At 46.4% G+C, this 142,038-nt stretch overlaps 2 protein-coding genes across 2 annotated transcripts; both read right to left on the bottom strand.

The window, feature by feature from the left end:
- Positions 1 to 22,902: 22,902 nt before the first annotated feature.
- LOC121836340 (indolethylamine N-methyltransferase-like) lies at positions 22,903 to 29,382 on the bottom strand. The gene is made up of 3 exons (XM_042291224.1): positions 29,247 to 29,382; positions 25,523 to 25,730; positions 22,903 to 23,326 (listed from the first exon to the last, which is right to left on the bottom strand). Exons 1-3 carry the CDS (start codon positions 29,380 to 29,382, stop codon positions 22,903 to 22,905), a joined length of 768 nt encoding a protein of 255 aa, XP_042147158.1.
- Positions 29,383 to 64,006: 34,624 nt separating this feature from the next.
- Positions 64,007 to 127,193, bottom strand: LOC115318487 (4-coumarate--CoA ligase-like 6). The gene is given in 13 exon segments (XM_040218898.2): positions 64,007 to 64,144; positions 64,232 to 64,389; positions 80,134 to 80,384; positions 80,386 to 80,437; positions 80,440 to 80,546; positions 82,743 to 82,986; positions 96,990 to 97,134; positions 110,266 to 110,538; positions 113,961 to 114,129; positions 116,855 to 117,057; positions 118,849 to 118,952; positions 120,109 to 120,310; positions 127,068 to 127,193. Coding segments are annotated over 13 exon segments (2,172 nt in total).
- Between the last annotated feature and the right edge of the window lie 14,845 nt (positions 127,194 to 142,038).

The following is a 142,038-nucleotide window of genomic DNA, read 5'->3' as shown; positions in this document are numbered from 1 at the left end:
CTTCTCGTCAAACGTGCAGACGCGACACTGATACAGCAATCACGTTCGAAGGCATCTGCCTCTCCAGCTTTACCGCGTCCTGCCACCCGCGTGTCGTCCAGTATAAAGTTCTTATAGACGTTTTAAACACGCGCCAGATTGAGCTGCCACTGCCCACTTTCTCTTGTCTTACCGAGATGCCGAGTCAATGAAGTGGGCGCTGCCGAGCCTCCACAAAGACCTCTGCTAGGAGGACACAGTAGCACCTCAAGCGGCAATACCTTGTCACGGCTGGCCCATTGCTTTCGATGGGCCCGCTGAAAAGATTTTACACCACGCACAGAAAACACGTTCCGGAAGTGTGAATGGTGTTGGTGTGTGATTTAAACTTTGTTGAGCTGGCCCCTCGAAAGGCAATAACCTGTCGAGCTGTGGCAATGATGAAGTAAGGCGAACGGAATAAAAGGAAACAAAACTGAAGGTGGGTTATGGCGGCGTCTATGCAGAGCTGCCTGTAAGCGTCTATTCGCGACTCCAGCGAACTATAGGGGGCGCGCTCGTCAGGCAAAATGGCGGGCGAAAGGAGGTTGCTTTCGTCGTTCAGCACGCGGACCACCATAAATCTGTTGCACTGCAGCGTAAAATCGGTGTTACAAAGGAAAGCAAACCGGATTTTCGATAATAAAAGCCTTCTTCTGGTCAGTCCGTAGAAATGAATCGGCGGAAGCGTAAAAATAATTACTGGAAATGATGTTTGTTCTTATGCTGCCTACGAGAACCAAACAGCGATAGCAGACGACAAAGTCGAAACGACCTCCTCTCCTGAGCTTCTGGGCGTTGCCGCTACGCGGCGTCGATTTCGCTGGAGTCGCCAATACACCGTCTCATGCTAAGGTGGACTGCAGGCCAAGGCTGGTGAACGGAGAACTACTTTGCATTCGTGTGGAAAAGTAGCGCGCCCCAAAAATAATGACGGCACAGCGAAAAAAATGTAAATCGCGCTGATATTTTTTTTTCTAAATTCTATGTTATTATAAGAACATATTGAAACAATAAAATATTTCCGTTAAAAAATGTCGCGACTATATTAGAGCGCACACTGGCAACATTGACATAAAGTGCTTTTTAAACATTACATTCCAACTCTCTCTCGGGTCTCTTAGTGTCGACTACTTTTATTCATCGGTCGGTTGGCTCGGTTGCAATTCTTTGTTTCATTTTAAGTGCTAGCACAGTACCAGGAACTGACCGCGTCTGCCACGTAAGCGCGCACGTATACATTGTAAGCGCCGTTCACAGAAAACCATTCTTGAGCTTGAAACCTCGGTTTCGCTCGGAGTCACGATGAAACAAGGCAGAAATGGAGGCGAGAGCGAACTATTCCGAAAGCGATACGAGTTCTAGAACGAGCGACATACCATGTGATGCGTTGTGCGTTTCAGAAACGCCCTTAGCGTTTAATTTTAATTCTATATAAACCAACCGTAAAGGACGTAGCTTTGCCCAGGCCTTTATTTGTAATACCGATCGATGCGAAGGGTAACCAGCTGGTGAAAAACACGTGGTTTCGGATTGCCCAAAGCCGAATTCATTGCCGGCTACCTTCACCGCAAACTCGTCTCTTCCATCGATAACTCGCTGCGTTACAGCACAACGGCACGTCGCCGACATTCTCGCTATGGAATCCCACAACTCGAACCTTCGACTAGCAGACGAAATTTTTCGGCGCATTGATACACACGTTGGAGAAATATAGCACGTGGTTCCTATCTGGCTCATGATGGAACTGTTGCGTTGAAGCCCACAGCTCCAACGCTTCGTCCATTTTTGAGTGAGACGGAGAGAGCTTTCTACAAGTAGCTACATTATTTAAAAGCTCCGACTGCGTTACTACGCAGGATTTGGGAAGCGAATGGCGGCGCACAGCAGAAGACTGAACTGAATGACGCTAGTTTGTTCAAGCGAAATGAGCTTTGTCATTTGCATTGGTTGTCGTTACTTGTAGAAAGAAGTAACAATGGACTTTAGTCACCTTTAGTCCAGTAACTGGAAAACAGCCACAATCCTTGCAACGTAGGTGGAAGAAAACGGCAGAGTGAAGTTGGAGAGGGAGATGTTGGAAGCATGGAGCTGCAATGTATCAACAGTGATCAATCGTCTCTCCGATACGTGTTTTCTCTCCGACCTGATTACATATTTACAATTGACGCAGCTGGTTTACACGAGCTAATGTTCGGGTTTGTCTATACTCCGTTCATCTATACTCCTAAATGTAAGGCGAGCAGGAGAGGAGGAGGGGCATAGCCCCCTCTCCGTACCTTCCCCTCCTCCTCCTCAAGAGCTGCGCTCTAATTCGGCATTAGGAGGAAATTGTAAACGGCTTTCATTTTTTTGTTTTACTTTTCCTTCTTTCGTATTTTTTGTGTTATTACATTGTCTGGTGTAAAGGGACCACCATCACTTTCTGTCCTTGTCTCCCATTTCAAACAGTGCACAAATAATAAAATTCATAATTATCATTATTATTATTAATGTTGTTACTACTATGATTAATATTATAGCTCTTATTGCTATTAATATTATTATATGCGATTAGGTGGGCACGTGCACGTGCGAGACACTGCGCGTGTGGAATTTCCAATGAACGATTAGTTGTCAGCACGGTGGAAGAAACAGATTTAGGTGACGAATCTGGCCGCTCTTCCTGCGGGAAGCGAGCGACCAGATCATGTTCGGAGCTAGCCTCGAACCAGGAGTAGTTATTTCCGCGCCGCCGCGGTGGACGCTGAGGTGTAAAGGCTCTGTTATACTCCGACGTAACGCGTGCGCGCGTGCGAGCGCGTCACAGCGACGCCACGTCGGCCAAAACCCGACACTCTATACTCCGGCGTCGTGGCGTAACCGACGCGACCGGCGGCGTTCGACGCAGCCTGACCGCCTCGACGCCAAAATGGAGCATGCGGTATTCCGCGCCGGACGCGCCGGCGACGCCGGACCAGGATGCATCACGCGCTGGCTCCCGGCAGGCGTCGCGCGGGAAGTGCGGCGACAGCACCACTCCGTGTGGCGTCACGTTTGAAGAATCGGACTCGGTCGGTCGAGAAGCTCATCGAGGGAACTCGTCCTCACCCGTGTGTCTACGACACGAGGAAGCTTGAGTACCGTAGACCGTACGCTTGTCAAAGATGTACCGTATGTACATTGGCCGCCTACGCTTGCGGCGCAGGTGGTGCACCAACAGTGCAAGCGCGAGTTTTCGTCGAGCAAGGTACGTCAACGCCATCGCTCGAACTTGGCGCTCAAGAAGCGCGAGCATTCTCGTCTGCTATTCGAAACGAAAAGGCACCGGAAGTGGCGCACTCTCGCAAGAAACGTGCCCTCGTAGTCAGATTCTGCGCATGCGCCACGCCGGCGGCCCACCGACGCACAGCCGCGGGAGTCGCCAGGGCCGCCGGAGTGTAAAGAGGGCGAATTTTTGACGCGCGCGGCGTGACTGACGTGACGTAGCTGACTTCGGCCAGCGTTCGCCTGCGCGCGCGTTACGTCGGAGTATAACAGAGCCTTAAGGTCCCTCCTCGGCGGCCATAGTGTCGGCGGCGTAGCGTGCTCGACTTTTCCGCGGTGTGATGGTGTGGTTGTGGTATGCGGCCAGTGGCTGGCCTCGTGTTTTGCTTTGGTGCTGTGTCAACCACACTTGCCACCATCGTGCACGAAGGTGAGCGAAAAAAGAGAACACAGATTTACGGACACTGTTGACTTGCTGGCGACGTGACGGTGGTGAGGTACAACAAGAAGCGGTTAGCGAGGGAATGCGGGACCACCGCTGGGAGATACAACCGGAGCGGTCGGTTTGGGAGGGATCCCATACTTGGGCGCCATCTATCCCCGTGCGAGTGAAGCGCTCGGTGCGCCGAACGTAATGTGGTCGCCGCGTCGGACAGATTCATCACCTAAATGTTAATTCCACCGTGGTTGACAGTCAGCGTCTGTCCTCTGTGCTCCTTCTACTTTTGCCCGCTCTTTTGCGCTGTTTTTAATAGTGTCGTTCAACAACTAGCAACCCAACAATCCACCCTCTTACGATAAAATTGGTGCAGCATGATTATCGAAGCAATGTCCCACATGGCAAAGGCAACGCACTAAGAGTATAGAAATTTCTCGTATTTATGAAATACTTTTCTATGTGTACTTAAAGCATACTATTAGACTACGAATAATATATAATACGTATACACTGATTGCACTTTGAAAGACTAGGTACAAGGGCACCGCTAGAATACGAAGTACACCAAGTGTATATTACTGAAGGTATGCCAACGACGCACTTCAAGTGTACTTTTGTGTTTCATAAAACACTAAATTGACATACATTTACTTCTAGTTTTCGTATGGCTTTTATTGAGTACGGATTTTTCGTTAAGTTAATGGTGGAAGTGCTACCTTTAGGGGGGAGGGCTTGTGGGTAAAAGCTGGATGTTGGTGAGGCATGGGGGGCAATTGGCATATTGTCAGGCGAAGTCTTGCGAAGACTAGAGTTTCTAGTGTCTGTAATTGGGCTATGGAGTACAGTTCCATAGGCTCATAGTTGCTTTCTCATGGAGTATAGAATCACAGGGCGAATCCAGGGCACCTGATTGAACTTTTTTCAACCACGTCACAAATGCGCGCCTCACCGAACACCTGATTAGCACACGTTTTTTCACTTCTACGTGGTAGAGAAGGGAGGAGGAAAGCGGGAGGGGGTGTGGCTCGACGGTTGGGTAAAGAACCGGCATTGTTTCACGCGTGCATGGATGCCGTCACGAGATGGAGATGACACCTCGGGATATTTGCTCCCTGGCTTATGGCCCTATCGAAATCGGCGCCATTATCTTCGCGTTGTCCTTCGACACGCGATCTATTGTTTCGGGCCCGATGCTTTTAACTCTCCACCACGCAGTGTTGGGTGGTTCTCGCCGCCAAAACCCGGTTGTTTCCCGCTAAATATCGTGAGCCATCGTGTCACCGCCGTCCTCGGTGGGTCGTAAGTAACCATGACACGTCACCATCCGCAGTGCGCAATTCACTGTCACGAGTCTTCTTATCTGAGCAATAAGCGCGAAAGTGACAACCGACACGGTGGTCTCCTGCTTGCTAAACAGCGGGACGTTCAAATAGGCCAATCAGGGCTATGAATTTGCTCTGCGGTCTTACTCCGCGTACTTCTGCAGCATTCTCAGCCCGCCAACTAGCCCAACTACATGCCTTGCCGCCATAGAAGTAAAACCGAGATATCGGGGTCGTTAATCAAAGGTAACAGACAAACAATTCCACTGGCCGCGTAACACTTTCTTTGTTCTCCCTACTGCAAAGCTCTCACTCTCCCTCTATCTTTGATCCATGTCTTTACGAAAAGCGTGAGGGTTAACGAAGCAGAAGACGTTTTCACTTGCCGCAGAAAGCCGACTTGGGAATCAAAACATGGCTCAGTTCGAAGCTGGAAGCATACGCGATGACACCCTGCATGGAACGGCACAGTCCTAGCTCCCTTTCTGATGTCGCCCCGCTCGCGAGAAATTGATACTGATGATGATGGTGATGATAATAATACTATACTTCGTTTCAGCTTCGGTCCAGACGCAGCCGATGCTACACGCGCGAGCATGTGGCCCAGAACAGTGCTTGCACTGCACGAGCGCGCGTGATTGGCAGGGATGCTGAAAGTCCGGAGCTCGCGCTTGTAGCTTTGTCTGCGTCTGGACCGAAGCTGAAACGAAGTATAGTAATAGTAGTAAGAGTAATGGTAATACATTCATTTGTGAAGCAAGAGCATAATAATAATCATATTAAATATTATAATATTAATAGTATCATTATGGGTATTTTATTACGTAGTAATTATGTAGTTTTTGAAACTATGTGCATGTTTCTTTTCATCATATTTTATTGCATTACAGTGTAGGTGCTGCACGATGAGCTTGATGCTGTTTGTGTTAAAGCCCCTTGATAAAAGTGTTTTCACAAGTACCGCCAACTATTGTTGTGGAAATGCGCAAGACACGTGCCACGAGCGGGTGCTCCGCCGCCATTCGCTTCCAAGGGCCGCTCATTTCAGTGCTGCGCCGCCATTTGCTTCCAAGGGCCGCTCGAGACCTGGGCCACGTGCGCTCGCGCATTTGGCGCTACTTGCAAAGACAAACGAAAGCCTATCGAGGGGCTTTAGTTTGTGTGGGGGGATATTGTAATGTTTGTAATTATGACCAGTAGGGTGCTGTCCCACAAGCCTTTACTGGCTTTGACAGACCCGTGCCTCGACTTGAAGAATTACCTGCACAAATAAATATATTATTATTATTTATTTCCACAAAACAAACATTACCCTGGATGGCGTGCCAGCCGGGCAGAAATCAACGTTATTAGATTACCTCAGCTGCGGAACTCCCTCGGGAAAGGCTACTCCTCTCACTCACTTCAGTCAGTCAGTCAATCAGTAAACATTTATTATTTGGCCAAAAAAGGAAAGGGGAAGAAGAAAGTGGAGCGGTATGATCCCCTTCGCGTATGTCGCGCCCAACGTTCGGAAGACTTGGGCAGGGACTTGCTAGGAGTTGAGGGGAAGATGGAACTTGCTATACGGTCCCTGCCATGCTCTTGCAGTCCGTAGGTATAAGATTCGGTGTTTCTGAACATGATTGTAAACCTGAGACTGGGGCAGAAAAGAGAACACAACAGAAGATAGAAAAAGAGGAGGCAACTTTTCTGCCCCAGTCTTAGGTTTACAATCATGTTCAACTTACACCAGCTCGCCTGCACTCTAACTATTTTTTCGGTGTTACTCTTCTGGATCAGGTGTAGCGTGAAGTCCTTGGAGTACGAAGAGTAATGCATTTGAAGCAGATGTAAGATTGGTTTGGTAGATGTTTGGGAGCACGTAAGACATATTTTGTACTCAAGACTCGCGACGCTTGCGTTGCTTTGCTCTCGCCGCAAGTTGCCCTCGGTGTTCAGGAAGACAGGGAGAAGGGAAGGTTCCTTTCGCCTGCTTTTCTTTTTGACCATAACAATTTGCCAGTATTCGTTGTTTGTGTCTGGGTCGAGTGGCACCGGCGGGGCGTCATCTCGTGTCGACTTGGCTGTGGAGTATGCCTCCATAGTCACACCATAGAGATTTCAAGCACCGTCGTCTGGACAAACGGCGCATTTTCTGTCGGTTTGCAAAACGATTGTTCGGTTGTAGATAGAGGTCAATGTCAAATCGATCTCCAATGGCGGATTTGAATGTTTGTATTTGTAGATCTTGAGGTAGACCTGCCAGAGGGTTACGCACGAGCCGCGTGGTTCTGCTTAGTTGTTCCGTGGAGGAAAAGAACCGTCTCCAGACTCGGTGATGCCCACCCCAAAGCTCGGCGGGCCAATGAAGTTTAGAGTGGTGATTTCGGGCTGCTTACTGGGCAGAGCTGGGGTAGCCGCGGTAGCGACCATGGTGGTGAGGTCAGCCTGGGTGGTATCCATGTCTTCCGTTTAGGGCACGGAATCCGAAATGTTGTTCGGATCTAGCATTTCGAACGAAGTTGAGCGGAGAGCAGGGAGGGCACGAGTTCTCAGCGAACCATCATCTTCTTCTCCTCACTTTAGTTCGCCTGCCTCCCGTAAAGCCCCTCTATCCTAGGAAAAGTGGCGCCATTCATTGTTGTGGAAATGCCCGAGACACGCGCCGCGCGCCACTTCTGGGAAGAACATGGCCTCTGTAATCTAGCTCAGTGGTGCGCTGTGCCGCCATGATCTTCCCAAGGGTTGCACGTTGCACATGCCTCATGCATCGGCGCACCTTGCGCTACTTTGAGAACATGAAAAGGCTTTAGCCTCCTGTAGAGTGCCTTCATACACACGCGCGCTTTTGCTTGAGTGGTGACATCTCAGCCATTTTTCCGCCCAATCGTTTTTTATGCATTTTGAAGCGCGCGCAATCCGGTGTCACTCAGCTCGAGCGCGTAGCTTTGGCTAACGCGTAGACGCCATTTTACCACCCAAGTCACGCACCGAGTGCGCGAGAGCGTCACGCGCTGGCACATTCAGGGCAACAATGGATGTCTTCACCCTGAGACAGACAGACATGTAGGCACCCTAGCCTCCTGTAGTTTTAAACGCCATCTGGGGTCAGCGCGTCAAACCACTTGTATCCTTTAATAAAGATGTAATATTTTATGTTGAAAAGGGGACCAAGTCAACATGATGACAAAAGGTGGTTACCGTCCGGTGATCGAAGCAGACGCCCGGAGGCGTAGAGAAGCAGTCTAGCCAAGTCAAGGGTCAGCGAGCATCTGCTCTTCATTTTCCCGCCAATCCTAGGCGCGCGCCGTTCGCTCGTGTTTATTACATCATACGCTGTACCTGTCGCCGTGAGACCAGTAAAAGCCATCTCTTTTAATTCAAAGAATACAACAAAAGCTTTTCAGAGAGGGCGCTAACTCTGTCCAGCTGCCTCGACAGAGTCAGCAAAGGTACCAGGGCAAAATCTTGCATATCACCTAATAGAGGTGTTATCGCCTTCCCGGAGCAGTACCACTTCAAGATATCCGCCCCCAGCAGACAGCAGGCTCTACACCGGACGATAATAGCAGTGTGACGATCATCAGATCGTCACACTGCTATTAGAGAGTTTTGGTAGACCGTTTTCATCTTCCGCTCCGCTCTGAGGGTGCCAAACTGCGCATGCGCGGCCCGCTTCGCCGGAATGGAAAGCGGAGGTCCAAAAACGCGTTTTAGTAGAGCGTTTTTCTTCAGCATCAGAGCGTTTTGAGCGGGTTCGAAAAATTTACTTGCGTAGCCCCACAAGTGGACGTTTATAGTACTAGTAAGACGAAAAAACCTAAGCGTTAACACCAAGACAGTGAAAGGGAGCGTGATTGTAGAGGTAGTAAAAACGAAGGCGAAAATAATTAACACAAAAGAGTAGGCACACACCTGAAGAAATATTAAGCTATAAAATATAAATATGATCGTTCCACCTTGTGTGCGAGTGAAGCCGAAGGTATAATCATGAGCATGTTGCTCTAAACGGTACTTGCACTGCACGAGCGCGCGTGCTTATCATGGATTCTGAAAGGCCGGCACTCGCTCTTGTAGCTTCTGCTCCACTCGAATTAAAACTGAAACAGATTTACTTATTCGAAGTAGAAAAATAAGAAAAAAGGACGAAGTTTGCGCATTGCGAGTACATCCTTTTGCGTAGTACGAGTACAGTGTTGCTCAAGGATAGCAAGGCATCTGCACGATGAACCCCCGCTGTTCTCAAGGAAGGAGACTTCTACTAACGAGATTAAGCTGGCGAGACATCGAATTTATGATTCGTATCCCTCATGCCATCAAGCGCCGAAGCTTCCTTTCCGAACGCGGTTTGCTGGATATTTCCAACGTAGAAAAAAAAACCCTTTAGGAAGCTATCCTGCTTAAAGAAGGACCTGGCTGTTCTGCATGCGGGCCTCCAAATACCAGCACCCGACAGATCGGTGCAGGGTGTTGCCAATCTGGCGAGACGCTTCGCATGGTTCTTCCTCGACTGGTCTATCCCAACCGTCTGTTCGTACTTGGATGAGCGTTTCGACGGAACTTGTCCGTGTTCTTCAGTTCTGTGAACCTCATCGTGGGTCACATCAACGAGAGGTTCGGCCACCTGCTCGCTGACATGAACAAACATAAGTGGTTGACCCTGGCGAAACTAGAGCTGTGCTCACAGGTGAGACCCTGCATGGTTTGCGTAAATTTCGCGTTTCCATTGTTTCTAGCACAGCTGCTCTGTCTGGTGAAAAGTTACTTTTTTCTACACGCCAAAGGTGTACGTGGGCAGTATCAGGACAAGTCACGACGAGCGCGTTCGTAATCTATGAGTATTAGTAGGCCACTTTTATGAGCCCTCTTTGCTCTACTTTACGCTCTGCGAGAAGCATCGTCCCCACCGCGCATGCGTGGCCCGCTCTGAGTTGGAGCGTATAGTTAGCGGAGTGAGCGTGCGCTCCGCTTCACAAGTTGTAGAGCGGACTGCCCTCAGCGTCCTTAGCGTGATCGCTTAGATCTCAAGATGGCTGCCCTTACTCAATACGCGTCGATGTTTTTCACCGTGACCTCAGCTTGAAAGAGGTTCAATCAAGAAGTAAAGCGTACGCCCCGCGCGTAAAAAGTAAACCATTCGATTTGAGTTCCATGTAACACAAAACAGCATAATCAAACGAAGTGAACGAGTATCACTTTGGAACCAGCACGGCGTCGGTAAAGTCGTCCCGTTTTGTGGACGTCCTATGGCTATGAAGTCAGATGTACGGGTGCGCGTGCTTGAACGCCGATTATATCTGTGCATGCGCCTTCCTGTCGAAAATGCCACTGAAAGCTGACCACGAGCATAGCGCTCGCAAGCTGCACCAAAGAAACCATTCCCCCCTCTCAGCTTTATTTATTCACACTCGCTCGCAACTTTGGAATTGTTTAACTTTCCCCAAAAAATGTTTGCATTGGATTTCCTTGGTAGATTTAGAAAATAATAGAAACTTGAATGCAGCCTTTTTAAAAGTGCAACCCATGGTGCCGCTAGTCTTCGAGGCCGCCTTATTTTTGCCAATTGTCTAGGGAGCAAGAGAGCTACATCATTGTTTGTCGCGGATGGGAGTCTAAATGTATTAGACACGAATGCTGCGTCAATACTGAATATGAAATGGGTTCTAGTCACAAGTCTCACACTAAAAGCGATGCCGAAAATATGGCGGCCGAATATGTTGCCCGGTGGTGTTTTGAAAAGAGTTACCAATAACGGTCGAAAGAATATTCCACGTCAATTTTTTGTCTGGTGAAAACCAGACAGGCATAAACAATGCAAAATTTAGCAAACACAACCCTGGACTTCTAAGCAATAGTGGTAGATTAGAATAGTTTTCAGAAGTTTCGTTTTGAATTCCGGCGTAGCGGGCCTCGCATGCGCAGTTTGACGGCCTCAAACCTTAGCAGAATTAAGGAACAACTATATATATATATATATATATATATATATATATATATATATATATATATATATATTAATTTACGATACCCAGTTTTTTACAACCCTACAATGGAAATACGCTTTATCTTAGAGGAGTAACAAGTCCCATATTACATGTTTTGGTAGTGTTTAAATACTGCCGTGTTGTAAGAGTGTTTTTCTTTGTCTTTTTTATTAGGCCGTCAAGGACAAGGGAACATCCCTGAACAACTGTTGGGGTTTTGTTGACCGCACAGCATGCCCATATGCCGTCCATCAAAAAAATTAGAAGAAGACCAGAAGAGGGTGCTCGTCGTGAAGCACCAGGCAGTGATGTGCGCAGACGGCATAATTTGACGGCTGGACGAAACCTACAAAGACCATGGGCATTTTTTTGTTTGTTTAAATCAGAATGCATAAAAGTATCACAGTAAATCATGTTCAAGCTTTTGTACTGAGCGAAATACCTGTCCAACTGCGCTGAAAGGCATCTAGAAATATTTTAATAAAAAACGTTTACTAACGACTCCCATTTTACTTCTCAGATGTGCGTGTGAATATTGCATCTAACCAAATTACAGTGTTACTGTTGAATTCAGCATTGTAAGAGTAGACTATGTTGCGTGGCCTTCTATTGCTAAAAAAGACCGTAGCACAAGTGAGGCAGAAACTGGGCAGGAGCTTAAGCTGAAAAACGCACTTTCATAAACACACAAAAGAAATAAAAAGAAGTGCATAGTCAAGCAAAATGGTTTCATGTCACCCCCCAAGGCAGATACATACACTGCGCTCCACTGTTAATACGAACACGAAAAAAATCGCTTTTATTTGCAGTTTATTTCTTTGACATCTATTGAAAAAGCTGAAAATGTGTCGCTCAGATTAGTGCCCCAAACGAGCGCTTGATTCCACACCAATAGGCAAATGTCAGCCCCTCGAATTTAAGGTGAAAAATGAAAACAGGATATTGAATGCTCCCGCTAACAGTGTCGCGCAGTGTACATAAACACCAATGCACCATATCACAAACCGAAGCATACGAAGAAGAAGACTCATTTCATTGGGAAAAAAAGGTAGAGATATAAATGGAGCACTCGCTTTCGCTGATTTTCACTGTCTTGCTGCCTGAAGTAACCAAACAAAATATCTGTCCGTTTGCCGACTGCTTTAGTCTTTGGTCTTAACCTTTAATTTTTGGCTCTGGAGAGCCGCGGCACCGCGGAAAGCAGCAGCCCTTACCACCGAGGCCCGCGGTGCCGCGTCTAGGGAACATGGTAATGTGATGAGTATATACGTGCAAGATGACGACGACATGGGTTGTTGGTATTGGGGAGGGTGGCAGTCGGATTCGCATAAGTCCAGACTTCGTGGAGGCGGGTTGGGCGGGTGAGCAGCGAGCTATGAGGATCTTGCACGCCGTTCGATCAGTGCATGAAGGAGCACCAGGAACATAATGGCGCTATCATTCACTGGGGTCCACTGGGGTCAAAGAATCATGCTCCAAGGAGGTAGTCCAGCCGAAGTAGAAGCTGCCGCCTCCGAGGAACCGAGGCCCAGGGCTCAGATTGAGACACCGCCGTCGCCCGGTGTGTCATCCTCTCAACGTCGTCGTCGTCATCTCGCATAGAAAAATCGAGCCCGCTGGCTTAGACAAGGCAGCACCTGTTCCCACCGTTCAGGGGCCGTGAAAGGATTGCGGCCAGCGATTTCTCGAAGCAGCCAGAGGATCTTGACCACCGTGAAACGTTTTCTGGGGTACGCCTTTTCAAACAACGTCTGCGCAGCTTCTTAGTGCAGCGAGGTTCATAAGGGTCAAGCGCGCTCCCAAGCATGATTTCAAATAGCGAGCACCCACCTTTCCAGAAAAGCACCATCTAGTGAACCTTTACTGAGAGTGGAACGTACTTCTTAAAATGGCGACGATAGCGGAGCTGACGCTCCACGCTCAAATCCCAGAGCGGGTCGCGCATGCGCGATGGCGACTCCGCTTTCCATAGAGTGGAGCGGGAAACCGAAAACGGTCTACTAAAACTCTCTATTATCTTGGGGGATCGGTGGCCGAGTGGTCTAGCGCACACCAGCTCGAAACACGTGGAGCGAAAGCTCGCGCTGCAGAACCCAGGGATCCTGGGTTCGAGCCCCACCCCTGCCCGTTTCGATCTGGATGAGCATCGTACCGGCGTGCGGTCGTGTGTCACTACTGCGTGATGCACGTTCAAGACCCCAGGCTAGCGGCTGTACCGCACTGGCTAAATTTCTCATCTACAGCTGGGGAGACTCGTCGCTCCTGTGAGGCAGACCAAGTTCTAGGCTGTATAAACACACACACAACCCAATTTTTTTCAAGGCGCTCGCGCTTGTAGCCTTTCATGCGGTGCATCGTAAGGTGAAATAAAGTATAGACGAAACCAAAACGGAAGTATAGCGTCCTTTGCGCGGAGCACCGGAGATTTTGTTGGCTAATTCATTGCACTTATTGGCGGTATTGCGTTATGGTATTTGACGTCCGGCCGTTCTAGACGACAATTAAAAGAATTGCATTTGAAGCGGAGTTTCCCTTTAACGAACGTGGTTTTAATAATGCCTATTTCCAGACTAAAATATTGGCACAATTGATGCGGAAATTGGGTATGAGGGTTCGTATTGAATTCCTATTGGGTGAATTAATGAGAAGTAGTGTACTTGGTGTCTATCTGGGCGTTTGGCCCGCATGGGCAAGCTTTTTGTAAATGCAATATTTAGAACTTGTTCTTGTTTTTATTATGCACTATCGCATGATGCTTATTCGTATTTTTTTAGACTCCTGTCACTCCTTTCCAGTGGCGACGGTCTGTATGTCCCGCAAAGAAAAATTCACAATTACATTGGTCAGCACCATGAACATAGTTTTCTTCTCACTTAACTATTATATATTAGCATATGCTGATACAAGAAGCTTCTACATTATACGCCATCATACCCTATGATGGGCTAAAGGCGGAAGCCACGGACCGCCAGATCCAGTCATAATCCACATAGAAATTGCGCGGTATTTCGCTTCGATGCACGTATCGGTGCCCGTATCTCGGATCACTGATGGGACTGGGCGGACAATGCATCGGATCGAATATCTCTGAGTGACTCAATAATTTTACATTGCAAAGAAAGCCACGACGTACAGGCTCTTTGCGATGTCGAAGCTATAAAAATGACGCAGCGCTTTTGTATTCGGAGCATTATTCGTCCAAACCTAATCAATACTAAGCGTGTCATAGTTTAGCGTGTAAGGTGATTGGACCTCATGGCCAGTTTTCTGACGCACGCTGTTTTAGTCCCCGATTCTCAGGACACGTGGCATATTAACCTTAAGCAAGATAGAGTGCCTTCATACACAAGCTCGCTTTTGCTTGAGTGGTGACCATCTCAGCCATTCTTCCGCCCCATCGTTTTTTATGCATTTTGAAGCGCGCGCAATCTGGTATCACTCAGCTCGAGCGCGTAGCTTTGGTTAATGTATAGACGCCATTTTACCGCCCAAGTCACGCACCGAGAACGCGAGAGCGTCACGCGCTGGCACATTCAGGGCCAACAATGGATGTCTTCACCCTCAGACAGACAGATGTATAGGCACCCTAGAGCAAAATAAACGGAGAATTCGGAGCGCGCGACCGCTATCTGAACATCCTCTCCTGTGCATCTCTCCGGCCTCCCACTCTTTTCACTGTTTGCGTCTGGCCAAATACTTTACTATACTCCGTTTCATCTTACGTTGTACCGCAGCGAAGGCTAGAAGCGCGAGCTCATAGTGTTGGCAGCAACCCTTAATGCACGAGAACTTGTGCCGCCGAGATGTGCCCCAGAGCAAGGACCTCGCGCTTGTAGCCATTCCTGCGGTACATCATAAGGTGAAATAGAGCCATAGAGGGAATACATTCCACTCCGCTCATTTGCATTAGACAGAACGCCTACAGCGCCGAGTCCAGCCCTGACGGAGGGAAGGCCCGCGCCTAGTCTTCCTTTTTTTTTGGGGGGGGGGGGGGGGGGGGGGCAAATAAGCTATCATCATCATCAGTCGCAGACATTTCACGACTACGCGCTATGCTACGCCGGCGGTCGGTGCGCCAGTGCAAGCTAGTGTCTCAAGGTGTCAAACAACGTCAAATGTGTTACATAGTGTTTTCGTTTGACACCTTTTTGAAACGATACACACGATATACCCCGAGTGTCAGCAAACATTAGTTTAGCTTAGGTTTCTGAATTTGGCTTTTATAAACAAAAAATCTTCCCAATGATGTGTATTTTGCCGTTTTGCGTTCAAGAGACAATCTGTTATTTTCTGTATTGCGTATGTTATTTCAGTGATGTGCGCCACTATACTTTGTTTCACCTTATGATGTACCGCAGGTGAAATGGAGTATAGTACAGTGTAGCCCTAGTGAAAAAAAAAAAACGCATCTCCACGTGGTGATTGATGTTGATTGGGGCGAAGCTCTGGTGGTGCTTGTCTGCGTAGAAGCTGAGCCGCAGCATGCCGAGCCTTTCGTTCGTTTTCATCCATGTCACGCTGCGGTCAAATGCTCAAATGCGTATGTAATCACGTTCCATACCACACATTCTCTTTCTGACATAGATGACAACGAACGAAAGGCTCGTCATGCTACGGATCACCGTCTACGCAGACAAGCACCACCAAAGCTTCGCCCCAATCAACAGCATTCACCACGTGGAGATGCGTTCTTTTTTTTGCCCTACACGAGCACGTGCTCACGTGATCGTGAACACGAGCACTTGACGCCGGATATCGGACAGACATACGGACATGACTAGCCGATAAGGAGCTTCGCCCCTAAAATACACCAGGTCGAGGGCTGGTGTGACTTGATGTTACACCAGACATTTTCGCAGATGTAATTTGGGACATTTTCACACCAGCAATCTGGTGTTCTTGTGGGACAGCAGAAATCTGGTGTGTTGGTGTGACACGAGCAATCTGGTGTTCTGCTGTGACACCAGCCATCTGGTGTTCTGGTGGGACACCAGGTTTTGTTGTTGTGTGATACCAGAGCAGCTGTTGACTGGGTGTTGCTTTACTCACAAAATAGGTAGAATGATAAGTTCGACAACAACGCTGCTGTCATAATTACTTTATTCAAAAAAGCAAAAAAGCACAGCAGTAAAGCTTCGGAAGCTTTACTGTTGAAGGGAGTCGTCCGTGATCAACTGGAGTTTGTTCAAAGCCACTGCCCTGCGTCGAAGGACCGGACGCCCTGTCGTTCCGAAATTCTTGGCCTTTCAGCTTGCGGTTGACTCGTGTCTAGTTATGCTGATCCGTTCCGCGTACCCATCCGCGCCAGAAATCTCTTCTAAGACATCATATTCAACAGATGGCTCAAATTTCTTGTACAGCTCTTTCAGGGAAGCCTCCTTAAGTAGAAGAATATATGATGTTCCTTCGGGCTTACCGATGTCGGTTGGAACCGCTGCCAGCAGGACGCCAATCTCGTTGATGATCTTTGCTGTGGCGGCTCGCAGGGTTACCCTCTTTCGCTTCAGGCGGTCGACGCCCTCCTCGCTCGTAGTAGGCATGATCTGGCCGTTGATTTCCGGTTTTCGGCACTAAGAACTGCAATAATTACTAGCTTTATTTGTTGTTTTGCTACCAAACCAAGCTCGTCCGAGGTCAGGAAAGCGCAGCAACACACATTTTTTCGGCTTCGACTCACAAAGAAGACTCTTTTATTTTCTCAAACTTAAACAAGAATACCGGCGGAAAGGGGAAGAGAAACCATCGAAGAGGCGAGCCGGCGGGCGCCCCAAGCTGCTCAAGGCCACCCGGGAATGTGCTGGGGACGAGGGGGACACTTCTTGAGCACAAAGTAGCCCGCCGCGGGGTCTTCGGCGACCACCAAGACGGGAGAAAACAAGGCACCACGTCTGGGGACGGGGCGGCACACATACTAATAGAAAACACGCTCACGGACCGGGGAGGGGGGGGGGGGAGTCAGCAAGAACACAACTCTGGTGTCACAGCAAACTGCGTGGTGTGGACACCAGGCTGCCTGGTGGACACATGAGCCCTTGTCGTGTGACACCAGACTCTGGTGTGCGGGTACACCAGCATTTCTGGTGGGCGCACAAGGCTGGTGCGCTCGATACACCATCATTGCTCTTGGGCACACCATATATTCTGGTGTCACAACAGGGTTCTCTGATGCCACACCACGATTGCCTGGTGTATTTTTCCTTGGGAAGTTTTGGAATTTGTATCCTCCAAACGAGAATACACTATTGTTCTCTCTTTCAAGGCGCTGCCGGCTGTTGGTCAGCAAAGCATTTTGTCTTTGGACCTTAGTTTTTAGTCTGTACTTATTTGACTCTGGAAAGCCGCGGAAAGGCAGCAAGCAGCCCGTACCATGGAGGCCCGCGGTGCAGCGTCTAGTGAACATGATAATATGATGAGTATATACATGCACGATGACGACGACATGGCTTGTTGGTATTGGGGAGGATGGCAGTCCGATTCGCAGAAGTCCAGATTTCGTGGAAGTGGGTTGCGCGGGTCAGCAGCGAGCCATGGGGATCTGGCACGCCGTTCGATCGGTGCATGAAGGAGCCCCAGGAACATGATGACGCTGTTGGTCACTGCAGCTGCGTCCACTGGGGCCAACGCAGCAGGCTCCAAGGAGGTAGCCCAGTCAAATACCAACGTGTCGATTGAATGTTGGCAAAGAAATGTTAGCCTACCGAGTCCCAAGACTTCTCAATTCACTAATTTTACACAATATTGATATAGATAAATTGAGTTTAAATGAATTACGTACTGTCATGTATAGCTTTGATGTAGTCTACAGATATTTGGTTTTGTATATCTTCGATGTTGTAGCTCTATGTTCTCGGTAAGTTGTTAATAATGCCTTCTCATGTCCATGTATTTGTATTTATTATGTAAACGTAGATTTTCTACATTGATATACTTTGAAGGTTAACAAGGTAATTGATATCCGTTAAATGTGCTTGTCCTTTGATTGAATGCCTTTGTATTTTATTTTGTTCCTTCTGAGTGCTGCTGAATGTGACTGGGGCCGAGAGCTTGTCAAGCCGTCTATCGCGGCTTTTATTCTCGGCCCCATCATTACCTGTAATGGGAAATGAAAATAAAGCTTATTATTATATTATATTATTAAGTAGAAGCTGCCGCTTCCCAGGAACCAGGGGCCCTATGTTGAGCTTTTTGGACTCCCACGGCGACTATAGGGAGAAGGAAGTGACCTTAACAAAACAGCAAACGCAGATTGGATGTTGATTGGTGAAAGTCGCTGATGACAGATTTCCGCAGAAGAAAACAAAGAAAAAGTAAGCTTTGTTCTCTTCTGCGGAAATTTGTCATCAGCGACACTCACCAATCAACATCCAATCTCCGTTTCCTGCGTTGTTGACGCCACTTCCTTCTCCCGAGTCGCCGTGGGAGTTCAAAAAGGTCAACATAGGGCCCCTGGGCTCAGATTGAGGCACCGCCGTCGCCCGGTGTTTTGTCCTCTCAACGTCGTCGTTGTTGTGTTCTTTATTTATACCCGTATATTTGTATAGATAAAATAAGATAGATAAAAATACTCACAACCGAATGGCCAGCGGCGCGCCGTTCTAGTTATTTCTAGCTATACACGCCTGAAAGATTTTTGTTCAGTTTGCATTTGTAGCCGAGCTAAAACATTACGTGTACAGGCAAATTCAAAGGAAAATATATACAATGCAAGTGTTTCTGACCCTACATAACAATTGCTTATATTTGAAATCCAGGGCACAAATTTTGGTTGTAAACACCTAATTATTATATAGTCATATTATAACCGCCCCATTCTTAGTCAATATGCTGTCGAAAACGCATCGTACAAATCTTTTCTTTTGATAAGCATATTTAAAGGTACCCTGGCCGCAAGCTTCTTGGGGCACGGCGGAGTACTAACTTTACAGGGGTAAAAAGCGGGCCGAATTTGAAAGTCTCCAGGAATAAAAAGGATTAATTAAAATATTGAAATTTTAACTGCGGTGTGTGCTATGAGTCGGCAGCTTTTATATTGCTCGGGAACTTTACGATTCTTCACTTTAGTGAAAAGAAATTTAAAATTTTGTCAAAGTGGCCCTTAGAACTCAATGAAACAATATTATATCGGGCACAGGAATAAAAAGAATACAATTTCGAGGTTTAAGAGGTATTAAATAAGAGTGTATGAGTGCCCTCTATAGATATCCCGGAAAACTTAAGGATTTCTGCAGCAGTTTGGCTGAAATTATCATTTTACTGCGTTTTTCTGAGAATAGCCAAGAGAGGGCGCAAGGAGACCGTGTCCAGGAATGGTGGGGATGTCGCGGCCCGCGGCTTTGGCCTTTAGTCCATCGTGGGATGAGACCAAGTATAAAAGTTTGGATAAGAGGCATTAAAACATCTGCTATTAGCTGTATATAATCAGGCTAGATCAATTGTGCATGAAAAGAATGAGCATTTTATTAAAAGGCTTAAAGAACGTCTTGGCATTGCCAATTCGATGTTCAGAGTCGCTGTTTATCTTCAAAATTTGTTTCAAACTGGTTCACGTGTTCTACAAAGCCACACAATTAGTCGAGTGCACAATTTTTCATCGATTCCTTAAAGAGTCTCTCAACATGATTGGTCTGAATGTAGTGTACTTTAAGGTGACCTCGTGCTTCACTTGGGGCACAATAACTCCCGTGATATTCAGCTCACATTCTTACTGTGGAAACCTCGGCACACAGTGGCCGGTGCCCTCACCGATGACATTAACTTTGTGTGTGTTGCAAGTACAGATCACTGACCGTTGCAACAATGCCGAGCAGGTCCTCTTCCTTCATTGTAGCATTGTCGCACTATAGAGTTTGCCGGAAATGAGCTAAGAAGGAAATGCTAATGGAAGAAAGCCACCGCTGAAAATAAGTCTTCCATGTTGCGGTTATACCGTCACATTCAGAGCTTTGGTTGTGGCGTGGCGCTTACACCATTGTTGATAACAATTTCGCCGTTGGTCTCAGTTCGGCCCAGGAGATGAGTTGGCAAAATCACGCTTCAAATTTGTTCGCGTTCGTCTCCTCGTTTTGTGTATGTTCTTTTTTTTTAATCTACGGAAGACACTCAGGCAGCCTGCAGCAAAGAATGTCATCTTCTGCATAAGCGACTGTTACTCTTTGTCCCTGAGCCCGGAACTCAACTCGCACATGACTGCCAGGCTTGCTGACATACACTTTTGTCGGTGAATACTTCAACAGTTTTAGTGCCGGCGCTCACTCAAGTTTGACGTTCGACATATATCGTGCTGATCTCTGTTTAGTGTTTCCTGGGCGTCTGATATCCTTTCGTCATTACTGGAGGATGATCTCCTTTTCCATCAGAGAAGAGTGGAGGCTCCGTCTCAGCTTCTCGAAGCCTAAATTACATCAGCAAACAATACAAATCTTTGCAGGCTTAGAAATTGGCGGCAGTTCTGCCCTTTTTCTCAAATCAGTGGCGCTCTTCTTCAGTGTTGTGATCTCTTCACAAGAAAAACTTGTGGTTGTAAATTACAACAGTGTGATGCACGTTAAATGCCCCAACCGAGTAGTCGTACTACACTGGCAAAATTTCTCATCTACGGCGTGTAACCATGTTGCCAAAAACTGGCAGACTAAACTCTCGCTTCTAAACATCAAATGACAAGATTTATTACTGAATTTTTTTTCCGAGGGAAAATGTACTGACAGGTACTCACTGCCGCCTGAATGATAGCTATAGGTTGCCCTCTTCTGTCATTTACCACGCTGAAGCGTCACTGACCGAGTGTTTATAGCTTTGTTCCCACGTTCTAGAGTACATTTTGTTTTCGCAGATGGAACTAAAATTCCCACCTTTAGCACAGGCACAGGAGTTAGCAGCCTCATATTCCTTTTTAATCTCGCGTTACTGCCTGCGCATCCAAGAATTACCGTTTAAAACCTGCTTTACCCTTAGGAGAACCACTAGATTATCGTCTCAGGCTGAGCAAAATATTTCCCTTCACATCGCGTTTACATTTCTTAGTTCATTAGATTAGTGTCACTTGTATTAGAAATACTTTGATTCATGTTGCCTAAAATAACAAGCTTCGACAAGCTTAACAATGCTGACATTTGTGACAACTTATTTACTAGGACAACCTTGCTCATCACATTTGCGGCAGCGTGGTGCCCTTAAGCACACACGGAAATGCCGTTTTTTTTTTTTTTTTTTAAATATATATCTTTTGTGAAGACACTTTACGAAAAGCTTTCGGGCGGTTCGGATATCGATTTTATACCAATCGCCTGCAATGGGAAATTCGCATGGTGATAGATATACTTGGCCTTATTTTAATAAACTCTTCACATGGCCAGTCGAACTTATACTTAATACGTATATTCCTTTGCAATCAGCCAGCATCAGCCGCGCCCTTGGGCGCTAGCTGTCCCGAAGTTTTATCTTTCCTGGTGCAACCCTTCCCATTAGGGAGACAACAAGTCACGTGCGCGCCCCGGTCGGCCTCCTGTTGAATCCACCGATATCGGCGGGAGCGGATTTTGTAGCGATCCTTTGCAGATTTGCAGGCTGCGTCACCGAAACCGACGTCTTTTAAGGTAACCCGTTAATTCGGGTTGATCCAGATTGCTCGTGGGAAACATGCGTTGCCGGAAAGTCAACCTAAGATCACACAAAAACGGGCCGCCGAATTTGCGAGATGACTTAGTCTGTGAAGTGATTTCGAAAATTCGTGTGGTGCAATCAGCCCCCGATCCACGATGACGACTCCCCGGGAATGTTTGGTTGCATTTAGAAGGCGCAAGGAGACATCGAGGCCTCTCAAGCATCTGCCACAAAGCGAAGGAATTGAGTCGGGAAAGAATTTCCACTTAATTTAGCGGGAAATTTAGCGAAAATTTCCCGCTAAATGGAAGGGGAGCAGGAGAGGAGGAGGGGAGGGTACGGAGGGGGTGGAGGAGCATACCCTTTCCTCCGTACACTCCCCTCCTCCTTCTCAAGAGCTGCGCTCTAATTTGGCATTACAAAGAACTGTGAATATGTCTCGCTTTTTTTAATAAGGAAATTGGCCCCGCGTCGTTACGATTTATGAATTTCTAGGATGCTTAGACCTCGCAGAGTGAGTTTTCGCCATATTTAGGCGATTTCAGAAACATCCTCAGTGCACATTGAACATTATAACTACTTTTTATTAAATATATTTTTGAAAGAAGTAATATAATCACACATGAAACTCATTACAGTACAAACATTTAATGGTTCTATCTGGAGTATAACATGCTGAAGTCAAACTTAAGATGTATGTGCTTTTTCGTTGACTGGAGTGCTGAAAAACTGCAAAGCCCTTGGTGAAATGGTGCGCAGAAAAAGAAAGTGTGAGAAAAAAACTTGCTTATTAACAAAGTGACACTTGATTACTATACGATATCTTTGTTTCAAAATAAGCATAACGTTCTTTTTTTTTTGTTTCTTAACTTGGTATAACTTTGATATTCGTACCCAAACTGCAAATGTGCCAGTGGGCCTTCGATTTACATGCGCCTCCTCCACCAGCTGCACTCGGCGCGCGCTGCCGTATTCAATTTAGAGGTGCAGCCTGTCTCAAAACACAAACGAAAGTACGTTGCTCTGTTATTTAGTCAACTCGGCTGCACTTTTTTTTGCACAGGTGAATGCTTGTGCAGGTAAATCAAACCAGCCCAGTGTCTGCTAACACTCCAGAAGGGCCGACTTGTCTACGAGTTGTTGCTCTCATCAACGAGGTCCAGATTGATCCGATTTCAGCCCATTTCGCTTTCTGGCGGGGAATAATTAAACATTTATTTCTGTTTGATCGCGCGTTGTGGTAGGGAGGGGTGCGTAGCAGCTGTGAACGGAACTACGCCGCACAGAGTAACGCATGTCACCCTAAACCGACTTAAGACTTACGGGCCGCTAGAATAAAAGAGAATGCACCTGGGTTCCCAGCAATCTCAATGTTTTTGGTGCGGTATACTTTTAATTGAAACCCGGCATTAGTCACTGCTCCTTTAATCAGATCCTCGCTGAGGTCCTCCGCATTAACGCCGATATTTTTCGGAAAGAAACTCTTCACACTACTCATACCGCCCAGGAGGAACAAGCCGCCGGGTTTGACAAGTGATCCGACGTTGTTAACCACACTTCGGAAGGATTCGTGGTCCGCCGTGGCACTTTCCAGGCAGTTGCAGGAAAGAACGACGTCGAAGGTTTCTTTGTGTTCTTCGGGGAGCACTCCAGGTTCCAGGACATTGCAGGGAACCACCTTCCGGATGGAGGAACGCGTGCGCTCCATTATTTCGGACGCCCCCTTCTTGACGTCGCTGTAAAGCAGAACAAGGAAGATGCCATTAACCTGTATTTTGCTGCGATGCCTGACATGATGCTTGAGGACATATTGAAAATCTCTGGGCTCAAGATAATTTTTTTAATAATAATAATACTGCGTTTTTCTTTAGACACCTTGAGGCCAGTAATCCTCAATCGGCTTCTGATGGTCTGTATATGAAAAATTTCGCGAGTAATGTACCACGGCTAGCCTGAGGCCTTCCCCGTGCATCACGCAGTTATGATAACCTACCACACGCCGGTGCGATGCTCATTTATATCGAAACGGGAAGGAGAGAAAATTGAAGGGGATTTTTTAAAGGTTTGTTGAGCATGAATATTGTCACTAGACGTCTTCGAGAGTTTCCTAGAAGTCTTGCTTGGCACATATGGCCGCTTCATTTAGGGCAAAATACGATTATACTGCAGGGGCGAACATATTTAACTATATAGCTTGGAAACTACCGTAAAGTGATTCAAACTCAGCCTGCACCGTCGTCATAATTAACATAAATTAAAATTTTGTTCGAAGAAATTCAACTGATACATAATTATGGCTTAGTAAGGAATATTATTGGGAATTTAACAGCCAGTGTATTCTCGGTGGCGAAGACAACTATTGAGCTGATGGTTGCATACTTCTTCTGATGAGTTAGCTGCACGGAAGTCCTTTGCATTACGCTCACGGAAGAAATGCTTGTACGTAGAAAAATATTTTACATGGTACATTAAAGACAATCTTAGATCCCAGGTCAAAGATTCTCCCAATGTGAAAACAAATTACTTAATGAGAAAACCATTAAAAGGAATACAAAAGGTTTATACTCAAAATTTCTACACACTGTTCAGACACAACCGATGGTATCGTCAATACATGAGACACGCGACCGCTTTTACATTCACCCCGCATGTTCACCGCAACAACGAAGAGTCGAGTAATACAATTGTTGGACAGAAAAGAAATATAGCTGTTTTTCTCAGGGTGGTGCCGCCAATGTTTGTCCCAACTGCGCACCGGAGTTAGCCAATATCTGAAGCGTGCTCCAGATATTGTTAGCGTTGGAAGCCATCTGTCACTTCACAAGTTGGACGCAACTCGATTATTCGTCGATGGATGTAGATTTACCAAGTGCTAGCGATCAAGTCACCGAGTGATCACGTTTTATTTGTGAGCCACAATCAACCCTCTGGACAAACCTGTTCGGTTAAATATTAAGTTAATAAGGAATTTTACGATGAGAAAAATATGATTTACCTTAATACTTCGCGTTAATCTGATTGACACAGAATGCTTAATGTGTTCCGAGTCAAGCTGTTTGAGTTTGTTTGAAACTGCTTCACAAGTTTTGCAAGTTTAATTTTTAGGACCTTTTTGTTAGGGATATCGACAGAAAGATGCGGCGCTTTTTTCTTTAGTCGGCTTTTTCCGAAGTATTATGGTGAGATAAATGTTTTGCGACTGACCAATCACGAGCCACCCCAGCTGCTCTTAAAGACAGCCAAGGCGTTTCGCGCTATGCTACCTAAGTGGCGTGATTTTTTACGCCATCCGTTACTATGGGCCACGTTGTCACGTTATTTGTGCAACCGTGACCACATGACGTCATGTGATAATGCAAAATACCGTTACGTGATCAGTTTAAATGACACTATGGTATGCGACATAATGAATTCATGTCACGAGGCGTCACGTAAATATAGTCTATGCGATATCATAACCTCTATTGAATATTTGCTCTCGTAGCCTCTGGTATACTTACGTGATAACGTGACCCCACAAAACACCTGCCTACGCTGGAACAACATATCGTCTTGCGAAAACAAACAGCTGTGACCACACTCATCCTATTCGCTCAATCGGTCGGGTGAAGAGTTTCAGACAACAGAGCCTCAGGTTCGTAGTGCGATTCCTGGAGAGGCACAAACTGTTTTTCTAAAGAAGCCCGGTGGAACCACAATGGGAGACCGTAGTTTTGTCAGGTTTTATATCGTTAGACATGGAAAATAACCCTAGAACGTTTTCCCTAAAATTAAATGCTCATCAAGAGTTTTCTTCTTTAGACTTCACGGCGGACGTAATTCTGGCTCCTTAGCCCAAGTGCTCGTTCTTGTGTTCCATTATTCTACGCGAAGTAAGAAATATTAATACCCCCAAACATTCGTGTCTTTTTTTTTTGTGCTGATGTATGTACCTATAGCCTTCTAAGGCAGCGACTTGCTCGGCACGGTATGTCCAATCGATGGCATCTTCGCATTTGTTCAGCCACTTCTCCAGCTCCTTCCTGTTGTCTTCGACCAAGTCACTGAGCACAATGTCGTTGAATCGATTAGAGGACATGAAAGAATACCAGACCAACGGTCCGACGCCCACCTCCAGGAGAGTCTTGCCCTGAGCCAAATCTGTGGAAGGCACATGAGAGTTACTTTTTGCTCCAGCTTTCTTCTGAACACACCGATTTAACATTTCTTAAGAATTGTTTGAAAAATGCTCCCTCTATTTTGCGGTTATGATTCCTGAATCTTCATATTCATTCTCTTCTTCAGGACAGACACTGGACACTTCGCGCAATCCAAATTCATTTAAGAAAACAGGTTTCCGCTCCTATCGTTTTGACGAGAGCTATCGCTGACGTCACATGGGGAACTTTGGTTATTTTAAAGAATCTGCGTTTGAACGGAGCGTGAACGATCACAAAAAGATTATCTTGTTTCCGTCTGGAGTATTTCAGCTTTTATTTAGCGAACTAGCGAAAACGTTTTAATTACTCGTCTTTTTTAAAGCGCAGCTCTTAATCGCCCGTTTCCGGCCTGAGCGGCGTCACCATCGGCGTCGGCGTCGGCGTAACCGCGCGGTGCATTGTGAGAAACGTCCCATAATTTACCGCGCCGAAACGTCACGCGACATTTCGGCACGGTGACGTTTCCGCACCGTGCCGAAACGACACGGGTGAAGCTTCCGCATGTGATTTCCACCGATACGTCACGGTGCCGAAACGTCGCGAGTGACGTTCCGGCACGGTGAGGTTTCGGCACGTTGAAGTTTCCGCACGGTGCCGAAACGTCACGGGTGAAGCTTCCGCATGTGATTTCCACCGATACGTCACGGTGCCGAAACGTCGTGAGTGACGTTCCGGCACGGTGAGGTTTCGGCACGGTGAAGTTTCCGCACGGTGCCGAAACGTCGCGTGACTTCACCGAAACGTCATGTGACGTTTCGGCACCACGCCGAAACTTCGGGTGACGACACGCGTTTCGCGTGTGAAAGAGGGAGAAGAGGGTACTGATGAGAAGGGGTATACCACCCCTCAGTACCCTTCCCTCCTCCTCCCCAAGAGCTGCGCTCTAAATCGGCGTTACAGGGAGTTGTAAACGTCTGTCTTTTTGTTTTTTCTTTTGCCTTACAACGAATATTTTATTTATAGATTTAAAGGTAGACCGGGATGCGGTCTGAACCCTGTCATGAAATACTGATTTGAAAAAAAAAATAATCAGTAGGTGTTACGGGACGGGAAGTGTCACCCTTGCGCATGGCTTAGATTGGAGTCAAAGCCGGCAAAGTGCGATATGTGATGTATCCCTCCACCCTCTGGCGGCTGTGATAACGGCACCATTTTACCCTAAATTTCGGTTTGAAACCGTGTACATGGGCGACATTTCTCGTCAATTAGCATGCACTACAATATTTTCATCAAACTTTCACGGTATTGAGCTCCAGCGTCAATTCCACATACACATTATATCACTCAAAATTGAAAATAAAGAAAGAAGAAACATTTAACGGGTGAAATTTCTTGTGCCTATAATAAATATTTGGTCCAAAAAACATATATGATTAGATAAGATCATATAGGAGCATTAAGAACATTATAAAAAATAGGAATGATAAAATATTACATATGACGTTACAAAAAACTTGGGACCAGTTTCTTATAACTTCTTACATACTCTTAAATTATTCTCGTATATACTCATATGATGTTATTTAAACATCTGCGTTTATTGAACCAATAGCTTTCTTGGACCAATATAGGTATTGCAACAGGGTTTATTGAATTCGCCAAACAATTAACCAATTTTCCTCTTTTTATCGATCCCTATAGCCAACAACTTGTCTAGAGGGCTAAGAAACAGTAACTAGAAGTTCCCTTTCTACTTAATAATATATCGACTAGAAAACTCTATAAAAGGCGCAACACTAATGCGAAGAAGAGATGATTTGTTTTTGTTATTTTCTTTAAATATGAAGAGTGACGTAAACCTCCTGGCTTGCTGGTAGATTAGTGCTCACGGAGAGCACTAACCAAAAATCGATTATGCGTTTGAACTAACAATCTCGCGCAATGACCGCTCGACACTTTCCACGCGAACACGACATGGGCAATTTTATAGTGTGTATTTTACTTTGAAGGGATAACTGCGAGTCACGCATGCACACGTGACTGAAATAAAGTAACTGGAAACCGTTACTCGCTACTGCCTCAAAAAGTAACTAAATAAATTACTAATTGACGCGATTAAAACGGAACGCTTTACTTCAACTTGTGTGTAAAGTGGTATTTTCTCGCCACTTTGAATCTGTCATTTTTTATTAAGAAGTAGCTGTGTCCTCGTTAATAATTCCTTAATTTTAACACTTTCACTCGCGTGGCTAAAGCGACATACATGGTGGACATCTTTCTGCGGTCTATCTATCGTTCCCTTGCAATTCAAACTACAGGCGCGAGGTGGGTGGTAACGAGGTTGCCCTCCAGAAGTAACTAAATGCCGTTGCCTACTTGTTACGTCCTTAAAGGAAACAGAAGTGATTTACTCATTCCTTTCCTTAAAAGGCAACTAGGTCACTACTTCGTTAACAAAAAAGTAACTATGTACGAGTAACACGTTGGCCGTAATACGTTACGTAAGAGTCCGTTGCGATAGCCAGATTTCACCTCTTGCGCTTGAGTTCGAAATAAGAAGTTATAATCCTAGCAGTATTTTCGATGTTAGCCTTTAGAATCTAAAAGAAAGGTCACACACCATACGACGATTGTCCAGCATTCCAGATACCACTACCAAACGATCGTAATGCTTTTGCAGCTGGCTGTCATAATTACAAAGGTTTGTCGACTCAATTAACGATTGATCATGCGTCTGCTGAAAACTATCAACATTACATCCGTTTTTGCACGCTCCTTAACATGGTTACTCTACCTGTATTTAGCGTGTAGAACTCACGATGTTAAGCTCGTTATACAATGTTAAACAAAGTATAAACAGTGTGGTAAAAAAACTCGTTCGTTGAAAAACAACGTCTTCTTTACGGGATTAAAGGAATGTGAAAATGCTTGGTGCGTGTAGAACGTAACGCTTTGCACAAAGTTATCGCGCTATCAAGACCGTTCGCTTTGAAAGCATTACCAACATGGAGATGAGTTCTGTTTTAGCCTCATCCGTTACAGTCGTTTGACCTCAATGCTAAAATGTGCATGGGAATGGTGACATTACAGGGGCTAATAATTGGGATCAATGCGTAACGTTACCAAGGAATCATAAGTATTTATTAAAGAGTAACATTTTATTTTGGTATGTCGTACGAGTCTCACGGACGATAATACTATCCTCGGGAATATCACGTTGCTTCAATACAGTGAGTAGAAATTAAAATTTTGCGGATGAGATCTTTCAGGGGAATGCCAGGAGTTGTGCAGTTGGTCGGATAAAATCGAAGTATGGGACAGCACAGCCGACAACCACCCCTGCGTTACAAATCTTAGGCTTTCCTAAATCGAGGAGAGATCTCATGCTTATGCTTTGTACGAAATATATTTCAGCTCATATGCTCTAACCGCTCGGTTTTTGATTGATATGTTAACTCCGGAGACGCACATATATAACACAGGAAGCTCAGTCTTTAGAACGCTGAGCACAGCTTACCTGATTGAAAGATGCGGTGAAGTTCTTCTTGGTGAAAAATATTACCCGGCCCTTTCTTCCGGGCCGCATAAGACTTGCCTACGAAGGTTTTTTTGAAATGAGCAATAAGCTTTTGAGATTCCACGCTTCCCAACATGACCAAGCTTAAATTCCTGCAAGGTCGGATTTCTGTGGTAAAAAATGTAGGCTTGCGATGTAGTGTAGATAAATATATATTTTTTTACTGCTTCTTGATTATTGTTTTATTTCTCTCTAAACAGGGAAAGGATGGAGGTAAAAAAAAAAAAAAAAAAAAAAGCTGCCGTTTCAGTTTGACAAGGACCTTACCTCCCTGTACAGTACAGCTCGAAAGAGGACATCTGCAAATGCACATGCGGATGCAGTAAAAATGTGGGCTTGCGACGTAGATAGCTTTTTTTCTTTTACCCGCTTCTTGATATTTTTTATTTCTCTCCAAAGAGGGGGAGAAAGGCAGGTAGAGGAAAAAGCTGCCATTTCAGCTTGACAAGGACTCTACGATCCCTTTACAGTGCAGCGAAAAAGAGGACATCTGCAGATGCACATGCAGATGCGGTAAAAATTAGGGCTTCGGACGTATAGTCCGTTGCAACCTAAGAACGAAGGGCGAGGGTAAGACGGGCCGGGGAGGAGGAAGCAGACGGAACGCTAAAGAGAGAAGGAGGTTTCCACCTCTCTTCTCCGGCGTTCTGTCTGCTTCCTTTTCCCAGGCTCTTCTTACCCTCGCTCTTCGTTCTTAGGTTGCAACGGAGTATAGATAACTTTTTATTTTACTGCTTCTTGATATTTTTTTTTATTCCTCTCCAAAGAAGGGGAGGAAGGGAGGTAGAGAAAAAGCTGTCATTTCAGCTTGACAAGGCATCTACGTCCCTTTGCAGTACAGCCCAAAATAGGACATCTGCAAATGCACATGCACAACCAAACAAATTCATAATAAACACTTGTACCACGTTTAGCACGATTGAGAAAAGAATACTAGTTACATCAAAAATAATTTTTTTTTTTTCACATTTTGTTCCTCATTCATAAACGATATCTCTCTCCACCAGGAGTTCTTTAATATTCTTCTTGAAAATCGGAAAGGAACACTGAAAGTCTACCTTTTCTCTCAATTTTGTTCAACAAGGAGAACAATTAATAATCCAATTGTTGCTTGCCATAATTGGTTCTTACTTTAGGTTTTTTCCACATATTTTTTCTCGGTGTATGTTCCAAGCTAACATTCTTTGGGATCAGCTATAGCTTCACTTCTTGAATAAGCTGATGTAATTTGAAGTAATATATTTTATTGCTTGCCAGACCAATCACCCACTTCCCTTTCATCACGTGACCCAGCTCTTCGCGCGTGGGTAAAGCCGGGAGCGTGAGGACGTGACAAAGAGGCGCATGACTGGTCTAACAACGTACTGCAGCTGTCTGACGAAACTCTCGGAGGCCTGTGCGCACGCTGGCGATAACCCGCGGTGTTTAAAGCCAAACTTCCACAGCAAAGGCGTAGGACTTGCTCCACTACTTCGACGAGCTATAAGAAACGTATAAGAAAACTTACAAAGAAGATGCTAATAAGAAATCGTAAGTCTACGAGTGGTTTTCTCGCTGGTGAATTATTGATCGACGACCAACCTCGTTCAGGGCGACCCTCAACCTTCTGAACCGATGACAACATCGAAACACTGGGGCATTGTTCAGTCCGAGTTTGTTCCCCTTGGTGGATTTGTTATTCAGGTGTTTTACGTGGGAATTTGGCGACACTTCCGAAACTCGATAACGCAGAAATGCCCCGACGTGAGGCAGGCACATAGCCAGGATTTTGTTTCAGGGGGGCCCGCCCATGACAAGATGCTTTGTGAGGGGGAGGGGGTAGAGGAGTTCCCAGCAAAGTGAAAGATTTTGGGGGGGCCCGGGGCACCATGTCCCCCCCCCCCCCCCCTCACCCTGGCTACGTGCCTGACGCGAGGGAAAGGGGGAATTGCAGTCCCATCACGACAATGCCCCAGCACACTCTGCCCTGTCAGTGCAACAATTTTTGAGCAAAAATGGTATGACCACCACTTCTTCACCTCCCGCATTTTCAGAACCCCGCCCCGTGTGACTTGTTTTGTTCGCCCATATGAAAGAAGTCTTCAAAGGAAATTGTTTTAGGAATTCGAAAGGTCCTTTAAATCAGATATCGAAGAAAATCGATGAATGATTTTGAAGAGCTTGGGGAAAAAAATTCACATCTTTCCACAAGATCTTTCGCAGACGCTGCCGGTCGGCAAACTGACTCGGGAAGGGTGCAGCTAAGCGCTGCTAGAGGCTGAAAATGGTACCATGAACGCCCCGCTATTATTGTTGAAACTTTGGTTCTATGGCCCTGTATCTTGTTTGGTGTAAATCATATCCCTTTTTGTGTTATACATATTTTCAGATATTTTTTTTAGAATGGTGAAATAACCACAGGGTTGCATGATTTGATCATTTTATATATGCGTAAAACATAGATAACCATAGCATTATTTGTAGGGGGGGGGGTGGTAAATGTTTTTTTTTTTATGTAAGTTTAGTGCTTTGTTTCACATCTAAAGGTGCCAATAAGAAGGCTGCACGGTTTTTTTTTGGCTTCAGAAAGTGCAGTGTCATGCTAAGCCCGCTATGACGTCATTATCGCGACGGCTGCTGATTAGCTATAAAAGTGGTGGGAGCACGAAGCTCCGTGTTCTTGGTACGGTCACACTTGCAGAATAAACCACTTGACGCTAGTGGCTCTTCCTCTTGTTTCGTACTCCGCGGCTATCAAACTATAATTATTATAGTTTGATAGAGCAGTGCTGGAAAAAGACTCCTTTTCAGATTTCCATTTCAACTAGGATTCAGAAGTACCTACAAGGTTGTTTCTAAAGGTTTAATTATTTTTTAAAGCAAAATGTTTTAAATATAAAATTGTATATCAGGCTCTGAAAATAAAAGAATAGAAACCATGGCCACCTGAACACTGTCTCCATTAAAGCAACTTTATATACAAGTTTTTTTTTTTTTTCGGATTTGTTTAAAAAAGTCATGACAGCTACACTTATGCGGTTTGTGAGAGAGTGTTATACGGCCAGGGGGACACTCTGTGGGTAGCTAATCTTCGCGATAAGTCGTTCTATGAAGAGTTGATTTAGTGGTTCTCGATGGCCCTCATTAAGTTTAAAACAGGAACTATGTGTCTATTTTCACTAATTAAAAAGTTAACGTTTTTTAATTAATTTGTCGACTTATCACAAATATTAGCCACCTATGTAATGTCCACCAGGCCGTATAACTCACTCGCACAAACAGCATAAGTGTAACTTTCTAGGCTTTTTTTTAAATAAATCTGTAAATAATAAAAAGGACACCCTGTATATATATACAGTATAGTTTTGCTTGTCATGCCCTAATATTTTGAGCTTAACACACTTCTTATATGAAGTGTCCCCATGCTTGAAAAGTACCTACATTTTTTTTTTTTTCTCAACAGAAAACTGAAAGATCTAAATTAATTTGATAAGGGTGTATATGTTCTTCGAATGCAGTAAATAAAAATAAAAGAAAAACTCACCTATGCTAGTTTTGTTTTGTCTAATTTGCACCCCAAACCTTTTATTTTTTATTTTTACATAAGTGTTTATATTGAATTTAGAGGCTTTTAAAGCCTCTAAATTCAAAGCCTCTAAGTGACCGATGAGTCGAGCGACTCATCGGTCACTCGACCACCACGGAAAAGTGTGCAGCTAGCGTTTGCCCGCTACAATTAAGTTGCCTATTCTCAAGCACTGAATTTAAAATTGAGCAACACAAGACTACGAATTATGTTACTTTAGACAATTACTGACTACGAATGCAGAGGTTACAAGCGTGGAACGAGCATGGGGCAACATGGCTTAGCAAGCTCATCGCTGCGTGAATCTCAAACCGAAACTGATCGCGAACGTGCCGTGCGCTGTTACTTTAGCCGATTACTTTCATATTATGTTGCCCTTCGAAGCGCTAGATTAAGAGAGGTACATAGCCTGCCAATTTAAACACACATAGCACTTGTATACTAATAACACTGGCAAATATTCTTTGTACTCATCTAGTAAACAGTGGCGCTCACCTACCTAATCGTTGTCAGAAATTGGTAGGGCACATATACGAATCGGGTCGTTAGAGTAGGGAGTTGCGGAGGTGTTGTGTTGGTGTTCTTTGTGCCTTGTACTGCTGACATGATTGTAGATATGTATGTGCCTGTAACAGTGTTCGCTACGTTGGTTGGTAATGTGCAGGTGTATATGCAGGTGTATGACTGGTTGTCCCGTAGAATGTAGAATAAAGAGAAGACGTTTCTTTTCTGTTTTTTATCATCAATCGGTTACTACTACTACACTTTCAAGGTAGCGCAAGCTGCCGCCTGATTCAAGAAGTTAAGTGTTGAGCGGTCAAGTATATCTTGATTTACAAACAGCTGACCGCTGACCTGCGGTCCCCTACGGCCGCCGCCGGGCCTCCCTCCCTACCTCTCAGTCCGATAACAATCGTGATAATTGTACCACCTAGCCACCTAAATGCTCGTTCTGTGACCAAGGGCTACGAAGTGCCGGCATACACGCCCACGAATGGATAACCGCGTCGGAAGAGGTAGGCACGAACAAAAAGAGCCGTAGCGTTAGTTCGAGCTGAACGCCTCTCGTCGGTGTCGACGAAGGTGCCCAGCGATTCATCGCCGCACACGAAATAAAGTTCGCATGCCCATTACTCGAGTAACGATTTCATTTTTGAGCCTTCTCCGCTGGCGGTAAAAATACTGTCAATATAACGAGATGCCGTCGGGGGCAATCACGACGATTTCGGGACACACACTGCCGTCCTTACAGGATATAAGTACGTCACCGGTGTCTGGGGACGGATGTTTAGAGTGTCTGATGGTGCCTGGAAGACGTCGAATATGTGTATGCGCTCTATTCTCTAAAACCCGTGCTGTTCGCTAGGTCTTGCCGGGAAATTCTAGCTTCGCTAACAGGCCGCCAATTTGCTTTAGGCGGTAGTCAGATTTGACTCTCTGCTTTTTGACTGCGTTTGGGGCCGTCACATTTACCGTAGGGGTCGTTATATTTGGGACAACTTTTACCACCCCGAAAGGTAGTCACATATGACAACCTTTTTTCTTAAAGTGTTCCTTTTTCTTCGGGTTAAGGCTCAACTTCGAGCACGATGGTGGCACCTGTGATCGACACAGCACCAAGGCAAAACATGAGGTCATCCACTGGCCGCACACACCACCACTCCTCGAAAAAGTTGAGCACGCTACTCCACCGACACCGTGGCCGCCGAGGAGAAACCGACATACCTAATACCTCAGTGCCTTCCGCGGCGGAGCGGAACTAACTACTCGTGGTTGGAGGCTAGCTCCGAACACGATCTCGTCGCTCGCTCCCCGAGGTAAGAGGGCCAAAGTCATCACCTAAATCTGTTTCTTTCACCGTGTGCAAGGCACTGGACACGCTCTGAGTTCAATACATTGTTATGGTTCTGCTATTGTCCTCATTGCAGCGATTGGACACGGCCGAATACCCGAATGCTTCTTGAGCTTTTGATTATCACGAGCCCAAATCGAGTGGCCACGCATTGCTCGGGTCCAATCTGTGAGCTGCATTTAAAGAGCGTCACACGAGGATACTGCGATTCCCCAGTTACGTCATCAAATTTCGTGAAGGAGAGATTCAATGAAAACGCTCGCTTTTGTCATTGAAATTACACCGCAACATTGGAGTTTTTCTGCCCATGGCGTTGCGTGCAAGTATCCTTGAGTCCCAGTAGTGCCTGTAAGCCCGTGTAAAGTGAAGAACCTTCCAACTGAATATTGTTGCACCACCCCTTTAACTGTCCCATAAAGTAAAGCCGGCCTTGTCTGTAGCAGAAAAAAACGGCACATAAATTCCGTCTGTAGCAGCGAAAAACAGCACCTAAGTTCCCATTGGCTGAACGAAACGGCCCCTAAAGTTCCATTGGTCAAAAGCACAGCAACGCAGATGCTTCTTCACAGAAGCCGGCGGGGCGCTCAAATGTCAAAGTGGACGCGCCTCAGAAATAAAACACAAAGAATATCACAGCAACGCAGATGCATCGTCACAGAAGCTTTAGAGGCGGTATAGGCGCCGCGCCTGCGCAGTGGCGAAGCGCGGTGCAACCGCCGGAGCACCGTGTAAGAAATGAAGACGTGGCGTGCTGCTCGTAGGAATGCGCTGCGTGTAGAAATGCTTTCGCGTTCCTACAATCGTTTTTTTTGTAGGCAGGCTTTTGTTTTTACAGGAACACCCGTAGGAATGTTTTCGCGTTCCTACATGTAAGCAGTCTTAAGTGTCTAATTTAAGTTTAATATGTCTCGTTTGAATGTATATTTCTATGAAACAAAGACATTAATTACAAAGTATACTTTCTAAAGGCGGCTGATTCGTCCTCTCTTTCCAGTATTATGTAATTTTAGGCCTCACAAAATTTCATACAAAATTCTGCATGCTATATGGAAATAGGACCCACAATGAAAGATCCAGTGGAATAAAAGAACCGAATATTACTCACCTAAGATAAGAAGATAACGGAGGTGACTTATTGCTACGTGTCTCTTGTGATCCGCAATATTGAGAGCCAAGTCTGGTGCACTTCGTCGAGCTCAGACCCGTTTAAAGTGGCCGCTTCCGTTTATGTACTGCTTTGAAACCTCTACTTTGTTCAGGGCATTTCACTGTTCGAGTGGTCGTCGTTATATTATTTGTGATGCGAATAGTTTGGCTGAAAATCGTGAATTCCTTTGCGCAGTTCGCAGATAGGGAGAGCATGTTTTAGGAACGTCCTTGCCACATGTGCGCTTTTATCACCGGAAATTGTGTTTTATTTTCGTTAATTTAAAGCGCGTCATCTCTTTTCTCGTTCCATGACCCGTATCACTTGTCATATGATGCACCTTTGAACACTTGCGAAAGAAAGGGGACCAAAACACGTATGAAGACTGAAACTTGAAGTATATACATGTTTTAGATTATATTTCAAGACACTTGCCGCCCAACAATCGTGAGCACACATTCAAACGAAACCGTGTCTGTCATTTTATCACACCTGATCCTGTGTCAAAGCCCGAAGATGTGTGCGAGGTTTTCAATCATCGACCCGATGGGTGCTTCTTATTTAATTAATTTATCTGTTCGGTCGTTGCTTTTATATTTACCTGATCGGGCCCCAGAGTGCGAAATTCCGGAAGAGGGGGTTAAAAATCTCGCAGAAGTTTGAAGAATCATAAGAAACAAGATTCACAAGAAACAAGATAAAAAGTTGCATAGAGAATTGGAAGCATTCTGTACGCTCACTGCGCAATTCTCAACATGGCGTCGTATCGCGTATCGTGTGGGACTCGTGCACCGCTCTAAGAAAAAAGGGTGTATACGGGTACTCCCCTCAGGGGAGTTAGACCGTGTCCCAAATGTGACTCCCCTGGGGTGTTTGTGGTATCCTCTCAAGGTGGGGATTTCAAGTACTCCCCAGATATACGGGATCAAGTAGCACCCCCCTCAAAGTCCACGGGCCTCAACCGACACCCCTTACTTCGGGTGCTGTTTGGCGCCCTCTGTCACATTCAGGTACTTATGTTACACCGCTAATTAGAGGGATTGTTTGGAACCATTTTCAACTCTCAGGGAGTCAACGGATCCCTTGTGAATAGGGTGCTTTTCGACGCCTTTTGTTACACCCAGGTACTCATGTGACACCCGTAAATTCAGGCATTATTGAGAACCGCGTATAACTCTCAGGGAATCACTTGATCCCCCTAAATTGGGTGCTTTTTGGTGCCCTTTTTTACACCTAGAGACTCGCGTAATCCCCATAATTGCGAGTGCCGTCGGACACTATACACTATACATACATTTTCCGCGATTCCCCACTTTGGGGTCACTTTTGTACACCATGGATCTCGCGGAGCTCCTAACAGTGAGGGCACTTTTTCAGACCCCGAGATTCAGCTAACTGGCTCGTTGAGGTGTGCTGGAGGGGCGATGATTCCTGAAATCAGCTGTCATTCGAGAGAGTTCTGAATTCTTTGCGTGTCAAGTTTCTTAAGGAGGCACTTCGAGGAGGTTTCAGGGATAAGAGAATAATACCCACGGGCAACGTGCCGGCATCAAAATTTAACTGAAAACTTCTAGAAACACACAATCCAGATATTTGAAAAAAAAGTCCTGCCAGTCATGTCAGCCAACAATATTGTCAACCACGTTTTTATTGTAAAATCAAAAACTTGATACAGGTCAAATGCTTAAAAAATAATTAGTAAAAGCTTGTAGCCTGCCAAGAAGCTTCAGGGCAACCTTTTCCAGTGGTGTTTCTTTGAGCCCGATCGTACGTTCAAAAAGAGCCAATGCGGACTTGATCCCCGTTGCATATTAAATATCCAAAGTTCAATAGATCATGAGGCTGAAGCCATGGATGACGTCGCCAACATCCACCGACAGGTCCTCCACCTGGACTTGGACAGCTGCAGAATAGAAGACGTCCTCTGTAGAGAATAGGACCGTCGGATGAGTTTATCTTTCTCCTGGAACCTGCAATATAATAAAGTACCACACATAAAAAAAAGTATGCAAACATGGGTCATGATTATACGTTCTATTATTTTTCATATTTAGATATAATAATCAGTGATTGCCTGCTTCCGTATGCTGTGTGAGTGCATAATTCTTCTTTTAATGTCACGTAATGATTTCGATGTTCGCAGCCATTAACTTTGCATAGACTGTTGAGGCCTTTCACCAAATGCTCACATATCACAAGATGAATTGAACAGGTAGTGTTTAAATTATTTTAACATACATATGACCTTCATGTGCCTAGTACGAAGCGCGCACATGTTTAGGGGAGGCATATAATTCGAATATGAATTTAGCTCAATTTGGACAATTAGTGCTACGCCAATTCTCGAAACGTCGCACACGATTTGGTCATGTACTAAGCTAGAAAACTGGGCCAGTTTAACTTCGTAATTTGTCAGGACTCGTAAGGAACCCCGCCAGGCACGCACAGGAAAAGGAAAATATTGTCCTGCGCAGATCGCGTTTTCGATTCAAACAGAGTTATAAGCTGCGTCATTCGCTTGAAGAGCTCTGTAGATCAAAGTGAATAACCCACCGCGTATTCTGTGAGGACATCGACACGAGTTTCGCTGCATTTTTGTGATGGGTAGGTTTTCTTGGTCGGTTGCTTTAGCTATACTCTGCTCCAGCTGCGCATGTCTGAGGAATAGCGAGGCGTCCTTTGTGAGCCCACCTTCTCCATGTCAGTTCAAGGATCTGCTACGACTTTGGCTCAAAAAAAAAAGTGAGGCTTTCATAAGGCATCTTATCACTGCGCTGCTCAAATTTGTTGAGAATCTGTGGAAACAAAAATGATTGTCTGAAATTAATATTGTTGTTAGAAATAATTAGTATAAATCTGAAGAAGCGTAAAAGGTTGAATATAGTAGATGTTAAGCATAGATAAAACAAGGACCCTACTACCTAGTGAATAAAACAACAATCTCTTCGCATTCCCTCAACGTCCTGAAGAGATCACCAACGATAAACACTTCTTCGCCGTAATGCAAGTGGAAGATACACGTGTCCCAGTAACGTGCAGCGCCTGGCGAGAGTCCATTTAGCGCATAATCAAAGCAGTTCGCTATTGCCGGAGAATATGAAGGAACCTCTTTGCCTCCGCGGCTGGAGTAATAAATTGGGAGTGTGAATGCCTTTTGGCTGATTTCAACTACACATCAAGGTTGATTTAAAATCCTGAATTGTATATTGCGCCGTTTATAACAATATTCAGCGAAAGCAAAATATCCCATTTTGACTTTTTTAGTCTATTATTCATGGTAATCAACGAAACCGATTAATCAATTAGTTAATTGAATAAGAGAAAATATTTAATCGTGCTAACATGTTTTTTTACCGACGTTTTGCCCTGCTAGTAACCAAGCGATTGAGATGCTTTGAAAGACTAATACATGAATGGTTTACTGAATTTCCCCTGAGAGCTCTTTCATTTTGTAGTCTTTTTATTTAAGTAAGAATTTTCTAGACAAGCCAATATCTATGTCAATATTTCGGTATTTAACATTTTGGAACCTAAATAAATATTCCGAGAATATTCCTGCTCACAACATGAGCTCGCCAATTTCGGCAAGCCATTGACTATGCGACTTTTGTTTTCTAGCACGAATTATTCGACTATAACACCAGTCGACACCAGACTATTCCAATGGCCTTAAATATAATTTGACGGAACCAGTACGCTCTAAGCAATTTGTACTAAGAGAAATATGAAGCGCCACATCTTACCTGAATCATCAGTCTCGTTGACAAGCACCTTGAGGGCCGATTCTAAAAACGCTTGGCGCACTCCTTTCTCTGTTCGACTGCCACCAACAACGATAATTTTTGTAGACGTCTTGGAAGTCACGAACAAGTGACACTGGTGCACGCCGTTGAAGGTAGGACGGGAGGAGGAAGCAGACGGATTGCTGGAGCGGAGAAGAGGGAACATCCCCTCTCTCCACCATTCCGCCTGCTTCCCCTCCCCAGCGTACTTTTCCCTCGCCCTGAACCTCTAGTTGTTGCTTTTTTATTTTTTATAACTTTTTTTTTTCTTTTATTACAACACCCGTAGCCGTACCACGTCGCCGGTGACGCCATAAGGGTACGGGATGACACGGCTGTGAACCGGACTTTAGAGGAAAGTCAATGCTCATCCAAGGGCAGAAGGGAACAACAAACCTGTCGAGTCCGTCCTTCCCCTAGCTTAGCGAAATGGGGTTGGAGGACGTAAGGGATTATAGAGGAGCGGACGGGTGCTGGCGCACCTGCCTCCATTGTGAGCGTACGCTGGGAAAGCTTCAGCGAAAACATTTTAGAGCCTCGGGAGAGATCACCTTGACGTTAGTTTTCATAATTACTTCGTCTTCTTTAGGACGCGCTCTGTATTCTCCATCGTGATTTTATGGGAGAGCAGAGCAATTAATAAAACATTGACCACACTTGTTCTGACGTTTTCTATATGGAACCACGCCTGTGTAAAAAAAAAAAAAAAAAAAAAAAAAGTTTTTGCTTTGAGAAGCAAATATTTATGGAAGTTTTAAAATTATTTTTAGCTTTTATTAATTATTACAAAAATTATTTTTGTAGAATTACTGAGTTACATCCCGGCCACTGCCCGTTTGGATTCGGATTATCACCGTACAGGAGTGCGATAAAGGGACCATAAAGCTGCTTCCTACTATCGTCGGATACCTCCAGTTTATAACCTATCAAACACTTATTAGCTTTTCTGGCCGCGCACGTGTAGTCGCAAAAAATGTTGAATAAAAACAACTTGCTCTTGCACTTTGAACCGAAAAAGCGGCCACGAGTTTGAGACTATGAGCAGTGTTGTCTGTTTTTTTTTTTTTTTTTTCTATTTTCTCCGTCCCAGGGTTTACAAATACAGCATGTTCTTTTCGAACCAGCTCGCCTGCCCTATGTATTTCTCTCAGATGATGTGCCGTGAATGATCATTACGGCAATGCGCAGCGGTTGTCAATAAACGGTGCACGCGCCGCACTCCGCGCTCCGTACATTTGGCTGTTCCTGCCGTCACTGCAGTGATTGGGCTCCAGCCAATATTTGAATGTCCCGCAAGGCATCGACTGCGGCTAAGCCCAAGTGCAGTGTCAACTCAGTGCTCAAGTCCAACACATGAACCCCATTCAAATATCAGTCACGACAGTTCAGAAGGTATAACCGGGGTATATCATTATCGTGGTTTCCCGAAACTGCGTCAGCAAGCTTTGCGTAGGAGCGACTGCAAGAGAAGTTCGCTTGTACTTTTGAAACTAAACGAAGAAAAAAAAACGCACCGTTCAGAGACACTGTATGTTAGAATACAGTTCACATACTTCTGTCAGCATTATTTTTGAAGTGCTTAATCTTTAAGTTCAGTATCGTTTCATGGCAAAATTTATAATTATTGCATCATGAACGTTAAGATCTCACGTTAGCTTCCGCACTGCGGTGGCAAAACTGTCAGTCTACAGTAGGGACAGTTTCAATCCAGAACAACTTTTCACTGCCTAGACCTCCTCACAGAAAATATGTCCTTTTGAGTTTGTGACATGTCAAATAGAGTGCATTGCAGCAAACACCCGAAAACATAAACTGAATTTTTTCAACTTAATCACGGTGTTGTTTTTGTTTTGTTTTTGGAGCATGTGTTTCGAACTTTCGATGAATGCGTGGGATTCCTAGATTGCTGTAAAATAAGCCTCTGAATAGCCGGTCATCGCACTAAAGCGAAATGTTTTAAAAATAATGGCGTTAAGTACGCAGAAAACATTACGTCATCCAAATTGTCTCCTTTCAGCGGACACATAAGAAGCCTTGTTTCTTATAATGAACGCCGTGTAAATATTCTGATATTTCCCATCTCTTATGACAGCTTATACCACCAGAAATAATAGGCGAAGCTAAAGTAGTGGAGACAGTGTATGAAACTCACAAGTAGCACAAAATTAGATGATTTTATTTGCATTTTAACATGGTTGTTTATGGGGTCCTTTGAGTGGCAAAAAGAAAGTATGGGATGGCCCAGTACCTCAAATGAAATAACAATCAATATATTGCCCACAAGCAGTGCCCATAATTGACGGAGTGACGTTGATCGGCCGCTACAGGCTGCATCTCTCCCGAAAGCTGTTGTCGAAAAATGTGAGCTTGACCCACTTCGGCCTTTATGCTGAGCAGGTGCTGGACAGATCCACCGTGCATGCTGCATTGTTCATACAGGCTGGAGGGCCCCTCGCGCGTTCCCCCCAGGCGACGGGAGAATACAAGTCTGAGCCGACGCTCACTCAGCGGTCGGGTATGTCAGCCGAGCGCTGCGCCATTTTTGTTGTCCTCATCGGTTTAGTTCTAAAATAAGCCACCTGGGAAAATACCCGCATTATTATTTGCCCACACGGTCATTATGTCGTGGTTGTAAACACATATGACCTCGAAATATCTTATCTGAGTCAAGAGGTGTCCTCACTAAACAGGACAGTCTTCAACTTTCGTCGGGATTTTTTTTTTCTCTCCGCTGGTGCGTACGCAAAGCGGAACGACGTCCAGGGAGCACACTTGCATGCGCTCCCATGAAGCTTGAAGTCTTTTTTTGGCAGAAGTCAGAATAAACTGTATTCTGTGTCGACATTTTTTTTACGCGAGACAGCAAATCCCAGTAAATATGACATGTAAAACGTTTTTTTTTGCTTCGGAAAGATGATATCGCTTGAGCAGTTGTAGTAGATTGGTGTTTTATGGCGCAAAACATCGCTTGAGAGTTTGAGCAATTCAGGCAAATGTTATTTGTGCACAAATCCACCATTCTAGAAATAACTGGTGCAACCTGACCGAAAGCGAGGTTCGGGGATTTTCAGGACGAAACTATACTCTCATTAGAAAGGAGAAGAAGAAGCGTTCCAGAACGACCTCGGGGGCCAAAGATAGCCAACAATAAGCGCAGACTTGGACGTAGTTCAACTACTCTACTCAAACTACTGTAGTTTAACTACTCTTTTTAGTAACTTGGTAACTTTCAATTGCAATTTGATTTGGGTAATTAGTAGTTTAATTTAACTACTTTTTTCAGGTAACTTCTACTCAAATTACTAACTACATTCGAAATTATATAGTGCTAATTTTGCCCATCACGAAGGTTTGAGCGCAGAAATGAATAAGACGCCGGCAGATGAAGAGGCATTCCGAAACATGGAGCCCCCTTGTTCGGGAAGGCGTCCTTGGTTCAAGGTGGCGACGAGCAGCCAAAACATAATACCCCACGCACGAATGCAGGAAGAGATGCTTAACAAGCCTTGGTCGGGTATTGACCTAATCCGGTAATGCACGCAGGCGCCGCGTTTCCAGCTGCAACCGTGAAAGACGGGGGCACTCCGAGAGTGGTTGTCTGTCTTTAATGAGTTCTGACTCAAGCGGTAGGTTCCACGGGAGGCGCCACTGGAATGACCTCGCAGCTGGGCGCCTGTTCCCATGGTCGCCTTGTCGTCAGTGCATACGCCTTTGCAAAGCCGGACTCCCCCGCGCACAAACCCTGGCACGGATAATCCGTTCATGGAAGCACGTTCCCGCTTCCAGTTGCAACTGTATACGAGCGACGATGCTTGTTCACGTAATCCTTCATGTCCTTCCGACCATCCACGCCAGGGAGACCTCCTCTTTGTTAAAAAAGATTTACTTGTCAGGCGTGTCAGACGCGTCAGAATATTGTAGACGCCGGCGAGGATTGTGAGTTACCCTTGGGAAATCCTTTCGTTGAACCCGGCGTCAGCGGCGAAGTATACTTCCGTTCATCTTCTGTTAGACCAAAATATTTCTTTTTTCAGTAGCGTAGCACTAGCACTACAACGGGACGCGCAGATGACCTCATCATCGTGGCGCGAAACTTGAACCCTTGACGGTCTTCTGCACTCGCTCAGCGTACTCTCAGAACGACGTCGGAATAAAGAGGGGCCAGTCGTAACAATCTCAACTTGACGAAGAAAAAAGAAAAAAAGAGGAAAGTTTGTTATAAAAGACCCTCTACCCGAGGCAAACCTCACATGTTTCGTCATGGACACCTAAGATGCCGACACTCGCTTACTCGACCCTGCACAGCCTGTTTCTCAAATTCAACGCTGCCGTTCCATTCAGTGCCACGGTGGAACGTCTATTTAGCTTGGCTGGGGACGTCTTTAAAAGGAAAAGGGGAAAACTGTCCTATCAAGAACTTTGAAAGTCAATTGCTTCTGCGAGCGAATAAACTATTTTGGCGAAAACGCAAGCTATAAATAGACTGCATTTATTTTAGGCTCGCAGGGTTTTTCATTGATCAAAACTGCTGTTCATTTCGCCACCACAAAAATATAAAAAAGTAACTTCGAAGGTAACTTGAAAGTAACTCGCTACTTTTTAGAGTAGTTAGTAGTTTACTCAATTACTATTACCAATGCGTAATTTCTACTCTACTCCAATTACTTTTGGTGTCGATACTCAGTAACTTAACTTAACTACCTTTTTTGAGTAATTTGTACATGTCTGGCACAAAGGAATGTTGGGGGTCACTGCAGCTCAATAGAGCCAATGGGATCTAGCTTTCATAATCGAGGGAGTGCCCGCGCTCGCTTGAACACGTACTTACATATTTATCTCTTGCAGCGGCGATGTTATAAAATGGTCCACTGTGGAATACGCCCACAACTGTTGAAACCATTGCAATTTTTAATAATTAAAAATAATCATATTTCTTATCTTGGTTGCAACACCACAGCAAAAAGGTTTCCCGTTGTCGAGGCCAAACTTAGAGATGGGTTCCTAGTTAATGTGACTTAGGGATTATTCTTAAAGGGGCACTGACACATCAAAATCATATGTTTTTTTTATTATCCGAAACGATTGAAAACGATGCCTGGACATTACCCTCAAAATTTGAAACTTGGGAATTCCGTATTTCTGAATTAAAAAAACAATTTCCAAATGCCGAATTTGAAGTTCCCGCGCGATCCGCGCCAGTGCAGTGAGTCAAATTTTGCGGTCTCCTGCGACTTGACTTTCTTTCGGACCTCCGCTCCACGCTGTGAAGCTAAGCGCCGTTGCTACCGCGGCCCGAAGCGAGGAGGAGGTGAGCAGGCGCGATAGAAGGGTGCCGGCGCGGGAAAAAAAACCGGTTTCGTCCCCGACTCGCCGATAATCCTCTGCTCGAGCGCCGCCAAGTTTTCCGAGGGAGCACACAAATCCAGGAAGCGACATCACACCGAAATCTTTTTTCGGTATTTCAAAAAGAAAGGCCGTAGTGCGTTCGCAATTGCGTTAAAAACATGTTTTACGATTGCCGTTATTAAATGTTACAGAAAGGTCGCCTACAAAGCTTCTAAATTTCCTGATTTTTGACGTCACCGATCAAAAGAAGCAAGGAGGTGAGCGCGGGAAATATAAACGCCAAAAAACAAAAGGCGCGCGCGCGCTCGGGGAAATTTTTTTTCGCGATGCGGTTTTTTTTGCGTGTTTATGACTACACCTTGCATCGTTTTAGACAATAAAAAAGAATACGACCTTTGGGGCCCCTTTAAGCAGCCTGCTCCCCGACTCGATGAGGAAAGGCGTTCTGTTAACGTTTTAATATTGAACGGGACGCAGAAAAGACGGTGGGCGGACATGAACGCCTGAGAAGCTGGGAAGACTAAACTTGCGGGGCTCGGGCCCTTTGTTTCTCTTGGGGAATGCTCGCCTGCAGGCCACCTTCTATCGTCGAGGAGCGCCTTCCCTGTGCTGCATGCCGCGCCCCCACGTTGTAAGCCTTTTTCCTAGCCATGACTCATCGAAAACTTAGAGAGACAAGCCCTAACAGACCCCGGAATCGTGAAGCAAAAAATAAAAAAAACACAACCATGCAGAAAAAGAAAAAGTAATGTTTTGCGTTTTGGACAGTTTATTCCCTAAGAATAGCCCCAACCACAACTTTAGAGTTGCTTATGAACACGTTTAGCTATTTCAGAGGCCGTTGTATTGGTCTTGGCATTCCTTTTATGCTCATTTAATCTGTCGTTAATGCGTCTTTATGTTTGACCTACATACGTAGACCCACAAGCTAAAGATATTTCATACACGACACTGTTCCTGCAACAAACAGATTTTTCAAGGTGAGCCTTTTCCATTCATTCGTACCCGCGTGGAATGGCGTCATCCTGTTCTACTTGGAAACCGAAATAGACACAGGTATCTACACCAAAGTCATTCGCATAAAAACAGGCGCACAGCTTTAACCTGTTTGTCTGGGTTCTGTAAATAGTATTTTTAAGGTCGAGCCCCCTTTCATCTTCCCTTTTGTGTCTGAACGTGTGTTTGTGTTCGCATTCTTTCACCACAGCATCACAGGGAATGGTTTTGTGCGCCTCATGCAGATGGCGTCACGAAGACTCACCCAGATGTACCCAAATATCCGTCACACCGGCCGCCGCGTGTGGTTTAAAGACCCGAGACATTACCGTTTTTTGCTTTGCATTTTACAAAACAAAATTGCGATATTAAAAAAAAATAGACGTGATTTTTATTTTTCTTTTTAAGATAAACGATACAAAAATTACGAGCTACAAATTCCTTCAGCATTAAAATCATTGCATCGCCCCTTTAAATATTCTTGTTTTCGATCCACCACCCAACCCGTCTCACGTTGTATTGTTACCTCTATTCGGTCGGATCTCTCGTACAACAGGGACATAATAAACGAAATCGACCTAAACTCCGCTCGCAGTTTACGACAGGGCCGTAAGCTTGTCGAAACTGGAACACACAAAATGTAATTTACGGAATGGCGTCTCGGCCCATCAGGCAGTGCGCCAGAGCCGTACATGAAGCTGTCAAGAAACTTCTCAAACTGACAAACTGAAAAAAAAAAAAAAGATGACTCCCAGAAATTTTTACTCTAAAATATCCTAACGCGAACAGAAGGGTCGTCATACCAAGTGAAAAATTCCGACGATGTCCTGACTCCCCAGCACTAGTAACTTCGGTTGAGCGAGTTAGGGCGCTGTGTAACAAAAACTTTGTGGAAAGTTGTGCCTCGAATGAGTATGTTCGCGGGCTTTCTATTTCGCAATTTATTTGTACGATATATAAAACGCGGCATAAATTTAATATTGGTTAAGCTTTGAGAGTTCGCAAAGACGTTGTGCCCGCGGAACTTCAACTCTAGAATAAATATTGTCTTCACGCTTTCTCCGCGATTTTATTTTTTTGCTATACAGTTCCTATGTTAAAAGCTTTTCGATCGCCAGCGCGTGCAGCTGACTAAATTTGTTGTCACCGGGCTGCACCTTTCAGTGTCTCCCAACGCTAAACAAATTAATGGCGAGATATTTTTATTTTCGTTTTAGCTACCCAGATTGTCTCACATTGGTTTGCGTCCTCTATCTTACCGGATCAGACCTGCGACAAAAACATTTGTATCAGAAGCCTAAACGAAACCGATCTAAACCTCCTTTGAAGGTTACATGCCCAATCATAACCTTGTAAAAACTCGAACTCGCAAAATGTAAGCCACAGCATGGTGTGTCGGTCTGTCGACCTGCCCGCCAGCGCTCTCCATGAAACAGTCAGGTAACTTCTCGAACTTGAAAGTAAATAAGAAAATGTAAAAAAAAAAAAAAAACGAAGAAAAAAGGGACGTCAACAATTTCAAAGAATCTATGAAGTAAAAAAAAAAAAGAAGTAAAGTAAAAGCATAAACTCCAGGGTCGAATTTAACTTTCACAAGGCTATATATACTCCGTTCCACCTTCAGTCTGAGCGCAGTGGACGCCACAGGCCATCCCAGCCGATCCAGCGTCGGGAGAAAATCGCGTGACCTGCCGGTTGGGCAGAGGGACACAGGGAGCTCAAGGTCACATGACACTCTCTCCACGCTGGATTGGCTGGGATTACTCCTAGTTTCCGCTGCGGTCGGACTGAAGGTGAAGCGGAGTATAGTCATCCACTTTCCCCTTCGCAAAGGACGCCTGGCCCGAGGGCAGGCTTCCCTGCCCATAATCCTCTCGAATCCCCAGGGGACTCATGTAGCACCCCGTTCTCTTTCCCCTTGCTCGCTCCTTCTATTTGAAAGAGGATATTCCTTCCGAAGGGGTGCTAGCGCACGCTGTGGGTGTTGTCACGCCGTCTAACTCCCTCGAACTCCCCTCCTTTCTTAGAGTGTGGGCTAGACGGCGATGGCAGCGGACGACGGACGTGGGACCTGTACTTCATAACTGTCGATCGCGGCACCAGCGAATCGGTCTTCCTTCGAACGAGAAATTTCAGACCGATCAAAAAAGAATTGGTATTCATCCCGTACGACACACCCGACCCCCAGGCCGATTCGTACGGAGAGGTCGCCGAACCGTCGCCCCTTCTCGTTGCGGAAGACATCGCTCGATGCAAACGTCAAGCGCGAAGTGCGCACTTCGAGTTGAATATGCACGCGTACGATTTCTTTACGAGGTGCGAATGTCCCCAAAGCGTGGTGCTGCCCGACTTTGAGCTGGGAGTACCTTTGCTGGAGGGAAATCGGAAGCAAACTTTCTGACCTACAGTCGACCGGCTGCATTACTACGAGGACTTCTTCCAGTAGCTCAGTGGAAAGATGCATTCTGCATCGTGCGCTCGCACCGCACAGACGTAGAATGGCTGGCTCCGATGGAGCAGTGATAACGGCCAACTCTGGCCGCGGCTTATCTGTTTTTTCGTCGACGGATGATTACCGTGTAGTTCTTCCTGCCCTGCCATCAGGAATCTTCGCTGCCAACACAGTCTTCCTTCACTGCGACGTGACCGGTCGCCCTTACCGGGTGGAACATTTCAGGGCCGAACTCGAACGCTTGGGCGTCATGAAGGAGACCGCAGCGATAGGTGCCTACCAGATGAATCATCTGTGGATGCTGTCACTTCACTCGGCGGCGGCCAAGAAGAGGCTGTTCGAAGCGCGAGAGCTTACGGTGAAAGACAAAAGATGTCTTGTGATCGACCCGGACAAGACCGAAGTCCGTCTGAAAGGGCACAGGGTGCCTTTCCCAGTCCCCGACGACGCCCTGCGCAGGGTCTTCGAACCATACGGGAAAGTGCAGGAAATATCCCGAGACACGTGGAGGGCAGAAGGCTTTCAAGGAATACAGTCATCTACCAGGGTGGTTCGCCTCGACATGAAGCAGGGTGTCACCATCGTCAGCCTTCCACACCAGCTCAAGGTATGCGGCGGTAACGTCTTGATTGTGGCTCCCGGGCGCGCACCGCTGTGCTTACGGTGCAAAAGAACTGGCCACATCCGGAAAGATTGCAGAACACCCCGGTGCCAGCAGTGCCGCAGATTCGGACACGTGACCGAAGACTGCGTCCGCACGTATGCCGCCGTCACGGATGTTACCATTCGAGACGAACCGCATGACTTCGAGATGGATGAAGACGAGGCAGAGGCCACAGCACGTAGCGAAGGGCGCGAAGAACTACAAGCTCCGACTGGTGACGTCCAGGAGAGCTTAGAAGCCCACCCTGCCACCGAGCCGGCCGAGGCCAAGATTTTGTACGAGGTCCTCCCGGACATCTCGGAGCGAGGAACCCAGGGCACGGAACTCGTTGCAGCTGTTGACTCCACAGAAGAAGCGGCGGCGAACTCCGACACCCTACTTGCGAACCAGGCTCCTCCACAAGAAGCAACTGCCGCCGACACCGTCGACCTGTCAAAGATGGACGACCTCCCAGAATTCCCACCCCTTGGCCCCTATCCTCCGACGGACCCTCAAGACAAGCCACGCAAGGCTGACCAGAAGTGGAAGGGAGGACTCTCCAAAATAGGACGCTTTATTCCTTTGCCCCGCATTCCCCCGGACGACCGGCGGCGCCCAGACCCCTCATAGGCGACAACCGGAGGAAGCACTCCGGGAAGGCCAAGTCTCGCTCGCAACACGGTGAACTTGACTTCAGTGTACTTTCTGGTTCTATTTCATGTTCTAAACTATGAAGCAAGCTAAAGTTGCAACGTTCAACTCGGTTAGCTTAATTTCGAGAATAAGGAAACAGTGGCTGTTAAATTTGCTTCTGAAAGAGAACGCTGACATAGTTTGCTTGCAGGAGACCAAACTTTCTTCCGATGCCCATGTAGATGACATGACGCTTTTCTTTGATAGACACTTCTTTTCTTATCACGCGAGGGCGGTTGGGCACAGCGGCGGTAGCACTATCATGATACGTAAAGACAGAGGCTTCATAGTGTACCCCGAGTGGGAATCTGACAAGAACGGGCGGGTTTGCTCGGTGGAAGTTATCTGGCGGCTAGAGTCGTTAAAAGTGATATCAGTATACGCCCCCAACGAAGCGTCGGATCGAAAATTTTTTTTCGACAATCTCCGGCAATATTCGGACACGCCGGTCAAAACAATTGTTGCGGGGGACTTTAACTGCGTTTTAAATGCACAGGATTGTTCGCGCGGCTTACAATCAGACTCAAGCCTTGCGGAACTCAGGAAATTATTACGCGACTTTGATCTCGTCGATGCAACCGACGGGTGTAAAGGCCCTCTTCCTGGATACACGCACTGGCAAGGCGATTGTCACGCACGACTAGACCGGGTATATATGTCCAGTGAGCTTACAAGTTCGGTCACTGCATACAAGGTGTCCCCAGTAGCCTTTTCTGACCACGCAATGGTCACGATGCGAATAGGAAAGGCGGACCGGCGAACGAGAAAGCCGCTGTGGTGGAGCTCTTGGAAACTTAACGAAAGTCTTCTTGACGACGAGAATCTGTCCTCTCAGATAAGAAATATTTTATCAGAAGCAACTGCGGAAAGGAAAGTTGACGCGGTAGTGTGGGAAGAGGTCAAGGAAAGAATTAAACTGCTCTGTCTCGAACACGGACAAACACAGGCAAAAAAAGGGCGCGAAACAAAGTATGTGCTAGTACAAGCCCTTGAAATGCTAATTGCTGAAGAAAACAAAACCCCTGGAGTCTTCAGGGAAGATATACGTGATTGCAAAGAGCGTTTGCTTCACCTAATGGAAAGCGAATATAAAGGCGCAATGATCAGATGCCGACTCCGAGCACAAGAAAGGGAGGAAGATCCTTGCAAAATTTTTAAAACCATAGAAAGAACGCGAGCGCAGCGTAGCAGGATAGACGCACTCAGTGTCGACGACAAAGTGCTAACAGAACAAGAAGACATTGAGAAGGAACTCGTAAGAGTTTTCCAACAACTATTTACTAGGAAAGACGAGGCGGCAGACATCCCGCTGGATGAGTGGTTCAAAGAGCTCCCAAAGATCCCCTCAAGTGTAAGGAAACGCATGAACAAAAAGATCACGAAAGCTGAAATCGAGAGGGCTATAAAAGAGCTACCAACGCGAAAATCCCCCGGGGTGGATGGTCTAGGCTCAGCCTTCTATAAAAAGTTCGCTGATATTTTAGCTCCAATGCTATGTGACGTGTTTGCTGACATCCTTCAAAGAAATTTACTTCCACTTTCTATGCGACAGGCACTAACGGTCCTTATTAAAAAGAAAAACACGAACTCCGACTCTCTCACATCGAGCAATTTAAGGCCAATCAGTCTCCTCACCACTGATTACAAACTACTGGCGAGAATACTAGCAAAACGCTTGGAGATGGGTCTTAAGTTTGTTGTAGGTGACCACCAGGCCTATGGCTTTAAAGGGAGGTCCATCACCTCCAACGTTCACACTATGCGTATACTTACCGAAACCGCTGAAGCGACAGGCTTATCCGCAGCAGTGCTACAAATTGATTTAAGTAAAGCCTTCGACAGGGTTTCGCATTCTTTTCTGTTCAGTGTACTCGAGGCCTCTGGTGTCGGGAGAACTATAGCCAAATATATTAAGCTGTGCTATAAAGATATATCCACGCGATTATTGATCAATGGAATAGTAACTGAAAAGATAGCAGTGCAAGCCTCTGTTAGACAAGGCTGCCCGCTCTCGCCAATACTTTTCTCACTTTATCTTGAGCCTGTGTGTAGAAAGATTATTAACGATAATAGAATTCAGGGAGTCTCCCTTGCCAGAAATGCAACGAAAATATTAGCATACGCAGATGACGTTACTGTTGTTGCTGCATCTAGACATGAGGTTGTCCTCGCCGTACAACACCTCCTTGATTTTTGTGAAGTGACTGGGGCTGAAATGAATCACGAGAAATCTACAGGCGCGTGGCTAGGAAATTTTGATGTAAAGCCAGAGCGTTTTATAAATATTACCTGGAGCTCAAGTATCCAAAACTACCTTGGTGTTAGTCTAGAACCTCACTGCTTAAGTACTGGCAAGGGAGGAATTCATCTCAACAGTTTGAGGGCCAAAGTGCTGGACTGGCGCGGCCGAAACCTTTCTATGCTAAACCGTGCCTTTGTTTGCAACTCCGTTTTTTTCCCTACCGCATGGTATGCGGCTCAGGTTGTGCCGTGTCATGCAAGCGAAGTCCATAAGATGCATCGTTTTTGTGCTACCTTCGTCTGGAATTCTAGTTTTGAACGCATGAGACGCGCAAACATTTTTATCAGTCAAGCCAAAGGAGGTTTCGGAGTCGTGAATGTTGAGATCAAGCTAAAAGTTCAAAGGTTTTTATTTTTTCGTGACCAGCGTAACTCGGTCATAGTAAGATCATTCGTAAAACTTGGCGGACGTTTTTTAGCCCCCTGCCTTGTTGTAACCCTGGAAGGAGCGACGTCAAGTGCAGTACTGAGGTTCTATAAAGAAATCGCTGATGCCATTAAATTTTTTGAAGCGCGCTTCTCTCGGCAATACCTGAGCAAAGTGAAAAGAAAAGCGCTATATTGGGACACCATAGACACTGTCTTTCCACCGCCACTTTATCGCTCCTTCCAAGGGACCAGTGAGAAATCCACAGTCTTTAAGCGCCTCCGAAATTATCCCGTCCGAAAAGCTGCAATGGACTTCTTTATTTGCTTTCACACCGAAGTACTGCCAGTGAAGACGTGGCAGGAGAGAAAAGGGTTTTTTGTTCCGTGGAATTTGAACTGCGCACTGTGTCCAACGCCAGAGACTCTGCAGCATGTCTTCATCTTCTGCCCAAATGCAGAACTGTTCTGGGCGGACTTACGCTCTAAACTGCAAGTTGATTTGTACATGGACTGGCACAGTGCAAAATACCTCGAATTCGGCACTGGCCCCGACAGTAAATGTTATGAAGTACTTGCTTTGCTCGGGTTGCATGCAATATGGAAATCCCGCACAGATCACCTCTTGATTCTTGAAGGGGGCAAGCCGGCGTGGCGCCACTTTGAAGAAAGCTTCATGAGTACGACCAGCCTCGTTGAGGCAGCGAAAAGCTGTGAATTAGATGGATGGTCTGATTTGGCAGCGCGTCTCAAAGCGCCAAGGTCACTTCGAAGCCAGAGGTGATGGGTGCTGTTTTGTCAAACTGGAACGCTGAGCACTCCCTACGTCAATATGTGTTTTTAACCATGTACATAGTGCCCATTTTATGTAAATAAAAAAAAAAAAAAAAAAAAAAAAGCTCAGTGGAAAGATGTCCGCTTCACACGCAGCGGACACAAGTTCGATCCCAATTTGGAGCGCTGAGTTCTTTTTTTTTTTCTTTTTGTGTGTCAGTCATTTTGTGATATTTACATTTCTTTTTTTACAAGAATCTCTGAAAAAAAAAAGATGTTGTGGACGATACGTCACTGGACTAAATGGCATGGGATTCCCTTTTTGACACCTGCGAACTCAATGTAGTCACTTTCCACCTCGGAAGTCGGACGCTGCCCGATTCATATGCTCCATATAAATCGGGAAGCATCCGTTTTCCGAGGTGCCCGTAACTGTTCTACAGAAAATGCAGCCAGCCATTGCTCCCGATCCCGTTGATATTTCGGAAACTTGAGCAGACTTTGCCCCACAATACCACATTCGGATGCGGGAGGTGTGAGGCAGCTCTTCATGCGACATCTTGGGGATATTGTTTGCGGAGCCGGTCACGGGAATTCACCACCGGCACTCACTTCTCATTTCCAATTCTTCAATCTACAAAACAACTCATCTTGAACTGCAGAAAAGCGAGCGGAGCTAACATAACTACAAAGGAAGCGCACTGCAAACTATTCCCGCAAGATATGTCGTCTACTGCGGGCAGTCAACAAAAAAAAAAAAAAAAAAAAAAAAACGGAGGGGAAACAACGAAAAAGCGCACGGTTGGATGTAGCTACGGGACTTCCGGCACACCCTCACCCTCTATATTTTTCCGACATCCGTACGCAGGTTTCTGTTTAAGTTTCAAGTACTTCAATTTTTTTTTATTTATTAAAAATGTACGGGACTCTGTAGCAAAATATTAACCGGGTAATCTTCCCACAATAAAATAAATCGCCTAACAGAAAATGAAAAAAAAAAAAGAAAAAAAAGGTGGGTGTCAGTGTCCCTTTAAAGGGACCATGAAGGCAATTTAATTTTTTTTTTTTTTTGAAGAACGTGTTTTTGGAAGCATTGGGGTCCTGGCATGCCACACAATTTTTTCTAGAACGTTGTGACTCTTATTTCTGTAGCTGCAAATAAATTTGGGAAACCGAAACAAACATTCAGATTTCTTCCCTTTTTCGCCTCTGGAAAGAGAAGTGACGTCAACAGTGTTGTACGGAACGGCGTTCCAAGGAACGGCGTTCCTGGAACGCGTTCCTTCTAGGAGGAACGAAGGAACGCCGCCGTTCCATTTTGCATCGCTGGAACTGGAACGGGAACGCGTTACATTTTTACTGGAACGGAAAGAGTAACGGCGTTCCTTTTTTCGTCCAGTGGGATGATTTTTATTTTATTTCTAACAGGGAAAGTACGAAAGCACAAAAACAATATCTTTACGAAGTGCAGGATCTCTTTAACGTTTTGGCTACTAATCTTATGGATTATTTTGTGTCGTCCTCGCTTGCTAACAGTTTCGGGTGCAGGAGGGCTGGCGGGCATTGATACTTTTTTGAGTGCCCGAAACTGCGCTCCAAAAAGCAAAACGTTTAGTCGTAGGAAAAGACAAAGAAAGAGGGTTGTTGCAAACTCAGCTACTTTCTTTGGTTCCACGAATCCTCATACACCAAGAAATCTTTTTCCGATTACAGCCATTTTTGAACTTCAATAACGAGACCTCCAATAGACCCTTTCCGAAATTCAGTCTGGCCACTTTGATCACTATCATCATCTGTGGAACGGCATCTGTGCCATACGAATGGCGGCCTTCTAGTGACTGATAAAGGAAGACGTTGAAGATGCTCCTAAGCGGATATTGCGAGGCCTGTACGTTCGGGGGTCAGTACGAAGCGAAGTAGGGCTGGAACACAAGAGCTACGTAAGCGTTTATTTCTAACTGCTCAGATTCAGTCAATCTGTCGTGGCACACAATCGGCTTTAAAGCACTTTGGTGTATAGAATTTTCTCGAGGCATCTCAGTGGGTTGGAGCTTTGTTCTGAATGCACGTTCTTGGTCACCATCGACCTGAAAGTGATCGAGAAAGAACTCACACTGAACGATTCCTCGCGTGCCGTCGACTTGCGAAAGTGACGGTGCCGATACAAGTTCATTTCCGCCATTGATAGGGCAAAACCTAAACTGCTTTACGAACCACCAGATGGCACTGAATTTCTGAAAGGGTCTATTACAACAAGATCACAGATTGCCAGATATCGGATTCACCCTTCTATCCCGACCATTATTCACTTAAAAAATACACAAAAAAATAACCTTTAATCCTTCCTTTGTCCCCCACCTTCAACCTGAACAACCAATCTAACCTTCAAAACGAAGTATTTGTAGCTTTCAAGACTGACTTTTCAAAAGCACTAACCTCTCCTTCACTTGCTCCTCTTACGGACGGCAACATCGAGAAGCAACTGTTGTTAAGTTTGTGGGGATTTCGGACACTGAGAACTTCGGCGACGATGCGGACGGCGCGGGAGAAACGAGCGCGGGGTGAAAGCACGGGGCGCGAGGCGCGTGACGGGAGGACAGGACAGTTCAGCCATGGCGGCGCAAGCCACCGAACACCGGGCTCGAAGAATAAACATGTCTCCATCATGACTTTGCCCCTTCCTCCGGACAAGCGGTGAGCGAGAATACCACAAGTTCTAACACAGGGCTCTGTTGAATTGAAACGTGGGAGGTTGTTGTAAAACGCTCGTGCAATCTTGGATAAAAGTACATTTAGCTCGTCTGAATTATCCACTACAAACATGGACATGGTTAATAGTTGAGATTTTTAACATGAACATATCAACAAATGAAACCCTGCTTCCGCGTGTTTTCTTCTCCTGGTGCCCTTCCATCACGACTTACAAAATCGTAAGCTGACTATTAATGGGATATATTAAAATAAAAAACTGTTTTATTTAACTAAATATGGTAATTAGCAAAGAAATACAAATGTAACGTATATGTAACGATACGTTCTATTTCTTAAACTGTAACGGGAACGAGTTCCTTTTCACATATGGAACTTGTAACGGGAACGCGTTCCAAAAATCAGAAGGAACGAGGAACGAGATTTCGTTCCCTTTTTTGAGGAACGTGTACAACACTGGACGTCAGGGAGCACTGTCGGCATCGGTAGGATTTAGTGCACACTCAGTGTGGTTCCCGTGGTTCGCTCTAGTGCACGGCGGTCTGTGAAGAAAAGCTGGAAGAAATGGACGAGAACGCCGCGCTCGTAAACGAGTTTCAGCTCCCGTTCAGCGACCTCACGCCGACTGAACGGGAGATGCTGCTAAGGACGCAGAACTCTGGATTTGCGACCGATGCAGCAATGCTGCGTATTGCTGCATCGGTCGGCAGTTTATGCAAACTAACGTCGCCCGATCGACCGCACGTCTTTAACCGACCTCTCGCGCAATCTACTACTGCACATAAACGCGGCATGATTGGTGAGACACCAGTTCGCAAAGCGAACACGAGACGATGCACGAATCCAAAACCAAAAGTCCGCCGCCCCCCCCCCTCCCCCCCCCCCCCCCCCCCCCGGCTCGTACCTCTTTTTCTTTTTTTTTTGTCCATGGTTGCTCGATGCTTGTTACGCGCCCGAGGTAGCAGTGCGGGATGCGTTCAACCAGTGACAAACGGAGGGATCGCTTCAGATTATGATTTCATACACGGTATGAAACCTATTGATTCCCAACTACAACTTCAAAATATTATCCAACGTTCAAATAAACTTTTTTCATCACAACTCACCACCGAAATCGAAACCAAGAGCGCGTCTATCGTTTGAACCAATCGCCAAACGAGGAGCCCGTTGTCGTCACGCTTCGACGGCGCACTTTAGTTCACCTTTCTGCCGCCGCCTCGGTGGGGTCTCAGGCATCGTTCCCGGCGCTATTATTACCGCGCCTGTTTGCTCGATTGGTGCGGCACCCAAACTTCTGTTCGTGCTAGAACTTGGTCAACAGTATCTGAGACGTGCCTGACATCCATTTCAATCGTCGAATAAAACTTCGAAACTGCCTTTATGGTCTATTTAAGGCGCTTCTCAGTGGCGGCCATAGCTGTGCGCGCGTGCTGATGGCGAGCTCCCGCAGTTTTTATGCAACGTGGATTGCGCATCAACAAGATTGGCGGTCTTAGCACTCTAAAGGCCAGTTCACACATGTAGCAGAGCGCTGCAAGCGTAGCGCTGACGTCGCACCAAGTGCGTGCTGACGGGAGCGTTCACCAGCTCTTTGTATCGCACCGTCAAAATTGTTGCTTATGGCAAAGAGGAAGTGGAGGGGCCCTTCAGTTTGAGTGTAGTTTGAGTGAGGTTTCTGAATTCGGTGGTAAGGCTCGCGAACGGAATACTACTTTGCATTTGTGTAGAAAAGTAGTGCGCAACGGGCACGTCACCGACGTTCCCGCCATTTAATCGCATAGCTCGAACCTTCGACTAGCAGTCGAAATTTTTTCGCCGCATTGATACACACGTTGGAGAAATATAGCACGTGGTTCTTATCTGGCTCGTGGTGGAACCGTTGCGTTGAAGGTTACAGCTTCAACACTTCGTCCATTTTTGGGTGAGACGGATAGAACTTTCTACAATAGCTACATTATTTGAAAATGCCGACTGCGTTACTAAAGGCTGTTTGAGAAATAAACCGGTTAGCTGAGTTTGAGACGTTCTCTGTGTCTGTTCCTTCTACTGAAAGTTCTTCCGATTTCTTCCACCGCACTCTCAGGTGCAATACGACATGATTAGCTACCACCAGCTCGCCTGCACTCTCACCGTCTTTTCACTGCGTTACTATGCAGGATTTGGGAAGCGAATGGCGGCGCACAGCAGAAGACTGAACTGAATGAGGCTAGTTTGTTCAAGCGAAATGAGCTTTGTCATTTGTATTGGTTGTCGTTACTTGTAGAAAGAAGTAACAATGGACTTTAGTCACCTTTAGTCCAGTAACTGGAAAACAGCAACAATCCTTGCAACGCAGGTGGAAGAAAACGGCAGAGTGAAGTTGGAGAGGGAGATGTTGGAAGCATGGAGCTGCAATGTATCAACAGTCATCAATCATCTCTCCGATACGCGTTTCCTCTCCGACCTGATTACCTATTTACAATTGACGCAGCTGGTTTACACGAGCTAACGTTCGGGTTTGTCTATACTCCGTTCATCTGTACTCCTAAATGGGAGGCGAGCAGGAGAGGAGGAGGGGCATAGCCCCCTCTCCGTACCTTCCCCTCCTCCTCCTCAAGAGCTGCGCTCTAATTCGGCATTAGGAGGAAATTGTAAGCGGCGTTCATTTTTTGTTTTACTTTTCCTTCTTTCGTATTTTTTGTGTTATTACATCGTCTGATGTAAAGGGACCACCATCACTCTCTGTCCTTGTCTCCCATTTCAAACAGTGCACAAATAATAAAAATCATAATTATCATTATTATTATTATTATTGTTACTATTATGATTAATATTATAGCTCTTATTGCTATTAATATTATTATATGCGATTAGATGAGCACGTGAACGTGCGAGAGACTGCGCGTGTGGAATTTCCAATGAACGATTAGTTGTCAGCACGGTGGAAGAAACAGATTTAGGTGATGAATATGGCCGCTCTTCCTGCGGGAAGCGAGCGACCAGATCATGTTCGGAGCTAGCCTCGAACCAGGAGTAGTTATTTCCGCGCCGCCGCGGTGGGCGCTGAGGTGTAAGGTCCCTCCTCGGCGGCCATAGTGTCGGCGGCGTAGCGTGCTCGACTTTTCCGCGGTGTGATGGTGTGGTTGTGGTATGCGGCCAGTGGCTGGCCTCGTGTTTTGCTTTGGTGCTGTGTCAACCACACGTGCCACCATCGTGCACGAAGGTGAGCGAAAGAAGAGAACACAGATTTACGGACTCTGTTGGCTTGGTGGCGACGTGGCGGTGGTGAGGTACAACAAGAAGCGGTTAGCGAGGGAATGCGGGACCACCGCTGGGAGATACAACCGGAGCGGTCGGTTTGGGAGGGATCCCATACTTGGGCGCCATCTATCCCCGTGCGGGTGAAGCGCTCGGTGCGCCGAACGTAATCTGGTCGCCGCGTCGGACAGATTCATCACCTAAATGTTAATTCCACCGTGGTTGACAGTCAGCGTCTGTCCTCTGTGCTCCTTCTACTTTTGCCCGCCCTTTTGCGCTGTTTTTAATAGTGTCGTTCAACAACTAGCAACCCAACAATCCACCCTTTTACGATAAAATTGGTGCAGCATGATTATCGAAGCAATGTCCCACATGGCAAAGGCAACGCACTAAGAGTATAGCAATTTCTCGTATTTATGAAATACTTTTCTATGTGTACTTAAAGCATACTATTAGATTACGAATAATATATAATACGTATACACTGATTGCACTTTGAAAGACTAGGTACAAGGGCACCGCTAGAATACGAAGTACACCAAGTGTATATTACTGAAGGTATGCCAACGACGCACTTCAAGTGTACTTTTGTGTTTCATAAAACACTAAATTGACATACATTTACTTCTAGTTTTCGTATGGCTTTTATTGAGGACGGATTTTTCGTTAAGTTATTGGTGGAAGTGATACCTTTAGGGGCGAGGGCTTGTGGGTTAAAGCTGGATGTTGGTGAGGCATGGGGGGCAATTGGCATATTGTCAGGCGTAGTCTTACGAATACTACAGTTTCTAGTGTCTGTAATGGGGCTATGGAGTACAGTTCCATAGGCTCATAGTTGCTTTCTCATGGAGTATAAAACCACAGGGCGAATCCAGGGTACCTGATTGAACTTTTTTCAACCACGTCACAAATGCGCGCCTCACCGAACACATGATCAGCACACGTTTTTTCACCTCTACGCGGTAGAGAAGGGAGGAGGAAAGCGGGAGAGGGGGGTGGCTCGACGGTTGGGTAAAGAACCGCCATTGTTTCACGCGTACATGGATGCCGACACGAGATGGAGATGAGACCTCGGGATATTTGCTCCCTGGCTTATGGCCCTATCGAAATCAGCGCCATTATCTTCGCGTTGTCCTTCGACACGCGATCTATTGTTTCGGGCCCGATGCTTTTAGCTCTCCACCACGCAGTGTTGGGTGGTTCTCGCCGCCAAAACCTGGTTGTTTCCCGCTAAATGTCATGAGCCATCGTGTCACCGCCGTCCTCGGTGGATCGTAAGTAACCATGACACGTCACCATCAGCAGTGCTCAATTCACTGTCACGAGGCTTCTTATCATAGAAATAAGCGCGAAAGTGACAACCGACACGGTGGTCTCGTGCTTGCTAAACATCGGGACGTTCAAATAGGCCAATCAGGGCTATGAATTTGCTCTGTGGTCTTACTCCGCGTACTTCTGCAGCATTCTCAGCCCGCCAACTAGCCCAACTACATGCCTTGCCGCCATGGAAGTAAAACCAAGATATCGGGGTCGTTGATCAAAGGTAACAGACAAACAATTCCACTGGCCGCGTAACACTTCCTTTGTTTTCCCTGCTGAAAAGCTTTCACTCTCCCTCTATCTTTGATCCTAGTCTTTACGAAAAGCGTGAGGGTTAACGAAGCAGAAGATGTTTTCACTTGCCGCAGAAAGCCGACTTGGGAATCAAAACATGGCTCAGTTCGAAGCTGGAAGCATACGCGATGACACCCTGCATGGAACGGCACAGTCCTAGCTCCCTTTCTGATGTCGCCCCGCTCGCGAGAAATTGATACGGATGATGATGGTGATGTTAATAATTTCATTTCATTTCATTTCATTTTCATTTCATTTATTTAGATACCTTCATAACACTATAAGGTGACGGGTCGGTCGAAGCCAGTAGAGGCTTGAAGGACAGAACCCAGCAAATGAAATGTCACAGATAGCATAGAAGAAGTCCGTAGAGCACACATTTAAAACATGTATCGCACTATGTGAGAAACAGAAAATAATCACTCACAATATCCCAGCAAACATATTAGATACAACCTATAACACAACAATACATTATTGAAATTGTACAATGAATTAAATCGTAAAACTGTTCAATAGATTTTTCAATTTTCTCCTATTTGTAGCTTCAAAGAAGTGGTCGGGGAGTCGGTTAAAAATGTATGGCACATAATAAGAGCGCTCTCGCTTACCATATCTTGTGAAACACCGGGGGATTATGAAGCGATCACAGGTACGCAAATCTCTGCGGGGCACAAAGGGATGTTTAAATTCGCTACACCAGAAATGAGAAAGAACAACACATTGCAAAAAAAGTGAATGGAAGTTAGGTAGTTGTAGAGCCTCAAAAATGTCAGCTTCTGGTGCAAGATCATAATGATAACCAACACTTCTTAACAACTTCCTAAGGATGCGGTCAATTTTAGTTTGCCATATCTCTGCACAGTTACCAAATAATGTGATGCCATACCTTAGGATACTATAAGCAAGAGCAGTAGCAATTGATTTTCTAACGGCAAATGGCATAAACACCCTATTATTGTAAAGTAAGCAGCACACACTGCGAAGCTTGCCAGAAACATGGGTTAAATGCGTTGACCACGACAAATCTGAATCAAAGAATATGCCTAAGTACTTAACAGTGTCAACATATTTCAGGGAGCTACATGTACAATCAAGGCAGCTGGATCTGTGTAACATAAATGATGAGTCCAATTCTACACTCTTCAGCGGATTCCTGAAGCAAACAAGTCTGGTTTTGGATGTGTTAATAGTAATATAATTGTCATAAAACCAGTCCATTAGACGTGCAGAATCATGTTGCAATAACTGCACAGCTTGGCGGTAATTAATGTGACTAGAGACAAGTAAAGTATCATCCGCATACTGAAATATTTTGCAACTAGTGAGCCTTGTTGAGATATCATTAACAAAAAGATTAAATAACAATGGAGACAAAACCGATCCCTGGGGCACACCGGCTTTTAGCATCAGCCGAGCACTTTTGAAATTTCCTATGGATACGATTTGGGAGCGGTCATCGGGTCATGCGTAGCTCCCATTTTGTGTGACATTTTTCTTTCAAAGTGTGACAGGGGCATATTCCAGGGTTTGACGTCCTATCCAGTCGCACGCATATTCAGATACGTTGACGACTATCTTGTGCTCATGACAAAAATCCCTGACGCAGACGACATCACCATCATCAAGAACATATTCCTAGGTCAGGCCCAAGGATTGAATTTCACCCACGAGACTCTGACTAACAGCAACCTCCAGTTTCTGGATACGCGACTCACCTTTCAAAATGACCACGTCTGTTGGATGTATACACCTAGATCCAAGAAACGAATACTCCAATATGAATCTGCACACTCAAAACTAGTCAAAAGGAGCATTGTGTCTAGTTGTTTGAGCGCTGCCCTGAAAAAGTCTGGCATTCATTCAGCAAAGGAGAGCTTTGACGCGCAAGTATCAAGGCTCAAGGCGTCAGGCTACCCCACCTCCATCCTGTCTGACGTTGTTGAATGCATGATAAAACCAAACAGAACAAGCAAGAGAAGTGGAGAAAGAAGAAGTCGACCTGCGGTCGTCCCTTATATACACCGCATCTCTCACAACTTCAAGAAAATTGCCTCTAAATACGAAGTGCCAGTTGTGTTTTCAGCCCCCGACAAGCTTAAAAAGCTCTGCCCCAAAACCAACACCCCACGCACAAAGCCTGACAAATGCAGTGTTAGGCACGGCAACAAATACGTCAACTGTTGCAGCGGGCTAGTGTATTTGATCCCGTTCACCTGTGGGAAGGTATATGTGGGACAGTCGGGAAGATGCATCAACGTAAGGCTCAGAGAACATGCGCTATCTTTAAAATCCTCTCCGTCGGGGCATCTTGCTCTACATGTGAGGGACTGTAGATGCGCCCTTCTACTGCCCAGCACAAGGATCCTCAAGAGGTGTCCAGATAAGCGAACTCAAGAAATCCTTGAGGCTGAAGTGATTGCGACCAAAGGAGACGACTGCATCAGTGCTCCTTCGGTGACTTTGACATCAAAAGAATTAGAGTACATGAAATATTTTCCTTAGATATTCTTAATTTGCTTTACCTTCCTCTTTCTTTTTTTCTTAATATATTCACTGTCATTTCTTCACTGTTACTTTAATCATGCCCACCATTTCTTATTGTTTTTACTAATTTTCTTTTTTTCTTTTTTCGTTTTCTTTTTCAATTTTCAGTCTTTTCAGATCCTTTCACTCCTTTCTCATAAATATTTCTAACATTTAACGTTAGGGTTCTTCATCTTCCTCATCTTCCGAATTAAAACGTCAGTTGCGAGTAAGCGCTTGTCCTGTGTTGTCTCCCTCTTGTCCTTGTCTTTTGCGCTTTTTTAATTTTCATAACTTTTCTGTCCCAGTCTTAGGTTTACAATCATGTTCAACTTACACTAGCTCGCCTGCACTAACTATTTTTTCGGTGCTACTCTTCTCAATCAGGTGTAGTCTGAATGCCTTGGAGTTCAAAGAGTAATGCATTTGAAGCAGATGTAAGATTGGTTTGATAGATGTTTGGGAGCACGTGAGACATATTTTGTACTCAAGACTCGCAACGCTTGCGTTGCTTTCCTCTCGCCACAAGTTGCCCTCGGTGTTCAGGAAGACAGGGAGAAGGGAAGATTCCTTTCGCCTGCTTTTCTTTTCGAACATGACCATTTGCCAGTATTCGTTGTTTGTGTCTGGGTCGAGTGGCACCGGCGGGGCGTCATCTCGTGTCGACTTGGCTGTGGAGTATGCCTCCATAGAGCTTTCAAGCACCGTCGTCTGGACGAACGGCGCATTTCCTGTAGGTTTGCAAAACGATTGTTCGGTTGTAGATAGAGGTGAATGTCAAATCGATCTCCAATGGCGGATTTGAATGCTTGTATTTGTAGATCTTGAGGTAGACCTGCCAGAGCGTTACGCACGAGCAGCGTGGTTCTGCTTAATTGTTCCGTGGAGGGAAAGAACCGTCTCCAGACTCGATGATGCCCACCTTAAAGCTCGGCGGGCCACTGAAGTTTAGAGTGGTGATTTCGGGCTGCTTACTGGGCAGAGCCGGGGTAGCCGCGGTAGCGTCCATGGGGGTGAGGTCAGCCTGGGTGGTATCCATGTCTTCCGTTGAGGGCACGGAATCCGAAATGTTGTTCGGATCTAGCATTTCGAACGAAGTTGAGCGGTGAGCAGGGAGGGCACGAGTTCTCAGCGAACCATCATCTTCTTCTCCTCACTTTAGTTCGCCTGCCTCCCGTAAAGCCCCTCTATCCTAGGAAAAGTGGCGCCATTCATTGTTGTGGAAATGCCCGAGACACGCGCCGCGCGCCACTTCTGGGAAGAACATGGCCTCTGTATAATTGGGTTGTGTGTGTGTTTATACAGCCTAGAACTTGGTCTGCCTCACAGGGGCAACGAGTCTCCCAGCTGTAGATGAGCAATTCAGCCAGTGCGGTACAGCCGCTAGCCTGGGGTCTTTAACGTGCACCACGCAGTAGTGATACACGACCGCACGCCGGTACGATGCTCATCCAGATCGAAACGGGCAGGGGTGGGGCTCGAACCCAGGATCCCTGGGTTCTGCAGCGCGAGCTTTCGCTCCACGTGCTCCGAGCTGGTGTGCGCTAGACCACTCGGCCACCGATCCCCCCCATGGCCTCTGTAATCTAGCTCTGTACTGCGCTGTGCCGCCATGATCTTCCCAAGGGTTGCACGTTGCACATGCCTCGTGCATCGGCGCACCTTGCGCTACTTTTAGAACATGAAGGGGCTTTAGCCTCCTGTAGTTTTAAACGTCATCTGGGGTCAGCGCGTCAAACCACTAGTATCCTTTAATAAAGATGTAATATTTTATGTTGAAAAGTGGAGCAAGACAACATAATAAGAAAAGGTGGTTACCGTCCGGTGACCGAAGCAGACGCCCGGAGGCGTAGAGAAGCAGTCCAGCCAAGTCAAGGGTCAGCGAGCATCTGCTCTCCTTTTTTTCGGCCAGTCCTAAGCGCGCGCCGTTCGCTCGTGTTTATTACATCATAGGCTGTATCTGTCGCCGTGAGACCGGTAAAAGCCATCTCTTTTAATTCAAAGAATACAACAAAAGCTTTTCAGAGAGGGCGCTAACTCTGTCCAGCTGCCTCGACAGAGTCAGCGAAGGTACCAGGACAAAATCTTACATATCACCTGATAGAGATGTTATCGTTTCCCGGAGCAGTACCACTTCAAGACATCCGCCCCCAGCAGACAGCAGGCTCTACACCGGACGATAATAGCAGTGTGACGATCGTCAGAGTGTCACTGATACGCCCGCTGTCTGACATCTAGAGCAATACCGCCCGGGATTCAGACGAGATTCCAGTAACCGTTCTGAAATCCCCGGGGAAAGGTTTTAGAGATCAACTTGCAGAAATATTCTATGGTATTGTCTCTGGAATGGAAGACATTCCTCGTGACTGGAAGTCCGGAAAAGTCGTTCTGGTTCCGAAATTAGGCAGCGACTCTCAGTACCTCAGGAACTATAGATTTCCAACCGTGAGTAGCACAATATGTAGGAATTTCGCCCACATCATGAAATAGCGTATGACCACAAGGGTGGAGGATGAGGGGCTACTTACGGAACTTCAAGGAGGATTTCGACGGGGACGTCGATTGGAAGATACACTCTTTATTCTCACACAATTAATATATCGACGTGGCCAGAAAAGAAAAGAGGAGCCTCATATATCGCTTTCCAGGCAATGCAAAGGCGCATGACAGCGTCCCTCATGCCCGGGTCATTTTCAAACTAAAACAGCTAAACCTGTGCTCAGATTAGACCACACTCATGTACCGTGTATACCATGGGAAGATGATTAGGGCACAGCTATAGGTGAGGCTAACTCTGAAGATGTGTTGGTGACGAAAAGGATTAGGCCAGGGATGCCCGCTATCTCCTCTGTTGTACATGCCGTTCGTAGCCGTCCTTAAGAAGCAACTCATCAGTCGGGACTTGGGTTCTCGCAGACTCACCTAGAGCGGGGAGGCGGCGTAAAATCGCTGGTTCCGGGACTGACCTAAACCGATGTTGGAGGCGGGGGGGGGGGGGGGGGGGGAGGGGGTGTATTACTTGCGAATGGAGGCCGTCCCTAACTTAGCTAATCTTATAACATTGTCAGAAATAAAGCCCCTTGATGAAGGCGTTTTTTACAGGTACCGCCAACCTCTGTTAAACGCGCAAGACACGTGCCACGACTACTTGACCACCGTTTTTGTTTTTTAGTGAGAGTATGTTTATAGAGCATGAACCATGGCCTCCTCTATAGTCACAAAGCCTGGCAGTTCTCCGACGGAGCCATAGAGTGCCCGGTCGCAGATATGAAGCGCGAGGATCTTTTAGCGGAGAGAATTTCTCGGAAAAGCTGGAATTCAACGCACAGCTTTTTTCAGTGGTGAGGATACGAAACGTGGTTTCCAAAAACGAGGAGAAAAGAAGCGGTAGCGCGAGCAACGCGAGGAGCACGAGCGAACATTCCAACGCTCGGGATAAGTCGTCTCGCCACAGCGGGCGCCCGTTACCTGACTCTCCTCGCATCCTTTGTTTGCCGCTCTATATTTTCACTTTCGGCGGCCGTGTCTCGTGGTGATCTGCCAGGCTTTGTCAGTATACAGGAGGCTATTCCTGAACTTGGTCTTCCTCTACTGGTGACTTCTTTCTCAGGTGTGGATGAGCAAGTTAGCCAGTGCAGTAGTACCGCTAGACTGGGGTCTTTAACGTGCACCACGGAGTAATGATACACGACCGCAGGCCGGTACAATTTTCATCCAGATAAAACGAACAAAGGTGGGGATTGAACTCAGGATCCTTGGGTTCTGCACCGCGAGCTTTCAGTACACCTGCTTCGCCGTCATTCGCGTCCAGGGGCCACTCATTTCAGTGCTGCTCCACCATTTGCTTCCAAGGGCAAGAAAAATGCAATCACATCGACGGGCTTTAGGCAGAAAGGTTAAACTCTTTACGCAAGTGCGCCTGCCAGTCCGCCACCCAAAGTACTAAAATAAAAAGAAATAAAAAATTTAAGAAGGAAATAATATACATGCACACGTGACACTATATACCAGAGACTCCTATATTCGCAGCGAGATGTCTGGGTGTCGCCGCCTAGCGGAATTTTTTTACAATCCAGAGTGACGAGACTTTGATTTCTTCTCCTGGTGCAAGCATGTGCAATTCCGAGCTTCCAGGCACTATGCAAATTAAAACAGAAGCGCCTAAGTAGCAGATGCACAACCCATAGTGAGAAAAACAGAAGAGCCTTTAGCGAGCTCCTTACAGCGAATAAGTTTCAAGCATATATAAGTCTCTCTGTATATACACACTTGCATACACGCACAGGCGCGGGTTTATTGCCTGGGAAAAAAGATACTAAGAGAAAATCTGCTGTCCTAACTCTACAATCCGTTTCACCTTATGTTGCTCCGCAGCGAAGGCTAGGAGCGCGAGCTGATAGCGTTGGCAGCTGCCCTTAATGCACGAGAGCTTGTGCCGCCGAGATCTGCCCCAGAGCAAGGAGCTCGCGCTTGTAGCCTTTCATGCGGTGCATCGTAAGGTGAAATAAAGTATAGACGAAACCAAAACGGAAGTATAGCGTCCTTTGCGCGGAGCACCGGAGATTTTGTTGGCTAATTCATTGCACTTATTGGCGGTATTGCGTTATGGTATTTGACGTCCGGCCGTTCTAGACGACAATTAAAAACTGCATTTGAAGCGGAGTTACCCTTTAACGAACGTGGTTTTAATAATGCCTATTTCCAGACTAAAATATTGGCACTGTTGTTGCGGAAATTGGGTATGAGGGTTCGTATTGAATTCCTATTGGGTGAATTAATGAGAAGTAGTGTACTTGGTGTCTATCTGGGCGTTTGGCCCGCATGGGCAAGCTTTTTGTAAATGTAATATTTAGAACTTGTTCTTGTTTTTATTATGCACTATCGCATGATGCTTATTCGTATTTTTTTAGACTCCTGTCACTCCTTTCCAGTGGCGACGGTCTATATGTCCCGCGAAAAAAAATTCACAATTACATTGGTCAGCACCATGAACATAGTTTTCTTCTCACTTAACTATTATATATTAGCATATGCTGATACAAGAAGCTTCTACATTATACGCCATCATACCCTACGATGGGCTAAAGGCAGAAGCCACGGACCGCCAGATCCAGTCATAATCCACATAGAAATTGCGCGGTATTTCGCTTCGATGCACGTATCGGTGCCCGTATCTCGGATCACTGATGGGACTGGGCGGACAATGCATCGGATCGAATATCTCTGAGTGACTCAACAATTTTACATTGCAAAGAAAGCCACGACGTACAGGCTCTTTGCGATGTCGAAGCTATAAAAATGACGCAGCGCTTTTGTATTCGGAGCATTATTCGTCCAAACCTAATCAATACTAAGCGTGTCATATTTTAGCGTGTAAGATGACTGGACCTCATGGCCAGTTTTCTGACGCACGCTGTTTTAGTTCCCGATTCTCAGGACACGTGGCAAGATAGAGTGCCTTCATACACAAGCTCGCTTTTGCTTGAGTGGTGACCATCTCAGTCATTCTTCCGCCCCATCGTTTTTTTATGAATTTTGAAGCGCGCGCAATCTGGTATCACTCAGCTCGAGCGCGTAGCTTTGGTTAATGTATAGACGCCATTTTACCGCCCAAGTCACGCACCGAGAACGCGAGAGCGTCACGCGCTGGCACATTCAGGGCCAACAATGGATGTCTTCACCCTCAGACAGAGAGATGTGTAGGCACCCTAGAGCAAAATAAACGGAGAATTCGGAGCGCGCGACCGCTATCTGAACATCCTCTCCTGTGGATCTCTCCGGCCTCCCACCCTTTTCACTGTTTGCGTCTGGCCAAATACTTTACCATACTCCGTTTCATCTTACGTTGTACCGCAGCGAAGGCTAGAAGCGCGAGCTCATAGTGTTGGCAGCAACCCTTAATGCACGAGAACTTGTGCCGCCGAGATGTGCCCCAGAGCAAGGACCTCGCGCTTGTAGCCATTCCTGCGGTACATCATAAGGTGAAATAGAGCCATAGGGAGAATACATTCCACTTCGCTCATTTGAATTAGACAGAACGCCTACAGCGCCGAGTCCAGCCCTGACGGAGGGAAGGCCCGCGCCTAGTCTTCCTTTTTTTTTTGGGGGGGGGGGGGGGGGCGGGGGGGGCAAATAAGCTATCATCATCATCAGTCGCAGACATTTCACGACTACGCGCTATGCTACGCCGGCGGTCGGTGCGCCAGTGCAACCTAGTGTCTCAAGGTGTCAAACAACGCCAAATGTGTTACATAGTGTTTTCGTTTGACACTTTTTTGAAACGATACACACGATATACCCCGAATTTCAGCAAACATTAGTTTAGCTTAGGTTTCTGAATTTGGCTTTTATAAACAAAAAATCTTCCCAATGATGTGTATTTTGCCGTTTTGCGTTCAAGAGACAATCTGTTATTTTCTGTATTGCGTATGTTATTTCAGTGATGTGCGCCACCATACTTTGTTTCACCTTATGATGTACCGCAGGTGAAATGGAGTATAGTACAGTGCAGCCCTAGTGAAAAAAAAAAAAACCGCATCTCCACGTGGTGATTGATGTTGATTGGGGCGAAGCTCTGGTGGTGCTTGTCTGCGTAGAAGCTGAGCCGCAGCATGCCGAGCCTTTCGTTCGTTTTCATCCACGTCACGCTGCGGTCAAATGCTCAAATGCGTATGTAACCACGTTCCATACCACACATTCTCTTTCTGACATAGATGACAAGTAACGAAAGGCTCGTCATGCTACGGCTCACCGTCTACGCAGACAAGCCCCACCAAAGCTTCGCCCCAATCAACAGCATTCACCACGTGGAGATGCGTTCTTTTTTTTTTGCCCTACACGAGCACGTGCTCACGTGCTCGCGAACACGAGCACTTGACGCCGGATATCGGACGGACATACGGACATGGATAGCCCCTAAGGAGCTTCGCCCCTAAAATACACCAGGTCGAGGGCTGGTGTAACTTGATGTTACACCAGACTTTTTCGCAGATGTAATTTGGGACATTTTCACACCAGCAATCTGGTGTTCTGGTGGGACAACAGAAATCTGGTGTGTTGGTATGACACGAGCAATCTGGTGTTCTGCTGTGACACCAGCCATCTGGTGTTCTGGTGGGACACCAGGTTTTGTTGTTTTGTGATACCAGAGCAGCTGTTGACTGGGTGTTGCTTTACTCACAAAATAGGTACAATGATAAGTTCGACAACAACGCTGCTGTCATAATTACTTTATTCAAAAAAGCAAAAAAGCGCAACAGTAAAGCTTCGGAAGCTTTACTGTTGAAGGGAGTCGTCCGTGATCAACTGGAGTTTGTCCAAAGCCACTGCCCTGCGTCGAAGGACCGGACGCCCTGTCGTTCCGAAATTCTTGGCCTTTCAGCTTGCGGTTGACTCGTGTCTTAGTTATGCTGATCCGTTCCGCGTACCCATCCGCGCCAGAAATCTCTTCTAAGACATCATATTCAACAGGTGGCTCAATTATCTTGTCCAGCTCTTTCAGGGAAGCCTCCTTAAAGGAGCGATGCAACGATTTTTGTATTTTGCGCAAATAACGCTTATAACGGATCCCTGACGTTAATGACATGTGAAATACCCGTTCGTTTTTCATCACACGCAATCGAAGTCGCAGAAAAAAAATAAAGAAAAACGAGCAGAGTTCACCCCCTCAACTCTCAGCCAGAACAAGCGGCCACGTGATCTGGAGCCGATTATATGCCGCCAATGTTGATCATAGCCATGCGCTGTGGTTGGCTAGAGCCACTCTATATGGCAGCGTAGCTGCCAGAGTAGCGACACGACGCAAAATTATCTAGATACACGACGTCAGAAGCGCCTATAGTGATCTCCATTTTGGGCCTGGGAGGTTTCTATGGTAACCGTACTGCTAGCGACGCCGGGCGGCAAGCTTTATCAAGTTGATATCTCCATCCGTTAATTGAAAAGTGGTAAAAGACCTAAAAGGCGCTTTGCATGGCGGTACGGCACGGGCCTCTGGAGGAGCGGTGTCTGTTTCTTCTGTGAAATGAGACGATTTGCAGCGTGCACGGACAAGGCGAATGGATGGCGGCGGCTTCGTGGTCCTTGCACTTTCGGACTTGGCTCCTATGGAACACAATCCGATTACGCCCCTCACGACAGGACGATTGCCTTGGGTCATGACTGCTGCTCGACTGCCCCATAGTAAGAGAATGTATGCTTAACACCATACTTCTTCAAGACCCAATCATTCATTCAAGATGAGATTATCTCACCGACTGGCGGGGACCGACGTCGACGACGGTATCACCCTCGTTTCGGGGCGATGAACAGTCGACGGGGTTAAACCAAGAAGGACAGCATGGTTGTCTCCAAAGGATTGTTAGCGCCATCAAAAGAGACCGACGCCGGATAGGAGGTGTTCTTGCCGACAGGCCAAGTGGTCGTTCGGAAGTTTACGGCATGCAAAATGTCAATATTTTTATCTGGTGTAGCACGTATACCCGTGTCAAAGGGGCCATGAAATGATTCTTTAACTTCTTCCTTAGCTTTAATCCTCAACTCACAAGAGAACAGAGGAATCACGCGGTCGTGACATGCTAGGGCACCGGTGGGATGGCCCCAAGCTTCCACCGTGCTTTTTAAGCAGACCATAGAACTTGTCATTCGCAAGTGCACTCATGTGCACACAGTTTTCGTGTCAAATGCGTGAGCTGCGGTAGGCTGGCGTCATTTTGGCTTCTGTAGGCATTGTAAAGAGGATATTTAGAACCATACACACATGATGATAGCATCATGGCACACGGGCATTGATAAGTACAAAACGGGCCCAGCTACAAAAAATAAATATTACACTCGTGAAAAATATTTGTCTGCAACTTGTTAATTACAAAGACGAACACACCTCTGAGCATATAAAATTAATAGTGTGTGTTGATGCATTCTTATAGAGCAGGTCATTTCATATACGTCATTTGAGCAAACGCCTGCTTGTCACTTGAAAAAAAAAACAAAAAAAAAACAGTGCGATCAAATGTAAGCTATTGCAACGAAAGTACGTTTATCAAAGTCTTCAGAACTGTCAATTCGTAAAATCGACGATTAGTACAAGAGGCTGAAGGTCGCAGGCGCTTCCTCGCTTAAAGGTGCTGTGATTATTCGGTGACCCAGGGCTGAAACAACTTCCCCTAGGCCCTACACATGACGTATACCTTTCGTTACGATTCTAAGAAATTCCAACATTCAAAGGAAGCTAGAAAATGCGAAAATGTTATCCTATAAGCTATATCGTAATATCGTTGATTAGTACAAGACGTAAAGATCGCAGGAGCTTCCTCGCTAAAAGTTTGTGATTTCGCGGTTACCTGGGGCTGAAGCAACTTCCCCAAGGTCCAACATGGGACGCATACAATTCGCATTGATTCTCAGACATTCCAACGTTCAAACAAGGCTAGGAGTATGCGAAAATTGCATGCAAAATGTCTTATCGATCCTCGAACACATCCAGGAATACGAGCACCGCTACGGCGATATGACTGATGCTGTCGCACTGGAGCTAATATCCAGAGCGATCTTGCACAGAAAAGGTATAAAGTCACATTCTTTCAGATCTTCACGTTATACCTGCGTCAGAGAGCATGAAGAAGTCCGAAATCGTCGGCAAGCTGCGGCACATTACGACTACCGCGCACCGAACAAACTCGTATCCACCAGCTCTGGGCGCTGCCATCTTACCGATGACATCAAGGCTCTTGCGAGGTCACGTGACGAGTAGTCACTCGGTTGCTAAGGAAACCGAGCCAGCTCAGCTCGTTGCTATGGTACCGCGTGTGACCAATCACGGTGAGAGGCGGCACAGCGAAAAGCGTGGCGCTACTCTGGCAGCTACGCTGCCATATCGAGTGGCTCTAGGGTTGGCAAGGCACAGGACACGCGCTGCGTTCCAGACATTGTTATGGTTCGGCTGTTATCGTCATTGCAACGATTGGACACAGGACACCACCCGAATGCTTCACGAGCTATAGATTCACGAGCCCAAATCGAGTGCCCACGCAATGCTCAGGTCCAATCTATGAGCCGCGTTCAAATATCGTCACTGGGCGGTATTGCTACCGCCGAGCTACGTCATCAGGTTTTTCGAAGGAGAGATTGAATGAAAACGCTCGGTTTTGTCCTCGAAATTGCAGCGCAACAAAGGAGTTTCTTGGTCAGTGGCGTTGCGTGCGAGTATCCTTGTGTCCCACTAGTGCCAGGAAGCTCGTGTAAACTGAAAAACATTCCAATTGAATATCGTTGCGCCGCCCCTTTAAGAAGAAGAATATATAATGTTCCTTCGGGCTTACCGATGTCGGTTGGATCCGCTGCCAGCAGGACGCCAATCTCGTTGATGATCTTTGTTGTGGCGGCTCGCAGGGTAACCCTCTTTCGATTCAGGCGGTCGACGCCCTCCTCGCTCGTAGTAGGCATGATCTGGCCGTTAATTTCCGGTTTTCGGCACTAAAAATTGCAATAATTACTAGCTTTATTTGTTGTTTTGCTACCAAACCAAGCTCGTCCGAGGTCAGGAAAGCGCAGCAACACACATTTTTTCGGCTTCGACTCACAAAGAAGACTCTTTTATTTACTCAAACTTAAACAAGAATACCGGCGGAAAGGGGAAGAGAAACCATCGAAGAGGCGAGCCGGCGGGCGCCCCAAGCTGCTCAAGGCCGCCCGGGAATGTGCTGGGGACGAGGGGGACACTTCTTGAGCACAAAGGAGCCCGCCGCGGGGTCTTCGGCGACCACCACGACGGGAGGAAACAAGGCACCACGTCTGGGGACGGGGCGGCACACATACTAGTAGAAAACACGCTCACGGACTGGGGGGGGGGGGGGGAGTCAGCAAGAACACAACTCTGGTGTCACATCAAACTGCGTGGTGTGGAAACCAGGCTGCCTGGTGGACACATGAGCCGTTGTCGTGTGACACCAGACTCTCTTGGTGTATTCATCAGGCTGGTGTGCGGGTACACCAGCATTTCTGGTGGGCGCAAAGGCTGGTGCGCTCGATACACCATCATTGCTGGTGGGCACACCATATATTCTGGTGTCACAACAGGGTTCTCTGATGCCACACCACGATTGCCTGGTGTATTTTTCCTTGGGGAGTTTTGGAATTTGTATCCTCCAAACGAGAATACACTATTGTTCTCTCTTTTAAGGCGCTGCCGGCTGTTGGTCAGCAAAGCATTTGTCTTTGGTTCTTAGTTTTTAGTCTGTACTTATTTGACTCTGGAAAGCCGCGGAAAGGCAGCAAGCAGCCCGTACCATGGAGGCCCGCGGAGCAGCGTCTAGTGAACATGATAATATGATGAGTATATACATGCACGATGACGACGACATGGATTGTTGGTATTGGGGAGGATGGCAGTCCGATTCGCAGAAGTTCAGATTTTGTGGAGGTGGGTTGCGCGGGTCAGCAGCGAGCCATGGGGATCTGGCACGCCGTTCGATCGGTGCATGAAGGAGCCCCAGGAACATGATGGCGCTGTTGGTCACTGCAGCTGCGTCCACTGGGGCCGACCCAGCAGGCTCCAAGGAGGTAGCCCAGTCAAATACCAACGTGTCGATTGAATGTTGGCAAAGAAATGTTAGCCTACCGAGTCCCAAGACTTCTCAATTCACTAATTTTACACAATATTGATATAGATAAATTGAGTTTAAATGAATTACGTACTGTCATGTATAGCTTTGAAGTAGTCTACTGATATTTGGTTTTGTATATCTTCGATGTTGTATCTCTATGTTCTCGGTAAGTTGTTAATAATGCCTTCTCATGTCCATGTATTTGTATTTATTATGTAAACGTAGATTTTCTACATTGATATGCTATGAAGATTAACAAGGTAATTGATATCCGTTAAATGTGCTTGTTCTTTGATTGAATGCCTTTGTATTTTATTTTGTTCCCTCTGAGTGCTGCTGAATGTGACTAGGGCCGAGAGCTTGTCAAGCCGTCTATCGCGGCTTTTATTCTCGGCCCCATCATTACCTGTAACGGGAAATGAAAATAAAGCTTATTATTATATTATATTATTAAGTAGAAGCTGCCGCTTCCCAGGAACCAGGGGCCCTATGTTGCGCTTTTTGTACTCCCACGGCGACTATAGGGAGAAGGAAGTGACCGTAACAAAACAGCAAACGCAGATTGGATGTTGATTGGTGAGAGTCGCTGATGACAAATTTCCGCAGAAGAAAACAAAAAAAAAGTGAGCTTTGTTCTCTTCTGAGGAAATTCGTCATCAGCGACACTCACCAATCAACATCCAATCTGCGTTTGCTGCGTTGTTGACGCCACTTCCTTCTCCTGAGTCGCCGTGGGAGTCCAAAAAGGTCAACATAGGGCCCCTGGGCTCAGATTGAGGCACCGCCGTCGCCCGGTGTTTCGTCCTCTCAACGTCGTCGTTGTTGTGTTCTTTATTTATACGCGTATATTTGTATAGATAAAATAAGATATATAAAAATACACACAACCGAATGGCCAGCGGCGCGCCGTTCTAGTTATTTCTAGCTATACACGCCTGAAAGAATTTTGTTCAGTTTGCATCTGTAGCCGAGCTAAAACATTATGTATACAGGCAAATTCAAAGGAAAATATATACAATGCAAGTGTTTCTGACCCTACATAAGAATTGCTTATATTTGAAATCCAGGGCACAAATTTTGGTTGTAAACACCTAATTATTATATAGTCATATTATAACCGCCCCATTCTTAGTCAATATGCTGTCGAAAACGCATCGTACAAATCTTTTCTTTTGATAAGCCTATTTAAAGGTACCCTGGCCGCAAGCTTCTTGGGGCACGGCGGAGTACTAACTTTACAGGGGTAAAAAGCGGGCCGAGTTTGAAAGTCTCGAGGAATAAAAAGGATTAATTAAAATATTGAAATTTTAACTGCGGTGTGTGCTATGAGTCGGCAGCTTTTATATTGCTCGGGAACTTTACGATTCTTCACTTTAGTGAAAAGAAATTTAAAATTTTGTCAAAGTGGCCCTTAGAACTCGATGAAACAATATTATATCGGGCACAGGAATAAAAAGAATACAATTTCGAGGTTTAAGAGGTATTAAATAAGAGTGTATTAGTGCCCTCTATAGATATCCCGGAAAACTTAAGGATTTCTGCAGCAGTTTGGCTGAAATTATCATTGTACTGCGTTTTTCTGAGAATAGCCAAAAGAGGGCGCAAGGAGCCCTTGTCCAGGAATGGTGGGGATGTGGCGGCCCGCGGCTTTGGCCTTTAGTCCATCGTGGGATGAGACCAAGTATAAAAGTTTGGATAAGAGGCATTAAAACATCTGCTATTAGCTGTATATAATCAGGCTAGATCAATTGTGCATGAAAAAAATGAGCATTTTATTAAAAGGGTTCAAGAACGTCTTGGCATTGCCAATTCGATGTTCAGAGTCGCTGTTTATCTTCAAAATTTGTTTCAAACTGGTTCACGTGTTCTACAAAGCCACACAATTAGTCGAGTGCACAATTTTTCATCGATTCCTTAAAGAGTCTCTCAACATGATTGGTCTGAATGTAGTGTACTTTAAGGTGACCTCGTGCTTCACTTGGGGCACAATAACTCCCGTGATATTCAGCTCACATTCTTACTGTGGAAACCTCGGCACACAGTGGCCGGTGCCCTCACCGATGACATTAACTTTGTGTGTGTTGCAAGTACAGATCACTGACCGTTGCAACAATGCCAAGCAGGTCCTCTTCCTTCATTGTAGCATTGTCGCACTATAGAGTTTGCCGGAAATGAGCTAAGAAGGAAATGCTAATGGAAGAAAGCCACCGCTGAAAATAAGTCTTCCATGTTGCGGTTATACCGTCACATTCAGAGCTTTGGTTGTGGCGTGGCGCTTACACCATTGTTGATAACAATTTCCCCATTGGTCTCAGTTCGGCCCAGGAGATGAGTTGGCAAAATCACGCTTCAAATTTGTTTGCGTTCGTCTCCTCGTTTTGTGTATGTTCTTTTTTTTAATCTACGGAAGACACTCAGGCAGCCTGCAGCAAAGAATGTCATCTTCTGCATAAGCGACTGTTACTCTTTGTTCCTGAGCCCGGAACTCAACTCGCACATGACTGCCAGGCTTGCTTACATACACTTTTGTCGGTGAATACTTCAACAGTTTTAGTGCCGGCGCTCACTCAAGTTTGACGTTCGACATATATCGTGCTGATCTCTGTTTAGTGTTTCCTGGGCGTCTGATATCCTTTCGTCACTACTGGAGGATGATCTCCTTTTCCATTAGAGAAGAATGGAGGCTCTGTCTCAGCTTCTCGAAGCCTAAATTACATCAGCAAACAATACAAATCTTTGCAGGCTTAGAAATTGGCGGCAGTTCTACCCTTTTTCTCAAATCAGTGGCGCTCTTCTTCAATGTTGTGATCTCTTCACAAGAAAAACTTGTGGTTGTAAATTACAACAGTGTGATGCACGTTAAATGCCCCAACCGAGTAGTCGTACTACACTGGCAAAATTTCTCATCTACGGCGTGTAACCATGTTGCCAAAAACTGGCAGACTAAACTCTCGCTCCCTAAACATCAAATGACAAGATTTATCACTGAACTTTTTTTCCGAGGGAAAATGTATTGACAGGTACTCACAGCCGCCTGAATGATAGCTATAGGTTGCCCTCTTCTGTCATTTACCACGCTGAAGCGTCACTGACCGAGTGTTTATAGCTTTGTTCCCACGTTCTAGAGTACATTTTGTTTTCGTAGATGGAACTAAAATTTCCACCTTTAGCACAGGCACAGGAGTTAGCAGCCTCAGATTCCTTTTTAATCTCGCGGTACTGCCTGCGCATCCAAGAATTCCCGTTTAAAACCTGCTTTACCCTTAGGAGAACCACTAGATTGTCGTCTCTGGCTGGGCAAAATATTTCCCTTCACATCGCGTTTACATTTCTTAGTTCATTAGATTAGTGTCACTTGTATTAGAAATACTTTGATTCATGTTGCCTAAAATAACAAGCTTCGACAAGCTTAACAATGCTGACATTTGTGACAACTTATTTATTAGGACAACCTTGCTCATCACATTTGCGGCAGCGTGGTGCCCTTAAGCACACACGGAAATGCAGTTTTTTTTTAATATATCTTTTGTGAAGACATTTTACGAAAAGCTTTCGGGCGGTCGGATATCAATTTTATACCAATCGCCTGCAATGGGAAATTCGCATGGTGATAGATATACTTGGCCTTATTTTAATAAACTCTTCACATGGCCAGTCGAACTTATACTTAATACGTATATTCCTTTGCAATCAGCCAGCATCAGCCGCGCCCTTGGGCGCTAGCTGTCTCGAAGTTTTATCTTTCCTGGTGCAACCCTTCCCGTTAGGGAGACAACAAGTCACGTGCGCGCCCCGGTCGGCCTCCTGTTGAATCCACCGATTTCGGCGGGAGCGGATTTTGTAGCGATCCTTTGCAGATTTGCAGGCTGCGTCACCGAAAACGACGTCTTGTAAGGTAATCCGTTAATTCGGGTTGATCCAGATTGCTCGTGGGAAACATGCGTTGCCGGAAAGTCAACCTGAGATCACACAAAAACGGGCCGCCGAATTTGCGAGATGACTTAGTCTGTGAAGTGATTTCGAAAATTCGTGTGGTGCAATCAGCCCCCGATCCACGATGACGACTCCCCGGGAATGTTTGGTTGCATTTAGAAGGCGCAAGGAGACATCGAGGCCTCTCAAGCATCTGCCACAAAGCGGAGGAATTGAGTCGGGAAAGAATTTCCATTTAATTTAGCGGGAAATTTAGCGAAAATTTCCCGCTAAATGGAAGGGGAGCAGGAGAGGAGGAGGGGAGGGTACGGAGGGAGTGGAGGAGCATACCCTTTCCTCCGTACACTCCCCTCCTTCTCTCAAGAGCTGCGCTCTAATTTGGCATTACAAAGAATTGTGAATATGTCTTTCGCTTTTTTTAATAAGGAAATTGGCCGCGCGTCGTTACGATTTATGAATTTCTAGGATGCTTACACCTCGCAGAGTGAGTTTTCGCCATATTTAGGCGATTTCAGAAACATCCTCAGTGCACATTGAACATTATAACTACTTTTTATTAAATATATTTTTGAAAGAAGTAATATAATCACACATGAAACTCATTACAGTACAAACATTTAATGGTTTTATCTGGAGTATAACATGCTCAAGTCAAACTTAAGATGTATGTGCTTTTTCGTTGACTGGAGTGCTGAAAAACTGCAAAGCCCTTGGTGAAATCGTGCGCAGAAAAAGAAAGTGTGAGACAAAAAACTTGCTTATTAACAAAGTGACACTTGATTACTATACGATATCTTTGTTTCAAAATAATCATAACGTTCTTTTTTTTCTTAACTTGGTATAATTTTGATATTCGTACCCAAACTGCAAATGTGCCAGTGGGCCTTCGATTTACATGCGCCTCCTCCACCAGCTGCACTCGGCGCGCGCTGCCGTATTCAATTTAGAGGTGCAGCCTGTCTCAAAACACAAACGAAAGTACGTTGCTTAGTTATTTAGTCAACTGGCTGCACTTTTTTTTTGCACGGGTGAATGGTTGTGCAGGTAAATCAAACCAGCCCAGTGTCTGCTAACACTCCAGAAGGGCAGACGTGTCTACGAGTTGTTGCTCTCATCAACGAGGTCCAGATTGATCCGATTTCAGCCCATTTCGCTTTCTGGCGAGGAATAATTACACATTTATTTCTGTTTGATCGCGCGTTGTGGTAGGGAGGGGTGCGTAGCAGCTGTGAACGGAACTACGCCGCACAGAGTAACGCGTGTCACCCTAAACCGACTTAAGACTTACGGGCCGCTAGAATAAAAGAGAATGCACCTGGGTTCCCAGCAATCTCAATGTTTTTGGTGCGGTATACTTTTAAATGAAACCCGGCATTAGTCACTGCTCCTTTAATCAGATCCTCGCTGAGGTCCTCCGCATTAACGCCGATATTTTTCGGAAAGAAACTCTTCACACTACTCATACCGCCCAGGAGGAACAAGCCGCCGGGTTTGACGAGTGATCCGACGTTGTTAACCACACTTCGGAAGGATTCGTGGTCCGCCGTGGCACTTTCCAGGCAGTTGCAGGAAAGAACGACGTCGAAGGTTTCTTTGTGTTCTTCGGGGAGCACTCCAGGTTCCAGGACATTGCAGGGAACCACCTTCCGGATGGAGAAGCGTGTGCGCTCCATTATTTCCGACGCCCCCTTCTTGACGTCACTGTGAAGCAGAACAAGGAAGATGCCATAAGCCTGTATTTTGCTACGATGCCTGACATGATGCTTGAGGACATATTGAAAATCTCTGGGCTGAGGTAATTTGTTTTAATAATAATAATATTTTGCGTTTTTGTTTAGACACCTTGAGGCCAGTAAACCTCAATTGGCTTCTGATCCTCTGTATATGAGAAATTTAGCCAGTAATGTACCACGGCTAGCCTGAGGCCTTTCCCGTGCATCACGCAGTTATGATAACCTACCACACGCCGGTGCGATGCTCATTTATATCGAAACGGGAAGGAGAGGAAATTGAAGGGGATTTTTTAAAGGTTTCTTGAGCATGAATATTGTCACTAGACGACTCCGAGAGTTTCCTAGAAGTCCTGCTTGGCACATATGGCCGCTTCATTTAGGGCAAAACACGATTATACTGTAGGGGCGAACATATTTAACTATATAGCTTGGAAACTACCATAAAGTGATTCAAACTCAGCCTACACCATCGTCATAATTAACATAAACTAAAGTTTTGTTCGAAGAAATTCAAATGATACATAATTATGGCTTAGTAAGGAATATTATTGGGAATTTAACAACCAGTGTTTTCTCGGTGGCGAAGGCAACTCTTGAGCTGATGCTTGCATACTTCTTTTGATAAGTTAGCTGCAGGAAACTCCTTTGGATTACGCTCACGGAAGAAATGCTTGTACGTAGAAAGAGTCTTTTACCTGGTACATTAAAGACAATCTTAGATCCCAGGTCAAACATTCTCCCAAAGTGAAAACAAATTACTTAATGAGAAAACCATTAAAAGGAATACAAAAGGTTTATACTCAAAATTTCTACACACTGTTCAGACACAACCGATGGTATCGTCAATACATGAGACACTCGACCGCTTTTACATTCACCCCGCATGTTCACCGCAACAACGAAGAGTCGAGTAATACAATTGTTGGACAGAAAAGAAATGTGGCTGTTTTTCTCAGGGTGGTGCCGCCAATGTTTGCCCCAACAGCGCACCGGAGTTAGCCAATATCTGAAGCGTGCTGCAGATATTGTTAGCGTTGGAAGCCATCTGTCACTTCACAAGTTGGACGCAACTCGATTATTCGTCGATGGATGTAGATTTACCAAGTGCTAGCGATTAAGTCACCGAGTGATCACGTTTTATTTGTGAGCCACAATCAACCCTCTGGACAAACATGTTCGATTAAATATTAAGTTAATAAGGAATTTTACGATGAGAAAAATATGATTTACCTTAATACTTCGCGTTAATCTGATTGACACAGAATGCTTAATGTGTTCCGAGTCAAGCTGTTTGAGTTTGTTTGAAACTGCTTCACAAGTTTTGCAAGTTTAATTCTTAGGACCTTTTGTTAGGGATATCGACAGAAAGATGGAGCGCTTTTTTCTTCAGTCGGCTTTTTCCGAAGTATTATGGTGAGATAAAATGTTTTGCGACTGACCAATCACGAGCCACCCATCTGCTCTTAAGCACAGCCAAGGCGTTTCGTGCTATGCTACGTAAGTGGCGTGTTTTTTTACGCCATCCGTTACTATGGGCCACGTTGTCACGTTATTTGTGCAACCGTGACCACATGACGTCATGCGATAATGCAAAATACCGTTACGTGATCAGTTTAAATGACACTATGGTATGCGACATAATGAATTCATGTCACGAGGCGTCACGTAAATATAGTCTATGTGATATCATAGCCTATAAGAAATACTTGCTCACGTAGCCATTGGTATACCTACGTGATAACGTGACCCCACATAACACCTGCGTACGCTGGAACAACATATCGTCTTGCGGAAACAAACAGCTCTGACCAGTAGTCATCCTATTCGCTCAATTGGTCAGGTGAAGAGTTTCAGACAACAGAGCCTCAGGTTCGTACTGCGATTCCTGGAGAGGCACAAACTGTTTTTCTAAAGAAGCCCGGTGGAACCACAATGGGAGACCATAGTTTCGTCAGGTTTTATATCGTTAGACATGGAAAATAACCCTAGAACGTTTTCTCTAAAATTAAATGCTCATCAAGAGTTTTCTTCTTTAGACTTCACGGCGGACGTAATTCTGGCTCCCTACCCCAAGTGCTCGTTCATGTGTTCCATTATTCTACGCGAAGTAAGAAATATTAATACCCCCAAACATTCGTGTCTTTTTTTGTGTTGATGTATATACCTATAGCCTTCCAAGGCAGCGACTTGCTCGGCACGGTCTGTCCAATCGATGGCATCTTCGCTTTTGTTCAGCCACTTCTCCAGCTCCTTCCTGTTGTCTTCGACCAAGTCACTGAGCACGATGTCCTTGTATCGATTAGAGGACATGAAAGAATACCAGACCAACGGTCCGACGCCCACCTCCAGGAGAGTCTTGCCCTGAGCCAAATCTGTGGAAGGCACATGAGAGTTACTTTTTGCTCCAGCTCACTTCTGAACACACACCGATTTAACATTTCTTAAGAATTTTTTGAAAAATGCTCCCTCTATTTTGCGGTTATGATTCCTGAATCTTCATATTCATTCTCTTCTTCAGGACAGACACTGGACACTTCGCGCAATCCAAATTCATTTAAGAAAACAGGTTTTCGCTCCTATCGCTTTGACGAGAGCTATCGCTGACGTCACATGGGGAACTTTGATTATTTTAAAGAATCTGCATTTGAACGGAGCGTGAACTATCACAAAAAGATTATGTTGTTTCCGTCTGGTGTATTTGAGCTTTTATTTTGCGAACTAGCGAAAACGTTTTAATTACTCGTCTTTTTTAGAGCGCAGCTCTTAATCACCGGTTTCCGGCTTGAGCGGCGTCGCCATCGGCGTCGGCGTCGGCGTAACCGCGCGGTGCATTGTGAGAAACGTCCCATAATTTACCGCGCCGAAACGTCACGCGACATTTCGGCATGGTGATGTTTCCGCACCGTGCCGAAACGTCACGGGTGAAGCTTCCGCATGAGATTTCCACCGATACGTCCCGGTGCCGAAACGTCGCGAGTGACGTTCCGGCACGGTGAGGTTTCGGCACGGTGAAGTTTCCGCACGGTGCCGAAACGTCACGGGTGAAGCTTCCGCATGTGATTTCTACCGATACGTCACGGTGCCGAAACGTCGCGAGTGACGTTCCGGCACAGTGGTTTCGGCGCGGTGAGGTTTCCGCATTAGGCCGAAACGTCGCGAGTGACGTTCCGGCACAGTGGTTTCGGCACGGTGAGGTTTCCGCACGGTGCCGAAACGTCGCGTGACTTCACCGAAACGTCGTGTGACGTTTCGGCACCGCGCCGAAACTTCGGATGACGAAACGCGTTTCGCGTGTGAAAGAAGGAGAAGGAGAGGGTACTGATGAGGAGAAGGGGTATACCACCCCTCAGTACCCTTTCCTCCTCCTCCCCAAGAGCTGCGCTCTAATTCGGCGTTACAGGGAGTTGTAAACGTCTGTCTTTTTTTATTTCTTTTGCCTTACAACGAATATTTTATTTATAGATTTAAAGGTAGACCGGGATGCGGTCTGACCCCGTCATGAAATATTGATTTGAAAAAAAAAATTATTAATAGGTGTTACGGGACGAGAAGTGTCACCCTTGCGCATGGCTTAGATTGGAGTCAAAGCCGGCCAAGTGCAATATGTGATGTATCCCTCCACCCTCTGCCGGCTGCGATAACGGCACCATTTTCAACCTAAATTTCGGTTTGGAACCGTGTACATGGGCGACATTTCTCGTCAATTAGCATGCACCACAATATTTTCATCAAACTTTCACGGTATTGAGCTCCAGCGTCAATTCCCCATACACATTATATCACTCAAAATTGAAAATAAAGAAAGAAGAAACATTTAACGGGTGAAAATTATTGTGCCTATAATACCCAGGTAGCACGCCAGAGGAATGCCCAACTTGGGCAAAGGTCTGGCAAACATAAGGGCCCAACTTTGGCGCAGTTAGGTTTTTGCACCATGGCACTCATCAGTGCCAAAGTACGGTGCCTAAGTATAGCCTTAGTTGGGCGATCCTAGGGCATGCCAAAGTTTGGCTCTTCTCTGGTACGCCAGAGGAGTGCCAAAGTAGGTGCCATACTTGAGCCATAACTGCCATAGTAAATCCTAATCCGGGAATGCGGGGCGTGCCAAGGTTTGGCGTTTCTCTGGCCCGCCAGAGGAGCGCCAAAGTTGGTGCCATACTTCAGCCATAACTGCCAGAGCAATGCCTAATTTCGGTGTTTGGGACGTGCCAAGGTTTGGCGTTTCTCTGGTCCGCCAGAGGAGCGCCAAAGTTGGTGCCATACTTCAGCCATAGCTGCCAGAGTAACGCCTAATTTCGGTATTTGGGACGTGCCAAGGTTTGGCGGTTCTCTGGTCCGCCAGAGGAGCGCCAAAGTTGGTGCCATACTTCAGCCATAGCTGCCAGAGTAACGCCTAATTTCGGTATTTGGGACGCACCAAAGTTTGGCTTTTCTCGGGTCCGCCAGAGGAGCGCCAAAGTTGGTGCCAGACTTGAGCCATAACTGCCATAGTAAATCCTAATCTGGGAATTCGGGGCATGCCAAGGTTTGGCGTTTCTCTGGTCCGCCAGAGGAGCGCCAAAGTTGGTGCCATAATTCAGCCATAACTGCCAGAGCAACGCCTAATTTGGGTATTTCGGACACGCCAAAATTTGGCGTTTCTCTGGTACGCCACAGGAGTGCCGAAGTGTGCCATACTTGAGCCATAACTACCAAAGCAACGCCTAATTTCGGTATTTCGGCCTCGCCGAGTTTGGCTTTTCTCTGGACCACCGCAGTTGTGCCAAAGTAAGTGCCAGACTTGAGCCATAACTGCCGCAGTAAATCTTAATTTGTCGATTCGGGGCATGCCGAAGTTTGGCTTTTCTCTGGCTACCCACTGAAGCGCCAAATAAGTGCCAAAAGTGGCAAAGAAAGCCCAGAGGCCAGCCCAAGTTTCGAATATCTCTGGTGTGTCACAGAAGTGCTCTTTCACGCGTCCCAGAAGAGAAATAAATTAAATAAGCGCTGGAAACACGATGGTAAGATGTCATCACCTCCGTTCCCAAGCAGCACGGCAATACTTTGCAGTATCGTGCCAGTGCCGGCCGAAAGTCGGTTCCAATATCGCTCAACTGTCCAGTTTTGCACCACCGTTTGATAGCCGGCAGGTATTGCCGTACAGCTGTTTCGCCCCGGCCTAGCGTTCGCGCAATATTGTGCGAAAACTCTACGATGCGTCTGCTCCGTATTGGCCGAACGTCGTGCAAGTATGTGTACGTTGCATGTCATTTGTTGCATATCCAATCACTTATACGGACAAACAAATTTTTTTCGATCCCTCCCAGAAGTTTATTAAACAACTATCATTGCACACAGTGTATTCTCAACATATTTACAAAGGTCACACTTCTCTGTAAAATGAAAAGCAAATTATAAAATACAATTAACACTGTCCTCATGCCAAGCAAAACTCATCACACAAAAACCGCGGAGATTGAGAGGAAAGCAGGACGACTATCAGAATCATGCTTGCAGTGCACTTACTATTAAAAGAGCGATATCATGTAATCCTTGATAGATGCATAATCCAACTCAGGCACCCCACAAACACATTCGAGGATTCGAGGACTGACGTCTGGTCGTCGGCGAAGAGCAGTTTTTGTCGAAGCGTGTCCAACAAACACATCACAAGTATTCCACAAACTCCGGTGCAAAAAAAATGGCTTTTACCGAAAAATTGGCATGGACGTATTCCGACCGTTTACGACGAAAAAACACAGCCGCGTCTGCAACGCACGAAAGCAACAGAACACTGAAGAGCAGTTCGAAAACCGGACCTACGTGGCCCGCTTATTTCTATAACTAGGCGAACGGCGAAAACGACAGCCCCAGAGATCCCATCAGCGTGACAGAGAAGGTCACGTGAAAAATTTTCGTCCAAACGTTTTTGTCCTACGCGTCGTTCCGTAGAGAGGTCACGCTGGGTCACGCGTTTCGCTTCACCCTTTTGACTTGCTTAAAGCGGCTGTCGCGCTCGCTGACAGCCACACGAAGGCACAAAAGCAGGTGGGGAGGATTTGCAAAAGGCGAGGTCGAAGGGGAATCAACAACGCATAAAAGGAAAGGCCGCTTCTGCCGGTGACCTTGTCGCCTTGCCTAGTCTGTCAGCGTTCGGCTTCCATTGAGGGCCTCAGACAGATAATCTCCTTTCTTGAGAGCGAAATGAACGGGGTGGTTATGTTTTTCGGGCTTGTCGCCATCCGATAGGCCTCAATTATTTCTCTCCCCATTTGCTCGCAGTGGCCTCCCATGGCTGTCGTGCCGGTGAAATTAGGAGCGCAAAAATACTCCAGAAGCCGGGCGAAGACATGATAAATGTAATAACGAAAACGGCTTGACATAACAAAAATAACAATTTAATTAAACGTTTCGCCTCCCATGCGGGAGGCATCTTCAGTAGAGCGCAGCGCGAGTGAGAGTCGCACAAAAAAGTTCGACTATTTAGGCACAAAGTTTGTGTACACGTCCGGCAGGGCAGACATGTACAAATTACTCAAAAAAGGTAATTAAGTTAAGTTACTGAGTATCGACGCCAAAAGTAATTAGAGTAGAGTAGAAATTACGCATTTGCAATAGTAATTGAGTAAACTACTAACTACTGGAAAAAGTAGCGAGTTACTTTGAAGTTACTTTCGAAGTTACTTTTTTATATTGAACAGCAGTTTTGATCCGTGAATGAACAGCAGTTTTGATCCGTGAAAAACCCTGCGAGCCTAAAATAAATGCAGTCATCTTATGGCTTACTATTTCACCAAAATAGTTTATTCGCTCGCATCCTATCAAAAACTTTCAAAGCTCTTGATAGGAAAATTTTCCACTTTTCCTTTTAAAGACGTCCCCAGTCAAGCTGAAAAGACGTTCCACCGACGCGCTGGACGGAATGGCAGCGTTGAATTTGAGAAAGAGGTTGTGCGGGCCGGGTAAACGAGTGTCGGAATCTTAGGTGTCCATGACGAAACATCTGAGGTTTGCCTCGAATAGGTTGAGATTTTTATGACTGGCCCCTCCTAATTCCTTCGCCGTTCTGAGAGTAGGCTGAGCGAGTGTACCTGACCGTCAAGGGTTCAAGTCTCGCGCCACGACGATGAGATCATCCGGACGACTGCGCGTCTCGTTGCAATGCTAGTGTTACGCTACTGAAAAAAAAAATATTTTGGTTTAACAGAATATGAACCGAAGTATACTTCGCCGCTGACGCCGGGTCCAACAAAAGGATCTCCCAAGGGCAACTCACTATCCTCGCCGGCGACTATGGTATCCTGACGCGCCTGACATGCCCGACAAGTAAATCGTTTTCAACAAAGAGGAGGTCACCCTGGCATGGAAGGTCGGAAGGACGCGAAGGATTACGTGAACAAGCATCGTCGCCGCACAGTCGCGGCTGGAAGCGGGAACGTGCTCCCATCAACTGATTATCCGTGTCTGGGTTTGTGCGCGGGGGAGTCCGGCTTTGCAAAGGAGTATGCGAAGACGACGAGGCGACCATGGAAACAGGCGCCCAGCTGCGAGGTCATTCCAGTGGCGCCTCCCATGGAACCTCCAAACCGCTTGAGGCAGAACTCACTAAAGGCAGACAACATGAAAACAACAACAACCCTTTGGAGTGTCTTTCATGGTTGCAGCTGGGAGACGCGGCGCCTGCGTGCATTACCGGATTAGGTCAATACCCGTCCAGGGCTTGTTAAGCACCTCTTTCTGCGTTCGTGCGCGCCGGTGTTATCTTTTGGCTGCTCGTCGCCACCTTGGCCCAACGACGTCTGTGATTCAGTTTCTAAAAATGCCACTTCATCTGCCGGCGTCTTATTTATTTCTGCGCTCAAACTTTTGTGGTGAGCAAAATTAGCACTAGATTTCGAAAGTAGTTAGTAATTTGAGTAGAAGTTACCTGAAAAAGTAGTTAAATTAAACTACTAATTACCCAAATAAATTTGTAATTGAAAGTTACCAAGTTACTCGGAAAAGTAGTTAAACTACAGTAGTTTGAGTAGAGTAGTTGAACTACGTCCAAGTCTGCGGCAGGGGGCCACGGTTCTTGTTTATCAGCGATGAATCACTTCCGCGTTTGTCGTTCTGGAAGAACCAAGATTCCAGCAGCTTCCTCGGTCCCCACCTTTTATCCCTCGCCTTGTCAAACTCAAATTGGTGTCCTGACGTCCATGCATGGTCGACGAGTTCGGACTTGAAGCGGGTGGCGTTCGTGGAATTGTCGACATCCCGTGCGTGTTTTTTTAGCCTTCTTTTTCTTTTTCGTTCCGTCTCTCCAATGTAGGAAGCGTCACATTCCTTGCACTGCACCTGGTAGATCACGACCCTTTCTGCCTCTGGCGGGGTCGGGTCTTTTGGCTTGGAGATAACATTGGCAATTGTTCTGTAGGGTTTGTATACAGTTCGTACCCCCAACGGTTTAAGGGCGCGTCGCAATGCCTCCGAAACCCCCTTAACGTACGGGATGCACACGACGTCACGTGTTCGTTCGGCTCGATCCGGGCGCTGACGGGACATTTGTTTCTTAACGCGATTGATAAACCGGTCGGGGTAGTTACGTTTCTTCAAAGCCTCCCGCACATGGCTAAGTTCTTGATCGCTAAGTGTTGAGTTAGATGGGACTGTTTCTGAACGATGAAGGCAACGATCTTACAACTGAGCTTTTGTGTTGAGTAGGCTGATGAGAGTGGTAGTCAAGAAAGTTTTGTCTGTCACATGGTTTACCGTATACGGATATCTTCATCTTAAAGAAAGATTCACTAGTTCTATCGACACGTACATATAAAAAAGGCAAGGTACTATCGGTTTCATGTTCGCAGGTGAACTGAATTGAGGGTTGGACACTATTCAAATTGCGGTGAAAATCGGTTACGTTCTCTATGTTAACTATTACAAAAGTGTCATCGACATAGCGACGGTAGAACTTCACGGGGAAATCAATGCCAGACATTACCTTTTCCTCAACATATTCCATGACGAGATTCGAGACGGTTACGGAAACTGGACTCCCCATAGGGCATCCACTGACCTGATGTTCTATGTCCCCATTAAAACTAAAATTACACTGGCTGAGACAAAAACGCAAAATGAATATAACGTCATCAACAAGGAGGGTTGTGCGAGTGGACAACGACTGGTCTGCCAACAACCAGTCACGGGCGACATCAACCGCCAGGGCGTTGGGGACATTCGTAAATAATAAATCACATCAAAGGATACCATAGCCTGGTGCGGTAGCAGGGTCTGAGCGTGTATAAGTTCAACAGTCACGGGAATTCCGGACGCTAAACTCATTGCTTCCCGTAAGAGGGCTCAGAATCATAACCAGATATTTGGAAAGGCTGTAAGTGGATGAACCAATAAAAGATACAATCGGGCAGGGGGCAACCCGGTTTGTGAATTTTGGGGAGTCCATACATCTTGGGTGTCGCCGATTCAAAGAAGAAGAGACGACGGTATAGGTCGTCACTGATGCGTCCTTTCTTTTTCAGCTCTCGAATGTGGTCAACTAACTCTCTTTCGGACTTAGCAGCGGGATCTCTTGATAGCCTCACGGAATAGCGACTGTCATTTATAACTTCATACATCTTCTTCATGTAGTCATCCCTATCAAGCTCAACGGTTCCCTTTCCTTTGTCGGCCTTTAAAATCATGATGGAGCTGTCTGACTTCAACTCATTAAGAGCAATGCGTTCTTGTTGATCTAAATTTGACCCGGCCGGTTTCGCATTGTTCAAAACACTGACAACGCGGCTTCCCGCGAGATTTACCCCTGTGACATCGTGCACATGTCTGAGTTTCTCTTCAATTTCAATTATGAAGTCACTTTTTGGAATATACCGTGGAGCAAGGGCATAGTCCAGTCCTTTGGATAGCAGAAATTGCAAGCCAGGGTTGGTAATAGTAACATAAGGTACGTACGGCAGAATTCCCTGCCATAAATAAGATGATTTGGCTAACGCCAATGTAACGCGAAAGAGGTGCAAAGAGTTTTGCGATAGGAAGCGTAAACCGAAAAAAAGGAAAAAGAAAAGAAAGAAAGACTGAAGGAAAGGAGAAATAAGAAAAAAAATCTCTGGTGACGTGGCCAAAAAAAAAATTCTGTTCATGTGATTTTTCTTGTCACGTGACCAAACGAAAAAAAAATAAATAAACAAAATAAAAAAAAGACCACGAGAAACAAAACCATCCCCTGCCCGGTTTCGAAGCTAGGCCCTCTTGATCGTGAAACTAGCGCGCTGTCCGTTGCGCCAACATAACTTTTTTTTTTCTTTCTTTATTGCAAGTTGCGCCAACATAACTCTGCCTGTACTGCTCACGCATTCTCCCATCATAGGAGAAAGCTTAGTTGCCTTCGTAATTTTTCATGCATGTGTTATTTTTATTTGTGGCAAGAGTTCACGTCCAGAATGCTTTTAGAGTTTTCGAGCAAAACGAGTTTTCTTCATCTGAGTCACCTTCTAGAACCAGTAGACCGCACTGGGTCGTCCGGCTAATCAAGCAGCTTTTTTCAAATTCTCTAACGTGCCCGTCCTCGGATCCGAGGTCGCCGTTTGACAAGCTTAACTTTCTTCCACCTTTTAGCCGGAACCCCACGGCAGCTTTGTTCCGTCCCCACTACCTCTCGAGAGGATGGCTCGCCCCGAGGCTAATCCCATTCTCTAGACGCTATTTTCACCCAACGATGGCCCTTTCCCTCCCCGTCCCCCAGCTTCGGGAGAGAAGGTTCTTCTCTGTAGAACGTCCCGTTTGTGCAGCGGCCTTTAAAGTTCAGATTGTCCTGTCTGTATCGCCCCTTTTGTGTCTCCACGTTTAATGTTTAAAAAGTATCAACACGCTAAAATAGTACAATTTCCGGGATTTTATTTTCATTCCCCAAGTGTGATGCGGGAGCCGCGCCACGGAGCCCCGGTCGTTTCTTCTCTTTGTTATCGCTAGGATTTGACAGTGCTCAATCACAAGGGAAGACACGCACAGAGCCACGCTCGCTTTTGCAATGCGCCGCCTAATAATGATATCTCGTGTGGAAACGTGCGTACATCCGTCTTGCGCAGTGTTAGCTCAATGGCAGCACTTTCTGTAAAGGCGGATTCACACCGGGGATGTAAGCAGTCGCGCGATCCAACTAAATCGCATCGCAAAAAAAAATAAAAATAAATAAAAGTAATTAGTTGGTCAATTTCGCGTGCGCGATGAGCGAGTCCAACGCCTTCGTTGGCGAGTCGCTTCTCAAAAACTCTCGCTCCGAACGCCGTTGGTTGGCTCGGCCTCTCCGCGACTAGAGTGCATCGTAAAAAGTCGAATCAGCAAGCGACTGCTTAAAACCCGTCACCTTTTGCCCGCAATGGTCACTTTTGCAATGAAAGTTATGGCGCGACTAGATCGCATCGCCGGTGTGAACGCGCCATAATGTCGAACCAGTCTCACGGCGCGTCCCGATATTGGCTTGTGTACCTACGCGCGAGTGCAACATCTGGCACAATTTGCGTTTGCAAAGCCTGCTCCAGCCGCGTCAAAACATTCAGCCAACCTTTGGACTGCAGAAATCAAGAGACACCCAAAATAAGATAAAGTTGCCAGCCGAATAAAACTTGATTTCTATTTAATTAAGATGAAGACCACCCGCGTACATCAAATACCTCATCAGCCGAACTCCAAGGCAGTAAGCCTAGTTCTGGCACTTGTTTGGCAACTTTGGCCCGCAGCTGCCAGATCACAGCCAAACTATCGGGAAGCGAAGCCTAACTTGGGCGCTCGTTCGGCGACTTGGGCCCAAAGGTGCCAGATCTCAACCGAACTACAAGGTAGTAAGCCTAACTCTGGCACATTTGTGGCGATTTTTTCCCGAATGTGCCAGGTGACGGCCGAACTGTCAAAAAGTGAAGCCTAACTTTGGCATTAGTTTGGCGATTTTGGCCCGAAAATGCCAAAGCTCTGCCGAACTACAAGGTAGTAAGCCTAACTCTGGCAAATCTTTGGCGATTTTGGCCCGAATGTGCCAGGTGACTGCCGAACTGTCAAAAAGTGAAGCCTAACTTTGGCATTAGTTCGGCGATTTTGGCCCAAAAATGCCAAAGCTCTGCCAAACTACAAGGTAGTAAGCCTAACTCTGGCACATCTGTGGCGATTTTGGCCCGAATGTGCCAGGTGATAGCCGAACTATCAAAAAGTGAAGCCTATGTTTGGCATTAGTTTGGCGATTTTGGCCCAAAAATGCCAAAGATCTGCCGAACTACCGGGCAGTAAGCCTAAATCTGGCATTTTTTAGGCGATTTAGGCCCGAAGATGCCAGACGACAGCCGAACTACCCGGCAGCGAAGCCTAACTTTGGCACTTGTTTGGCGAATTAGGGCCAAGATACCCAGACTGTTGCCAAGGGAGGTCAGGTTTGGCACTACTTTGGCTTCTTCGGGCTTTTTAATGCCCTAAACTGCCAGATGCAAGCCAAGTTTTGGCCCAAAACTCGGTGCTGCCTGGGTATATATATATATATATATATATATATATATATATATATATATATATATATATATATATATATATATATATATATATATACAGGCGGCTTGTCTCCCGTTTATGAGAAATTTAGCCAGTGCACTGCACACCACTAGCCTGAGGTCTTTAACGTACACCAAGCAGTAGTGATACACGACCGCACGCTGGTGCAATGCTCGTCCTGATCGCAACGGGCAGGGGTGTGAGTCGAACCCAGGATACGGCAAAAGAAAAATCGTTCTGCTTTTGTAAACTTTTGTTCCTGAAGCTTTGAAGCACTTGTTAGACTGCACTACACCCGCAAAGATACTCCGCAGGACGACCTTATCATATTCCTTGATGGAACGAACGCCACCGACTTCGGCCATGAAACTTCTCCGCAACGGCATGGGAGCGCTTTGTAGGCAGCGGCCCTGGAACGCGCCCGTCGCGGCGTGGCATCGACAAGGCTCACATTGCCGCCAATCTAGGAGCCACCGCTGAGGGCCTGGCATCTCTGACAGCCCGAGAACGGTGAGGAGGAGCTCCAGCTGTTCCGCCTTCAGTGTGGGCTGCCCGCATGCCTTCGATAAGTCTACGGCGTCTGGTGAGCCTGGAGCGTGCACGCGCAGCCAAAGCACTGCGGAAGGCAACGAGCACGTGCAGGAGGCCGCGGACGTTTGAAATTACGGGCTTTGCAGTTCTCGTTCGGTCGGTGACTGTTGGAAGTGTTACCGGAATTTCAGATCCACTTTGAATTAGCGCCCAGATCCCTTCGACGCATCATCGCAGTGCGACCGTTGCTCGTTAATGTAAGCCCTCTTTGGCCTCTTATACACATACTCCACTACTCAACCTCGTTTTTTAGCCAGTCTTGAAAAATTATATTTCGTTCGATTTATTGTTTAGTAATTATTTTCAATATTGCCATTGCTGCCATAATTCAGCGATTGAATAAAAACGGGAGATATATTCGACAAACAACCCCCCCCCCCCCCCCAAAACAAAAAGAAAAAATATTAAAAATATTAATGCAAGCAGTTGCAGTCAATATAAATCGGTACTTCTATTTATTTATTTCCTCACCCTCAGGGCCCATGGAGCGTTACAGAGGGGGTGGGTACAATGGGTTTACAAAGTACGATGATCAATTCACATGACGAAAAACAGACAGCAACAAAACAAAAGAAAAAGTATAATCAACAAAATTGCAGCGCTATAAAAAGTAATCAGTTATGGCTGCCTTGAAAGCGGTAACATCTTCAATTGCGGCTATGTGTGGGGGAAGGTGGTTCTACTTTGAGCAATCTTTAGGCAAGAAAGAATAAAAAAAGATGTTAGTGTTGCACTTTGTATTGGTAATCAACCCAGGAGGAAAGGTATGAAGGCTGTAAAAGGAGTTCCTGTTTGAGCACTGGGTTATAAAAAATAATTTTTTATGAAAAAGAGAAAGACGCGCAATTCGTCTTCGAAACATGTGTTCAGGAATACCAGCATTAGACATCACCAGCGACACGCTAGGAAGGCGGTAATAATTAGAGTTAATAAAACGGGCTTCAATGGCATCATTAAGATAACGTTGTGCCGGATCCCATATCGCAGAAGCAAATTCGAGTTTTGGGCGGATGAGTGTACGGTGAAGAAGAAGCATAAGAGAAAAAGGGGCTTGAGCAAAAGTTCTACGTAAGTAGCCGAGGATACGATTAGAATTATTAATAACGTAGTTAACGTGGGTTTGCCATGAGAAGTCATTAGTTATGTGAACTCCAAGGTATTTGTACAAAAGGACGTGCTCAAGAGAAATATTGTTAATCTTGTAATCAACGTAATAGAGAGGGGTTAGGGTGACGTGAGAATGTTACGCTTTTGCATTTGTTTATGTTAAGGATCATCAGCCATTTATAACACCAGGTAGAGATTTAGTCGATGTCAGATTTAAAAATAGTTTGATCGGATAGGTCATTTATTTGGCGGTAAAGAACGTAGTGGTCAGCGAATAACTTTATAGGGGACCGAATACCACCAGGAAGATCATTTTTTCGGGAAGAGCAAAGAGTCTAAAACGAAACCTTGAGGAACACCGGATTTTACCAAAGAAGAAGTGGAGTACAATCATTCGCTACTACAAATTGTGTGCGGTTAGTAAATAAAAAAACACTCCATCCATTTTAAGATATTGGTGTCAATATTTAAGGTTGCAATTTTGAGAAGGAGCAAGTGATATGGAACTTCGTCAAATGCTTTTGCAAAAGTCAAGAAAGATGCAGTCGAGAAACTGACCACGATCAAGGCGCGGCTTTATGTCATTTATAAAAAGAAGCAGTTGCGTTTCAAGGATTAGTGTCTACGAAAAGCGTGCTGGGAGGGGCAAAAGATTGAATTTGACTCTAGAAATGATACGAGATTTGAATAGATTACATGTTCCAAAAGTTTACATGGAATACTCGTTATCGAAATTGGTCAGTAATTAAGAGCGGACTGCTGATTACCGAACTTGTAAAGAGGGACCACTTTCGCCACCTTCCAGTTGCGTGGTATAGTCGAACACTCAATAGATTGCGTGAAGATATAAGATAAAAATGTAAACGAGTATACTTATGTGTTTTTTTTATTTTTTTAACTTTGAGTTAATTTCGCCTACACCACAAGAAGATGAAGTTTCAACTACCGAAGAAGGCTTGCAATTCCCACAAAATCAAAGACAATGAAATTCAGTGGAAAAAAATCACGATTACATTGATGCGCTACGGTACTAGAAGATGAAACTGAAAATGACCCAGCAAAAACATTGTTTAACACGTTACAACATTCCTCGCTGCGCATAACCTGGCCATAAGCAACAAACTATATAGTGCCCTTCTTCAGAACTTTTTGCGATCTCCCAAAACTGAAAGTTGTTACGAGATAAGATTGATGGGAGCTTATTGAGAAGGAAGACGCGCTTGGCCTCTCTGATAAAGATACGATGAGCTGATAGCGTATCCCGGTAGGCGGACCATCGAGCGGCATTCTTCGCGTTTTCGCTGGACAGAACAACCCTTTTTCTTGTTTTGTACAGGGTGATTCAAGGAAAGGCCAGCCTCTTTAAATCGACCGCAAAATTCGGTTTCTTAACCTATCGCGCTACAACTTTGTCCAGCGTTGCCCACAGATAGTGCATTTTTGTTTGTAAAATTTGCAAAGAGCGAACTTACCTGAGGAAAAAGTAAAGAAAGAAAAAGGCCTAGCTCTTATGGAAACGCAGCGAAGCCACCGGTCTTCAAACAACACGGCGCCGTTTCGCACGGGAGACAAAAGATGGCGCAAGCGGTTGCGACGCCAACTGCCGCCAACGAACGAGCATACGACGCCGAGAGCCGGCGTTTTTAGCAGACAAGGAACTGCAGTTGTTACCGCGCCTGTTTTTGTTTCTGCGACTGTCGCCGCGTGCGGAACGCGCACCGCTTTTGTGTCAAAAAGATCGTCTGCTAAAGACGCCGGCTCTCGGCGCCGTATGCTCGTTCGTTGGCGGCATTCGTTGCGCCATCTCTTGTCTCCCGCACGAAACGGCACCGTGTTGTTTGAAGACCGGTGGCGTCGCTGCGTTTCCATAGGAGCTAAGCCTTTTTCTTTCTTTACTCTTTCCTCAGGTAAGTTCGCTCTTTGCAAATTTTACAAAAAAAGATGCACCATCTGTGGGCAACGCTGCACAAAGTCGTAGCGCGATAGGTTAAGCAACCGAATTTTGCGGTCGATTTAAAGGGCCTGGCCTCTCCTTGAATCATCCTGTTGTCTTCTACTTTGCTTCTTAAAAGATATTGTAAGTCAACCGTCAGCCATTCGAAAATCGTGCATCACTATCATTAGTAAATGGAGACGAAGGGTAAGAGTTTTCTAGGACGCTTAACTAAGCACTGTTTATTCCGAAACTTAAATTTTATCTGCGTACCTGATATCATCCAGCCGTCAGTGGTAAACACAACCGAAGTGGGGTTCGGGTTGTTGCGGTAGTTTGCCAGGAGCACCGGCGATCTGATGTGCAATTGCCCTTTTTCTCCTGGTCCGAGGACTCTTCCTGTCTCCGTGTCAACGACCTAGCATCGGGCCGAAAGAAAAAAATCAGGGTTACGTTTTTTTTTTATAAAAAAGTACATACACTTTTTCTTGCAAATGCAGCAAACCCTTCGCTGCCATGAAATGCAGTTTCAGGGTCACAGCGTAGATGACGCCAGCGTGGCTGTTCGTTCTCTCGTCGCAAGAGCTTGAAATAAACTTGGTATCAAGAAAATGCGCGATTGTGAACGGGCCTTTAAACTCCGTCCATATCTTACACGTGAGAAGCTAAAAAAAAAAAAGTATGCAAACGTGTCTTAATCGTATACCGATAAAGTTGGGAAGTCGCCGATCCTGCAGCGCATCTTCAAGAACGCTCTGGGAGATTGTTTAAATAAGCCGATGTCACAACCACTCCCACGTCACATGAGAGACAGTGTTTTTTTGCAGACATGATGACTGAATTGTTTGAGGACAGCTTCAAGCACCTTCAAAACATGTGTGCTTCATACACATGTATGCTTTAAACATGTTGGCAGACAGCTTCTGCAGACATGGCAGGCTGCCTGGTGAGAGTTTGTGCGAGAAGATTGGCTTGAAAGAAGATGAGTCATGTTTGTTTTTTTAGACCTAGGCTAGGTGACGCAAGCTGCCGCCAGTTACAAAGGGTACAGATATTAACATCCATCCATCCATGCATGACCAATATGAGAGGGCCGGCCAACGAGGTAGAGGGGCTTAGAGTGATAAACCGGAAGTTCGAAAGTGGCACCCCCCCGGTTGCCGCCATATTTTACGCAAATGTGACCACTCGTCACGTGACCTCCCAAGAGCCGTGACGTCACAGGTAAGATGGCAGCGCCCAGAGCTGGCGGATGCGAGTTTGTTCGGTGCGCGGTAGTCGTGATGTGCAGCTGCTTTCCGACGACTTCGGGCTTCTTCGTGCTCGCTGACGCAGGTATAATGTGAAAATATGAAGGAATGAGACTTTATACCGTTTTTGCGCAAGATCGCTCTGGATCATCCGGATATTAACGCCTGTGTGACAGCATCAGCTCTGCATTGCCGTACCGGTGCTTGGATTCCAGGATGTGTCCGAGGATCGATAGAACTTTGAGTGCTTTTAACATGAAATTTTTGCATTCTCTTAGCTTTGTTTGAACGTTGAAATACCTGAGAATCTACGCGAAATGTATACATCGCGTTAGGGCCTTAGGGAAGTTGTTTCAGCCCTCCGTCACCTAACAACCATAGCAACTTTTAGCGAGAAAGCTCCTGCGAGTTTAACCTTTTGTGCTAATCCACGATTCTACATTCGATCGCTTTTCTTCCTTTTTTTTGTGTGTGTGTGTGTGTGAGTGCGAAGTGCACGCTTATTTTCAGCTACGTGGTTGGCGTTTTATTGAGTATGGGGAAGAATAAATCGTTGCAGGCACCTGCTTCAAAGCTATTCGACTTGCTATAAGAACAACTGTTTTGGTGCATGCATAGGTTAACTGCGCATTTTTTCTGTTTTGTAGGATTTATTGCAGCTATACTATTTTCCATCAAGAGTGCCTTGTATTAGTCGGTCAATTATTTAATTGTTCTAATTACCTGGATAAGATTATTCATATTTGTGTTCATCCCTTGCCTGGAGAGCAATCTTGTTGAAAAATGTTGACTACCATTCCTTTCGGTCTCTTCAATAGACTCTTTTTAAAATTGTGGGCTGTCTATAATTCACATCACCGTAACTTGGAAAAGGCCAACCGCCACAGCCCCCTCAAGCCAATCAGAGAGACGGAGCGAAGGTGTGTGACAAACCTGTGCAGACGAGCACTCTGGTGATATGCTGTCATGTGCCTCTCTGCAATGTGTGTATTGACTCACCGAGACCGTAGCCTTTGCCGTCTGCCAAATTCTGATGAAACAAATTACAGTAGCTACTACTGTAATTACCCCAGGCTTTCATACTTTGGGAATTTGTTCTACAAGAATGTTATGTCCGCCATCTCTGTGAATTTGGCTCAGCACCTATTGGACTCGAATGCTGCATTGGCGTTCGACGTGAACTGGGGCCCATTCGTGTGCTTAGCGCCGAAAAAAATGGTGACGGTTGTGTTGCTTGATAAGGTTCTGCAAAGGGTCTATTGTGTCATACATATAGGAAGTGTCATGCTATCAAACAATGCATCAACACATACTATTAAACTATATGCTCAGAGGTGTGTTTGTTTTTCCAATTAACAAGTTACAGCAGTGTGCTTTAATGCTATTATCATGTGTGTAGCTTTAAGCATCCTCTCTGCAATGCCTACGAAGGCCCCTGGAAGGAATAAATTAATAAATAACATTTTCACATCACTGGAGTTGGTTTTCGGATGCACCACATGTTCAGGAAAGGTTGAACGAGTGTAGCCCCTTGCAAGAAGTCTGCCAGTCTGGTATGACCCCTTAATTAATATTGAAGGGTCAGAGAAGCGAGTGTCCTCGTAAGGTCCAGAGCGTGTAATGGACACAATTCTCGGTGTGTAGACTCTCAAGGCATGAACGCAAGCGGAAATATGTTTATCCGGTTAGTGTATCAAATATGTTTATTTCCACTTGATTACGTAATTATTGATTCTTAGTAAATAGTTCCATAACGAGTTCTTTCTGCGACAGTCTCGTGTCAGGCGTTCAGTCGTAGTACCTGTGGACCTTGTTGTCGGATGACGCTCCTGGCACGTCGGTGTTCAGTTTGGTCGAGTGGCAACTTTGACCGACTGATGCTGTCTTGTAATCATACGTCATGTGCACTGAAGCTGCAGGGCTTGCTTCTAATCCGAAAATTTTCCTGGTAGTTTTCGGCATCAATGTAGCAAGCTCGGGCATGTATTGCTTACGTGACTGTGCCTTTTGCTGCACCGTTGACTTGAAAGCTGGCAACAATTTTTGTTTGCTATCCAAGTCTGGTGATGCTTGCAGTTCACTTTTGAGAGCAACCAACCATTCTATTCCTTCAAGTCACTCAGGGGCATTCTCCCTCAAAGTTGGAAATTGTGTGCTTTGTGGAGTGGACACAGAAAATTGGTGTCAGCAAATTTTTAGGTATTGTCCTTGGACGACAACCGACACCAAATCCACTGTCACTGCATCGCCGCTCACCTGCTTTGTCGTGCTTACCTTTTGTTGAGGTGATGGACATGAGGAGCTTTGGGGTAATCGGGGATTCAGAATCTTCGATTCAGCACCTTCGGCATCAGGGACAAAGGTCGCCGAAGGTAATCCTTAATCTCCCGTGGTCGCTCCTCGAGACGTAATCGAAGGTCGTTTGGCACGAACCCTCGCCGACCAATTCATTGGTACGGGCTGCTTTGGTAGATATGGTCGGCTTCATGCAGTGGTAGCAAAGTGGTTTTCGGTCGCACATTCGCATCACCTACGTTTTCCTCGGTGTACTTTGTTGAGCACAGTCCTACACACAATGTCGGGAATGCTTCGGCGTTAGAGTGTCTCATTGAATTGGCATTGAATACTAAGGGGCAGCCGGTGGCGGTCGTCGTGCCATTGTGGCGTAAGTTGCCCTTGGTTTGTCACATGCCGCTTTGCTCGCAGAAGTCTCGGTTGAAATACCTGTCAAACTTGTTCCGAACCAATCTCGGCAATCAAAATAAAAGCCGGGCAACTGATGGCAGGAAGTAGCTTCCTGATCTCCTCCCAGACAACGTCGTGGGTGATGTCGTGGATGCCTGGGAGGCTGGCGTCGAAGTAGTAGCTGGACAACTCGAGTGTCGAGACGCCGGGAAGTTGTTCATAGTGGCAGGCTCGGGCATGCAGTGCACATTCCATGTTGGAAGCCTCAGTGATATGAACACTTCGACTGTTGTTGGGGGGTTGCGGACAAGGCTGCCGAAGGTGTTGTCCCTCACGTGAGGCGCATGGGATTCTTGGGTTCTTGTCTTCTGTAGCATCAAGGTCGGCGTGGGCGTGGGCGCTCGATCAAGCGCAAAACATCCTCCACGAGTTCGGTGGCGCTCTCATTGGGGCAGTGTCCTGGGCAGAATCAAGAATGCGGCTCTCTTTCGTTGATGTTGGTTGACGGATGCGCGCTTCAGCTTGATCTTGCAAACTTCCCATGACGTTAAGGAGGATCCATGGTTCTCAGACCAGCGCCGGCAGTTGCTTCCATGAGAAGTATAGGTTCTGCAGGAGCTGGTTGTCTGTCCACCCAGTGTGGCGGGCGACACTGTCATATTGTTCAATCCAGTCCTTGACGTCTTCATACAGCTTGCGTGAAAAAGTGTCAAAGTGTGATTTGCGACGGGCATGCAAACAATGGTGGGAGGGGACACGGTTTGCTGCTACAGGTTTGTCATTGTTGGCTTAGTCAGGTTCGGATTTTCTGACAGGAGACTGAATTCCGGTGGTTTTTTCTGGTAGCAGCAACTGGCTCGGATTTCAGTTGCTTCGTGGTGTATTTCCGAGGTTACTCCTTGTGGTACTCGTTCGTCTTGCGGTTGTTCTGCCAGGCTCGGGTCAGGACTTTGCCTACGGCTCGACAGGGGTATAAGACGCAGAATAGTCCGCCAGCCGTGTCCCATTATCGGGTAACTCGGCTGAAGAGCCGCCGGGTTCACACAGAGTGAAGGGCTACGGGTAAAGTGCCCAGCACCTCCACCTGAACATACGATTACAGCTGAGCATGACCTTCAGTGTCCCAATATAGTGAATATTGATAGAAGATAGGACTGGAACAAGGATCCGTGACAGTATAACAAAACTAGAGAATCTATCCTGACCACTGAAGAAGCTGCATTGCTTTAGCGGCATTCTGTCCGAATAAATCCTCTCCTTCGGGGTTTGGCGACTGCCGTGGACGAACTGAACTGAAACGGATGTGGGACCACTTTTCTGGTAATGAGCCACTGCGACTGTTGCTACAAAGCGGCGTGAGCTGGGTACGCAAAACGCTCGGTGAAATGTCCGGACAGCTTGCAATTCGCGTAACGAGTGTGGATGAAACGTTTGTGTTGACGAAACGTGCGACTGACCAGCGGGATCAATACCAACTGCAACACCTGTGCTCCGTGAAAGTGCACGTCCACGCCGGAACAATTTCGGAAGCAGCACAGCATCACCTAAAGCATGGCACAGGAACTACCAGCTTGAAGGCAGCTCTTCGGTGCGCCGCACACCTGTGCTCCGTGAAAGTGACCTTCTACGCCGGAACAATTTGTAAGCAGCACAGCATCATTCAGCACGGCACGGGAACTACCAGCCTCAAGGCAGCCTTCCGGTGCGCCGCACAACCGAAGTGAGCCCTCGGTCATTTGATCGAAGCTGCACCGCGATTGCACACCGCCAAGCACGACTCACGCAATTTCCGTCGCTAAACTGTGTATCCAAATATATTGCACACGCTCCACTGCAAACCTCGAAGATTCCGATGGTCAACGAGAGCACAGAAACGTCGCCTTAAATTTTATCCTAGCGGTATCCGAATCAATCCGAGGTCCGAGCAACGTAGGTCAGATTGTCTCTTCCGTGGCAATATCCCGGTCGGTCACCAGCGAAATGCACACCGTTTCTCCGTATTTTCACGTTATACCTACGTCAAACACCACGCTGAACTCTGAACTCGCTTTCGACCGGCCTCATATGACGGCTTCCGCGTCTGAAATCAACTCGCCGAGACGAACGACAACCAACAAAGCATCCGACAAGCTCCGGCCCAGCTGGGGCCAGCCGCTGCATGGGCGCTGCCATCTTTCCTGTGACGTCACGTATTTGGTTTGGTCATGTGACGTGTGGTCAAATTTGCGTACAACGGCAGCCTCCTTATGGGGGTCACTTTCGAGTGCAGACCGGAACCCCGGTTTATCGCTCTAAGCCCCTCTACCTCGTTGGGGCCGGCGTACAAGGAAGAAACTTGTCTCAGACAGTGTGTGCAGACTGCTTTTCTCAGCCACATCCGGAATGATACCACTTTCCTTGCGGCCTTTTTTCTCTCGTTTAAAAACAATGTGAATTTCTTTCCAGCATGTGGGGAAGGAAGGGGGAGAGCGCGATCACGCCACCCGTCCCAGTACCGTCTGAATCACCCTTCACATTTACTCTGACCGCAGTGATTGAAAATGCGTCTCAGCGTATCCATCTTAGGCACCTGTAATAGCGGGTGTTGACAAAAGGAAGTTTGTTTCTTCTTTTTTTTTTCTGAAAAGACGAAGAGGGAAAGGGCTTCCGGTTAAGTCTCTCCAGGCAGGCGGCCTCAAGATCTGCGAGCCTAACCAGCATCGAAACACCTCCGTTGTGACCCGGGAGCAAATATCCCACCCTGGTGAGGTTGGAGTGCCTCCTTTGAAGTAGTTAAAGCTCTGTACGGAGGATCTGATTATAGCGACCCTACCGAGCGATCCTGGAAGGGAGAAACTACCCCCCCTTTGTAGGCCAGAAAGAATCACGTTTTCACAGTATACCTTGTTTCATCTTAAAGTGGCCCGGACACGCCAAAATAATGATGAGATAACTGCGCTGCTAGGACCCATTCTATATTCCTATTCTCCTGCAAAATTTGTTTTGAAAATGGCGCGGAAGTTTCTTGGAAGTTCCGTGGATCGATTTATATGCTGGACCCTCGGATCCGGCTCTCTCGGGGTCTTGAGCTTCAGCTGCTTCAGCTTCCTCGTTTACCCTCCGCGTTTCCAGCATGCGGTCCATGACGATTACGTCTGCGGCACTACTCACTTCGGTAAAGTCTTCGACACTGATCGCAGCAACGATGAGAGTGATTGTTAACAAGAAATGTTGGAAGCTGATCATTTTGACTGCGACCCACTGGCGACCAGCTCCAGCGATGGCGAGTCACGGATGAACGCGCTGTGATCGCCGTCGTCCGGGACAGTCTCGCAGGCGCATGCAGTCTGGAAAGTCAAAACGCCGGCGGCGAGAGCGAGGATAGAGTCGGCGTTGCCGAGTTACGTGAGCTGTTTTGATCATTTCGCGACGAGGCGAGCTTGGGCGATCATGGGGGCGCCTAGAACAAGAGAACGTTCATGATCACGTGATTTATGGTCACCATAAATGTGTGTTAAGGGCCATACCCTTTGGAACGGCCGCTTGCTTGCGCCACCTAATCTAAGCCTGTAAAAACAAACATGATTCCTCCCGCCCTTCTGAGACCAATTTGCTCCCCTTAACTATCACCAAGCGGTGTGGGATATCACCAGAATGATCTGGGGGGTAGGGGATCGGGCAAAGAGACTGAAAACATCACCCCCCACCGCTTCCCCCCAGCGAAGGAGTCGCCAATTTTCCTCTGGTCAAACCTTGTCGGCGTTACACCAGCACTGGACCCACTGGTAGACAGTGTTGAAACTTTGGGCCGGAGCCACGTCGGGAGGGTGTCCCAATTTTCCTCCGTCCCGCCTGCCCCGAGCTGTGCTAGTTAGTTGTGCATCATTCATTTCTCCCTAGATAATTTCCACCACTCGTTTAATCTCCTCTTTGCAACTGCAATTGTTTTCCCTTCCGTCCCTCCATCGTCGGCAGCAAAACCAAGGCCACGGCTTAATTTGTTATCTCTTCAAGGAGGCCATGGCGGAACCCTGTGTACTTCAAAACCAAGTGATTTAGTCTGTCGCTCTCATTTTGTCAGGCTGCACATAATGTGTGTCCCCTGAAATTTAACCTTATACGTCCTCGTCTCAAAACTCCCGTTCTCGCCTCAAACAGTGAAGAACTTTCCAGTGAAATGTGAAACACATTTTCCTTTCTTATGTTCTGTTTTTGTGACTTGTACATCATTAGAGCTGACGTTTCCTGCATTCTTAACTCCCACATTTGTCTTTCTGCCCCTTTCACTCCCTTTTCCACTGAAGTAGTCTGCTCAGCCCATCACTAGTGTGTCGGTAATTAAATGTAAACTTTTGGGTTCAATTTGTCCATTTTTTATTGAACCTTTTCATGTATAGATACTTCCATACCGCCGTTCGGTGCACACGTGACATCGCCATAACTTTAGTTCACGCGCTGCAGACGTCAGTGCATGCGAGAGCTCGTGCCGTCTCGTGCTCCACAAACGCAGAGCTCCAGCAAGGTTATTGCACGTGCAGAAATACTAAAATTCCCTTGATGCATTGCGGCAACGGTGGCGTAGTCAAACTGGCTGGTGACGACCAGCCCATGTCCACCTGCACTCCCTCATTTGATGTCTTTCCATGTGCTTCCAGGATCTGTCTACGCTTCTTTGCCAAATATCTCATTCTGATTGAATCTCTGATTTCATGTATTGAAATTGCCAGAAGACAGCCCTGGAACCATCACTCCTTTTCACATACACCTAACCAGTTTATATTTATTGTAGTTCCATAATGCCTAGAGCTTTATGGTAAATGAATTTATTTCACATTTCTAATTATATTTTCCTCGTGTTCCTTTAGATCAGGGGTGGCCAAGCTGCGGCTCTTTGCGTGTTAAAGTGCGGGTCGCGGCACCCTCCTTTAACACCCCCCCGCCCCCCCCCCCCCCCCCATTTCCGCGCCTCGCTCCCGGTCACACGAGCACTTCCCCAAAAAGGGAAATGAAACGCGTTCTAAATCAGAAGACATGTTGTTGTTTGGTACTTGTGCTACCGCTACCTTACGTACAGCTAGACTGCTTTTGACTCGGATAGATCGAAAGTAGTTGGAGTTTCGTTTATTGCTCCAAAGAAAAGTCCCCCCCCCCCCCCCCCCCCTCCCCGCGGCTCTTGGAATTTTTGTGGTTTTGTTTGCGCCGCTTAGGCTTGGTCAGCCTGGCCACCCCTGCTCTAGATATATCCTTGCCTGATTGGGCCAGACCTTCCAGATGTTTGCATTTTCCAACATAGTCTATTAAAAAATCGAGTATTCTCAGGGGTTTCCTGTCTTCATTGTTAAACACTATTACTCCAGATTTGTCACTACAAAAACTCATGCCCAAGGTAGCCCCTTCCTCTCCACATATTACAGCTACTGTAGAAGAACTTGTAGTTGGGCTAGTTGGTAAACGTTGGTATTCATGTTACAAGGCGCAAAAACACGGACACAAGGCGCCTGTTTGTCTCTTTCTCTCTTGTGTCTGTGTTTGTGCGCCTTGTAACATGAATATTACAGCTAGTTCGTGTAATGTATCCTAGTTATTTGCCATGAGTACTATGTCATCCGCATTCATCAGTCCTGGTATTGCCTGTCTTACCATTTTTTCCCTCCTTCCATATAACTCACATCAAAACCTAAGTTACTCTGCTCTAATTTCTTCGTTTGCATTTCGCTTAGATATATCATGAAAAGCAGCGGTGACAGTGGACAGCCCTGCCTGAGCCCTCTTTTTATTGCTGCGGGTTGTGTAGTTTCTGCTTCCCATGTTATAACTACCTTACTTTCGCTGTAGGGCTGCTGCAGAAACCTAATCAAATTTGTATCTAAATTACACTCCTTCAGCTGACCCCAGAGTTTTTCCTTGCTCACATTATCGTAAACTTCCTTGATCTTAAAATAAGCTAACCATAAAGAAGTTCGCTTTTTTATTGTTATTTCTATACATTGAGTGAGAACGAATAAGTTATCTTCCAGTCTCCTAGTTCTTGGAATCCATTTTGGAGCTCACGCAGTATTTGCATATTTTCTGCCATTCCTCCATTATCCGTGTTTACTACCTGCATAGCTAACCTTACAGAACCGAAGTCACCTTTACTGGGTGATATGACTCAATGTTCTCTTTGTTTTCTCTGCTTTTATATATTAGCCTCATTTTACTTATTTTCCAATAATTTGGTATTTCTCCTTCCATTATTAATTGATTACGCAAATACCGTAACATCGATTTGCTTGTTTTTTCTAGAGTCTTTATGAGTTCTATAGATGTATCGTCTGGGCCTGTCGCTGTACCTGCTGGAACCTTACTTTCTGACTTGTCACATTCCCTTGTGGTCGTCTCCATGGTTACAGATATCTGCTCCTCCTCTAAACTGCTGCTGTCAGTGCTATCCACTGTCCCCCTCTGCTCAAGCTGGGAGAAAGCAACTTCGATTGTCTGTTTAGCATATTGCCGTGCCCCTTCCCTGTATACTCTAGTACCCTCTTGTGTGGTCAGTAAGTGCCAGAAACCCTCCGTCTTTCTCCCCTGTGCTTTAATATTCCCCCGAAACCTTTTTGCTGCGTTCCTATTATACTTTTATTTATTTCTGTCATCCACTGGACTCCTGCACTCCCAATTTCGGCCTGTATTCAAGCTGATGCCTCTCTTTTCTGCATTTGGAAATTTTCCCATTTTGACTCTACGTCAGCTGTCAAGGCTCCTCTTTTCTTTGCCCACCTATGGTCCTAGATGCCCCTCTTGACGCCGCAATATTTCTTCTTTGACCTCCTTATCTCACAAGCTTTTTGATTTGTGTCTTTGTTTTCGCTTTCCCCTTTGTTTAATTAGATGCTTCTCTAATTTCCTATTAGATTCTCATACGTCGATTACCATTCTGGTTGTTTTGATACTCTGTTCTCAATACTTTCAGATACTTCTTGTATTTTAGCTTCACTTAGTTTCGGCTTACCTCCCTGTTCCTGAGCCCAGCCATGTCTCATGTTGGAAGATACGCAGCACATAAGGTGTCTCCGCTCGTTTTCAGTAGGATTAAAGGAAATTTATACCTATTCCGGTTCCGAGTGGACGGCGTGCCTATCATTATAGGAAGTATGAAGTTTAGTACAGTTCTCATCAAAGTTCCACGGAACGCGCGAACTGTGTCTTTTCCCGTGGCACCAATATCCTGGCTGCAGCTGAGCAACGGTTTTGTGACATAGAACTTTAAAAAAAAAGAAAAACATCTCAAGTACTATGTCAAAAAGTCGTTTTTAAGCATCCTCCAGGGTATGGCTACCATAAAAAAAACACAGTTTGAATTTTCTGTGTAAGTTTGATGAGCACTGTACGTATATTTTCTACTGCAATAAAATTGCTAAGTGAGCTAGTTGGTACATGTTTAAGTAGAAAAACGCCTCAAGAATACGTGGAAACGAATAGAAAAAAAAAGGGAGAGGACCGAGCGCTACTTACAACTGATCGTTTATTGAAAACACACGCACTGCATTTGTGCACGCAATCAGCTTCCGGACTCACAAAGAAAAGCAAACTCTATCTCAATTAGGTGCACTGTTAGTGCACTTGCGCAGCTATCCTCGTTGATTACTGTTCAGGGCGATTCACACAGTTGCGTTGAGTCCGTCCGAGTGCGACTGCAACGGCTTGCGACGTTAATTTTTTTACGGGTTGCTATCGCATCAGCTGCGACGGCTCCAACAAAACCGGTTTTTACCCCGTTTTGGTGGAACCGAGGCAGCTGCTGCCAAAGCAACTCGTAAAATGATTAGCGTTGCAAGCCGGTGCAGTCGCATTCGCACGGACTCAACGCAAGTGTGTGAGTCAACCTTTATGCAATAGGCTTTAAATTATTACCCACCAGTTTCATTTCTAAGTTTCCCTTCAATTTTTGTATCTTTAAGATTAGGCGCACAAGGGCAACTATCACAGTGAATGGCGAGATTGCCCAATGGGGAGCTTCTGACAGATATGGCATGCTCATGTGCCCTGTCATTTATACACCTCCCAGTTTCCCAAATCACACTCTACCAGAAGTCATGGACATTTCGTAGAAAACTAATGTTACACAATCAACGTGCTGCGCTGCGTGACCTACCTATAAGAAGCCGCCGCAGCGGCTAGCGATCTCTTGCGTTCGGTGGTATAATCTTCTACGTCATCAGTAACCGCGGTTGGTCTCAATCTATGGTGACGTCATCACGTAATCACTACGCGCTAGGCCGTCACATAATATATAGTTGAGTAACTTCACGTGACGCGACAGAGTGATATTACGCAAAGTCAATATACGTAGTCAAACGACTCAGAGTTGCAACAACCATTTGTCTTAAAATAAGACAAGCCATATGACCCATAGTCACCGATGACATAACCTATGGTGATTACGTGATTGCATAACTTGTAGGGTTACCCTGTCACGTGACACCTCCCAACATCGGAGAAGCGAGAGTTTCGCGGCAACATGAGTACATAGCCATTGAAACCATAATAATCGATGCCGCTTTGCTGGCGCACGAGTAGAGTAACAGACTACTGTGCGAGAGGTTCGTAGTTTGATTCCCCGTCCAGGAACAAAGCGTATCCTGTTAAGACATCCGGCCGTGTTATCATATTTTTTTCGTGACAACTTTTCGCGACGCTCTACGCCTGGAAACCGGCCCAAAAACAAAACCGCTGTTGAGGTAGCGTTTCGGAGAATGTCCGCACTGTGTTCCTAGCGCTAAAGTCAATGACAGGATCAGAACGGCAGTAAGGAGGTTAAGAAGCTCATGTCTACACCGCCAGCGTCTCCCCATTCATAGCATTTTGGCGTTTTGGTGAGCTTCTAGCGCGTGCCTCTTGCAGCCAGAACGCTGCAAGAGGCAACTATCGCGTACTCGAGGCCGGGCGTCCAAGAGAGACGCCCTGATCTTCTCACCCTGTTGGTGCCTATGCGTGGCGCAAGTTCGTCTGCTTCTTTTGCAGCGGTTGTGCTGACGTCAGAACGCCGAGTTTTGATTGGCTCTGACTGAAGGATAGTGGGTAGACATGAAAGCAAGCAGCCTTGAGGTCTACCCACTATCCTTCATTAAGAAGCAATCAGAGCTCGGCGTTCTGACGACACCACAACCCCTGCAAAAGAGAGCAGACGAACTTGCGCTCCGCATATGGAGAGAAACTTCGAGCGAGGAGGAGAGGACAGTGCGGGGACGTCCAAACGCCGAGCTCTGACTGGGAAGATTGGTGGGCAGACGCACCGTATCGCTGCCGCTGTCTCTATACTCGCTGCTCAAACGTCGAACTCAGGCCTCCGGCGTTTGAACGCCAGGCGCTGTGAAGAAGCAGACGACCCACATGTTTGCTATGATTGAAGGGAGAACAGTCGGTATAGAAACAGGCTTTGCGCCTACCCACTAATCCTTCCAATCAGAGCTCGCCGCTCTGACGTCACCGCACGCTTTCATCTCTTCCTCTCCCTCGATTTCCCGCCTTCTAGCTTCACGAGTCTCTAGCCCAATTATATTTTTTCTCTACCGATCGTTTTCTCAGTTTTAATGTCCGGTTCCGGCGACTGTGTCGCATGCCTTCAGGGTATAAAAATGAAAAAAATATGTTACCTTTATTTGAGTCATGGGCACAGGAAACCCGATTGTGTCGCAAGCGATCCTGTTTTTCAGGGTGGTGCAGATAATGCCGCAACCTTCCGTGGCCCCATAGGGGTTCCTTAGCTCTTTCAAATTGAATGCGGAAAGAATTTCCCTGGTCGCCTGTTTCGAGAGGAGAACGCCGCACGCCTCCACTTTGGTCACGCTGTCGAGCCTCGCGCTCGTTCTTTGCAATTCTTTAATGAGCTGCTGCAGTACAACGACGGGTCCGGAAAGAGTTGTGACCTGGAGAGGATCCCAAAGCGGAAGTTAGAGGGTTTGCGGTACATGCCAACGCAAGCGTGATATCACAGAAAATTGGTAGGCTATGTAGCTCCGTTAACACACTTGCGTTTGCTTACGACCGAGTTCGTGTGATCTCTTACGACGAGAGAACACTAGAGAGCTTGTAATAGAGTCTCCAACTGCTCGATCAGAGTCACGTGAGTTACGCGCCGCGTTTGCAATAACGATCTGCGAGGAGGTGCCGAAAGCTTTGATCATCTGCCAAACGTCTCCGCCTTTCCGCCTGCTTTCCTCCTCGCCACGTGAAAACAGAGCGCATGCGGATCTCCGATTATCTTACGTGGGAGGCGTTTGACAGTAAATTGAAAACGCTCCCCATGGTTCGAGCTGGATCCTCTTTTTAGGCTTTCTAGATAACAAACTGGCACGCTGGCGCATTCTTTTAGGTGATCCTGGAACTGCATTTCACTAGCGCGATGCTTTCTCGATATCTGCAAGATCAAATGTACGTACCATTCATGAGAGATGGTCGTTTATAACATTGTCACAAGTTTTTGAAGCCAAGATTGAAAGTATTATGCGAACGAAAAAAAAATGAAAGACGTTAACAACTTTCTGTAATGCCGAATTAGAGCGCAGCTCTTGAAGAGGAGGAGGGGAACGAACGGAGGGGAGAGATTGCCCCTCCTCCGCCTCCTCCCCCCCCCCCCTCCTTCACTCCTGCTCCACTCCCACTTGACGGGATATTTTCGCTACATTTCCCTCTAAATTTAGCAGGAATTTTTTTCGCTAAAGTTAGCAGAAAGTTTTTTTCTGCACTCGTGACCCTCGAGACGTCACAAGTGACGTCACGTGTGACGTCATAATGGGAAACGTCCTATAATGAAACGCGTGGTTAAAGGGCCCCTGAAAAGAAAAAAAAAGTGTTTTTTAAACAGTCTGGTTGGAACACGCGTGTCAAAAAATGAATTTTACGCGAAAAAAAAATTTTTTTAGAGCAATATTGACGGCGAGAGATTTATTTGAAGTTTTGCGCGCAAATTCCATGGTCATTCAGCTCGGCTTCTCATTGGTAGCGATGGTCATTCAACTCAGCTTCTCATTGGCCAATAGAATGAGTGACAGCTTAGATGTTGGTTTTAAAATCTTCGTGATTTTTTTAAATCGCCTTTTGAATTACATATTTTTAGGTTTAAGAAACAATCCATCGAATGAATGTCGCAATTGTTTACAAACGTTTTACAAAATCGTAACTTCCGTTCGGATACCACAACAAAACAACAAACAAAAGCTTCGCCATTTTGTTTTCTGTCGTGGTCGCCGTCTTCGCGTTTCGCGTTCTGAAGAGGCCTTGTTGCTTGTGTTAGTTAGTCAGTCATAGTAAGTACTTAGGAAGTGGCGCGGGGTGACAGGTTTCTGTTTTTCTGCTCTTCTTTGCGCGATTCGTGTGTCCCGTTTACCTCATCTTTTGTTTTCTGGCGCGCGCCAGTGCCAATGTTTGTTTAGATGTCGGTTCCCGTGGTTCCCGTAAAGTGTTTAGTGAGGCACGCGGCACCGCACTCAACGTTTAATAATAAAAAAAAAAATCAGTTACCACTGCGTGTCCTCGCGGCGGCTTGAAGGATCGTGCGGCTCGAACGAACTCGTCGAGGCACCCGCTTCGCCGCGGCGAAGCGGGTGCCTCGCGGCGATCGGAGCGGACGCCTTCCGGCTGGCGAGGCGTGTCCTCGTACGGACGAAGGCCCAGCTGCTGGCAGCGTTGAAGCAATTGACGCTTCAGGTCGGGGTCCACCGCGACGACTATGTACTGTGTGTACGACCACGGTGACCACGGTACGTGCACGATACGGCGCGGTATGTCGTTCGACCGGCAGACAGCCGGCCAGGGGCTGTGTTCCAAAACTCCAAATGCATCCGAGTTTCTCCGGCGGATCGTATCACGTGACAGCACAGATTGAAAAACGCTGTACGCGGGTAGGTTTTAGAACGCCAAGAGTACAAAACCCTCACCCTGGGGTAAGATCGAGTCAATTTTGGAACACGGCCAGGAAGTAGCAATGGCTAGGGGTGTCGCGAACTTTTGTCGAACCAGATTTTTAGGTCGAACTCTTCGGGGTTCGACTGGGTCGAACCGGTTCGACGAACCTTCGAAACTTTTCACCGAATTCGACCGGTTCGACTTTGCGGACAGTGTGGCCAGACCTTGATACACGCATGTCTAGGTTTGGAGAATTTATTTTTATGCAAAGAGTTATTTTATTTTATGAACAGTTGCAATTAAAAGAAACCAATTTTAGTCACTCAAGACGTTAATAACTTAATTGTTTTGTACTATATTAACTGAAATAACCAATCAGCGGTGCCCTTAATTCATCCCTTAGCCATTACCATCCAATCCGAAGCCAACTGTCCAGCCTGTCGCGCATGCGCACACGAGTCGAACCTCAATACAAGGTTCGTCGAAATTTCCGCAAAAGGTTCGAGAAAGTCGAACCTGGTCGAACTCGCACCTCGGCCGGTTCGCGACACCCCTAGCAATGGCGCTCGTGCGGGGCGCAGCCAAGCCAGGAAAGCAGCCAAGCCGATCCACTACGAAGAGGCGGGGACTACCTCTCCTCCACGCGCCCGAGATGCCGAGAGAGAGAAAAGTGGAAAGGAGGTGACTGCCGACTAAATTGCGTCTGGCGCAGTCAATATTGCTCTAAAAAAAATTTTTTTTCGCGTAAAATTAATTTTTCGGCACGCGTGTCTCAACCAGACTGTTTTTGAAAAACTTTTTTCTTCTTTTCAGGGGCCCTTTAAGCCGACGGCGACGGCGACGCCGCTCAAGCCCGAAACGGGCGCCTAAGAGCTGCGCTCTAAACAAAAGAAGGAATTATACAAAGCTGCCAACTGTTCCAAGTTCCACGGCTAAGGGAGAGAATCTGCCAGTGTGATTTCTTGTACAAGGCTTGGGCACATATTCAGTTAGTGCTCGACCGTTCCAAAGGAAAAGAGCCGCAAGATCATCATCATCGTCGTCGTCGTCGTTGTCGCCGTCGTAAGACTTTTTACGAGGTTTTAAGGCACACGGTCGTCGGCGGTCGCAAGTGTGGCAACCCGCATTCAGACTGAATAAGGTAAGTACAGCTAAGAATTAGTCACGTTAGTTTTGCTCGGAGAAGAATGCGTCACATATTAAGCTAATTTAAGAACTAGTTACATTCATCTTGGCTCATTTAAGAATGAGGTGCTTATTAAGTTCAGTTGAGAATTAGTTACATTTGTTTTGCTCACTTAAAAATAAGTTGCATATTAAGCTTAGTTATGAACTGGTTAATAGTTATTTACCCGATATTAAGTTCAGTTATGAATTGTTACATTTGTAAAGTCTAGTTAAGAAATTAGGGAAGTTAGTTGAGCAGTTTTCAAAATGTCTGTACCTCGTGCTTACGGAGGGTGTCGACCATTTCCTGGACTGGTGTGTCCCGTGAAAGAACAACGGCGGTGGAACCGGAGCAGACGATGCTCAGAAAATAGCGGAAGCCGAAGGTAAACGTTAACTGTCCCCACGTCGCGATGATTTCACTCTCGTCGAAAGTTATGTCTAACCTGACAAAGAACACAAACACATACAAAAGATAGAGCAAGTGCTTATGGCATTCAGGTCTGCGTTTGCATCTGCAGTCGAAAACAGGTTAAGAATGAAAGTTCCACCTGCGACGCGCGTTCTTTGCCCTTTGGTGAAAACCTTCCACGGTTAGCGGGTAATTAAACTTGAGGAAGAAAACGAGAAGGGACGGACAAACACAAACTTCCAACTGTTCTGAGTTCTTAACGATGCCGCACGTTCCTGTTAACCGGACCAAAGATAAGCGGCGAATAAATCTTCATCTCTTATTGCGTGATTGGTCGTTGCAAATTGAGATCTCCAAAAATGAAGGCTCTGCTGTGTAGTTTATAAAAAAAAACCTCACCGTGCATTCGCAATGGACGCTACCAAAAGCAAATGCGTATGGTGTGCCTCGATTTGTGAGTGCTTTCAACTGCCCGATTGGGGCAGAGTGGTCTAAGGACAGCGCTTCCACTACCAGATGCAAAGAGAACCCTATTGAAAAAACCAGCGAGAAAATCAAGGTGGTCAAGCTGGTTTTGCTGGTTTAAGCTGGTTCGAGCTGGTCTACGTGGTAATCAAGCTGGTTCGAGTTGGTTAAGCTGTTTCAAGCTGGTTCGAGCTGGCACTGCAGCTGGGCAAGCTGGTACTTGAGCTGGTTCGAGCTGGTACTAAAGCTGGTCAAGGTAGTCAAGCTGGTTCCAGCTGGTTCTGAATCTGGCCAAAGCTGGTTCGAGCTGGTCACGCTGGTCTTGCTGGGAGCGCGCACGCCAAGGTCGGCTAGAGTTTCTCAAACTGGCATTGTTGGGAACGCGCGCGCCAAGGTCGGCTGGGGCGGGGACGAGGCCACGTCCTGTTCTTTGTCCTCTCGTTTTCGGTAGACTACCGGGCACTTCAGGTGCGCTGCGAGCTTCCTTTGTGTGCGAGAAGAGGGAGAGTGAGCGAGTGGTAGGAATGGATAATTTGAGACACGTTTGGCTATCTTGGGCAGATTTTCGAAGGGACGGCTGTGTGCGGATTGTTTCGAGACTACTTGAACGGCGGTGCAAGCGAAGCGGGATTTGAGGAGACAGCGAGCGGCAGTCCGTTCAGCGCGGGAACAAGTCGGACGCCCCGACTGAGGCGTCGCTTCGTGTCTTCGAACGTGTGCGCGCTCGTGAATGACGGTGGTGCCGTGGAGTATCGTCAATGCAATCCAAGCTTCCACGGGAATTTTTTCGCCTCAGCCGACTACGCAAGAGGCTGCTTCGCCCCCATCACCGGCGGGACCCAGCTTCGCTTCTCTCTTCCGAGTAGTATTTTTATTATTCTTGCCTGTTTTTAGCGTTTGTCTAGTAGTTTTCGTATTAAGAGATAAGCAATCTAGTTTTAATAAAATTGTTTGTTTTGCACTGAAAACTACTGCCTGTGCGTTGGGAATGTACTGTGTTAGCGCCGAGATTGTGTAGCATTTGAGCTATTGTGAGCAGGCCTCAAGTACGAAAACAATAAATTGGATACCGAGTTGGCTTGGCTTGTTAATCCTGTATATTAATTTAAACAGGTTAAACTGGTTGGGAAGTCCACCAGCATGACCAGCATGCCAAACTTGGCATGCTGGGGCAATAACCCAGCTTGAAGATGGGACAAGATCAACCATCATGACCAGCCTGCCAAACTGGGCATGCTGGAGCAATAACCAAGCTTGATGCTGGGACCAGCATGACCATCATGCCAACTGGGCATGCTGGAGCAATAACCGAGCTTGAAGCTGGGACCAGCTTAAGCTGGTCTTTTCAATAGGGAATGCGAAGTCCTGGATCGTCTGCGAGCGACTCCGCATCTCCACCCGCCATCTTCTCCGCCACATGACTCTGCACTCATGCACATAGGCGACCTATCCGCCATTGAATTCAATAAGCTTTCCTTGACTGAAGCTGCTACCTTTCCTAAATTTAGGCTCCTTAGGTGCAGAACGCGACTGCAGTGCCGCCCGTCGGTTCACGGCGATAGAACAAAACTTGAAAATATATGTGGGCCGCTACAAATTTGTAGGGGGCGCCACCGTGGCGTCCACCGTCAGCATCTGTGAACATAGTTTCTAAATGTATAATAAAATCACGCGCGTATGCGAAAAAAAAATACAAAAAGAACAAAACCACAACAACACAGGCATAGGAATGTAGATAGACAAGGTTTTTTTTTGTGTTTTAGCCACGTGATAATAGACCAACGGGTCCAAATTGCCACTTTAACGCAGTGTGGTGATGTTTTAATGCAGAATACGGTATTATAAACCTTAAATTGTATAAAAAGATCAATATACGAAACTGGCACGAAATTCAAACACGGATGTTACGCCATCTGCTAAATTGAGCAGGCTTATATCCTACCGAATTGAGCAGGAGGCTATCACGTCACATCACCTGACGACACTATAGCGTTTTTTGCGCAGAATGATTTTGTCATGGATGTCAAAAAGCCGGTTGCTGTACAGTATGATGTGCAATATAAGCATTTAACCTCTCAACGATGGTATACGCACGAATTTATCATTGATTTTAGCTGGCTTCGATCAGTAATGCAACTAAACTCGACGTTTTAAATTGGTATACTTCATAGCGTACATCCTGTACAAAAGGCCAGGAAAATGGTACTGATCTCCGCTATAGAAATCTGGTATGAAACTGTTTTTTTTTAATATGAATGGATTATGAACTCATCATATTTATTGAAACATCATACCTGGAGGGCTCTAAGGCGGTCACGAAGCTGTACTGGGTTGCTTCAACGACTTTGGAGATGCCGGTGGTACCCGATGTGTAAGTCAGAGCGGCCAGTTCTTTCTTGACGTCAGTCAGTGGCACTTCTTGGAACTCCTTCTCATTCAGGGTTGCAAACTCTGACGTGGACGTGCATCCTTCTGACTTCCCTACGACGAAGATGCTCTAAAGGCGCGCTTAGTAAGTGAGGGTGCCTTACTCAGGATAACAAAGAGACATAATGTCCCATGAGCTGATCAATTTCTCAAATGACATGTATTCTGTTCCTTTCCTTCACCTGGATGTTCCACGGGTGGCTTTTGTTTTTGCTTGTATTGTTTTTTGTTCAAGAAGCTGGTTTATGAAATTTAAAACCAACTTACTTGACATTTTATTTGTTCTCTAGTATCGTAGGTGCATGATTATTTTATAACGTGAATAAACGTATCAATGAATAATTCTTGCCGGATGTTACGATACTGCCATGGGTCCACAATGCTTGTAGTACAGGAGCTCTCAACCCCGTTCAATAAATGAATACCTTGTTTCGAAAGCTTTTAATGTCAAATACGGGATAGGATCGGCTATCTATAAAAACCCTAACACAAAAAACAAACGTCATAAAGAGCGCCGCGGCATGAAAAGAAGAAAAATATAAAAAAGACATAATCAGCGACACATGACATTATCAGCGCCTCACTCCAATTGGCTTGCATAAACAATTATGGAACTGACAATCAATGGCGTTCTCGATGACAGTCGCGCTTTGAGTCTGGGTGCATTAATGATTGCACCTAGATCTGCCAACCCAAACATATCCTTCGCGTATGGTGATTTTCGTCAGTTGTCGCTAAAGGTGTCGCAAACTATTTCAAGCTACCTTTCCTTTTGTTTGGTCTTTTCATTAGAAAACGTTAGACAGGGTGCTTTTTTTATTAGCACCTTATTAAAAAAAAAGGATTTGCTTTAGGAAACTTGTATTTTGCTATTGGCTCACCCGAATTTCCGGCCACTCTGAAAAAGATTGGTTGTGCTGTTGGCCTACTAATTAGAAGATATAAATTTTAATTAACTTTCCGATTAGTGACTTTAGAGGGCATGTTGCATTTACGCAATTCAAGCCCAATCTTCATACTGTAAGTTCCAACCACACGATGATATAAATACACACAAAAAAATATTGGGCACTACCGGCTAAATTATTTCACACCTGCAATCTGTTTCAAAATGGAACTAGTAAAAAAAAAAAAAAAAGAGGTACGATGGCGTCGTTATCTTCGTCCTCGCTTGGCGTCACAGTAACGACGACATCTGTGACGCGGAGAATATCGTTTTGCGTTTTTGCATCTTGCGGTAGCACCTGTTAATTGATGTCGTTTTACGGTAGGAAATAACTGTGCTGTGTCATTTCCCTGTTTTCCGATGGGAAGCCTATAATTTTATTGATGAAATTAAAGCTGTTACGAAATGAAAGAAAAATAAGAGATAGAGAAAGAAACATATTGTGATAATGGCGACTGGGCTCCCTGCGTCACAGATGACGCATTCGCTGTGACGCTTAGCGAGGGCGGAGATGTCGACATGACTGCCGCTTTTTTTCTCAATTAGTTTCGGTTTAAAATAATCTGTAGAAGTAAAAAAAAATTAAGCGCAAATGCACAGTTTTTTTTTATGGCATTGTGCAATTGAAACATACAGATTGAAGATTGGGCTTCAATTTCGTAAATGCAACATTTCGCCTAAAGTAACCATTTAAAAGTTTAATAAATATATCTGTTATTTTGAAGGATAACAGCGCGAGCCACCATGTTCCGAGTGTCCGCGAAGTCGGGTAAGCTAATAGCAAAATTAAATGTCATAAAGAAAGTTTCTTTTTTTATGTTGGTGCACATATACAAGAAAGAACCTGTATATTTTCATTTATATTTGAAAGCAAGGTAATCGAAAGAAGGTAAGAACATTGTGCCAAGATTTTACCTTGAGATTCATTTCTTCCTTTATCTTCTGAAACTTATGACAATCCTTCAAGCTTGACAGCACATGAGATGCATTTCCATGTCTCATTCTGAGTAAAAGTTCATCTAAAAGAATACTTATTAACATGAAAAACATATAGGTGGCATTATTTGAAGAACAAAATCATCATATGAGCCTAGTTTCAAAGTACCAGCTCACTTTCGTTTTCAATATAAATTATACAAAAATATCTATAGTTAATGACACCAACGTTGAAAATTGGATCGCTTTAGAATATATCAACTGAAAATATTTTTTTGAAAGCAGCTTCTTCGAAACAGAATTTAAACAACGAATAAACAATGTGCACGACCGAGGCGCCCCTAGCGGCTAAAGTGCATTCTATGAAACATTTGCCAACGAAGATTTTAGTTTCGGTTTCCTCCAAGAGACCGCAATCAGCCAAAGTCAAACACTGCGGGCCTGCACCGCTCCCCTGAGCGCAGCGTACATCGCCGAATTTTCGTAGGTTGACTTTATCAGACGGTGTTCGATCCAAGCCACGCAAACTTCGCTCGAACTTTACAAGCTACGCGAAGTTCGGGAGAGACGAAGTCGAAGCCGCGGCTATAGTGACCAGTTGATTCGGGGCTATGAAAGTGGAAGATAAAGATTGTTAAAGAAGAATGGCGAGAATACAACATAAAGACATTAGGAAAGTTTGATTCTAATCTTAGTACTGGCCATCCTCGAAGTCTGTCGAAGTCGAAACCACCCACAAACCCACAAGGAGTCGGTGCGTACGCCAACAGATATTAGGTTTAGTTTCGCTGAAGCAACCTGACTCGCCTTCGCCTTTAATCAGTTACCCTGTGAAGACTTGGCGAGCTAAGCTGCATTGAGGGATGTGGTGCAAGTCTGCGGTGTCCGCTTGCGGCAGACTGCGGTCCGATGGAGGAAAGTAAAACTAAAATAATCGTTGACAAATATGTTGACAAATGTTAACAAACTCAATCATACGACACATGAAAGACAGCTAGACTTCAAAATATTTTTAGTCTCGCCTGCCGTTCGCGATGAGGTTACGAAGACTCTAACCGATATGAAATGTAAACGATCTTTAATAAAAGATAAGAAAAAGCATGAAACCGGTGTGCTATCTTCCAACTAACCTGTTATCACACCGTTCATATCTGCATCCCCCCCCCCCTAAAAAAAAACAAAAAAAAAACAATAAAAAGCGTGGGATAATGGGGCCAAAAAGATTTACGAATTTCTCACCCATTGTCAATTGTGGATCAGAGAGGATGACAACACCTCCAGCAAATATAACGCTGTACAAAGCGACAAAGCTCTCCACGGAGTTTTCAAGGTGAACGAAGACTCGGTCGGCTGGGCGTACGCCTTGCATTTGGAAGCCGACAGCGAACCTTCGAAACATACTGAGCATCTCCGAGTGCGTGATCTTCTCATCGTCAATAATCTAGACAAGAGACAAAAAAACGACTAATTACTGGTGTACCCTGTGTGCCAATTATGTTAATAGCTTCGCACAGGTGTGGAAGTAAACAGTGCACGAGAAATCAACACTGCAGCGTATACCTTTCAGACGCTTATCACTGAAGCGAAGAATGCCTAGTTACGGGGCTGTGGACGCGCCGACTGATATTCATATCTTGAAGAGAGCTACTCAACGTGCTGGAGACATGTTTCACAGCCTACAAACTACAATATAACAGCGTCAGGATGCGATGATTGGACTAGTCCATAAGTGTCTTGTGTTACGCTGTACGCAAATCACTCCACACAAACTTTTCCTTCCAGAACTTACAGGACGAGCTTGCCAGAAACTGTGTCTCAGCTGAGACTGGGTGAAAAAGAGCACTGCCAAAATTAGCGCACCAGGTGAGCGCGACTCAAACTGAGCCTTAAGAAGCTCGCGCGCCCCAGCCTTCGCAGTGCACCCAGTTAAAAATCACTAGAACGGGAGGGTGTGCCGTCCGGTGGTGGCCGTGAGTGTCGCGATGTTTAAGCACGCCTATGAGGGTGCTGTGGGTCAGAGCACGGCCATCCGACGGCTGACAGGCCTGCGGTCGCAAGAGAGATGCTTTATTCGTTGTGAAGGTGGTCGAATTCATAGTTTCTTTTAGTCTGCTCGGTTTTGACCGAGAATAAGTTCCATCCTATCTCACACGTTTGTGAAAAAGCGTGACTTGCGCGAGTGGCGGAAGCTTATATTCAAATCGCAGACACCGTGTGCGAATGGTTAGTTACTTACTAGTCTACTTACATAACAAGAAGGCATATTCACATAAACACGCCTAGCCAGCCTCGCTAAACACTGTCTGACCAGCCTCTTTGCCCAGCTGTGAGTGGCAGCACCACCCCATACTCCTGCGGCAGAATTGGGCCACGCGACACCCTACTTCAATGGAGAGGCTGACGCGGTCGGCACACAACTCAGTTCCAGTACACCCCATCCCAGTCTCAGCTAAGACCACTGACTGATCTCTATGCCGATTTGCCGGTTCTCTGATGCCCCCTCCGCGAACGCGGCCTCCGGTCCGACATCTTACGTCACCCTTTCTTGGGCTGTCAAGCTTAGACATTTACCATGGTTACCATCAATGCGTCACCTGACAACAGACGCGAAGGTCATGCATTACAGCCTTCACAGCGCCTCAGCGGATGACGTAAGCCTCTGTAAGTCCCGTGAAAACAGACGCAAAGGTCAAGTGACCACAGCCTTGACAACGCTTCAGCGGGTGACGTAAGTCAGCCAACCGGTGGCCACAATCGCGCAATAGACTGGAAGCGGAGATCAGTGATCTAGCATGGCGTCATAGAGATTAGTGGCTAAGACACTGTCCTAGCAAGCCTCCCCAGAAGTTTCGTTCAAGTGCCACCAAGAGAGACAGAACGAGCGGGTTGGTATGGATAGTAAACTTGAGGAAGAAAACGAGAAAGGACGGACAAACACAAACTTCCAACTGGCAACAACATTTAATAACACCAAGAGTTTGCTTATATACAGGAAAAAAGGGAGGGGGTGAAAAGGGGGGTGGAAAGGAGGAGCACTATGCCGTCAAGGGTGCGTCGTCGCTGTCGGGAACGTCGGGGGAGATAGCTCCGAACTAAGAAATCTTATCTCTTTCCCCGAAAGGGCAATGGAAGGGGAGCTGATGTTGTCCTTGGATCGACACATGGCGAAGGCTTCCAGAATCTCCCGACCAAACCTCGAGGGGTGACCCCCGATTCTTGTAGTAGAGGGAAGGACGGCCGAGCAGGAAGTACATTCCGATGCGTGTTTGGCGATCGGGTGGTGAATGACCTCTGAACCGTCGGAGACCGCTTTTTAAACCTCGTTCGCGTGCTCTCTCAGGCGGTCGTTTAAGCAGCGCCCCGTTTGGCCGATGTATCGGGCACCACAGGACATAGGTATTGAGTAAACACACTCTTTGCGGCAAGGAACGTAACAGGTTTTGTGGTTCTTTTGGCAAGGGGGCGTCGGTCCGGGGCTGTTGACTTTTTTGCAAATAGATGCCAATTTAAACTTACACGAGAAAACCACGTTGATGTTGAAGCCCTGAGCTATTGATTTCAGTCGATGCGAAATGTTATGAATGTAGGGGATGCACGCGAAGCGGGACCTTGGAGGCGGCTTTTTGGATTGAGGCCCTGTGACAAGTCTTTTGAAGGTAAGCTCGATCAAGTCGTTTGGGTAACCTGCCTTGAGAAGGCGGCCTATCTGATTGGACAGACTAGTTGCGGAAAGGTGGTGACACGACTTGGATTTGGCAGCAGCAATAAGGTTTCGGACAATACCAGTTTTTACGTTTTTTGAGTGCGAGCTGCTGAACGGCAGGACAGGCTTCGCAGACCTCTGCTGATTGGACCAGCAGATCCCGACACTGGTGGGGACCAATCTCAGATCAAGGAACTGTAATCCCTCAGATGAAGGGGTCTCTTTTGTGAACGTGAGCCCGAAGGAGTTCTTCTGGAAAACGCTTTCAATCGCTGCGGTATCTGAATTAGTGGAATGAATGATAAGATAATCATCTACGTAGCGATAAACCAAGGCTTCGGGAAATTCCTGCTCAAGGATTGATTGAACCTTTGTGTCAACGTGAAACATAAGGATTTCGCTTAGGATGGGCGCTAGGCACGACCCTATGCACACACCGGATTTTTGAAGGAATACTTTGCCCTCGTGTTCGACTAGGGTGGACTGAAGATACAGGCGAATCAACTCTAGAAATGCTGAGAGTGAGATGCCATAGGAATTTTGAAAATCTATAACGCCTCTTAAGTGCACAGCTTCGGATACGAACCCCAGAAGGGTTTTCACATTGAGACTATAATACAAATCTACTACATCAAGAGAGAACACTCCAACAGTTTCCGTACCGATATGCAAGTTATCTAACGTTGGGATAAGGTCCTCGGAATTCTTTAGTCGGAAAGGTTGAGGAAGGTCCAAGGTTTCGAGATTTTTTTGTAAAAACATCGCCAAGGGCTTCTGCCAGCACCCTGTTTCTGAAATAATGCTACGGAACGGCACTCCAGGCTTATGTGTCTTGGCAGAAAAGAAAATGGATAGGTACTGCTTAGCGGGAGCAAGAATGGCACTTTTTTGAGAAGGGAGGTTGGAGGAGTCGCAGAGCGCCTTCACCTGAGACCTGAGGGAACCGGATGGCCTCGACTTGAGAGGAAGAAAGTTCTTTTTCAGCGCTTCGTCGGTCTTCTCCTGCATTTGTTCTTTGTTGAGGATGACGAAACCGCCCGTCTTGTCCGCTTGGAGAACTCTCAGCTCAGCGGACTGAAGTTCCTTGATAGCTGGGGTGGCAGCATTCTTGGTTTTCCTTGTCTCACCATGGAAGCACACAGCTCTTGACCCTGCCGCTACGAAGTCCTGACGGCTGTCCTCCGGTATTTTGGCGGCGATTTTGTACACCGCGGCCAGCTGGTCGACTCTGGTGTTGGCGACCGCAGGAGCATACTTCGGCCCGTGGGCCAGAAGGCTTTCTGTAGACGGGGATAACTGCACTCCGGACAAGTTGACGGGGGGTTCTGGTTTGACTCTGGGTGTCACCTCGGTGGATTTTTTTTTTTTTTTTTGATGACGAAGAAAATGATTTTATGAGTTTGACAGTAGGGTGCAGGCTGACTCTTGTAGAAACTTGAAGGACGGCTGACGATTATAGTTTAGTCCCAGATGTTTGGACATCACGGCGGGCAGGAGCTCTTGCATAACGCGGATCTCGCTGGAGATTTCATCCCTGGCGATCTGCATGATTCTGTGATTGGCTTGCCAGTTGCTAGACTGGAACCCCGTGACTTGCTCGATGGCTCCGTGTGGAACTTTCTTGCGGACGAAGTATCCGAGAACCCGTAGACGTAAGCGCAGAATAGACATCTTGGAAAGGAAAATTGCAGCTTGAAGGAATTCAACAGGGGCAAACTCTGGGGTTGGTGACATAGGACAAGAACAAACAGGGCTCACGTTGACGATGTAGGGACAGAACGAGCGGGTTGGTATGGATAGCAAACTTGAGAAAGAAAACGAGAAAGGACGGACAAACACAAACTTCCAACTGGCAACAACATTTAATAACACCAAGAGTTTGCTTATATATAGGAAAAAAAGGGGGGGGGGGGTGAAAAGGGGGTGGAAAGGAGGAGCACTATGCCGTCAAGGGTGCGTCGTCGCTGTCGGAAACGTCGGGGGAGATAGCTCCGAACTAAGAAATCTTATCTCTTTCCCCGAAAGGGCAATGGAAGGGGAGCTGATGTTGTCCTTGGATCGACACATGGCGAAGGCTTCCAGAATCTCCCGACCATACCTCGAGGGGAGACCCCCGATCCTTCCCTCTACTACAAGAATCGGGGGTCACCCCTCAAGGTATGGTCGGGAGATTCTGGAAGCCTTCGCCATGTGTCGATCCAAGGACAACATCAGCTCCCCTTCCATTGCCCTTTCGGGGAAAGAGATAACATTTCTTAGTTCGGAGCTATCTCCCCCGACGTTCCCGACAGCGACGACGCACCCTTGACGGCATAGTGCTCCTCCTTTCCACCCCCCTTTTCACCCCCCCCCTTTTTTCCTGTATATAAGCAAACTCTTGGTGTTATTAAATGTTGTTGCCAGTTGGAAGTTTGTGTTTGTCCGTCCTTTCTCGTTTTCTTCCTCAAGCTTGCCACCAAGAGCACACGTGTGCGAACGTAGCTGTGCGAATATTGCCACGCGCGTCGGCGAGCGAGCGCGTGCATGACTGAGTGGTTACCGCGCTCGACTGTCGCGCGTAAGTTGTAGGTTCGATTCCAGTCAGCGGACTGTCATTTTAATCATTCTTTCAACTTGGCGTTCTCGTCAGTTCGAGAACATTCTCATCTGATCGAGTTTCGAATGTTCTACGCACCGAAGGTTTTACGCCGAATGTTCCAGGAACCCACGAGGGTACATAAGGCACTCCGCATGGAGAGCGGAGTCAATCTCGCCCCAGCGTTCGAACCTGCTGTTACGCCACTATCGACGCCCGCGATGTTCTATTGTTATTCTCTGTTTCCATTTCGTTTTGGGCACAAGTTTGCCCCATTAAACATTTCAGTTTTCTCAATTATTCTTCGCTTCGTCACCTTGTCACTCGTGACATTTTTGGTGGAGGTGCGGGGTAATTTGTGTCCGTGCAGCCTACCCCTACGAGTTCCCGCAGTGCAAGTCCGACTCCAAGCCCGACGAGAAGACCGCTCTACGAGGAACGTGAATCTCGGGCCAGCCGCCGCATCCAGGGAGAGGCTCCTGAATTGGGTTTGCCGCCGGACAAGCCCAAGCCCAAAAAGACGACGATGGTCAACCAGTCGAAGACCCCGGACGCTTTAGCCGCTATCTACCTGCCCGTCGCATTACGGAGGTCTGCTCCGTTCCACGGTGAACTTCACGAAGACGTCGAAGACTGGGTCGACCAGTACGAACGCATCGCTTGCCACAATGGATAGACCGACGAGCAGCTTCTGCAAAACGTGTATTTATCGCTCGAGGGGACTTCCAGTTACTGGTACAAAAACCACGAGTCTTTTTTGACAACGTGGGATGTTTTCAAAAGCCAGCTGAAGGCCACATTTGTTAACCAACACCGCCGATCGAGGGAGAGCCGAAGACCTACTTCGATCTATAACCCAAAGCCCCAAAGAGATCATCACTGGCTTTGTCGAGGATGCTCTGCACTTGGTTGCTCGCACCGACCCTTAAGCCACCGCCGAAAAGAAGCTGCGGATCCTGATGCGAGGTGTAAGGGATGACATCTTGGAGGCCTCGTCTGCAACTCGCCGACCACCGTCGAAGCCTTCGTCACGGAGGCAACCAACATCGAGCGCGCCCTCCAAGCGGCTGATGGCACTCAGTTGGTTGAACGACGTTTTAACGAATGGAGTCCCGCCCCCGACTTCTCAATAAAATACACATTGGCAGATTCGATATTTGATGGTGGAACAAGGTGTCGGAAAACGACGGCCTTTCAGCTTATATATTTCTACGCGACATTTGTGTGCATAGGGATCTACATAGTCAAGCGTACATAGTGGCACATGTATTAACATAGACCTTATTACCTTTGATACTATACATGCTTCACTAGCTCTGATGTCTAGTGGCACAGATGCCGCGTGGCAATATATCAGCAGTGAGATCATATTGTGCCTATGCCCTGCTTCACTGCTTCATCGTAGAACATTGCATGTAATAATTTTAAAAGAGAGAAACGAGAGAAAATGTAAAATTACGTACTTAAAATAGAGAATGTCTGTCCTTGGTGCTTTTACAGTAATTGCTTCCTCAAAACTTGTAATTTTGCGGAAATGGTCTTTTCTTGTATTTTTCTGCACTTGATTTAACGGAACTTGTAATATTGCAAAAAATATCTGTGCTGGGATTTTTCTGCAATTGGTTTAACAGAACTTGTGATCTCACGCAAGTTTTCTGTGCTGGGATTTTTCTGCAACTGCTTTCACAAAACTTCCGATTTTACATAAATCTTCAGTTAGAGAGGAGCGGAAATGTATGATAAATAAGAGAAAAATTAAAAACAGAAAACATAGCTTTTTTTTTCTTCTTCTTTACACAGCCTCTTTTTACAGTGTACGCAATGGTAACCGCTACGCGTATACTCAAGTGACGTCAACGTAGTACCTGCTTTTGCGTTATGTGTAGGCGCAACAAATGAGTGCCGAAGGGATCACCTCACCAGCGCAGTCTTGTCTCCGTGTTTGATGAGGCACCGGCGTACGGCTTCGAACATGGAAATCTCAGCAGGAGGATGCTCGGGGAACGGCGAATAGACGATGCCGTCCTCAATGCGTGCTGTCACCATTTTCGCTTTACTCTCTCGAACTGCAGCCTGCTCAGGTAATGTGTTTTCAACACGCCGCTTTCAGAAACCTGTCGCAAGGTTTTCGTTATCTGTAACAGCAGACGACGTTTACAGCGGCATTTTGCTACTGTCGTTATTCAACATTGAATTAAACGCCTACAGGCCTTTGTATATCATACTATAGGCTGTCTACCAGGCACGTCGCCAGGATTTTGTTTGGAGGGGGAGGGGGAGGGGGGCGCTTATCACAAAATGCTTTATGAGGCGGAGGGGGAGAGGGGGCCCTATCAAAATGGAAAATTTCGGGGGAGGAGGGCCAGGCTCCGTGCCGTCCCCCCCCCCCCCCCCCTGGATGCGTGACTGCTGTCTACAATGGTTATATGATTTAGGCTGTCAACAATGGTATATAATAGAAGCTGTCTACAAGGGTATATAATATAGGCTGCCTACAATGTTATATAATATAGGCTGTCTACAATGAGACTAATATATTTGCCACGGTCAACGGCGAATGATTTCGCAGTCAACCGAGTTTGAACCTGTGGTGCAATTTCTGAACCAGCACAGCGAATAAAACAATGCGTTGTCTCTTGGCGGAGTCTACTGAGAGATAGCTCCACAAAAAAACAACCATCCCTAAATGCGAACACGGTCGATGTTGGCCTTTGCAAGTTTGTTGGTGTAATGTTTTACAAAAACGGAGCTAGTCTTTCGATGTCTATCAGGTAAAATACACTACATAGGGACATATTCCGCGAAAAGTTAAACCTTTTATGGGAAGCCTCTGATATATATATATTTTTTACTGCACCAAAAATGTATTTAGATATTTCTTCGTAACCGCAATTCCATAGCGCAGACAAAAATATTCCATAAAAACAATGTACACGTGAAATATAAAAAACAATGAAGTGAATTCAGTGACATTGAAGCTGACCAGTTAAAAGCCCGGTTGGAAATTACGGCTAAATCTTATCAAAATCTAAAATGAAATAAAACTATTCTACATCCTGTTTGATTTAGCTCTCGATTTATTTTACTGCCGAAATGCGTGTCTCGAACTAAAAATATTATTCTTAAATATAAGCATATTAGACAGATCTTCAACAAATCCGAAGTGTTTTTCAGTTATTCTATTTTATATAAGTAAAATTAAATTATTAATTTATATTTAGGAGTGGGAGTTACATGACTCGAACCGAATAGCTCAGCTTTATTCTTAGCCTCAACACTGCAAAAAAAAAAAAAAAAAAAAAAAAGATTGCCGTCGGCTTTTCCGTTACTGTGAGGGATATATGAAACGAAGTGCTACTCGATTTGGACATGCCCTTCGCACACTCCGATTTATGTTTAATCTCTGATATTCGACATTCACCTTGAATTGTAGCACACGCAAAATGAGAATGTTTTCAAAGACAAATGTAATTTAAATATCCAGAATACGCCAAGAACACTGCACTAATAATTTTGAATACCGTTTTATAATACCAGTTTCTATCTCCCACGCACTAATTGTTTTAGAACTGAATAAACACCATTCACAAACTTACAATCAAAGCTTCGACTCTTACACAATGTAAGAAACAGACGCAACTAGACTTTGAATGGAGTGAGTGATACGTCTGTTTAAACAGAGGCAACATAAATTCTTCTTAAACTCGCGCATGCAGCCTCGTAAAATAAAGTTTTAAGATTGCTTACAGATGTGCATCAGAAAGCACTCTCCAGTGCGTGTAAACTGGCAGCTGACAAGCAGGATGGAACGGACTTCCCAGGAACTGCCGGGCCCTTCCCTCTCCTTGTCGGGTATCTACTGTAGTTACCTCCGCAATCCCTGTTCCTTGGTGAGTTTCCGCACATTGAATCATCGGGCACCGTCGTACTCTGGACTACCAGCACCCTCCTCAACGTCAGTCACATCCGTAGTGCGGCCAACTCAGTTCACGCCCCAGTCGCCATTAGACCTAAAAGCCAGCCTTTCGCCTCTGCTCGTCCGTACGTCACCTGGCTGCTGCTTTTTTCCGACGATACTCGCATATCTCGGGCCCCGTCCCCTCTGTCCAACTCCAGGCCACGCGTTGTCGGTTCTCGCTGCTGCAATATTGTGTATGACAATGCGGCAGCGTTCGATACGCGATAGATGCGACAGCTGGCTGCGCGGAAAACACCGCTGCCTAATTATCGGCGCTCGTCTCTATTTCGCGCATCCGCGTACCAGCTACCACCGCTTGACGACAGCCTGTTCGAGTCAGCATCGATACCCTCTCATGCGTATAGGGATCCGGTCACCGGGCGCGCTCCGTCGTCCAGACGCTCGGTGCCGGCCGCGTCAGCCCCTCTAACACAAAATGTTTCTTAAATGCTCCCTCCCTCCGTAAAAAAAAAAAAAAAAAGAATAAATAAATAAAAAAAAGAAACGAAGGGCATCAGCACCCACACAGGCTGTGCGCGACGCCTGCTACTGTTGTAGCAGTATGTGAGACATGGCTGAAGAACTCGACCTATACGACAGCCAACTCGACACGCACAGCCACCATACACCACGAAGACAGCTCGCACCACGGTGCATTGTGCGACGATTGTAAGTTCCACCGAAGTCGACCCTGTGTTTCGAATGAGGTAATCGACCAGCGCCAAGAGTGCATCGTCACGTGGCTTTGTGCGTTTTCAATCACCGACTGAAAAAGTTACGCACAATGAAAGAACCCCTAAGGTGTTCTAGAAGGGGTTGTGTGCGAAGCGAAGGCCGAGGCTTGGTCCCGGTGCGCGCGGATGCCGCATAATGGCTCCTTGGAGATGGGGCGCTCAGAGCCGAGTGTATACTCCGTCTCACTGCAGCCGCGCAGTACGGCCAAAGCCACAGAGGAGAGAGCGTGTCCTAACCTTGTCAAGAGGAGGGAACGGAAAAACAGCAGAGGGTGCTGGGATTCCGAACCTTTCCCTCCTCTCGAACAGGTTGGGATACACCCTCTCCCTTGTAGCTTTGACTGTACTGCACGGTTTTAGTGAGACGGAATATGTACTCCGTTTCACGAGAACTTGGTGAACTGTGGAGGCTAGGGCCCTGCGACCCAATAAGAGCGTAGGAGCGGGGCACGTGACCCGCCGTCGGGGGAGCATTTGTCATTCCGCCAAATGAGAGACGCGAGGCCCGGAGGAATCGGCTGTCGTCTGCTATAGTCCGTTGCAAATCTAGAAAGTAGGGCGAGGGAAAAGCAGGCCGGGGAGGATAAAGCAGACGGAACGCTGGAGAGGAGAGGGGGAAACCTCCTCCTCTCTCCAACTTTCAGCCTGCTTCTTCCTCCCTGGCCTGCCTTTCCCTCGCCCTACCTTCTTGAGTTGCAGCCGTTGCAACGGACGTCTGCTCCGAAACCAACCAACTTCGGATGAGCGTCCACTGCAGCAAACTTTCCGTCCGCTAGAATAGCGAGCAATTGTGGAACAGTTCATGAGACAACCATACACTGTTAGCAAAAATAACACGCCCAGACGTGTAAACCGTTGTCCCATAGCGGACACGTCGAAACGTGTTCGTTTTACACGAGGCCATCTGTGTTTTTCGTCTACACATGAGGTGCTGTGTAAACTTAACACGCTACACCATGTCTGCCTTCCGCAAAACCGTTTCGAGCGTGTTCCTTATGAAACATGGCGGCCAGCGGCCGAGAACAGGCGAGAGACGAGCCCAGCGAGCCGCGCGCCTTTCAGCCGAATTGAAAGCACACAGGGCGCGTTAGTTCTCGTTCGATGTCTTTTATACACAGTAAAGTCTCCAAGCGGCGGACGTAGCTACTTGCAAAGGTACGTACGTGCGTTGTCGGCGGTCGGCGGCGTCGGTGGCTTCAACGAGCCGCTAGACAAAAAAAAAAAAAAAAAAAAAAAAACGAATGCCGAATTCACATGGATAAATAACTTGAACAAACTATTTAGAATCGGGCGGTAACTTGCGCCACCTATCCAGATTTCTAGCAGCCTGTTTTTAAAAAAAAGACGAGTCTGTTAATACTGCGAACGACCACGACTACACAGGAACCCTCCATACAACGCAGGCAACACAGCACACAGCTACACAGCACCGACATGTACAAAAACACAACAACCGACACTACGCCCGACACTTCCTACTCGATATCCATTTCTCCCCGCGGCGCATATAAGCTTGACATGTACGGGTGAGCTCTTTGGTCGCTGACCATTACAGATTTATAGAAGAATACACAAAACACGGCGCAATGGATAGCCGTGTGTTAGAACTGTTTGCATTTAAAAAGTATGGAGGCAAAATCTATAATGTTAGTCCGTTGCAATAAATAACGATATATTAACAAAAACTCTTAAACCGGTCATGAAAAAGTTTAAATTTTTGTTATTTTCTTGCTTGACCAGTGTTATGAGCAGTCCGACTAGCTTGAATCAGATAGGAAAACAAATTATTGGGATTTTGTCATTACGTATACAATAATAAATGAAAATGATCCTTGCGCAAAGCATTTTTTATATATTTTTGTGAAGGACATCCGGACATCCGCCCAACGCTTCACTTCCGCTTGTTGCAGCAGTTGCAGTACGGGAGCAGACGCCTTCACTTTTGGGGCGTTTTGATGCAGTTTGTTGTCGTATGTCGTGTCGGTGTCGAGAAGAGCGGTGGGGATTGAGAGTTTGTGACCGGTGTTATTCGTGAACACTGGTGTGGGGCGCTGATGCGTCTTTTTTTTATACTGCCACCACACCGAACTTTGAAGATACACGGGCCCGTAGCAGTGCATTATGCTGAATCGCGAGCTCCCTCTCTGTTGACGTCGCTTTCCTGGTACCACTCGTGGATACTGCAAGCGTTTAAACAGTGTGCACCGTCTCGCCTGCATCCCCGGTGACGTACTCGACCTGTTGAAACTTATTTCTTCCGTCATTTTAGAGTACGCAAGGCAGTTATCTCGTTGGTCTGGTTTCGGTTATAAAAGCAAGGCTCGTAGTTCCCGCCCTCAGTACACGTTGGACATCTTCCACACTTTGACACCGGATAACTGAATGAACGAGGATTTACATTCACTTCCGAAGTTACTCTCGCCACTTCTTCACCGTTGAGCAGCAGGATGAGCTGGCGACAAGCCGCGGATGAAAGGCTTGAGCATCAACAGCCCAAGCGCACTCAGTGCCGATGCGGGCGACGCGGGTTTCTGTCAATCGGGAGGCCAGCACAAACCGTGACCGTTCCAGCTCTTCGTCACGACACGGTGTTACAGAGAGCAGGGTAAAATACAGCTACAGGGATCACCGAAGCAACCGACTGCTATCTTAAATCTTGGCTTGTGATTTATTTATTTATTTTTATTTATTTAAGTACCCTCAAGGCCCTGGGGCATTACAGAGGGGAGTGGTACAAGACAAATTTGGAACACAAACAATATACAAACACTAAAAGCCAAGCACGAAAAATGTAAAAAAAAAATATGTAAACAAATTAAGAAATGTATAAAACAAGGCAAACAAACAGCCGAATTGCGCCTTTGTAGTAGATCATCTTATTCGTTTTGCAGGAGAGACGCAAACGACGGGCATAACAAAATCGCTTGCATATTCCGCATATCTCACAAAAGCATTTACCCTGTCACCTTGCGAAAAGCGCGAAACACGGAGTCTGCACCGTCCTAAGCTTCCCGTTTTTTACCTGCTTTAGAGCAGTTTGTACTGCTAGTAGATATGCCTACTGAAACTGAAACAGGACAGTGCCAGAGAGAAAGAGACAAAGTTGAGAAAGCTTGCTCGCTCTCCAATTTCTCAGCTCTCAAGTGATTGTACCATAATAAATGCACCAACGCGTCTTCCAAAATAAAGAAAGAGCACTACGTTCACAACATAAAAAATCGTCTCAGTACATGCATCTGTGGGCAGGTAGGAAACCTTGCCCTAATTTATTCACGCCGCATGATTGGCGCAACAAACTCGTTGCAGGACCGAATCATCTACTCGAGCGGTGTGCGTCGCTATGCAAACGCAGTCCAACACGAAGCATAAAAAACGGCAGATTTAAGACAAATATCCGGAGTCCATTATTCAATTAAAACAACGTAATTTTGTTGAAAACGCCCGCTGCTTCTTACTCACGGTATGTGTCGGGATACTTCCACTGTTTGAAACGGAACGAAGGAAGATTTACTTTTAAAAATGGTCGCTGCGTCCTCCCGGACCAGCTGGACCGGATCAGCTGACGACGACGGGACTGTACCCGTTGAACCTCCACCACGCAACAAACAATTTGCGCTCCGTGTTAAAAGCGTGGTTCAAACAGACTCGGAATACAAAGCACCGCACCGCACACGGCGAATGTTTCAGCTCTTTTTCGCATCGCCGGGTTGCACCAAACAGAACGAGATCGCCGAAGTCAACGCCGCGCTGTCGTGAACCTTGGCTTGTGGTTGCGAACTCATGGACCCTGCGACTCCCTTCGCTTTCAAAGCACACACGACGATTACGAATGCTACTTTCCGTCTTCCAGGAACATCACAGGGGCACTTCTCCGGTCACGTCTTCACTATGTGCTCGCAAACTCCGAAGCTCTATGCGAAGCTTCTCGCGTCCCGTCAAACCAAAACAGTAGCGGCGTCATGCGTACTTGCCAGATTTTCTCCGGTCAAACAAAAACAACGAAAGCCAACCGGCGCTTGCCTCCAGCGTACATCGGCGTTGCGCTTGCGCCGTGGCCAGATCGCTTGCAGTTGAAGGTTGAAGCAAAAACAAAACCAACTGCAATGTCCCGTGTTCACATCGAGGACACGCTTTGTATATCCATTTTAACTGTTTGGAACGAATAATTAGACCTATGACTTTATTTGTGGTGTCTAAGAAACTGTTATCAGGACCCCTAAACGCCCTAAACTAAATACAAACATGGGCGACATGAGGGAAGCCGCATTGCCATCGACCAGAAGATGGCGGCGAGCACGGTAAGTGAGGGTTTCGCCAACGTCCTGCGACATGGCGCAATTGCTTTTAGTGCATATCTGTCTCCGAGACATGTTTCTTTCCGCGGCATTTGTCTCGACGGTCCTTTCTAAGTGTGTCCCCAAGCATTCCGGTGCTTCGATAGCCGGCAATGCCGCGGTCGTCGCCGGGGGCGATGCGTGTTATCGAGGTCGGCTACACGGTTATGCGTGTATGACCGAACCAAACACGTTTTTTACAACCTCGCATGATTTCTGAACGAATTATCCGTTACTGATCGTGTAAATTTATGGTAATTTGTGTAAATAGCGTGTTTTTCACCCCAAATATTCGCCAAATACACGGGACTTGCTAACAGTGTACGCTCAATTTAGCCACGCATCTGTGGCGGGTACTAATGCCAGGGCACAGTGGGATGTTTTGAGCGGAAACGGCTGATTACACGGCTGAGATCGCCGGCAATCGCCAACGGCTACGGCGCCACAAGAACAAAATCGGGAGCGGATACAGATGTGTCGTCAATTCTTTTGTTTAAATGTAATTGAAACTCATAAATTTGTGATTATTTAGTCCTTATTCTTTATATCTTCTCGTTAGTAATGGAATCACGCAAGTTCGATTGCCGTTAAAAAAAAAAGCCTAGAACTACTTTTTGTCGCGGACGGCGCTGTTCCTGTGGCGGTAACGAGGGCCCGTGGCCTCGACCATGGAGCGTTTACCACGTGCCTTGCTCCGGCGCGCTCATTGGTTTGCGGGGGCCACAGTCTCCACAGTTCACCCAGTTATCGTGAAACGGAGTATAGAGTCTGGTCAATGGGAGTAGCCGGCGGAACCCGGGGAGGAGAGTGGCAAATGCGGCGGCGCCGCCAGCGCCCCATATTCTCCCAGTGATTAATTTGCGAAGTAAGAATGCGCTGGGATTACCTTGCAGGATTTGAGTACGGCGATGCAGGTTTTTTTTTTTTTTTGGGGGGGGGGGGGGGGGGGTGAGGCTGAAAGTACCGGAACGTTTAATTGTAAGCTAAAGGTGGACAAGGGGAGTTTCAAGGTGCTGAGTACGTTTACTAAGCTAGGAAAGGTGACATTGACGAGGAAAATTTCCTGAAACATGAGTCGACATTGCGAATGTGGGCTGCGCGTTCGTTGTTTGGGTCGAAACACCCATGAAGCCCATTCCATAGTTTTCACTGCCCACTTCGTCGTGGCCGCGGTCGCGATTGATCTCAAAAGAAAGTTTGAGTGCGTTCTGAATGTCGCCGTGACGACAACGTCACGTGCGTTGCCCTTAAGTTACGAAGAGCCGCAAATTCTAGCGCTAGTGTGCTAAAATGAAATACTCGAGTACACCCTGACTTAGAAATTGCGATTGGATGTTTTTTGTTAGGTTCATTGCTTCCGCTAGAGGAATATTTCAGGCTAGTGGTTGGTCACGAGAGCTGTCAATCATCGCGCCCAAGGTCATTGAAACAATTTCGGCCAATGACCTGCCCTTATTTTAGCCCTCTTCTTACCTAAAATAGCGGAGAGTTAATGAGCACAATAAATCTTCATCACAAATGCAGAACCATCATTATTTAATAAATTGACATTATATACATTCTTTAAATGTGAAATTACTTACACTATACTCGCATTGGTGGTTGTATATTTTCGCGCTAAAATTAGTTTTTCATGTAAAAAGTGTTTGTTTAATCTAATGTAAATTACGACTCCTTTAATCTATATTGTACAGTACACAGTGTACTCGCGGTTATGCGAATTAATTATTTCATGTAAATAGCATAACACATTTTTGCACGTCAAGGTAAATAGTGTACTTTTAATGCGATAATATTATAAAGATTTTCTGCTATGTATATTCTGGCCTGCTGATGCGCAGTAAGTATGCGCAGTAGACGATTTCAACTCTCACTATGCTTTCACCCCATTGCGCCGAGCGTATGCGGAGCGGCAGTACGCACTCCGTCATGTTCGCACCCTCTTCTAAAGACCTGACGACCTGTACGTCGTCTTCGACGTCGTCCTTGAGGTCGCCCTAGAGGTCGCCCTAGAGGTCGCCCTAGAGGTTGGCCTATGTCACATTCAATTGGGGCGCACGCAGCACCGAGAAAGTGCTGCCCCCAAGGCCGCGCCACCGCGCGGGTGCAGCGTATGATGCACTACCAAGTGAACACGAAGCATTCCGCCGTGCAACGCGCTTGGCGCGGTCACTTCAAGGGCAAAACATAAACGGCTGGACCACTGAACAAAATCCGCCGCGAGTGGGGCGGCGGCGCGCGCCATCTAGCGAGAGTCTACCGAGCCGCCATGTTTACCGAGACGTGGAAGACGAAGCGAGGGAAAGAAGGGGCCGAAGGAGGCGGAGGGCGGTAGCTCAAGGCCGCGCCGGCCCGCAGTGCGCGAAGCTGCACGGTCTCCTTTCGACAATGCAGCTGGTGCAGCAACGCGCCGGTGTCGTGCGTCGCGCCAAGTCCCAAATGAACGTAGTGCAGCCGCACCGACACGACCATGTGAACGCGACGCGTCCGTCGGTGCAGTGCGGTGCGGTGTGGTGCGCCCCAATTGAACGTGACACTAGTCGTCGTCTACGACATCCTAGAGGATGAAGCTAAGAATGACGTCTAGGACGACCTAAAGAACGATCTCTAGGGTGATCTCATGGGCGACAATTATTTAGCGTCCTCCTAGAGGACGGCGCTATATTTAGCGGGGAGTTCCCCGCTAAATTTAGCGGAAAAATTGACGTCACGACATATGAACCAATTCAGTTTCCCCGCTAAATTTGGCGGTGTGTAACGATAAATGCCATCGCATTCATAGATGGAAATTTCTACAAATTTGCCTCGACCATCAATTTTCTTCCCTGCTTTTTTATACTTTGGAGTGAGTTACAGTGTATTCTGTAGAGTGCTTAAGTTAATGTAACAATTATGGACTCCCACGTAAGTTAACTCTAATCACTTGGTTTCTATTTCTCTAAGTTATATATGAAAACAAAGTTGTGATAATCGATATGAAAAAAAAAAATTAAATTCCGCTCCTTTTTTTGACTGTGCACGGCGACCTAATCGTAAAAGCCTGAAACATAAAACACTCACCCTCCAACAATTGTGCGACCCTTGAATGGTCGGAGAGGCCATCTTTATATTGAAATGCAAAATGAAATAAAATAAAAAGTCGTCCTGTTGTTGGCGCCAAGATATGGGTGCATACATCCGGTAGCCTTCCCGCGGGTCGACCACCGCTAAGCATATAATATCGCATATCCCATACCAGTACAGACTCTGATATCAAAACTAGTATTATTCTTATCCAGTCGTTAAAAGTTAGAAGGTTCAACCACGGTTTCGTGGCCATCCACATGTTGTTTTTGTATTTTTTTTTTGTACGCCGAACTTGAAGTCAACACCCTAGCCGGCCGGCTTTTGAATGATTCTTTGCTCTGCCGGAAGCGAAAAATATAAAACAAAAAGAAAACAAAAACAAAAACGCCGTTTTGTTATTTAACGGCATTTCTACCCCCGGTATTAGCGGCGAGATGTTATGGTGGCTCCTCCTATTCATGGGACGCCATTTTGTTGAACGTTGTTCGCGGCGCACGCTAATGCCCGTGTCCCACTAGAGCGACAGACAGAAACAAACGACGGCGACAAGCCTCAAACGGGTCTTTCGCGATTTGAGAGGCTTTGTAGAATAAAGGATGCTATGCTCAAACACGAGCATCTTGCAGGCGAGGGTATCTTTGGCAGGCTTGCAATCGCTCGTGCTTGCTTCACGAGCACCGAACGACTAAACGCCTGCCAAAGGTACCACCGCGAGCATGCTGCATGGGTTTGAGGCTTGTCGCTGTCTTTTGTTTCTGTCTGTCTCTCTAATGGGACACGGGCATGAGAACACAGCTCCGAACACCGCGCCTGTACAGCTTTGATCGGTGCTCAAGGTGCGCGTGCGCACGGGTATCCATAGCTATGGTTGTGCTACCTGCGAGGAGTGCACACGAATGCACGTTCAACATCCATTCAACACAATCAGAATTGTTGTTCCTAGAAGACACTAAATGGGAGCTATTTCTGGGCATGCGCTGCGAACAACGTCCAACAATATGGCGTCCTCTGAACAGAGAGCCGTGTATTGGGACAGTTTGGCCATACATTGGTTTGAATAGACCGATATCACCAAGCGTTCGGCGCATGCGTGACGCCGCGATAACTTTAGTTCACAGGAGGCAGGCAGCAGTGCACAAGACGGCTCGTGCCGCCTCATGCTCCACACGCGCAGAGTTCCAGCGGGATTGTCGTACGTGCAGAAAGACTAAAGCTCCCTCGATGCATTGCGGCAGTGGTGGCGTAGTCAAACTGGCTGGTGAGATCGGTCTATAGGTGAGCATCTCGGGGCCAACCACAGGCCGCGAAACAGCCCTTAGCGGTGATGATGAGCTCTAAAAACGCGACTCGACTGATTTAAGCCGTTTTAGCGTCGCTCGAATAAAAAAATTTAACTCTTTGGGACAGAAAACGTATATTCAAAATTAGAATAAATTAACGTGCCCTCCGATCAAGGGCCGACTTGCTAGAAACAGCGTCTCAGTTGAGGCGGGTAAAGAAAGCACTGCCAAAGGCAGCGCACGAGCCGAGCGGGACTCCGCGTCTCAAGACGCTCGCGCGCCCCACCACTTGCACTGCTTTCTTTCAACCAGCCTCAGCTGAGACGCTGTTCTATTAGCGGCGAGTTGTTTTGGTGGCGCCCTCCTATATATGTTTCGCTTTCATGACGTCATCACCTTGCGAACAAGTTCGATTGTGTTTCTATTCAGCATGGTGGAAGCTTGAAATCATTGCGCTCTGAAGACAACACTCCCAACACCGTCAGAATTTAAGTTTTTACTTTACTCTTAGTTCCGTCGATGAGAAATCCTTTACTGACGTCAAAGTCAGCATTCGGCCAATCGTGTGAGGCCGATCGTAGCGGCGCTTTCGATCGCTCACGTCGCTAATACTCCGCGACAACTTTCTTGGCAATGCAATGGAAGGTACAGGCACTCGTTCCCTTTTCCATTTCTCTCTCTCAGCTCTCTTCCTCTCCCCGGAAATGCCAAGAAAAGTTGTCGCGGAGTTTAGCAAGCCGGACAAGAGCAAACTGTCACCGAGAGACCGAGATTGAAAGCTTCTGTTTCAGGCTTTAAATGTAGTTGCCAATATTGTGACGTTCACTCCGGCCGCATTTTGAAATACATATTACATAGGGCAAACTGGGCGGTGTGTGAACGATCGAGCTGGGGAGCACGCGGCTTCTGTTAAAGGAACATCGGCAGGACATCTTTCTGCACATTGCCGGTCCTGCAAGTGCTCTCCTAATTTTAACAACATCACCATTATAGGGCGGCACCGGAACGGATATGCACGTGAACTAATTGAAGCTCTGGCCATCGAAGACAGTGCTCAACTGTGCGTGAGCACCCCGTCTATCACGATCCACTCGAAAGAAAAACAATACTTGGGACGTGGCACGAGCCGCATAACACCCTGATCGGGGCATCGCGCGGACATGGCGAATGGCTGTCATCACTATAGTCGGTTGCAAGCTAAGAAAAAACCGGAAATGCCTCTCAGAGGAAAATGTAATCCTACGCCGAGAAACGCCAGCCAATCGTTTTCATGACGTCACGATTTCGTGGACAAATCGCGATCCTTTTGAAAAAAAGCTCAACATGGCTGCTGGCCTTAGCAACGCGACGCTAGTTTCTCGTGACAAATATTCTGCTTTTTTGCACCGTGTTTTAGGTGCCCGAGGTTACGCCACGAAATCTTAATGGTATCGGCTTGCGTTTGCAGCAGTTTTTGCGCGACAACGTGAGAATCCAGCGACGCTACCGCCAACGAAAATTTCGAAGCGGGCGCGAGGCTTAGCACTACTGAGAGGTATGTTAGACGGTATGTTAGACAGTATCTTGGACAGAAAATGAATTGGGAAGACGGTACATTGAACATGACTTTCTTTCTTTACTAAACAGCTATTTCGTTGACAAAAAAACGTGTTCTAACTTATTTAAATGTCCTGAATGAATTAAATAAATTTGTAGTAGTTTAAGACACGTTTCCTGGAGGAAGAAAAAGCAACGTTGCTAGCGAACTACTTTCTCGACGGCGGAGGCACTTCAGATGGGCGCAATGCGCTTGTGGGTGGAGCTAAAAAATTGTTCTCAGGTTGCATCTGACTATAGCTGAAGTAAAGGGGAAAAAAAAGGAAGACGAAGTATTAAAGGCAGCAAGTTGATAGTCAGCGGTGTGTATGTATTTTCTCTCACGGTTTTTTCTAATTTGTAATTGTTCAGCTGATTATATTCAAATGTGACCCTCCGTCGGAACAGATTTCCTCTCGTCCCGATTCCGGCAGTGCCCAAATCACCCGACCTTCCACCGCAAGATACGATTGCGGAAAGAACATTAGAGCCGACCTATGGGACACCACATACCGATCACGTTGTGACCCGAAGTGGCCGAGTAGTCAAAAACGCTGTACGCTTTTAGCCCTCAGCTAAAACGGGAGATGTGCTTGGAGCTATAGTCATCGCGAGGCGTGAGCAGGGAAACGACGACGATGAAGAAGGGGGAAGGGGGCTCGGGATAGATGATTAAATGGCTGATTCCCAACGGACGCTGGTTTGAGTCCCGAGCTCCTGAGGCCCTGACAACACAGAAAGTACGCAATTTGTGCGCTGAATTTAGCGCTTGCGTTAGCCCGTTGCGCAGGAGTGTTCTAGATAGCGTTTTTCAGCCACGACGAAGAAGCCCAAGCAACTCCGGCTTACAATGCCACAAACAGAGGTAACGCTTTGGGCTCCTGCATCCTGGCCTTCTTTCGCCGGAAACTTCTGCCTCCAGAAGTCCGGATCTTGTTTGGTCAGCGCTGTGTCCTGTGGTTTCTTCTATAACGATTTTTATTTCACACGAAATGCTGTATCTTGAGAAAAAAATGAATTTATTGCTTCACAATCAGATTTTAAATTTGTTTAAATATGAGAATGCGACGGAGGCCGTCCACCGGTCGTGTCCGCTTGCGTCGCCTCCGCGAGAGAGGTCTCGTGCACTGGCCTTTGTGGAGAAACGTTCGCGCGCCGCAGGCAGCAAGTTGCCGGCAATCGTTGCCCATCTTGCTGGGCCTTCTAAAGTGTGTCTGGCGTGCACCTCCCGTAGGAGTGGAATGTTGTCCTGCGTTGAAGATCTCAGCCGAGAGGACACCGCCGACGTCGCGCTCACGACGCTTGCTGCAGCCGGGGTCCTGGGTACCACCATATTTTAACTGCGCTCGTCTTGGCTTTAGAAAAATTCACAACAGGAATCCTCCTCGAAGGAGCACAAAGACCCTTTGTGTACGCACGCAATTTCTGAAGATAGAGGGTTTTAATATTGCGTGTAGGAGCAAACGCAAGCGCTGTGCGTTTGCTTTAGCGTTTTGTGCTCCACGTTGCACATGCTCGTCGTCGCCATGCGCCAATCCCAGACGCAGTTTGGGCTTTGCGCACGCGTAATGTGGAAGACTCAACACTAACGCAAACGCACAGTGAGCGCCTTGGCTTTTATAAGCAATATTAGGGAGTTTTAGAATAACATACGCAATTTTAGCGCACGCTAGCGCTAAATTTAGCGCTTGTATTAGCGCCCGCGGCGCAAGAGAGTTTTAGAATAGCGTTTCTCCGTCGCGACGCAAAAGCCCAAGCATCTCGCGCTTGCGACGCCACCAAGATACAGTGACAATTTTTATTTCACACACGAAATGCTCTAACTTTAGAAAGAGACAAGCTTTTTGGTCCAGAGTATTATGGTATTATTTTAGATTTGTTTAAACACGAGAATGAGACGCGAGAGGTTGACCGGTCGCGCCCACTTGCGTCGCCTCGGCGAGA

Source organism: Ixodes scapularis, unplaced genomic scaffold (genome assembly GCF_016920785.2).
Source record: "Ixodes scapularis isolate PalLabHiFi unplaced genomic scaffold, ASM1692078v2 PGA_scaffold2__306_contigs__length_199485367, whole genome shotgun sequence".
Lineage (NCBI taxonomy): Eukaryota > Metazoa > Arthropoda > Arachnida > Ixodida > Ixodidae > Ixodes > Ixodes scapularis.
This window is presented reverse-complemented; position numbering and strand designations above follow the sequence as displayed.

Excerpts from the sequence above, each read along its gene's own strand:
- LOC121836340 (XM_042291224.1), bottom strand. The coding sequence starts at position 29,382 with ATGTTGGGAAGCGTGGAATCTCAAAAGCTTATTGCTCATTTCAAAAAA. Across the intron at positions 25,731-29,246 it reads TCACCGCATCTTTCAATCAG|ATTTGGCTCAGGGCAAGACT; the intron begins GTAAGCTGTGCT and ends TGCCTTCCACAG. Across the intron at positions 23,327-25,522 it reads GCTGCCTTAGAAGGCTATAG|CGACGTCAAGAAGGGGGCGT; the intron begins GTACATACATCA and ends TCTGCTTTACAG.